At 41.0% G+C, this 144179-nt stretch overlaps 1 protein-coding gene and 1 pseudogene across 1 annotated transcript; both read right to left on the bottom strand.

Annotated features, from left to right (window-relative positions):
- Nucleotides 1–13135: 13135 nt before the first annotated feature.
- On the bottom strand, nt 13136–13949 carry LOC124075579 (thymocyte nuclear protein 1-like; annotated as a pseudogene).
- Nucleotides 13950–32303: 18354 nt separating this feature from the next.
- Nucleotides 32304–143449, bottom strand: Enpp6 (ectonucleotide pyrophosphatase/phosphodiesterase 6). Its single transcript, XM_046419096.2, has 8 exons — nt 143147–143449; nt 95998–96177; nt 77354–77465; nt 68372–68513; nt 67302–67481; nt 57255–57392; nt 41620–41743; nt 32304–36176 (listed from the first exon to the last, which is right to left on the bottom strand). Exons 1-8 carry the CDS (start codon nt 143385–143387, stop codon nt 35968–35970), a joined length of 1326 nt encoding a protein of 441 aa, XP_046275052.1. The 5' UTR covers nt 143388–143449; the 3' UTR covers nt 32304–35967.
- Between the last annotated feature and the right edge of the window lie 730 nt (nt 143450–144179).

Below are 144179 nucleotides of genomic sequence, written 5' to 3'. Positions count from 1 at the left end.
CTTTGTTGTCCATAAAGTGGATCTTCTGAGGAGGGCTTCTCATCTGTGGAACACTCATCATATAAGTGGTACACGCTGGGGCACTTATATACTTATGTCTTTCAATAGTTGCCATAGCTCCATGTGGTCCTGGGGGTCTGTTATAGTTTAGATGTGATGTTCCTCAAAAGCTCACCTGTGAGACAATGCAAGAAGGTTTGGAGGAGAAATGATCGGATTACAGCCTTAACCTAATTGGTGAATTAGTCCCTGATGGGATTAACTGAATGATAACTGAAGTGGTAGGGTGTGGCTGCAGGAGTGGAAATTGGGATATGGCTTTGGTGTATATATTTTGTATCTGGAGAGTGGAGATTCTGCTTCCTGATCACCATCATGGGAGCTGCTTCCCTCCACCACCCTCTGCCGCCCTCTGCCACCAGATGTTCAGCCTCACCTTGAGCCCAGAGGAATGGAGCCAGCCTTCTATGGACTAAGACCTCTGAATCTGTGAGCCCTCAAACTCTCCCTTCTCTATTATTGTGCTGGTCAGGTCCTTTAGCCAAGCAGTGAAAAAGCTGACTGAAACAGGGTCTCTATTGGCATTTCACAGGAGAGGAACCAGGCACCCAGAGCTCAGCAATGTGTCTGTAGTCACTCATGAGCGAGTGAGTGAACCATGTTCTGCAACCGGATCTGATGAAAACCAAAGGCAGTGATGTTAACCACTCTGCTGTGCTACGGTGGTCTTTTTGATCATATATGTTTACCAGAGTGTTGATATAGGAGATTACTGACTGTGACCCATGGATTGAGGCTGTCAAACATGAAGCCAAAACACTTTGTGTTTTTAATAGGGTGTCATCCTTCATACACTAAGACAAAACTCCTAATTCTGCTACTACAACATACACTTTGAGCTCTCTCTAAAAATCATTGTAGGAGAATTCTCCTTACTCATCTCTATTGTAAAGGAGTCATCCTTGTCCTATACCCAGCAATTCACATTTTGCAATATCTGGCTTTAAATAGTGGCTTCATGGAATAAGATCAGAGCTGGGTGGACTAAGAGGTTTAGAAAAACTTAGAAACAACCCAGAGAATATATTTTCTGTCCAGACAGTAAGTCTAGTTCATCAGCTTATGGATCAAAGAATGATTTGATGGGGACTAACAGAGAATCTCAGAGAGTTTCCTATAACAATGCTGTGTGTGTTATATTTGTGTTTGGTACACTACGGTGTGTTCACTCACACTACCATCATATCCAGTTCCACTGGCTGTTCTTAGGAAATGTGTGTGAGGACGGGGGACACAGGTCTCCATTATTTTTTCAGGGGGAAATTATTGTTTTTATAGTTGCTGGATAAAGGATGCTTGCTTTTTATTTATTTAATGTGTCTCTTTTCTAATGAAAAACATTATAATCTTAATAGAAAGGTCATGTTTGTTTATTTAGATAAATTTAAAAATACAGACAGTTCTAAACTTATACATCAGTCAAAAGCTAGACTTTTATTCTCTGTCCCTTTATATTTTTCATCCCAAGAATGATCAAGAAGTTTTCAGAAGGAAAGAATGCCCAGATCTAAATCTCACCTCCCAGTTGGTGTTTCTTCTGGGGACCTGACTTCTGGCTCTGTATCAGCCCCACTTGGCAAGAGGCAGCCAACCTTAAGTACACCTCTCCCCTGCCTCCCCTGGCAGGCCCTCATGGTTTCAGGTATCACCTCTTGACTCCAAGATCTGGATTTGCAATCTTGGCTTTCCATGTAAGTAATCTTCTACTAAAAATTTAATGTCTATCTCTACTTTTCACTCTCCATCACACTAATGCAGATCTTATTACCAAAGGCCAAGCTTGTGACAATATCCTCTTAACTACTCTCCCTGATTCTGATTCCTTCTCCTTCTGATCCAGCCTTCATATGGGGTCTAGTTTAATTTTCTGAAGTACTTTTAACATTGACCTTCTCCTCCGGTAGCTCTAATGCCTATAGGTAGTGTGCTAACCCTTTAACCTAAAAGTCAAAACGCTTTGCAGTCTTGCCCTTATTCACCTGTTCAGTTTACCTTGGCCACTACTGTCCAGGTATGGCAGAGACATTTGGTGTTCATTAAAATGCAAGTGCATTTTCCGGCTCACTTACTATTAGGCTGGGCTTTGGTGACTGAGTTCCAACTAAAGTGATACGGGTAGAAAGAAAGTTTGTCCCTTTCAGACACGGCCATGAAAGCTTCTTTGGTCTCTCTGGTCTTTATGTTTCATTGCGTCTTAAGAGGTCTCTTAAGAGGTCTCATGTGCAGCAGTTTCAGAAAGTACAGCTACAAAGTGGTGGAGCCTTCATTAGCCTGGGTCCCTGAGTGACCATGTGGAATAGACTCCCCCCCACCGTGGACTCATGCTGGATGTGTAATACAAATAAAAAGAAATTTTTTATTAAACATTTGAGATTTGCAGCTTAATTGTTATAGTAGTATATAGTATAGTTATATACTATAGTAGTATATAGTAGTATATACTATATATAGTATATATGTTATAGTATATATAGTAGTATATACTATATAGTATATATGTTATAGTATAACATATATAGTATATATGTTATAGTAGTATATAGTCTAATGTATTCTGGAATATACCCATGGCTTATCACCATTCTTGAGTGGAGCAGAATCTAGGAAGGCATTTCTCTCATTATTGACACTTTGCCCTAGGCTGGTTCTCTGTGAGGAGATGACCACCTGTGTGGCAGAGACACCTAAGTGGCCTTCCTCAGAGCTCCCCACCACCAGCACTTAGCATGAAGTCCTTTGGGCTTTTGCTTTCCTTTCTATGGGCATTAATCTACCATCAGTCAGCATCATCTGTCCAGAAAAGGGCGCTGAGGGGCAGAGAGGCACGAGAACATCCTAGTGCGTGCTCAGTCTCCCCTTAAGCCTTTTATGTATTGTAGCTCTTCTTCAGTGGTTGGTACAAGAGGCAGGGAAGATTGGGCCAAGGAAGAATTGGCCAGGCAGCATAGCACAGGCCTTAGTCCTCTGCCTGCAGCTCTGGAGATGATACTAGAAAGGGAAGGCACAAAGATTCAGTTTACTCAAACCAACACAAGAGTGAATCTACTCCCAGCTCATCCCATACCCTAGGGCCCTGTTGTCTTGGCCTAAGTGTCTCAAGAAACCAGTGAAAACAGAACCGTGTTGCACTTAAACACACATCACATGGCAAGTCTCTCCTGCTGGGTTTTCAAGACCAGAATGATTGGTCAGTTGAGTCCAGCAAATTGAAATCGCCATCCATTACAGGTGACAGTACAAGGCCCCCTCTCCCCTCTCATGTCCGCTCATAACACACAGTGGTCTAGCTAAACTTTTGCTCTAGAACCCTTGGATTTTCTTGCTGTCAGGGCCCATTAGTGCTCGGCCTGGCCCTCTCCTCTCAATTTATAAATGAACACAATAATAACTGAGAAACTCTGCTTGTTCTTCAAAGGCCTTACATCACTGAGTGACACAGTCCTGGAAACTCCAGTCCAATCACTTGCCCCACTGACAGATGTTCAGTTTCAGATATGTTGTCCTTGTCAGATTCCTTTAAAAAAAAAAAACATACTAATAGCTTCTTCTGACTCTTTTTTTCCCCCCAGATGAAAATGATTATTTTATTCGGTCGTTTATAGTTCAACAATAAATGCTAAATTAACATCCAGAATTTTGACAATAAAAAAATAGTAGATAAACCAAAGAATCACATGTATTTTATGATGTTTACTATCATTATTCAATTATTTTGTTTAAAAATTATGAAATTATTTTATTGTTGATTATATTTGACTGTGGCAAAATTTGCATTGCATAAAGTTAAACGTTTTAAAGTGCACAATTCGGTGGCATTTAATACTTTCACAATGTTGCACAACTATTGGTTCACAACTAATGGTCTATTTGGTTCAAATAATTTTCATCACCTTCAAAAGGAAACCCAAACCCATCAAGTGGTCTCTCACCATTAATTATTCACCCTCATCTCCCCCAGCCCCTGACAAACACTTTTCTTTCTTTTATTTTCTTTTTTGAGGTGCTGGGATTGAACACAGGGCCTCCCACATGCTGGACAAGTGCTGTACCACTGAGCTACAGCCCCAGCCCTCACTAATCTTTCTGTCTCCACGGGTATCCCTGTTTTGTGTATTTCATAGAAATGAAATCACACAATGTGTGGTTTTTGTGCCTGGCTTCTTTGTGAATTATGTTAAAGTACTGTTTTATATATTCAGAAATAAATGAAGTGAAAACCTGTAAGCTTGGGAAGAGTATTAGCTTCTGCTCCTTAGCTCCCACGGTCAAGGGTGTGGGGGCACTTCCTTTATTCTTAGCATTTTCCTTTGCCTGATGTGTGCTTTAGTGTTACTGTCTTTGTTGTTAGACTATTTTAGAACAGTTTTAGTAAAACTAAGGAGATCATCCAAGGGATTTCGTATATTGTGCCCTCATGTCCTTCGCACAATTTCTCTTATTATTAATACCTTATATTGGTATGGTACACTTGCCATAATTAATAAGCCGATCCTGATACATTATTATTAACAAAAGTTTGTTCAGATTTCCTTAGTTTTCACCTAATGCACTTCTGTTCTAGAATCCCATCTAAGACACCCTGTAGCCTTCACTGGAACTTAATGCTTTCTTCATAATTAGACTGAACTTTTTGAAAGAAAGTTTACAGATACAAAGTGGCTTTTCATCATAGCATCTCAAGAGCACACAATCAACATGATTTCTGACGGTTGGTGTTTGCCTTGATCATCTGGATAAAGAAGAGTTTGGGTTTCTCCATCGAAAGCTACTCTTGTGGTTTGGGTTTTCTCTATTGCAAATTTACCCTTTTACCCTGGTCTTTTCAAATTTTATAAAATCTTATTCCTATGATTATGTCAGGCTGTTTATGTAACCAGGTGGATGCTTTGCATGGGTACCCGCAGACTTGATGGCCTTGTCATCTGTTAATCAAAACAGCCATCCAACTATAGGCCAAAGTATCCAGAGGCTGTGTGTACTCACAACCTGCCACAGCCACAGGGGTGCGTATGAGGCCGACAGTTTATAGGAGAACTAAAGTTTCCACTGGAATGTTAAACACTTTCCCATGCATAGCCAGCAGGTCTTCTCTGCTTGAGTTCTTATTTAAAACTCTTTCTATTTTTATCAGTCATGAAGTCATGTGAACAAGGGCACGAATGCAAAAGCAGGTAGCAGAATCAATCTTCATCACTAGAGAGTAATTCAACAAACATTTCTTATAATAGGTCAGGTATTCTGCAAGGATGTCTGGATAATAGAGGATGGGTGATCAGTCTGGGTGTCATTTGCAGTGCATAACAGTCGGAGAGGATCTCTGCCATACCCAGCGGACAATGGAAGCTTTGAAGATACAGCTACAAAAACTATGAAGATGGTTTCCTTGTTGCTCTCATGACAATTCAGGTAAATGAAGGTCTAACCCTGGGCTCTTGGCACTTGGATTTAGAAATAAATTTTTGCCTGGATGTTTTCCAGGAAAACATGCAAACTTCTTATCAAATAAGACTGAGAGGGAACTGAATAAAGTTAGCTGAGTAATGGTGGACTTTACACAATTATATGGAAAATAACCTGGGCTGAGAGCTTTGAAAGCTTGGGCTACAGCCGCTAGAGAGGTAGGCAGGTAGCAAAAGGGAAGTATGATCCTTTCTTTGGATTTCAGAGTGCCAACCTTTCTCTCTCCCCAACCCTCCAGCAAGAGCCCCAGGCATGAAGACAGAAAGGGAGGGGAGGGCAGGTTTTTGAATGCATTTCTTCCCTGATCTAACAGGGCTGTCTGATGAGGAGGTGGGTTCCAGGCAACAGTTTCACTGGGAAAAGGCTTACCATACCAATGATCAGATATTTTCCAGAAACCCTAGGTAAAACCTTGAAGGCAACTGCTCAAATTTATTGATGCAGGAACACTATTTTCCAGAATGCTGGAAAAAAAAATAAGAATTAGGACCAGAAAAATATGGTAGAAAGATCGGAAAGCTCCTGAGCTGTACCTGTGTTGAAAAATTCCCAAAGTTTCTTGGAGAAACTGAATCACTCAAGGGTCCCATTAATGAGGTGTTGATGCTCAGAAGAGGAGGGAACCCCCTTGGAGGAGGAGTCTGGAAGAGGGGCATCTGTTTCATTTTCTAGGTGAGTTTCATTTGGGACTACCACTGTTCCAATGTTTCTAAATAGCTTTGATCTTCAGGACAGGCCAAATGGTCCCCTTCGATTTTCTCAAAATCGTCATATTTATTTATGTGGATATCATATCTGCAGACATGTATTAGATGGGTTTCCTCTACTGTGTTTCCTCAGCTGCAGTTTCATAATTTATACTGCCAGGCTCAGCATGTCCTTGACATACCAAGCCATTAACTTGAAATCAGGAAAGTTCTGTGAGGTCTCTAAATTCTTTCCCCTGATTATCAGACCCTATGCTGGCTGAAAATTAAATCGCTGGCTGGAAGAGAAAAAAAAATAATTGGCCTAAGTGATCATGGAAAAGTCTAAACAGAAGATTTTCTTTCTCTCCCCACTTGCAATGATTTATTTTCATGGTTTTATGAGACTTAAATGAGGAAACCTTATCTGTATGCCTGGTAATTATCAACCAAATTCCCATTTCCTGTCAGAAAATCCACAATAAGTAAAACAAAAATGGCGGAATGAGGAGACTCTTTGACCCCTGACCCACATGTCTGAGGAATAACTCAATGCCACACAAAGTATGTGATTAGGAAGCATATCCTCATATATTTCTGCTTAACCTAGATTGCCACATTCAATTTAGGATAACATTTCCATGGAGTAAGATGTTGTGGATCCTCCTGGATGCTATCCTGTGAGGTAGATGATTTGAGCAAGGTAAAGTACAATTTCCTTCTTTATAATTTAATATCATTTCTAGACTGATCCAGTTCCTTCTGTTGGATGAATGAGGCCATACTTGAATCATGGGCTGAATAAGTATGTTGTGAACTTTGTGTTTTAAAACACTGGGATAATTTTTTCCCCCACCATAAATCAAATCTCTTGCCCACATGAATAAAGATGCTACAACTGGGGTCAGTCAACAAAGTTTCCATGGCCACTGATTTAGGGGGTCAACATGGTTGTCTCTGGAACCTCTAGATCAAAAGGCATCAATAAAAGGAGCTAGAATGAGCATACCAGGAAGATGGAGGTTGGTAAGTGTTTTAGTCTTTTTAGAATTTTAGGACACCATAGCACCTAGAGCAGCCAAGAAGTCAGAACACATCTGAATCTTTATTTTCAGTTCTAGCTTAGTTAACAAGGTGAGAATCTTCCTTTCTTACACTTTTCTCTAGGTGTGAAATTTGTCATGCTCCCAAATAACCTACAAACTTCTCTATCCTAGTTCTGTTATTTAAAAAGAAGTTTGCTAATGTTTTAATTGTATCCTTCTTGTTATCTGGGCCAGTGATAAAAGAACCTGAATAATAAAGAAATGACTTGTTTTAAATTAAAAAAAATACTTTTCATAAATGTTTTTTGAAATCAGTGCAGAGAGGATGAGATAGGTTTGTATCAGGCACCAGTTCTTTTCCAAGAGAAAATGATATGACTCAAATTTGTCCTTGCCCTATCTAGAGTATGAGGTACCAATTTCTTTGCTCTCTGTATCCCTCCGGGTTCTTGCTTTCTCCATTGGGAATAGGAGGGGCAAGGACACCAGGAAATAGAGGTTATTGTACGTATAGTAACACAAGCTTTGGGCACTATTGAGTTTTTATGATCTTTTCAATTATTAACTTCTACCCTGTGATTTTGTCAATTGTGGGAGTGTTTATATTCAGCAATCTTTCTGGAGTAGTGAGTGAATTGGGCCATGCCTGTCTACTCTTCATTTTTTAGTTAAACTTGCAATGAAGAGGGAGTTCTTGGCACACCAGTATCATCCAGATGGAGCATCCTTTGAGATCAAGGGATTCTATAAATTAAGACCCAGAAAGTATATTGGTATAGAATAGTACTGTCCAACAGACATAGAATGAACATCACATAGTAATTTTGAATTTTCTGGTAGCTACATCTGAAAAAGAAAAAAAGAAACAGATGAAGTTTCCATTAATTTATCTTATTTTAACACAATACATTCAGGAATTATCATTTCAACATGTAATCAATATAAAAACACGAGTGAAATATTACATATACACATATTACCCCAAGTCCTTAAAATTCAATGTGCATTTACATTTACATTGTCTCAATTTCAGCTAGACATATTTTTTAAAAATATTTTTTTAGTTGTAGACGGACACAATATCTTTCTTTCTTTATTTTTATGTGGTGCTGAGGATTGAACCTAGTGCCTCATGAATGAGAGGCGTGTGCTCTACCACTGAGCTACAACCCCAGCCCTCAACGAGATGTATTTTAAGTGCTCAATAGCCACATGCAGCTAGTGGTAATGTATTAGACAGTGTGAATCATGAACATTACTCCATGACTATATCGCCTCACATAGTTTCCATTTGTTACTCTGGGTATAAAAGTGACTGTATGTAGTAAGAGTTCAGAGCCTGTTCGGGAATCTTTGCTTTCCCTGCCCTCTGTTATTATATTTTTCTCCACTATCCATCCTGAAAGAAAAGGTAGAATTAGGGTTGGCCCCAGGTTTTCTCTGCTTTCCGAGAGTAAAAACTTAAGACTCTAAAGTGTAATCTATGGATTCTCAGAGCTTGGTACAAATAAGAATTTACTTATTAAAATGCAGATTCCTGGGTAGAACTGCAGACCAAATGAAAATAGTTTCTGGAGGTTAGGCCTGGAGATATGTCTTTATCCACATCACCAGATGATCTCACACATTGACATTTAAGAACACTCCATGGACCCTCAAATGACTTATGGTGGTATCTGTAGGAACTCCTGTTTTTTCTCATTCAGGCCTTTGTTCAGTTTTCAAGACAGACAACCCACTTTTACACACATGCAAGGTACTGGATCCTTCTCAGAAGGTTGATCATCCCTGTCCTACATTTTATAATTGCCTCAGAGACCTGTATAACACCCACAACTGAGAAACCACTCCATGCTGTATTTTTAAGACTCACACTCTCCTTTTGAGCTCTTTCCCTCTATTTTTGTGTATGCCAAGATAGCTCTCCATGTGCAACACCTCACACTTATACAACCACTTTTCTCTCAGGGACTTTTAGGATATTTATAAACATCTTCTCATTAATCTTCATTGTGCCCCTGAAAAAAACAAATAACAAACGAGATTAGCTTCACTTTGTAGGAGGGAAACTGAGGCATCTGGTAGCTGACTTGTGAGGAAAATGTGAGTCTAAAGTGAAGGGTTGAATTGCTTCTCTTTCTAGTGGCTGACGTGTGCTCTCACATCTCTAACCCCTGGCATCTGTTGTCATTGAAACCGGCTTGGAAATAATACTTCCAGTAAAAACATTTACCAAAGACACTGAGCATGACCACCCCCTGCCTCAGGTGAAGGGAAGTTTATTCTGTGGTTCTGTTAGGCTATGTTCTGAAATGAATACTGCGTCTTCTAGAAAGGAATTATCTATAGCTCCCAATTCTCTGAAGCCAAATAATAAGCCCTTTAAGTTAAAGCTGGTGTCTCACCCCTTCCATGGGCCCTTTTTTCCAACAGAGCTGACAGAACATTATTCACTCAGGGCTGCAGCAGGCCCAGGGAGGGCTGGAGTCTCGTGGGGGAGGGAATGCTGGGCTGTAATATCTTAACTTAGTCCCAAGGCCGTTTCTGCCCACAGACTTGAAGAATCTTTCTGCCGAGAGACACACATGTACATAGTTACCCCAGGGAAGAATTCCTTTTTAAAAAGATTTCACATCTCTCTTTTGGCTGTCTGATAATCTCTTTCAAAGGATCCACTTTAATACTTTTATTTTTATGTGTGTGTTTTCATAACATAGTTTTATTGTGTTTTTTAATTTTAAAGTTCTCTCTTTCCCTCTCTCTTTTTTTTTATCTTGTAATTCATTGTAGAAAGTTTGTAAAGTAGAGAAAAATATAAAGAAGAACATTTAAATAACTTACAATCCTACCATCCCCAGAGACAATCACTACTGTTTTGTTATTTTCTTTAGTTTTTTTACTTGCTTTAAAAAAAATATCTGAAATGTCTGATGACTTGAAATCAGCTTTTTCTTCAAGAAGGCCTGGTTTCATTTAGAAGGAAGTGATATTTAAAAAGCCACAACCTGAACCCCAGGAATGCTAATGGACGTGTAATTGTTTCTGCATCTCTTTAGCAGACAAAGCTAGAAAATAGATATTTAAAGGTAAAATCTCAAAGAGATTTTATTGATACTTCCAATTCAAATTCAGCACATATGGGACTTATTTATCCTCTTCTATCTTACATCTGCATCTCCTTTCTTCCATACTGAGAATCCTGGTACTTAATAACACCGGGATGATAGAATGAGAATATTCCATATTAACTCATATGCTTTATTCTGTATTACAGAACAGTCTGAGGATAATAGTACAAATATGCACACAACCACTGTGATTATTGAAAACAGGTTCTTAAATTGCCTATTCTCTCTCCTTTTACCCTTTCCCCATTTTAAAACATTTGTACCATGTCTACATTGTCAGCACAACACATAGACACTGCATGCTACACTCTCTCCTTTGTTCTTTAGTAGTTGTATATTTTATAGTCATCATGAGACTTCATGTCAATGCCTCTCTGATCAATTTTGTTGTTTGAATCTTGTTCTATAATACAGATTCATCAGGAAGGACTCATGGGTTTTTGATAAATATATATTGGTACCAGGGATTAAACTCAGGGGTATTCAACCACTGAGCCACATCCCCAGCCCTATTTTGTATTTTATGTAGACACAGGGTCTCACTGAGCTGCTTAGTGCCTCACCTTTGCTGAGGCTGGCTTTGAACTCGAGATCCTCCTGTCTCAGCTTCCCTAGCCACTGGGATTACAGGCATGCGCCATTGTGCCTGACTCATGGGAACAATATTATCTAAATTCTTTCATACTGAGAGCAGTTTGTACCTTGCATATTTGAGAAAGTCATTTTTGCTGGATATAAAATCTTTGGCTTACATTTTCTTTCCATTTTTATTTCAAATATGTTACTCTGTTCTCTTCTGCTATTATTTTTTTAAAAACATTTATTGTTTAGTTGTAGTTGGACACAATACCTCTGTTTTGTTTATTTTTATGTGGTGCTGAGGATCGAACTCAGGGCCCTGCATGTGTGAGGCGAATGCTCTACTGCTGAGCCACAACCCCAGCACCTGCTATAAAGTATTATTTTTGAAAAATCTTTTCCTTATAAATCACTTCCTCTTTTTGCTTAGATGCCCTGAGGATTTTTTTTTTCTTGTCTTAAAATCCAGTATATTTTGGTCTTGGTATAGTTGTTTGAATTGATATTCTCAAATACATTGAGTGTTCTTCCAATATATCATTTTTGTTTTTGTTTTTTTCTAATTTTAGGAAAGTTTCCTTGCTTTATTGACTTTCTAGCTCATCTTCTTGCACTAACAATATTTGATCACAATATTTGATTACACTATGGGGTAAGTGGAGAAAATAAAGTATCCTATGATGCCAGTAATTTCGCTGGGTTATTGCTACTTACTCTAGTTAACAAGTTGTAAGATGCCATTGTGGAGGGGGGGATGGCGTGCTTCTTCATGAAGAGTGGGAGATGTGAATCTATCTATGCCCGGCAGAACCACAAATTAAAAATCACTTTCTGAAAGATGCTTATTCCTGTCCCAGTGGGTAGAACTCAGAGGTAAATAATGAGAGTGCCAAAGGATCAATGTGACCACAATAACGGCAGAGGTCAGTGTTCCTCCTAAAGGAATTTCTGCTGCAGGCCATCCTTCTCTTCTTGCTCTTAGCTACTTGATGTTGCAAAGTTGGCAACATGATAGTACAAAAAGCATGAAATCTGATAACCCTTACTTGAAGACCACTGAAGAGGACGTCTCAATAGACACAGGTAGACACAGTGCTTCTGATGGACACACGTACCCGACAATATTAATTGTAAGCACAGATGATGAGGATCTAGCCTGACTTCTGAGACAAGATTTGACCTTTGAGGTCTAAACCAATAACACCCCAATATTCAATCGTAACCATGCTAGAAACTGAAGTCTGTCTGGAAGAGAATCAAAATTGTGCAGATCAATTTTGTGGACTTAACCATTATTCTATTATTTTTGTAAATATTCTTGTCCACATTCTACTTCAATTTTGTGTGTGATTACCAAGTATCCGTAACCCTTGAATTTCTGGATATTATTGCCATCTTTGGTCAAATATGCACTTGGCCTAGAAAGCCCTATTCTAGAGATGAAATTTGTGCTATAGTGTATACTACCTGTAAATACATTGTTAGGCCACCTGTAAATATTCCAGAAAATAAATCACTATTCTTCAGCACTTAAAAAATATTTCTCTGTAAATTATTATAAACTGTCTCAGTGGTTGGAAAAATGGCAATGACATAAAACAGGCTGCTAAAATAAGATTGCCAAAAGAGTTAAAGGGGATAGTGCTGGGGATTGGAGCAAAGTTTGATATATGCATTCATGAATATGTCAAAGTGAATCCCACAATTATGGAAAACTACAGGGCACTAATAAAAACACAAATGAAAATTGCAAACTAATTTTGTACATATGGATGAAATCCTTTACCTTGATGGAGGTTCACAAAGATTGAATATTCAAACCACCGCATAAAGTGCTAAAAAAAAATCAAAGTAGCACTTGAAACAAAGCTAACCCATTTAAAAATAGCTTATTAGCTATTGATCAAAATAGTTTTAGATTTGCTCTGTTCCTTTGCTTTAGTTTTCTTCTTAGATTTCTAGTATCTCTGTGTTAGATGTTCTTTGCTTCTCTTCTGAATGTGTCATTTACTCTTGACTCTTATCTCTGAATTTGTTTTTATTTTCCAAATTGTCCCCTCCTCACACCTTTTATTTCTACTAAAGCATTGTCTGTTGTGATGATTGATTCTCATTTTCCATTTCTGAAAAATTCATGTCTGAAATTCAATTTCTTTTTTTCCTCTCTTTTTGACATTCAATGTTTTACTGAAAGAAGTAGGGGGAAAAATCTGTGTACATGATCAGGTGGACATAACACAGAAACTTTCACACACCTTCCTTTGTCGTATAAAACCTTGCCACCTTTAGAGTAATGGCTTAGCCATTCCAGAAATACTGTTTCAGTTAACTTCCTTTCCTTTCCCTCTGGGCTTAAAATAAAATCAAACTCTTCTTGGGTCAGAGGCTGGATTGAGAATCTCTGGCGAATAAAGAGAGCCATATATTTTAAGGGGCCACCAGTAGCTTTGTGAGATTGGTGATAGGTTTTAAGATCCACCAGGGAGATGAACCGCTTCATCATCTGAACAAACTGTACATCCACCATATACCATTTTGGGGTTGTCCTCTTTGCTAGATGGGTCCTAATGGTGACTGTTTTTCTCAAATTGTGTGTGGTCTGGGTAAGCCTTCTTTACAATCTTCATAAGCCCTACGATGCCTGGTTTTTTGCAGTTGATATGGTAGAAGAAGGCTTCTTCCTCCAGCTTCATGCCTCTAAGGAAGTTTCGTGCCTGGTAGTTACCAACACCACCCCAGCATGCTATCTGCTTGTGCTGTGCTTCGAGATCCTCAGTGCTGAACTTCACATCCCCACCTTTCTCTAGTCGGCTCTCTGGCTCTGACTTGGTCAGCCAGGGGTTGCTTAAGCTGAAGTCTTCTGAGGGCTGGAGTTCTCCACTGTAGCTTATCCCTCACCTGAGTTCTTAGATTTGGTACGTTTTTTTTTCTGATCACCCCTTTTTTTCTGGGCTATCAGCCCCGGTTGGTCTCCTCCAGGGTCTTGGCATGGTCTCTCACTGCAGGGAGCTGAAGTGCAGAGGGTTCTGGAATCAACAGGGAGATACAAAAAGGAACTCTGCTGCCCTTCAAAACCTGTGCAAAGCGAAGAGCTGATAATTGTGCTTAAGTGTCTTAAATCCTTCCCTCCGTTAAATGCACCATTTCCATCTTGAATAGCCTGCCCTTAAACTCTTCCCAGGTCTTCCCTTGAGCCCAGTCTTAGCCACTTGATCATTCTCTCATAACACCAGCCCTATGCTCCCCAAAATGGACTATCAGGTGCCCAAGGCCAGCAATGCATCCACAGGGTTTTGTGGAGGACCGAAATTATTTTTCTTTAGCTCTTACTTTTTCTTGAGTTCAATCCTTTCTGAGTTTCCATGACTTGACATTTGTTGTTCTTTCACATCTTGTAGAGTATTGCTTTCTTATGTATCTTATCTCTTCTTGAAAATATAGGCAAGAGTTTTGATCTGCTTAATGAGCAGGTCTTTCCGGCATATTTTCATTGTCTGTGGGATTGTTTCACTACTCTCCGTTTCATTTTAACTTAGGATGGGATTTGATTTCAGATGCTTTTTACATATTTATTTAAAGTTAGCTTTTCTAAATTTACAAGATGTGGCCTAAGACAGCATTTCTAACTTTATAAAGTATCTCCTCTTGTTTTCATGTACTGTTCAAAAACATGGTAGCTTGCTCCTAAAAATTCCCAGTTCTCTTTTCTGATATTCTTTTTTTGGGGGGTGGGGGAGGTTCCAGGGCTTGAACTCAGGGGTACTGGACCACTAAGCCACATCCCCAGCCCTATTTTGTGTTTTATTTAGAGACAGAGTCTCACTGAGTTGCTTGGTATATTGCTTTTGCTGAGCCTGGCTTTGAACTCGTGATCCTCCTGCCTCAGCCTTCTGAGAGCAGCTGGGATTACAGGCCTGTGCCACCCAGACCGGCTTCTTTTCTGATTCTCCTCTCTGGATTTTCTCCTTCCTTCATCTCTATTATTATTCGCTTACTGTATTTTGATCTACCTATTGGCAAACTCTTCTAAACTGGGAGCCTTGCCCCAGAATTGAGCCATGGCTGGTCAGTGTCAAGAGTTCTGAACAACTAGACTGCCCCACTCCTTGAGATGTAACCGTGGGCCTCAGGGACCCATTCTACTAGGTTGGCCAAAGCCCCCTCAGTTTCATATGTTATCTTCAAATAGATTTCTTTCTGCCTCCTGGTAAACACATGTTGACTGTTTTGAGACTCCTTTGTCCCTAGGTCCATCAAATGCCCCCTAGATTTTGTCTGCTTCTGTCTGTCCCTCCTGGACACTGGCATGATGCAGGCCTCAGGACCATTGGTACTTTTTCCCAGTACTCACAGAAGTTCCACTTGTATCCTGGAGTTCTTGAGGATACTAGTTTTGTTGTAAAGTTGTTCATGTTTTATTGATTTTGCTGACCATTATTTTAAAGGTAGGATTCAAGGATAATAATAATAATAATTTAAAAATGTATCTCCTGCCATCATCTTGCCTTCCAAAAATCTCTTTCAATTTTATTTTATTTTATTTTTTTTTGTAGCACTGGGAATCGAGTACAGTACATGCTAAGCAAGCATTTCAGCCCTCTCCAAATCTTTTAAAACTGTATTTTTAGGAAGAAATTAAATGAGCATCTGAGTTTGAGACTCCCTCCCAACCAGGTACATCTCTAATCTTGCATGTCTCTTGGTTTATGGCCAGTTGCTCTTCCTTCTGGTCTCTGAACTCCACTTTCACCTAAATCTCAGTGCCCATTCATAAGCCACCATTTCATTTTCATGTCCTTAAAGCAAACTCCACTCATTCTGAGCCTCCCATTGGTGTTATCCAGTTGATCTCTGAAGGTACCAATCATTATTTTTGTTATTGCTTTGATTACAAAATTGTACCAGTTTTTTGAGTTCTGCTTCAATATTATTTTTCTATAAACTCTGTTATATTTTAATGTATAGCTTTACAAAATATAAGGTATATATCATATATAATAAGGCATATCTCAGATTATTACAGAAATAACTGCCATATTCATGTATGATGCATGTGAAAGAGCACTTGGAAGTAACTAAAGATCAATATATAGAAAACTATGAGAATGAATAAAACAGGACAATTTTTAATTTAGGCAAACACAGGGCTGTTGAGAGGAAATAATCGTAGCAAAGTGAACAATATTGACCCACAGTATTTGAAGCACTGATTACCACCCTGCTAAAACTTCTGAAATAATCATAGTGAAAGTAAAAGACTGTGGGCATAGAAGTTGGTGGATTCTAAAAATGTAAGAAATAGTGTCATAAGCATATTGAAATATGGTCAGAATTTGGAGATAGATATCAGAAAGAAAGAAAAAAAAAACAAAACATTAGAAGATTAAGCCCAGAGAACTGAAAGGAATGGAACATAGAATTGCTATTTTTTATTATAAATTTTTCATTGTTGTTTCACTTTTAAATATGCATATGCACAATTTATTTGTTAATTGGGGGAAACCATTTTAAAAGCCATGCTGGGTAAAAAGTTATTTATACTTTTCTTGTGTAGACTGCCAAATCATTTTCAGAAAGGATATGCTATTTTAGTATTTTCAGGGTTAGTATTCTCTGATGAGTCTTTCCAGGTTGGATTTCCCCTAGAGCAACAACTCTGGCTTCTCCTGTTATGACTGCTGAAAAAAAAAAAAAAAAAAAAAAAAACCTTTGCCAATTTTATAGAGTAGTATCTTGTTTATTTATAAGTTTGATTACTGGTGAGTTCATATTATTTTAAAAAATCTGTTTATTAAATATTTATATATATATATATATAGTAAACCTATGTCCTTTACTCATTTATTTACTGGGGTCTTTTTTATGTTTTTCTATGTTGCTTCATATGAATTTTTTAAAAAGTCAAGGAATTTCACCATTTATCATATTTACTATAATTTATTTTTTTAATTTTTTTCTTTTGTTGTTTAGGGACCGATTTAGCAATGTTTTTAAATTTTTTCACACACTGATGTTCAAACTTTGTATGTTTCCATCATTGCTCTCAAGCTTTAAGAGTATATCTTCTCCCTCCTACCAAAGTCCAGAGACTTGATAAATAACATAGTATTCTTGATTTGGATGACTGCCTTTTGCTATGATGAGAACCTTCCGTATTTACAGGGAAAGAAATAGACAGTGCTTATGTGCTACCACAGCAGGCAGGTGATTCTGTGATTGAGCTCAAAATCCCCTAAAAATAATTGGTGGAAGGGTCTCCCTGACCCTGTTACATAAGTTCTCCAGGCACTACTGGGAAAAGCCTCTCAGCCCCTGGAGAAGCCCAGCAATGGTGGCTCCCTTGTGCACTATCAGTGTTGAGTGGGTCCTGAGAGCTGCTTCTTACAAAGTGTGGGTCTGAGTCTTTTATCCAGCATTTGCTCAGAAAATTTTATTGACTCCAAGTAGGTCTCCCAACATTAAGTTGTCTGGTCCCCAAAGAATTTACTCTAAGCAATGTTAATTTAATTGCTAGGTTGTTGTGGAGTGGGGCCTGGGAATTGGACCTAGGGTCTCATGCATGCTCAGCATTACCACTGAGCTACACCCCCTGCTCCTAGATTTTATTTAGTTCAAATCGATGAATAAATTAGGTGAGATAATTTCTCTCAAAGACAAATTTCAGTTCCCATGTAGCTTCACTCCTTGTGGTCTAGAACAAGGCCTGTTGACTTTCTAGATCTACTGTCAAATATTTTATTCTGGCTGCACCCCTGGGGCGGTTTCCTGCTTGTCCAATAGATATTTCTGATTAGGTTTAGCAATCCATAGAAGGATCTCCAAGTGACTATGCCTCACTCTTCACTGTTGCAAAATGTGAGCTGTGTCCTAGTGATTTCTGTTACTTCGATATTATAAAGCTCTAAAGAATTTACAGCTACCACATGAGATGAGTTCTTGCAACTCAGAATACACAAAGAATATCATAATATTCACAAATTCTAATATTAAAATTACATAAACCATAAAGGTTCCCCTAGGATTCTTAGAAGGGCCTAACTTCTACTACTATTTTTCTTCTTTTATTAGTTTTTCTTTCTCTCGAGTGTTTTTGCTGCTAGTTGGACATTAGAATCACCTGGGGAGATATGAGGAAAATATCAACATCTGGGCCCCTCCAGACTTTTGAGTCAGAATCTCCAGGGTGGGGCCAGGGCATCAATACTTTTAAATAATTTCCTCCTTTAATTTTGGACAGTCAGTTTTGAGAATCAATGACTCAAGTTCAAAATTTTTCATTTGGTAGAGCAATTGCCTGATACATGCAAGACCTCTGGTTTGATCCCCAGCGCCGCAAAATAAACACAAAAAGAAAGAGAAAATTGAATTGGTTATGATTATTACACAATACCATAGATACTCCTCTTTACACAGTGCCACGGTCCTCCTCTTTAGGACCTTATAAAGAAACCATGTGATGGGTGGGGCCTTTGAGGTACCCCCAAATAATGTGGAGATCCATGGAGTGACAGCTTGGGGCACAGTATGCTAAGAGTCTGAAGCTGTCTGCAAAGCAAGTCCTCTGCTTTGACTTCTTGTTTTGGCCCATTGGGCTGGATATCTTATAAACAATAGAAATTTATTACTCAGAGTTCTGTAGGCCGGGAAGTTCAGGCCCAGGGTGCAGCAGATTTGGTGCCTGGTGAGGTGCCTCTATTCCTTAGAGATGGCATCTTCTTTGTACACACACATGGCAGAATATGTCAAAGGAGTTCTTCTCCTCTACCTCCTTTAAAAGGGCACTAGTCCCACTCATGAGGTGAGTGCTCAACACTGGACCACTTCTGGAAGGCTCCACCTCTTAATTCTATCATGTAGATTATTAGGTTCCAACATGTAAATTGGGGTGGGGAGGAAGCACTACCATTCAGACAGCAGCACTTCTCTTGTGTATTTGGGCGGCAACTTCAGGGAGTGTTGGTGGAGGGTGAGGGGCTGCAGCAGGTTAGGGACCTGCTGCCATGATTCCCTCCACACCCAGAGCCAACACTGACCTGGGTCTCTCTTTCCTAGCTATGTACCTTAGGTAGGTCGCTCACTCTCTGGGCTCCTCAGCTGTTTGTGGTGAACAGGAGAAACTGTGTGTAAAGTACGTTTTATAACACCAGGCACCAGATCCTTCCTAGTTTTAGCATTTCAGAGCAGCCCAGATCCTGGAATGCCCCAATCTTTCACAAACCATCTACCACTTATGCAAATTCTGAGGTCTTCCTGGGAACTACTACTTAGGATTCACTGGAGTTTTGTCTCCAAATCCCTCGTATTTGGGGGCAATAGGCTGTGTTGTGATGAGCTTCCAGACTTGGGGTTAAAGGTAGTGGAATGGCTTTCTAGTCTTCTTTTTCCTGGACCCACAGCCCCTCTGCTTCCCACCAATTCTGTCCAACTGGGGGAGAGAAGGAGGAGCTCTGAGACTCTCTTCCCTCAACCACAGAGTGGAAGCTCAGCCCCCTGCTCTTCCTGCTGACATCACTCTGGGGTCAGACTTTCCTAGCCAGCAGAGCGGCAGGGGAGACAGGGGAGGTGCAGAGAAGCCATCCCTGCTCCCTCCTGCTGCTGAAAGGCATCCAAGGCAAATCCCCACCCCCCCACCCCCCAGGAAGGAGGCTGTGATCTCCACTCTTCCCCTCCATATGCTAAGGCTTGGATGTGCAGGACTCTGGGCTCCTTTCCATGGTCTCTTCCCGGGGAATCAGGGAAATGACAGTACAGGCTTGTACGGGAGTCTTGTTGAAAAGCTGAATTAAATATGGTGAAGGCAGAGATCATTTATCATTTTTTTTCCTTTTCTCTTCATTGCTCCATTTCCTTTTACATGACTAATGAGAGGGGTTGCTGAAACACCAGAAAAGAAACCCCTGCCCTGTGGATTCCATGTCACACAGCTAGTCATTTCTCAAATCCTGCTACTTTCTTCAAAACATTTTCTGCATCTGGTTCTTCCAACACATTGCTACTATGAGGAAACTCTGTCCAAACTCAGATGATCTTCTGACCAGAGCAATCCAACATTTTCACTTTATTCAATCATTCATTCATTTATTCAATGGACAATTACCAACTGTTTTTACATAAACATAAAATTGTGCATATTAGTGGGATACCCTGTAATGTTTTGATACATGTACAAACTGCATAATCTTTAAATCAGGTTAAACATATCTTCCTCCTCAAACATTTCTCATTTCTTTATGGTGAGAACTCTCAAAATGTTTTCTTCTAGCTTTTTGAAATGTACAGTACATTATGACCATCTACAGTCACCCTCTGATGCAATAGCACACCAGAATTTCTTGTGCTAACTGTAACTTAGCACCCATTGATTGGCCCCGCCCCATCTTCCTTGCCCCTCCTCTCACCAGCTTCTGGTAACTTCCATTCTACTCTCAACTCCTATGAGAATAAAGTAAAATGACACTATTCTGGCATTTTGTTTCAGCCTAATTGTAAAAATAAATTAATACACTATAGTGCAGCTTGCTTTGTAATAAACACCACAATGAAAATAATAAGAAAGCACAACATCTTCCCAGGGAATTGAGGGGATGATGGATGGATAAAAGTGCTGGACAGAAAGTGGGAAGGAATATCCAGACCTAAGGACAATGCCAGAGAGTCGAGAATGGCGCATGGGGCTGTGGGAGGTGGGGTGAGCTGTGGAATGGGATATGGAGCATGAAGACATACAGGGAGAAATCAAACCATAGGAATGGGTCAAAGGCAGAATTTGGAATCTAATTCTCTACAAATGAAAGAGTCAAGGGTGGTTTTTAAGTAAGTGAGCCATATGATCATATTTGCTTTTGCAGAGACAGAATTATCCAGGCAAAGCAAAGAGCAGACTGGAGAGGGCTGAACAGCCAGAAGCAAGATCCTAAAGGAGGCAGAGCATGGGGCATGACTGGACCCTGTGGCTGAGCTTCCCGCCTCAGCCCCTGGGCTTTCGAGTGGTGCTTCCTTACATTGTACTCCTTCTGCTTTCTCTCAAGTTCTCTGCATGCATTTCTCTTAGCAAATGGAACATTTAGTCTCACAGAAATGAGAATTCAAGTCTACCTGTTTTAATCAGTTTTTTTGCCACTGTGACTGAAAGACCTGATGAGCACAGTTGTAGAGGAGGAAAAGTTTTAGAGGCTCACAGTTTCAGAGGTCCCAGTCTATAGATAGCAGTCTCCATTCCTCAGGGCTCAAGGTGAGGTAGAACATCATGGTGGAAGAGTGTGGCAGAGGGAAGCAGCTCACATGAAGATCAGAAAGCAGAGAGGTCTCCATTTTCCAAATACAAATATATACCCCGAAGCTACACCCCCAATACCCCACCTCCTCTAGCCACACCCCACCTGCCTTCAGCTACCACTCAATTGATCCCATCAAGAGATTAATTCATGGTTGGTTTAAGGCTCTCACAACACAATCATTTCCACTCTGAACCTTCTCGCATTGTCTTACATGTGATCATTGGGGGAACACCTCATATCCAAATCATATCACTACCCCAAAATGGAAGAATGCGATGATCTCAGTGTTAAGTTCTATGAGCCCGGTAACCAAGTTTCCCCCTGTCTGTGTATCCCCAGAAGATAGCATGATACTTGGAAGGAGAAGTTTGGGAACCTCTATTGAGCTGGATCAACTCAAAAAGCAGTTGGAAGACTATTAATTTTCTCTGGCTACTGGGACCACTCACCACAATCTGGGTAGTTTAGCACAACAGAAATTTGTCTTCTCATGACTCTAAGCCAGAATTCTGAAATCAAAGTGTTGGAGGGGCCATGATTCCTCTGGCGTCTCCAGTGAAAATCCTTCCTCTTCTCTTCCCTTTGTAACTTCTGGTGGTGGTGCTATCAGTTCATGGCTTTCCTGGGCTTATGGCCGCATCACTTCTACCTGTCTGGCACTTTCCTGCCTTCTTCTCTGAGATTCCGAGACCAAATTCTCATTCTCCTCTTGTTATAATTATACCTGTTGCTGAATCAGGGTCCACCCTAATCCCTATGACCATCTTGACTTGATACATCTATAAAAGCCCTATTTCCAAATAAACTCACATTTATGGGTTGAAAGGACATTTTGGAGGTGGACATACTTTTCAATACATAATGAAGGCATTGCCTTGTGCTTTTTTGTTTGTTTATTTCTAACATTTTGAATTTCTTCTGGATGGACCATTTCTACATGAAGCAAAAAGTAAGTTGCCTGGTATAACCCCCAAATAACTGTGAGTTACTCCACATCCTTCTATGGATTTTCATTTAAACAATGTACCACAACTAAGGAGGGATTCTTGAGGATCCTGCTTCCACTTACAAATTATAAACACCATGGCTAATGTTATGGATACAATAAAAAAATTTTCATCCAGTTTCTCAACTGTCACCCCATGATATCTTTTAGGACTTTGAGACATAGTAACCTGCTGGTAAAATTTGGTATGCCAAAAGATATGCACCTATTATCTCTGGCTATTATCCAACATACTATAAGCTGTGTTTTCTACTTGTGCGACAAATAGACTCCCCATCTCCCTTTAATAACTCCTGGCCTGAGGTTGTACTCATCACATAACCTTAAAAAATGACTAGATTTCCCGAAAAAAAGCATCAAAAGTGGTTTCATATTATCTTGCGTCAATCTGTATGAGACTTACATTCATTTGCCTACCATTTTTTAAAAAAATCCTTAATTCTAAGATTTGAGAAAGAATTAAAGAAACCCATGGCCAGTGCATTTAAATTTAGGACTCAGGGCAAAGTTCTACACGTGGTCACCACACATATCTCACCAAAAGGCTAAATCGAAGAGTTAAGATGTGTGTGAAGGGACAAAAGTCCCCATGAGATGGTTTACTCTACTTACCTTTCATTACTGTGGTGTAAGAAGCAGATAAACACAGTGAATGCAGAAATAAAATACCTTGTTTCAATGATCAAATCCAGGTCCCCAGTGATCCTTCATGCCCAGTTGAAACTTTTGCTTGGTAAAGCCCCGGCTGTTACAGCCTGAGAGCGTTATGCTGCATTCTCGTTCTCCAGAGTGATCCTGTGGTAAAGTCTTGGCATTTTCCACATCCATCAGCTTTCTGTGGCTCTCCAGCCTTGTCTAGACTTTGCTAATCTTTCCACAGCATGTCTCACAGTGACAGAAGCTACTTCTTGATCATGTACCATCTAGGCCTTTCAGTTGTGTGCTCCGACAAAGTTCCAGGCTAAAGATGCTCCGTCCTTCATTTACAGGGACAATTACTACAGTTCCAACTCTTCCCTTTCTCTGTTACCCATCACTTTGTCTCCCCAGGGGAGAAATGATTTACCTGATGGGTTTGGTAAAAGCTCCTTCCTTTTCCCTTCTACCTGGGCACCCAAAGCTTTGCTCCTCTGTGCTCTGAGTCTTGCAGGGGCGGGGCCTTGGGGCAAGCCTGTGCAATTCAGCAGTGTGGAATTATAATCCATGTTTTCCAATATTTATCAGCCATATTGAAATAAAGGTGATATTTCACTTCTTATCCAGTAAACCCTGTGTCTACCTCAATGGGTTCCAAAACTAGGGTGTAAGGATATCAACTTTTAGGGTCCTTCAATCTCAGCATTCTAAAAAGGAATGGGAGAGAGAGAGAGAAAAAAAGAGAGAACACTTTGTGCTTCTCCAAGGAAACTATAATCTAATGAAACAGAGAAGAAAAATGTAAACGTTTGCATGCCAAACAAACCCATGCAAAATAAAATGTTTATGAATACAAAGAAATAGACATAAAGTTAATTGTGAGGTCTGACATTTCTCAGTACTAAAGGGAAAAAAAAGTGAAGTAATTAAGAAAAATGAGGTTAGATGAGAAAAACTGGAGATTAGATTAAAATGACGAGGCAGAGACTTTGAAAAGTGGAGATGGGGGGTGAGGTGGAAGAGGGGTGAATAAAAGTGGGAGGAAAATGCAATGAATGCAAGTTGCATAGACATGCCTTCCTTCTGAGCCATGTCAGGCCTGGCCAACCATGCTGAAAGTGTTTAGACGATGGATGGTCACTGAAAGGTCTGGAGCAGGGGGATGGCCTATCTGACTTGCGTTTTAGAAAGTCCCTCAAGTGGAAGAAAGGAAATTGAGCCTAAAGGATCTCTAGAAAATGCAATGGAATGTCGATGCCTAACGGTAAGACAGATCTTCTGGCTCAGTACTATAGAAAAGAGGCACATGGGCCTGGCATTGATTTCTTCGGTGAAACCATAAGGTTACTCTGGGAGAGACTGGGTAAATTTGAGAGGTGAAGTTGGGTAGAACTAGACTCTGGCAATCCCAGAGATCATGGCTGAAATGGGGTCTCTGATCCAAGCAGAGCTGGAAGACAGCTCAGGCTCCATCTGGTAGGGTATTTGTAGATGCTTCCAGTTGGTATGAGCTGTTTTCAGGAACAACATTGATGTCCACCTTCTATAGAAGATACTTCTCCTTGAATTGATCTGACATTTATTTATTTAAGAGTTGCATAACCAGTGTTGTATAATCAGAAGTAAAAACATTTAAACATCTGAAGTAATTTGGACCTTTTAAAAAAGTAAGTGTATCAGTTCAACAGAATTACTTAGACATTTTTCTAAGACATAAATACGCTTTGCAACAAAATAATGTTGGGAGACTGGATATCCACCTAGAAAAGAAAAAAGTTGGTTCCTCACACCTAACACAAAAATTAACTCAAAGTGGGCCACAGACTGAAATGTGAGAGTTAAAATTAAAGCACTCTTAGAAGAACTACAGGAGGAAATCTTCATGATCTTGGATTAGGCAAAGACTTCTTAGGTATGAAAACAAAACAAAACAAAAAACCAACACACACACACACACACGTAACCAAAGAAAAAAGAAGTTGGACTTTATCAAAAATTTAAAGCTTTTGTGTCTCAAAGGATGTCATCAAGAAAGTGAAAAGAAAACCCACAAAATGGGGGGAAAATCATAGACCTGATAAGGGACATGTTTCTAGAATATACAAAGTATGCTTACAGCTTGGACTCCAAAACAGCAGTGTTCAGAGGTGGGGATTTGGAAAATAATTGGATCATGAGAGCTCTGACCTCCTCAGTGGATTAATAATTTGATGGCATGATTGGAGGTGGTGGAAACTGTAGGAGGTGGAACCTACTTGAAGGAATGGATCTTTGCCTGGCCTCTTCCCCATCCCCACCCCCTCTCTGTTTCCTGACCTCCCTAAGGTAAACAGATTTGTACCACCATGCCTTCTCTGCCGTGATAGTCAGCCTGAGCACAGGCCCAAAGCAGTGAAGCCAGCCTCTGAAACCATGAGCCAAAATAAGTCTTTCCCCTTTTAAGTAGTTTTTCTCAAGTATTTGTCTTAGTGACAAAAAGCTGACTGAGCTCAATCATAAAAGGGCAAATAACCCAAGGATAAAACAGGCAAAGGATTTGAATGGATGTTTCTCCAATGAAGATGTACCAATGACCAATACGCACATAAAAAAAAAAAAAACAAAAAACGTTCAACACGATTCATCATCAGGGAAACACACATAAAGAAAACCACAGTGAGATACCACTCACTTCACACTCATTAGGATGGCTATAATCAAGAATGAAAGATAATGGGGTAGGCCTGAGTCCATCCCACCACAAGCAGACCCCCACTGGAGCTCAGGCCCTAGCCCAGATTCACCTTTACTGACCTGCGTGGGAGCCCAGGCGCAGAGTAGGCCTGGGTCCACCCCCTCACACACCTGAGAGCCCAGTCCTAACCCATTTTCATCTTGGGTCACTGCAGCCATTGCCATAGACTTCCCCATGCAATAGACTCTACCTTGCACCAACAGACAGGGCCTAGAAGCAGCTGAATCTTGGAGCAGGCATCCCAAAGCCAGTGTAAGGCCTACCCTTTCAGCCCCATCTCTGAAAGACATTGCATCCATCTTGGGTCACCTCCACTGCTATCTCGAGTTACTTCTGCTATTGCCACCACCACCTTTAGTTGCAGTAGCACTTATCATGGGACACCGGCAGGGTCTGGAAGCCCAACACCAAGGTGAGGGTACAGATAATCTGCACACATACTACAAGATTATAGGGTAGAAACTGTAATAATTCAGATCCACTCTGCAAGAAAGGAAGACACATAGACAACATGAAAAAACAAGGGAGGAAAGTGCCCCAAACAAACCAGAATACTGTAATAACAGAACCCACGGACAGCAAAGTTGATGAAATGTCAGACAAAGAGTTCAGAATGTTCATAATTAAAATGATCTGTGAATTAAAGAATGGCCTAAATGAGCAAATACAGGAAAAAAAATTTATCATTCCAACAAAGAGATAAGAAAACAAATTTAGGCAACCATTGATGACACCAACAAAGAGATAAGGGAGCAAATACAGATAGCAGAAGATTACTTCAAGAAAGAGATAGAGATTCTGAAAAAAAAAGGAAATCTCTGAAATGAAAGAAACAATAAACAAATAAAGAACTCAGTAGAAAGCATCACCAACAGACTATATCACTTAGAAGACAGAACGTCAGATAATGAAGACACGGTACGCAAACTGAAAAATAAAGTTGACCACACAGTGAAGATGGTAAGAAGCCATGATCAGAATATCCAAGAATTATGGGACAGTATCAAAAGACCAAATATAAGAGTTATTGGCATAGAGGAAGGCACAGAGTTTCAAGCCAAAGGAATGCATAATCTCTTCAATGAGTTAATATCAGGAAATTTCCCAAACATGAAGAATTAATTGGAAAATCAAATACACCAAATGTACAAAATTACAATAGATCTACACCAAGGCACATTATAGTGAAAATCCCTAGCATACAGAATAAGGATAGAATCTTAAAGGCTGCCAGAGAGAGGAATCAGATCACAAAAAGGAGGAGACAAATTCTTATCTCAACAGATTTCATAATCTAGACCCTCAAAGCTAGGAGATCCTGGAACAATGTATACCAAGCTCTGAAAGAAAATGGATGCAAACCAAGAATCTTATATCCAGCAAAATTAAGCTTCAGATTTGATGATGAAATAAAAATCTTCCATGATAAACAAAAGTTAAAAGAATTTAAACTAGAAAGCCTGCACTACAGAACATCCTTGGCAAAATATTCCATGAAGAGGAACTGAAAAACAATAAAAATCAGCAGAGGGAAATATTACACTAAAGGAAAAACTAATCAAAGGAGAAACCAACTCAAGGTAAATACCAAAAATAAACAAAAATGGCTGGGAATACAAATCATGTCTCAATAATAATCCTGAATGTTAATGGTCTCAACTCACCAATCAAAAGACATAGGCTGCCAGATTGGATTAAAATAAAAATACCCAACAATATGCTGCCTCCAGGAGATTCATTTCATAGGAAAAGACATCCACAGACTGAAGATAAAAAGTTGGAAAAAATCATACCACTGACATGGACTGTAGAAGCAAGCAGGGTTTCTATCCTCCTATCAAATAAAGTAGGCTTCAAGCTAAAGTTAATCAAAAGGGATAAAGAAGGATACTCCATACTGCTCAAGGGAACCATACACCAACAAGACATAACAATTATAAATATATATGCCCCAAACTATGGAACATCTACATTCATCAAACAAACTCTCCTCAAGTTCAAGAGTCTAACAAACCAAACATGATAATTCTGGGTGACTTTAACACACCTCTTTCACCATTGGATAGATCATCCAAACAAAAGCTGAACAAAGAAACTATAGAACTCAATAATACAATCAATAACTTAGACTTAACTGACATGTAGAATATTTCATTTTTCAACAAGAAAATACACTATCTTCTCAGCAGCACACAGATCCTTCTCTAAATTGGCCATATATTATGCCACAAAGCAACTCTAAGAAGATACAAAAAAGTAGAGATACTACCCTGCATTCTATCAGATCATAATGGAATGAAATTAGAAATCAATGATAAAATAAGAAATAAAAGCTACTCAAACACCTGTAGACTAAATAGTATGCTACTGAATGAACAATGGATTGCAAAACATCAAGGAGGGGATTAAAAAATTCTTAGAGGTAAATGAGAACACTGATACAACACTGATATAACTGAGATACTATGAAGGCAGTAACTAAGAGGAAAGTTCATTGCATGGAGTTCATTCCTTAAAAGAAGAAAAAGTCAACAAATAAATGACCTAACATTACATCTCAAAGCCCTAGAAAAAGAAGACCAAATCAATACCAAAAGTAGGAGACAGGAAATAATTAAAATCAGAGCTGAAATCAATGAAATTGAAACAAAAGAAAGAATTGAGAAAAAAAAAAGTTGGTTCTTTGAAAAATTAAATAAAATTGACAAACAGTCATGCTAATGAAGAGGAGAGAGAAAACTCAAATTACTAACATATGTGGTTAAAAAAGAAAATATCACAACAGACACTACAGAAATACATAGGATAATTAGAAATTATTTTGAAAACTTGTACTTCAATAAAATAGAAAATATTGAAGTCATCAACAAGTTTCTAGAGTCATATGATTTGCCCAAATTGAATCAGGTTGATATACACAATTTAAACAGATCAATTTCAAATGATGAAATAGAAGATGCCATCAGAAGCCTACCAACAAGAAAAGCCCAGGACCAGATGGATACATGGCCGAGTTCTACAAGACCTTTAAAGAAGAACTAATACCAATACTCCTCAAATTATTTCATGTAGAAAAAGAGGGGACACTTCCAAACTCATTCTATGAGACCAATATCACCCTAATTCCAAAACCAGAAAGGACACCTCAAAGAAAGAAAACTTCAGACCAATATCTCTAATGAACAGAGACGTAAAAATTCTCAGTGAAATTCTGGCAAATTGAATATAAAACTTTATCCAAAAGATCATGCACCACAACCAAGTGGGGTTCATCCCAGGAATGCAAGTTTGGATCAACATACATAAATCAATAAATGTAATTCATCACATCAATAGAGTTAAAGAATCATACGATCATCTCAATAGACACAGAAAAAGCATTTGACAAAATACAGCACCCCTTCATGTTCAAAACACCAGAAAAACTAGGCATAATAGGAACATATATCAACATTGTAAAAGCTATCTATGCTAAGCCCCAGGCCAACATCATTCTAAATGGAGAAAAATTGAAAACATTCCCTCTAAAACTGGAACAAGACAGGGATGTCCTCTTTCACCATTTCTATTTAACATAGTTCTTAAAACACTGGCCAGAGCAATTAGACGAAAGAAATTAAAGAGATACAGATAGGAAAAGAAGAACTCAAATATAGCACTAGCTGCTGATGATATGATTCTACTCCTAGAAGAAACAAAAATTCCACCAGAAAACTTCTAGAACAAGTAAATGAATTCAGCAAAGTAGCAGGAAATAAAGTCAACACCCATAAATCAAAGGCATTTCTGTACATCAGTGACAAATCCTCTGAAAAGGAAATGAGGAAAACTACCCCATTTACAATACCCTAAAAAAAAAAAACAACTTAGGGATCAACTTAATGAAAGAGGTGAAAGATGTCTTCAATGAAAACTACAGAATGCTAAAGAAAGAAAGAAGACCTTAGAAGATGGAAAGATCTACCTTGTTCTTGGCAGGATTAATATTGTCTAAATGAACATACTACCAAAAGCACTACACAGATTTAATGCAATTCCAATCAAAATACCAATGACATTCCTCATTGAAATAGAAAAAGCAGTCATGAAATTCATCTGGAAAAATAAGAGACCCAGAATAGTTAAAGCAATCCTTAGCAAGACGAGTGAAGCAGGTGGGATAACTATACAAGAACTTAAACTATACTACAGCAATAGTAACGAGAACAGCATTATATTAGCACCAAAATAGACTTGTAGACTAATGATACAGAATAGAGGACACAGAGACAAACCCACATAACAACAAGTTATCTTATATTAGACAAAGGCACCAAAAACATACATTGGAGAAAAGATAGCCTCTTCAACAAATGGTGCTGGGAAAACTGGAAATCCATATGCAACAAAATGAAATTAAACCCCAATCTCTCACCATGCACAAAACTTAACTCAAAGTGGATCAAGGACTTAGGAATTAAACTGAGACACTGCACTTACTAGAAGAAAAAGTAGGCCCAAATTTCCATCATGTAGGATTAGGCTCCTACTTCCTTAATAAGACTCCAATAATGCAAGAATTAAAATTAAGAATCAATAAATGGGATGGATTCAAACTGAAAAGCTTCTTCTCAGCAAATGAAACAATCAATGTGGTGAATAGAAAACCTACATTTTGGGAGAAAATTTTTACTACATGCACATCAGATACAGCACTAATCTCTAGGATATATAAAGAACTAAAAAATTAACACCAAAAAAAAAAAAAACCCCAAATAACCCAATCAAGAAGTGGGCCAAGGAACTGAATAGACACTTCTTAGATGATATACAATCAATCGACAAATATATGAAAAAATGTTTAACATCTCTAGCAATTAGAGAAATGCAAATCAAAATTACTCTAAGATTTCATCTCACTCCAGACAGGTTGGCAGTTATTAAGAATACAAACAACAGTAAATCTTGGCAAGAATGTGGGGGGAAAAGGCACACCCAGACATTTCTGGTAGGACTGCAAAATGGTGCAGCCAAGATGGAAAGCAGTATGGAGCATCCTTGGAAAACTGGGAATGGAAACACCATTTGAGCCAGCTATCCCTGTCTTTGGTCTATACCCAAAGGACTTAAAAACAGCATACTACAGGGACACAGCCACATCAATGTTTATAGCAACACAACATACAATAACTAAACTGTGGAACCAACCCAGATGCCCTTCAGTGATGAATGGATAAAGAAAATGTAGTATATATACACAACGGAATATTATTCATCATTAAAAGAGAACAAAATCATGGCATTTGCAGGTAAATGGATGGAGTTGGAGAATATATTGCTAAGTGAAGTTAGCCAGTCCCAAAAAACTAAATGCCTAATGTTTTCTCTGATTTAAGGATGCTAATTGATAATGGGATTGCGGGGGGGGGGGGACATGGGAGGATTAGATGAACTCTAGGTAGGGCAAAGGGGAAGGAAGGGGAAGGAGGGGGCATGGGGGTAGAAAAGATGGTGGAATGAGATGGACATCATTACCCTAAGTACATGTATGAAGACACAAATGGTATGACTCTACTTTGTGTACAACCAGAGATATGAAAAGTTGTGCTCTATATGTGTAATATAAATTATAATGCATTCTGTCACATATAACAAATTACAATTTAAAAAAAGAACAAAAGATAATCACAAGTATTGAAAGGATGCAGAGAAATTGGAATATTCATATATTATTGGTGGAATGCATAATGGGGAAGCCAATTTGGAAAATTGTAGTTCCTCAGAAGTTGAACATGAAGTTGTCATGACTCAGAAATTCCACACCTAGGTGCATTACCAAGAGAAATGAAAATGTGACATAAACACATGCGCATGAGTATTCAGAGAAGTGTTATTTGTAATATCTAAAAAGTGAGAAAAAAACAAAATGTTCATCCATGGATGCACAGTTAAATAAATTGCAGCATATCCATACAATGAAATATTATTTATAAATAAAAGAACTGAAGTATGGATTCAAGCTATAATCTTGAAAAGGTTATGCTGAGTGAAAGAAGTCCTCCACAAAGGACAATATACTATGTTATTTCATTTTTATGAAATATACAGAATAGGCAAATCTATTGAGACAGAAAGTAGCTTAGTGGTTGCTTACGGAGGGTGTGGGGAGTGGCTGCTAACATATTAATGATTTTAGAGTTGGGGTGATAAAAAGTTTCTAAAAGTGATTATGTGATAGTTGCACAACAGTAAATATGTGAAAATTCATTGAATTGCCCACTTTAAATGGATGCATTATATGATATATGATTTCAGTCTCAATGCTATCACTTTTTTTTTTGTTGTTTTGTTTTTTGGTACTGGGGGTTGAACTCAGGGGCACTCAACCACTGAGTCACAACCCCAGCCCTATTTTGTAATTTATTTAGAGACAGGGTCTCACTGAGTTGTTCAGCACCTCATTATTGCTGAGGCTGGCTTTGAACTCGTGATACTCCTGTCTCTGCCTTCCAAGCTACTGGGATCATAGGCCTGCTCCACCATGCCCGGCTCAAAGCTATTACATTTTTGTAAAGTTGAGATACTTGATATCAAATCCCCTCTCTCCTTTTCTTCCTTCCATCTAATTTATAAGCCTGGGATAAAATATGTTTGGTCTATGAATTAAGGTATGATTATATGTCAGTTGAGTTAATAAGAAAAGAAAGCAAGCTAAAAGTGGAAAATTCATTTAATGAAAGGAGCTACAGGAAAAGAGAGAGGAACGGGTCTCCCTAATGACATTTATTCTTTTTTTCATTCAACACGTATTTATGGGACATTTGTTAAACATTTATGGCACTATAATAGGTGCTGCTTCATGATTTCAAAGCAACATAGTTTATTTTCCACAGCATATACCTGAGACAAAGTTTCAAATGTTTTAAAACCAGTCTGTCAAGGCTATCGCCTCCCTCTTTTTTCTAGCAAGCCATTTACAGAAGCTGACTTTGGTCTTTCACAAATTGCTTAAAAAGATAAAACACACAATCACATTTGGAAATCTCTTGATATTTACATAAATACGAAACACTTTGTTGGAAAATGTGTAAGATACCTGTGTGTCTTGAACAATGTCCAAACTTGTTTGATAGCACCGTCAGGAATCTTAGAGCCACAAGGAGTGGGGTGTGGAGAAGCCACGTTGGTCTTTTGGTCCTTCCCTCCACTACAGGGGCTGACACATATATCTACTTTGGTTTAGGGGAGGCTGGACACCTGATCAACTGAGGTAAGTGGCCAATGTCAGCCCAATGGTTCTGGAGAAACTCACAAATTATCAAAGAGCTTTGGGGGCGGGGGGACTCAGGTCTGTCAGGATCAAATCAGAGCTCATCTATCTTCAGAGAAAACCCAACCTTGGATCAGTGTGATTGAAAAGTGTTGTCTGAGCCCTATTCCAGGTTTTCCGAGCCTGTAGCTGTTATGGTAGGTCAGATGAGCCCTGAAAGGCGAGAAAGTTTGCAAAGTATTGTCTATCACTGATCTCAGATCTGATATGGATTTCTAAGGTCCCTCTAAAAGTGAAGAGAACTCAGTTTTTATAATTCAGGACTCCCATGTTAGAAAGAATTGCCTGGGCTCTTCTGGTTTATGATTAGGTCTTTAGAACTTGGAATCTTATAGAACTTTAGCACTTATGGAATCAAGTTCTGGAGATCAGATACGTGGGTGGAGAAAGTTTCCCTTCACATCATCTATAGTTTAAGGAAAATTCCTTTCATTTATCCTTGGTGGGTTAACCCAATTATCTTCCTTCTGGAATTAGCAGAAAAGTTGGGAAATAATCCAGGGAGGGAAGCGTCTATACCTATTCCTAGCAGATTTTACGCCAATGGAACAAAAAATATTTAGAAAGGTGAAATTTTCCTGGGGAAAAATAATGCAAATTTAAAACAAAAATAAAAGGAACAAATTTGAGCCAATAATTCAGCCATTCAAATGTATGCATTATTAGGCAAAAAAGTTTTTTTTTAAAAAAATTCAGATTCTGAATTTTTAAAATTATTTACCAGTATTCATGATTCCTTTGGTATCTTATTTTCTTTAATTTGTGCAACATTATTTATTGAGAAATTATACTTTTTCAGAAAAATAGCTGAAATTTTGTTATGTGCCTTGAAGTTTTTAAGGGTGAGTACAGGAAAGAAAGGGAAGAACGGAACAGGAAAGGCAAGACTGTGTCCGTATTTATCCCCTCTTGATTTTGAGGATGCACTTTTATTTAATTGCTTGGATACCTCTGAGAGATCCTTCCTTCCCAGGGCAGGAAGTGGGCTCCATAGAATTCAACAGACCACCTTCCTTTACAGAGGTAGCCAATTTTGAACAATAGATGTCTGTCTCCACCACCAGCCCCATGTTCTGAGAGTACTATTTGCTTTCAGCCACACAACAAAGGCTGATTTGCCTCCTTTCCGACTGAGTCAATGTTTGCTGGAGCTTTAAAAACACCTTTCACAAATCCTTAGAAATCTTTTGTGAGGAACAATTCAGTATTTCAAAGTAGTGATCCATTGCTCTCATGATTCATGGCATGGAGAAGCCTCCCCATCTTCCTGAATCAGATGAGGCTTGATATTCCTTCCTCAAGATAAATACCTTATAAGGGCTTCCTTGTCCTGAGGAGCCCTGAGGTGTGGGCCTCCTGACAGAGTCTCACGTGCAGATGTGTTTCATCTCAGGGGAAACATTTTAAAAGCAATACTGGGATTCATATACAGATTCTCCTCTACTTAAGATTTATCACATTCTGATAAACCCATCATAAGTTAAAAACATCAGTGAGTTAAAAAATGCATTTAATACATCAAACCTGCTGAACCTCATGGTATCAGTTATTGACCCCATGACTTCATGGCTGCCTGGAGCTGCCACTCAGCATTATAGACAGTCTCATACGGCATCTCACTAGCCTGGAAAAGATTCAAGTTCAATATTCTAAGGGAAATTTATACTGAATAGGTAGTGCTTCCATGTCATCATCAGGTCAAAAATCATTAAGCCAAACCATCATATATGGGGGCTACACGAGAGTCTAATCATTTAAAAATACAGGTATCGTTTGAAGATCTCCTACAGCAAACTTAGGACACTAAACTAAAAATATATCAACTCAGGCTCAGGGGCTAGTCTCAAGCACTTCTAAAGAACTTAGGTCTCTGAAGTGGCACTTTGACCTTCAGTTTGATGTTTGTTTTTTACTCAAATGGCTAGTTGGTCAGGGACTGGGATCCAGCTCCGTCAGGCTCTCCCCATTCCTGAACCCGGCCATTTCCTTTGGGACTCTATGTTATACAAGGATTTCCTTTTGCAGCTGTTAAGCAAGTATTGCTTCAGGGCTACTGGTGCATGGAGCTTATGTCCAATGTGTCACCAGTCCAAGCAATGAAGTAAGATTTCTGCTAGCATGTTCATATTCTCTTTGCCTGCTCTGAATTGGCATGACAAATATTACTGTTGTTTGCCCCAAATCAGGAGCCAAAGAGTGGTGGTGTTTGAAGAAGTTGTCATATGGGCAGATGGGTGGGCAGGCAATCTAACACTCCTTTAACTTGAGGGTCTGCTATTTCCAAGGCTTCATACCATGATATTCTGTGTGATAAATCTCATAGAAGTGCATATCTGTTCCTAGCTTTTCTTCCCTTCAAGGGAAGGGAGAAGGTATTGAGCACTAAGACTTTGGGAGGGGACCCAGGTTTTTCACCTTGTTCTATGAGTTCTCCAGTCCTCATGGGTTTTTTGTTGATACATGATCCCTGCTAGGATATGTCCTTCCTGGGACTTTGTATAAGATGGCAAAACTATGAGCTGGGTCAGAAACAGCAGACATTGCTTTCATGTAGAACTTCTCCTTTCTGGAGTGGAAGGGTCAGTACAGGATTGTGGTCACAGACCTCAAGGATGGCTCCTGAGTGTATACAGGGAACAAATAAGGGCCTGGTCTGAGAAGCAATTTTGTGCAAGGCAGGACAGAGAGGGACCCAGGATGAGCACAGACTATCCACTCCAAGTTTGGTTGCTTCAGGACACACCAGTGCTGAGCTACTCAAGTAGCTCATCTTGAGGAATTATTCGAAAAGAAAGGAGAAAACTGCATAAATCTAGACAAATGAAAATATAGGATTTGCCTACTTTGGGGAAAAACAAAGTTTAGAACTTTTTTTTAAAAAAAAAAAAAGTATGGACATTTATGGGTAGAAGTATCCTAGAACAATATATTTACAGTGTACATGGCCTTGATTGTGTTAATGAAGCTATTATTCACACAGAAACTGGGAAACATTCCACTTTGGAGGCACACTTTGCTGACAGCATTTTTGGGATGGACAATATGATCAATATGCAAACAGGAAGAAGAGAATCAAGGCCAGTGCACAGCTGTTTGGCTGGACAGAGGAGGCTGAGCTGGCCGGGTCCTTCAGCATGCATACCACCCTGGACCAGGACCCATTGTTGGGCAGCGGGGAGATGCCAGCCATGCTGCACATGACGTTGTAGACGTCCACGGATCTGATGGGAGCAGCTCTGAAGTTGGATTTGAAATCTGGAAGGAAAAGGAAAACAAGCGGGTCGTCACGGTTGGTAACCTAACTGAGAGGAGCTGAATCAAATATGGAAGAAATCTACTCAGACTCCAGGCAATTTGGAGACTGCAAAATCCTCTCCATCAATGGGTGTGGCCAAGTGAATGTGAATGTGAAAAGCTCTAGGTCATGGAAAAAAAAAAAAAAAGCCATAGCTTTCGATGGCTCATAGATGAACTCTTTAAAAGACAAGTCAAGAGACTTTCTTTGTGCCTAACTGTGCTTCCTTTGTGACAACAGATCTTTCCTGCAGGGGCAGAAGGCCCAGCTGAAGCTGCACTATTTCTACAGAGCCCTGGAGAGCCACGGTGGCCAGAGAAGATAGATTGTCTTCCTGGGCTCCCCTTAAATTGTACACATATGTTCTGGAACATCTTTCTGGCTGGACTGAGAGCCAGGGTGCCGGTATCTGCTGCATAGCAACTCAAGAATGTTTCTCCATTTTCCTGCCACATAAAGGTCCCTCTTGATGGAATGAGAAGCTGTATCATGTCCTTGGTGTTGCCAGCTCACCAGGAATGACAAGATTTTTCTAAGTAGGTTTAGAAGATCTAATTCTGTGCCTCTACTCAGAACCTACCCCAAACTTGGGCTGTAATACTAGAGTGTAAAGAGCAAGACCGGTCACTAAGATGCACTTAAGGTGACTTGATAAACCATAAGCCATTGGAGGGATTTTAATCGAGATCACCTTCTCCTTCTCCTCTGGAGGTGAATGAGGTGCTGAATACAAAGCACTTGTCCATCAAAGGGGAATGAAAGGAAGGGAGCAGGATGGGAATAGGAAAGACAGTAGAATGAATCAGACATAATTTACTGTGTTCATATATGAATACATGGCCAGTGAAACTCCACATCATGTACCAGCCAAGAACGGGATCCTAGTTAGAATAAGTTATACTCCATGTATGTGTAATATGTCAAAATACATTCTACTGTCATGTATCTCTAAAAAGAACAAATTAAAAATTTTTTTTACCACTTTTCAATTTGAAGAGTGAAAATAAGAGTGTAGTAATAACAAGCAACTTTGTTTTTAGGTCCCCAACAAAATACCCGAAGCTCCGTTAGGGCTAAATTCACAGAAGAGATTTGATTCATGAATACAAGCCAGTGCTTTCAGTTCAAGATTTTTAAAAGAAATAGGTTGTTTTGGTGGGACTACAAAATCAAGTCTCTATCTCAGAAAATAACCTTTATAATTACTTTGCTAAAATGATCACATAGGCTACTTAAAAAGGAAACAAACAACAATAGCAACATATTCTTGAAGCACCAACACCAACCTCTGCTCCTGGGATTACAAACATGAAAGAAAGTTATATACAGAAAACTCTGTCACACGGTGTGTCAGATCCAGGGCAACTTCTGATGTGTTGGGTTTTCCTTACTTTGGAGAATTAAGATTGAATTAAGTGTAAAGAGGTGCAAGGGCTCAACAGGAAGTGGTACCCAGATCCTAGGTCTAGACACACTGCAGGTGCTTAATAAATGGCAGCCATTGTTATCAATCAACATGTATAATAAATTTCCAGCAAGGGAAAACCTTGGATTGAAAATGTTTGCCTTATAAATTATTTAGAAGGCTGGGCATGGTGGTGCATGCCTGTAATCCCAGTGGCTTGGGAGGCTGAAGCAGGAGGATCATGAGGTCAAAACCAGCCTCAGTAATTTAGTGAGGACCTCAGCAACTTTGCAAGACACTGTCTCAAACAAATAATAACAAAATAAAAAGAGCTGTGGCTCAGTGGTTAAGTGCCCCTAGGTTCAATTGCTGGTACAAAAAAAAAAAAAAAGAGAAAAAGTTATTTAGAGGGTTCAGTTTTTTTTTTTTTTCTTGTTTGTTTGTTGAGTATTTTTGGAGCAGGAAGGATAAGGGTCAGCACTACTTCAAAGTCAAAACTAGTTTCAAAAAAATTAATAACCCGCCTGAAGGAGAAATGAAGGGGCTACTTCAGCACCCTCTTTAAATAGATAAGGTTGGTGACTGCACTTCCCCATCAGAAGAATCCACTGCAGCTTGAGAAATCAATGGAACATTTGTCCCAGTGGTATGGAAGCCACTCTTCTCTCTCCTTCTGATTCACCATGTGACCTGGATGTGACAGTCACACTCCCCATCACTCGTGGTATGTCACATGTGGGAGGTAGGGTATGAGAGCTGTCCTTCCCTAGCCTTTCAAAAATCCACTTTTTTTTTTTAACACTTCACAGAAAAAAAAAATCAAGCTCAGCTTCTTCTGACAAAAGTGTTAGGATAGATTATCTTTTCTATTTTCCCTTCAAAGTACAAAACTAAATCCTGTGCACATAAGCAGGAAAGAGAATTGGGTTTTCTTTCCCATCTAGTTTATGGTTTCCTTGTTCTTTGGGAATGGAACTTTGGGGCCCAAATGTAGAGATGATCCAGGCTAGATTGAAAGCTTCTAGAAAATTCTTGAATAGCTGAACAATGTCCAGTCCAGTTTGGGAGAACCCCGATAAACTCCACTAGCTCAAAATGGCATTCTGAACCTAGAATGGGACTCCATGTTATTCCCATGGGTTTACATACTTCTGGATATAAAAGGTATCTCCCGAAGAGAGAAGGATCTGCAAGCTTATGCTGTGCCTGGCCACCTTGAATGAGGCTCGCTGCTCATGGTGGCTGTGTGAATTGCATTCCTGCTGTCTTATCTTGAATGCAGAGTTCTCTAGGGCAAGATTAGGCTGTTCAAAAATTAGAAACCGGGATTAACCAGAGAAGCTATCTTCAGAATTATTTCCCTTTCTCTTTGCTGGGCCAGATTTACTCACTTCTAAGGCTGGTTATTGGGGCAGCCGCAGTAATGCCCAGCTCCCTCCCTAAGCAAGAAGCACAGACAATTAATCAGGAGGGATGCACCTTTATCTCCAAGTGCAGCTAGATAGCTATTAAAGGCCTCACTCTTAAATTTCCTTCTGAGTAAACAGTCCATGTGCAAAGCTGTTTAATCTTTCATGAGACTTGGTGCCAGAAACGTGACAGTTTGTGAGAGGCTCTCAAGGCTGTATCTGCCTTTTGCAATTAGCTCAGTCCATTTTCATCAGGGGTTGTCTTTCTGTTGGTAAGATCAAGGACTTTTAGTTTTAAAAGAGCCTATAGTGGAGGTCTTGGTTAATGGACAAAATCTCCCCATTGAATTTAACTCTAATTTAATGCAGCTTTGGGTACTTCACGTAGAAATTTGGGTTTGGGGCTAGATTTGGTTCTGCTTTAAAATATGTGTAAGACTCTTGCTCACATACACTCCTTCAATGGACAAGTGTTTTGCATTCACGATATTACTTGCCTCTTCTAGTGAAGGAGGAGGCAACGCTTATTGATTGAAAGCCCTGATTACTGGTGTTTTCCCCTATGAAGTCAAAAGCCTTGGACCATCTCCTATGGATCTACAGTTGACCCCAGTCTTGGAGTCTCCATTCTTAATTGCTTTAACCTCAGAGCTCTGCATGACGACCCAGGGCGTGGTTAACAGGGGGCACCTGATAACTTTCACTGGTCAATGGCAATGTGCTCAGACAACCTGTGAATTCACAGGTCAACACCATGGACGCAGCTAGTGCTCTATGTATGTTTGCTGCTGCTGGCTCTTATGCCCACTTTGGGACTTGGGAACTTGGGTCACATGAGGTAAAGATTTTGGACCAATGTATCCCCCAGACTCAGACTCTCAGAGGCTTTCCTGGAGGTTGCAGAAACTGACACCTCATTGTTCTTGAGAGAGATTTTGTGGCAAGTAGAGTGATCCAAGGCAGACCAAGGGACATGGGGAAGTTGACTTGTCCTTGGTTTTGTTACAGTGAAGAGAAGAGTGTACAGATGGGATGTTCAACCTATAATTGGAAAGGGACATGCGGACTTTCTTGGATTGAAACATTTTTAAAATATTTTTTAGTTGTAGATGGATACAATATCTTTATTTTATTTATCTACTTTTATGTGGTGCTGAGAATCCAACCCAGTACCTCTTGAGTGTGAGGCAAGCGCTCTACCACTGAGCCACAACCCTAGTCCCTGCACTGAAACATTTTGATCAACATCTAGAAAAGGCATCTGGGACCAGGCACCAGGGGTTAATTATATATATAAGTATATATATTTATAAATATATATATATGCATATATATATATATATATATATATATATAATTTTTTTCTTTTTTGTAAATTTGGAGGCAAGGTCTAAGTTTGTTTAGGGCCTCACTAAGTTGCAGAAGCTGGCTTTGAACTTGTGATCCATCTGCCTCAGCCTCCGAAACTGCTAGGATTTCAGGCACACACCACTGTGCCTGGTCCCAGATGCCTTTTTCTAGATGTTGATAAAAATGTTTCAGTCCAGGAACTGGGGTTGTGGCTCAGAAGTAGAGCATAAAGATATTGTATCCATCTACAACTAAAAAATATTTTTAAATGTAAATATATATACACATATTATATACAGCATAATATATATAGCAAAATATATATGTATGTATATATATATGCTGGTATTTGGCTCAGTGCATCCCTGGGTTCAATCCCTAGGACCGAAAAAAAAAAGGCACTTGGGATATAAACATTAGGGTAATTATATTTAGAGAGGAGAGATGGACATTAGTAAGGAAGAAGAGTAGACTATGAACTAATCAACTGATGGTTGGTGGCTATTGAGTGCTTTTTTTCCTTTTTTATTTTGAAAGAATGAGGTGTTCAATAGTAATGTGTAGTTAGAGTATTTGGTAAACTTTTCCAAAGTGTGAATTTACAGTGTCCTATCAATTAAATCAAATGACCAAATAGGCCCTCTCCATCTCCCCTTTCCTCCAGCACTTTGGAATACCATCTGATTAAAGAAGGTTCAGCAAATTTACTTCCATCCAAGACTTCCTTAGTCATTCTGGCTCAGAGTCAATCCCAAGGTCATTTCTGAGCCTGCCCTTGCACACATCCCAGCTTCTGGTTGGGCCCTAAACTGAATTAACCCACAGGGGTGGGTGCTCTAGACAGGGAGGGACCATGTAAAGGTCAGAGCAAACGAAGCAATTGCATCAACTTGGAAACACAGCTGTCAGCAACATGGTATCCCGTAAGCTTTCCTGGACTTCAGATAGCTGTGAAGCAACGTTTTGATGAATTAAGTAAAAAATGAATCACAAACATGTGGAATACATTTTCTTCATTGCACTCAGGATTTAAAATTTACAAGGAAAAGTATTTGGCCACAACTGCCAAACCCAAGAAGCATTTGAAAGGAAGCCAGCAAAAGATGTTTCATGGAGACCGGCTGGGTTTGCTCAGCTTGGCTCATAAAGAGGGTCCATAAAGAGATCACTCGGTGAAGAGTCCCTTTTAGAGCACCTCTCTGGGAATAGCTAAGAGGATTGGGTCATGTCCTTGCCTACCAGGTCCAAAGGCCAGGAAGATGCCTCTCATGTCCATGAGCTCGTTGTCATATCCGTGCCATCCATGCTGCCAGCCTTCCCGCCTGCCTGTGCTGTTCATCCAAAACGGAAGCGCCTCTCGACTCTGAAATCGAGCAAGACAATGACGTTATGCTGTGTCACCACAATTGTGATGACTGGGCATCAGGCCAGACTGCCCCACAGTGGGGACATTCCCTCCTCGGCACCCCAGGTGGGTCATCAGCCACAACGGCATCACCCCCTGATCTAGGTAGCTCACACCTTTGGCTGCAGCCTCTTAAACTGCTGCAGAACTTCAGCTGGAAGGTATTTTCTTACATGGAACTGAAGTGCACCTTCTAATCAGTTTTAGAACTACTAAATCCAGCATGTTAGGGACAGAAGGGAGGTTAAAGTGTGTCTGTGGTATAATAAAATATATATTTGGTTTTTGTCCTAGGTTCCTGACATAGAGCTCCTAAAATCCTTGGAATTTCCTGAATCATAAGAGTGCTTTATGTTATTCATAATGAAACCCTTCCTCCTATATCAGAGTCTATGCTAGTAAGATGAGTTGTGGGGTTGGGGGACGCTAAATAGCTTTGGGATGAGGACTGATCACCAGAGGAATGAAACTTGTGATGAGAAGGTCAGGACTCTCAGCCTTGTGCCATCTCACTGGGGAGGGTAACGGTGCTGGAGACTGGGTTGAATCATGTGATCAATGATTTAGCCACTCACTCATGCCTACACATGGCATCCCATACAAAACCCTGGGGTAATGTGTTCCAGGCAGCCTGCAGGGAATGAAAGCTCCGTGACCCCCACTTTTTATGCTTTATTATTGACATCTCCTCCATCTGATTCTTCCTTTATAATAATACCGTAATTACAAGTGTAACACGTTCCTGAGTCCTGTAATTTATTCTAGTGAATTATCAAACCTGATAAGTAGGGTTGTGAGAACCCTTGAATTTGTTTCTTTTAAACTTTTTTATTGCAATATTATTATTACACATAAGAGTGGAATTCCTTGTTACACATTCACACATGTGCACATGTAATGGTAGAATTGGGTCACTGGATCCCCAATATCTCCCCTTCCTTCCCCCACTTCCTCCCTTGGTCCCTTTCCTTTACTCTATGGGTCTTTCTTCTGTTTTTATGAGATCTTCCATGAAGATCTCTATCTTGCACATATGAGAGAAAACATATGACCTTTGACTTTTCTGTGTGGTTTATTTCATTTAACATCATGCTTTCAGGTTCTATCCATTTTCCTGCAAATGACATGATTTCATTCTTCCTTATGGCTAAATAGAATCCTTGAATTTGTAGCCAAATCAGACTCAAGTGCTGGCAGCCAGGGAGCCAGGACTTGCACAGAATGGCTGAATCCTGTGGGACTGAGCCACCTCACCTGTGAGGCCTACCGTAACTCTGGGTATTAGTGTCAGCACTGAATTGCATGGTAAGATACCCAGGTGAGGCTGAAGTGTTGTTGAAAAACAGTGTATATACATTGCTAGCAAAGCCACTGAAACCTGCAGGGGCTCACTCACTACTGTCCCTTTGCCCCTCCACCCCGTCCTTCTTTCCTTCTGGCTCCACCTCAGGAAAAGCACAGAGCTTCTTCTCCTGCATTTAGTCAAATATCCAGAAATGACGTCCAAGGTCCTCTGAGGCAGGCCTGTGTCCCTTCACTTCCCTCAGTCATACTTCATTCGGGATGGGTTCTGGAACCATCACTTCTCTGTCACCTTAAGAACCCGATGTTCTTAGACTGCAGGTGCTTACTGTGAATCCTGAGGAGGTGCAGGTTGTTGAAGGCAACCCTGGCCATTTTGTTGCAGAGTAACTAACTATTCATTCCTGATATTCCAATCGTCTTCCTGCTGAGCAGGGTTTAATATTACAAATATTTCAAATGCAGGAGATTGATCAGTTGGTTTTGATGACAAGTTGAGTCAAAACAACAAAACTATTAACAATTTCTAGGCTGACTTATAAGATTAGTACTAGTAGTATCATGTACTGAGTGAGCCATACAGTTCACCAGGAGCCAACCCTGATGTTCACTTAGTTGTCACAATATCTCAGTGTGGATGATAGTATTATCCCCATTGGCAGGAACTATTTGCAGGAACTATGGCACAGAGAGTTTAAGTGATACTCTTGGAGTCACACAGCTAGTGAAGGGGAGTGCTGGGTTTGAACCAGGCTTGTCTCCCAGTCCTGTGTACCTTCCAGAGTTTACAGATAGAAGCCATTGCCCTGCTCCTGCTGGAACTGGTCAGTGAGGTGAAGTGTCCCCTTGTTCCCTATGGATTCATCCACTGTGTGTGACCAGGTACAAAGTACAGAGATGAGATTTTGGAATTGGATTGGCTGTGGGGTTCAATTCCAGTTTCTACTCTCTAGCTCTGTAACCCTGACAAGCTACTTATCTTCTCTGAGTTTCACTTTGCTTGCTGTATACAGGGTTGATAATACCCACATTACCAGGGTTTTGAAGTACGGCATGACCATGTGCTAAGTGCCCAACACACAGTAGGTGCTCAACAAATTGCTGCAATATGGTCACCAGATGCCACTGGCTGTGGCGAGGCACTCTGGTTACAAAAGCTGAACTCTCCCTTGCTTATTTAGCTGTCATATCACATTGCACACCCATCCGGTCTCACCCCATAAATCGCTCCTTAGCATTTCTGCTTTCCAAATTGCACTATTTCATTGACTCTCCATTTCCTGAATTTCCATCATCCCTTGTCCCTCCTTCTCCAGCTGTAGCTTGTATTTTTCCATGGACATGCTTTATGAACTTACTGCATTTCTAACTTTATACTGTTCTTTATCTATGGTAAGGATCACAACATATCCCAATTTCGCTTTGTCAGCTAACTTAATGTGTTGCTTCCCTCCTCACAGCCCACAAGGCCATGGCAGTGACTCCAGAAGCACTAAGTAGAACATTTTTGTTATTGATGACCTTACTAATAATGAACCCCATAATAGATATGTACCCCATAACACAGGGGTTGGCCAAGGGTATGAGGATCATTCGCCTGATTAAAAAATTACAGTCTAGCTGGATGAGGTGGTGCACACCTATAATCCCAGTGGTTTGGGAAGCTGAGGCAGGAGGATCATGAGTTCAGGGCCAGCCTCAGCAACTTAGTGAGGTACTAAGCAACTCAGTGGGACCCTGTCTGTAAATAAAATACAAAAAAGGGCTGGAGATGTGGCTGAGTGGTTAAGCACTCCTTAGTTCCATCCCTGGTACCAAAAAAAAAATTACAGCCTAAAAATTGCAGTTATTCATGACACAAATAAATGCAAAACAACAATGAAAACCTCAGCCCTGAAGGTGATTGGAGATCTGTCTGTCAGAGGCAAATCCACTCGATTTTACTAAAGTGACAAGTTACCCCAGCAAAAGGCTCTTTTTCCTGATATAGAAAAATAATAATAAACTGGTTCTATGAGAAGGTAATATTTCATCTAAGTGATTGGATGGAGTATATCTCATGCATATGTACACTACATGTTACATTAGGTTCAAAAGAGTGCTCTGATGATTTCCTTCCTTCTCCAAATGGCTCTCATAATCCTTATATTGTTTCCCATGTTATCTTTTCAAGGCACACATATGGTGCTATGCCAGTGAAGTGTGTCACACACCTCTCAGCCTCCAGAGTGGGAACCCCTACCCTGTGGGTCCTCAGGCTGTCCAGACTGTGCCAGACCTTTGGACTGCCACCTAGTGCCACCTAGTGCCACCTAGTGACTTCCAGTGAAAGTGCCCACACCCTCCATCTGGCCAAAGGGATGTGTGTAGAGAGGAAACCAGGAGGTGAGTGTAATCAAGTTGGATCACTCAGGCAGCCAGGCTCATGGTCGTGGGGACAGCTAATTCCCAGGGTTATAGGAAACACCCCTCCTCTAACAGCTTGTCCTAGAAGAGGGTGGTGCCCCACTAATAAACTGATGGGGGAGGAAGGATTGGGGTGCTCTAGCCAGCATTGGGACGTGCACTGAGCTCTGGATCTGTGCCAGGTTCTCTGCTAGGCTTTAGGGGGTGGAGGCATGTGGGGTGGGGTGCAGGCAGGAGGGCAGCAATTCCTTCTTTACCATCGAGGGCGGGGGGGCTTGCACTAGGCACTGGTTTTGCTTCCTGAGTCAGCCAGGACAAGACCAGAAATGGGTGCCTTGAGCTGGAGACAATGAGGGGGTTCAGGGATTCAGGAGGCCTTCAGTAGGGTGGAAGCAGGAGGAGCCCTGGGGGGACAATCACCCAGTGGGATAGGGCTCTGCTCATGTATGTGAGCATGTGAGACTGTGTATGTGAGAGCACATACATGTGTTTATGTATGTGGGGGTATGAGTACACGTGTGTGAGTATGTTTATGTGTATGAGAGTGTACAGATATGTGTGAACATGAGTGAGTGGAACATATATTTGTGTACATGAGTTTGTTATGAGTGTATGTGAGTGTGTCTATGTGAGTGTGCATGCGTGCATGTGTGTTGAGTGGGGTGAGGGAGGGGAAGGGCCATAGGACAGGACACACATGAGGCACTCATGGAGAGGATGAGGATGTCCTAAGACTCCACAGTGACAAGCCCCTTGGGAGCTCTGTTCTGGGAAGGCCTGTCCCTGAGGAGGTCCTGAGAAGGGAGGGGACCTTGCATAGCTGCATATGAGAAAAGAAGATCAGAAGAAGGCAGACATTGAGGTGAAGGAAGAGGAACTAGGGGTTTTCTGCTGCTCTACCCGAGGATGTGCTCATCCAGAAGGGTGACCAGCTGTCCCAGTTTGACACTGAGGGGCTGCAGGGATACCAGACCTTCAGTTTTAAAACTCAGACAGCCCCAGGCCAGCCAGAACAAGTTAGTCACTCTGCATGAACCCTCTCTTAGGAATTTAAAAAGAGTCCTCACCCAGGTGATCTGTTCTGCACTCCTGAGCACCTTTCAGGATCCCTCGCCATGCATGGTGGATGCAATGCCAGGACCCTCCTTGGTGGGCCACTCAACTCATTTTGAATGCGAAGGAACCACAAATAGAAAGCTCCCCATGAGAACACCTTGTGAAAGATGGCGGAGTTGTTATGTTTTGGACCTGGTTTCTTTTGTTTTGGTGCCTTCACTCCATTACCAGGGCACCATGATAATGACTATCATAAGCTTGTTTTAATTTGGAATGGGAGAGGGATCATTATGAGTTAGGAGTTATAGTTTCTAGTACTAACTCTTTGTTTCAGTCATCTTTAGTGTTAAAGAAAAATCAGTAGGTGAAGGGAAGTGGGAGGAAAATGGTGGATCAGAGGAACCCATGGCACCCTAGCAGCTCCCGGAGACTGAATTATAACAGCAGTTGAGCAGCAGCACATTGAGGCAGAAGACTGTGGGAGAATGCTGAGTGGCAACTTGGAGAGCTAGCAGCCAGGTGAAAACCAAAAATATTAGTCTCTAGAATAGAAAGAGATTAGTAAAAGGCCTAGATGGCGTCAGTGACGGGCACGCAGTGGCTCAGCGGGAGAGGGGAAGCTCCCTTCCAACAAGCCAAAAGAAATTCTCCCACCAAGTTTAAGATAAGCAGATGCTGCTGTCCAACAAATTTGCAATCTGAGCAGAAAATAAACTCAGACATGGCAATCTGAGCCAGAGCACGAGAAAAATCCCAGCACTCTCTGGGGTGGGGGCGGGGTGGAGTAGTGAAAGTGGGGGAAGCGTTGACAGCTTAAAAAGACTCTTTGTTTGGACTTCCTGAGTGGGAGCCTAGAAAACCCTGCAGTGTTCCTTGGCTTTTCATATTTTGCTATTTTTCTAATTTTTACATTTTTCTCTTGTTCTTGGTATGCTTGCTTCTCGAATATCCAAGACCAAACAGCCACTTAGACTTTAATTTTCACTGGCTGAGTGGATACCCATGCAGCACATCAGGTGAGACTGTAACTGGGAGAAGCTCAGGGTGGTCATCGGAGTCATGGCTGCAGGTCTCGAAGTCTGCAGAGCAGAGAAGAGCAAAGAGTGCTTTCATTTCAAATTGGCAGTTTGGTCTCTGGGATCAAGAACATGACTGACAGGAGGTGGAACAGGGATGGATCAGGGTCCGGTGAAAAGTAGGACCCCACTACACCCTACCAAGGGCCCCCCCCCACCTCTCTTATGCCTGGAAAGATCTGGAAGATATGATACATCCTGCATACCTCCCCCCAGCATTTTGGAATGAGGAATGTGACACAATCCAGATGGATCTGGTGGCCCAACTGGGAGGGCTGCCCAGCAGACTTACACTGCCACCCCTAGTCACAATAACAAAGCCATTCTGCAGGTAAAGTTTGCACTGGGCTACACAACACCCCAGCAACAGAGGCCGCCGGGCAAGGAGGAGGTGGAGCTCACCATGCGGACAATCCTAACAAGTCTGGCTGTTTAGGGTCAGAGCTGAACACCAACAAACAGCACAGTATTTGTGTCACACAAATCTCCTAATAGTGGGGAGATTCTAAAATGGAAACCCCAGAAAGAAAGGTCACCATTTCAAGAACCTCAGCAAGAAGAAAGCTGGATCTCTGTGTGACAAATGTTTGTATTAGCTGCTTGACAGAAACTGATTCCCAGTGTCCCTCCAAATTTGGGGTTTTGCTAGTTCTCTAATTTTACGTATTTTGTCAATTAATTGGAACTCTTCTTGAGATCTCATTTCCTCTCTCCTGTCTACAACCTGTTCCCATCTCTTTCAACTTTTTTCTTTATCTTGTCTTTTTTTTGCTTTCTCTTTTATTCTGTTTTGTTGTTGTTGTTGTTTTAAAATCTTTTCTTCCAATTTAATTTAGTAGCTTATCATCAATGTTTAAACTTTTCAGCCTCTTCTATACTATTTCTCACCCACTTTTCTCTTTAGTTAATAAAGTCATAAAAATTATTAGTAGTCATGCCTTTTGAAGCACTTGTTGATATACGGTTTGCTCTTAAACCACCACTGTTTCTGGCAGTTACTCTTTTCAAATTGGTCCTGGGGGTTGAACTTGACACTTGTTATGCTATCGTATTGTTGAAGCTAAAAATATACCTCCAGCCCTGCACTTATGATAAGGCAAGAGCTACTCATTAGAGGACCCCACAATGTAAAAGAGGAAGAGGTAACCATCTCAACAGATGCATAAAAATAGGGTCTCAGCAACCCTGAGGAAATAAGCAAACAAGACACTTCCGTATGCTGTAACCCCTAGTAACCAAACACACAGATATTGAAATCCCAAACAAAGAATTTTCAAAGTTGATTGTAAAAATGATCAATGACCTAAAAGATTTTGCAGCATCGCTATTTTAAATTAACCTCCAGAGGGGCTTCCTGTTGTGGGAACCTTTTGAGTCCCTTGGCCGTGGTGGTTAAGAACCTTAGTGCCCCATGCCACTACCAAGAGATGTCCCTCTAACAGTTTTCCTGTCTCTGTCTTTCTAAAACTGAATTTAATTGCTCAGCCTCAGGCCCCTGGCCTGACCCTGGAGAGCCCCTTACCACAAACAGCTTGATCCTTGACATGGAAAATATTAGACAGCAAAATCAGCAGGGACCAAAATCAGCAGAAGTTGTTAGAGTAGAGCAAAGTACTGGAGAGAAGCAGTAAGTGGATGCGGGGGTCCTTTTTTCTTTTCTTCTTTTACAGGATGCATTCATTGACGTGTGCCAAGGGGGAGGAGGGCATGCATGAGCTCCCAGACAGCTTTCACAGGCGACCCTAATCACCACCAGAGAGCAAGCTGCCTCCAGCACTCCCCATCTGACTTCCTGACGCTCAATTAGTTGGGCCTGGACAATACCACTCCAGCTGCCACTAAAGCTCAGAAGCCATGCTTTCCAGACTGTCTTGATTTCCCCAAATATTTTGGGCCCAGGCCTAACTGCAGTTCAACCACAGGCTTTAGAATTGAGCCTGGCATTTCATATCCTTTGCCAGTTTTCAAAATAAATCTTTCCTCCAGAGAAAAACATTGGCCTCCTGTAGAAGCTGGGGCCTCAACTTGCTGCATTTCTTTCAACCCAGAGAGGAATCCAGAAGATCAACAGTGAAGCCCCATGTGTCACAGTCTCTCACCAGGCTCTGGTCCCATCCTGTGTATATGAGCTCAGTGGCATGAGATGGACACTGCCCAGGAGAGGCCACACAAGAATTAGCCCTGGAGGAAGGTACTGGGGAATGAGGTTGATCAAATTATGTGCATGTACAAATATGGCATAATGAATTCTACTATTATGTATAATTCTAATGTGCCAATTTAGAAAAAGAAAAGAAAATAAAGAAATCAGCTCTTGAAAACTGCTAGGAAACCCAGGAAAGCTGATGTGTCCTGCTCTTAGGCTGCAGCATCAGGCCATCTGAAGCTAGAACTACCATTGGTGGTTTCAACACCTTTTCCCTGTTAAAATCTCTTCCAGGGCTACTAATAGCCCAAGTTAAAGACTTGACTTGGCTTTCTTCTCTGTGTACTAAGTGACTGATTTATAAACCTACAAAGTGAACAACCTGTCAACAGTAACCAAAAATTTACTGTCTTGATATTCATTAATCTCTTCAATCTACCAACATGTACAGAGACTCTACTGTTATATGAGGTTCCACGAGGAGAAGCCAAGCTCAAGATCCAAGGCTGTGTCCTCGAGGAACTTCCACCCCGTAAGGGGGGAGTCCAGAAGTAGACAAATAGCACCAGATGGAGTGACGACTAAGAGTCGTAGGAAAATTGTAAGATGGACTGAATCAGGGACTCAATGGACATTTGGAGGAAGAGATGGTATCTGAGTTGGGCTTTGAAGGACAGGTCAGAGGTAGGGAGAGGGCATCCCGGGGTTGCTACTGACTACTCGTTGGGCTGACTGAAGTTATGTCAGCAGAGCAGGATTACCCTTCTTGACCGTTCAACTCTCAACGCTTAAGTCTTGCATGGGAAAAATCATTTTCACAAACATGAGAACGTTGATTTAAGTATGTGCAAATTACCCATGATGGTGATAAGAAAGGGGAGACCTGGGACCAGGAAGACAAAGAGGAAGCAAAGTGGGCTGTCAAGCAACTCTAAAGGTTTCTGCAGTGTGACATGAACAGAAAGAAAGAAAGAAAGAAAGAAAGAAAGAAAGAAAGAAAGAAAGAAAGAAAGAAGGAAGGAAGGAAGGAAGGAAGGAAGGAAGGAAGGAAGGAAGGAAGGAAGGAAGGAAGGAAGGAAGGAAAGAAAGGGTGGTGTTAGAACTTCCGCTTCTGTTAGTGTGAACAAGCTGAGATGCACTTCTAGACTCCACAGGGAAACAGTAGGGAGAGTCTGATGCAAAAAGAGATCAGAAATACATGGACCATTTTGGGGAAATGTTTGCAGGATCTCTGGAGAACTGGACTGACTGAGTACTTAGTCGTCACGTATTCAAATTCTGGTTTGTCGCTTGTGGACAGTGACAAAGATAGCAATTATTGTTATTGCTGTTGTTGATGGATATGTTGAAAATAAAAATTTCTCCATATATTTACTATCTGCAAAATGCAAGATAGCTTGGTGCAGACATCATCGAAAACCTGTTGAGGGAAGTTGAAGGTGCATTCAAATTTCTAATGATCCAGGCATAATACAGAAAGATTATTTTACAACATCTGGTAGTACTAATTAAAGGTATATGAGATAAAATTGATAGACTTCGTTAAATGGGTCAATGTATGAAAACTAAGAATTTTTGTGGAACTACTCACAACTAAAGACTCAGTTCATTATCTCTGCTTTTCCCATGAGCTATGGTTGTATCCTTTCCCTCAGCCTGGAGAGCAACCCCTTCCTGGCCGTCAACTTCAACTCCTCCTTCAAGTTTCAACTGCAAAGTCTCTTTCTTACAGAAGCCTTCCTGCCCTATCACATAAATTAGGTTCCCTCTTCTCCCAGATACTCTCTTTCATGTGCTCTTTTATACACTGAGCACTCAACACATTTTGTAATTGCACACTTCTGTTCTGCAATGGCATGCACACTTATTTAATATTTGGCTCCTTTGCTAAGCTGTATCAGGCAGGCAGGGACTCCCAGGAGTCCCCCCACCCCCAGTATGGAATTATACCTTTGCGCTGTGTGTTCCAAGCAGTGGACACTCAACACATATTTGTCAAGTTTGATAGACAAATGATTGTTTAGGCACATGGCCTTCAAGGAGGAGGATGGAAGAGGATGCTTGAATTTGTGGAAATTACTGTGGTATTCCTGCACTTTGCATTTTGCTATGCTGTCCCTAACTATCCCCTATGTCAAGGGAATTTGGTCCTCACTGGAACTGCAGAGCCACAGACATCGTGACAACCCACTCCTCTGCCCAGCCCATTTCCAAGGATTTCCTAAGGGAAGAAGTGGCAAGATGGCTCACTGGAAACCTTGGTGAAGCATGAGTGACAGTGGTGCCAGTCCTCCTGGGAAAAGGTGACTTCCATTCCCTGGAAGGAAGAAGCAAGGAAAAGGCTTTCCAGGGGACAGTGCCAGGTCTTAGGGAGGTCAGGGAGGTGGAGCAGGTGTTAGGAGCCTTATTTCCTATCCTTGAAGGAAAGAGCTGGGCTGGTGGGACAGGCTTGGGCTTGACTTCCTCGATGGCCTGTTGTTTGCTTCTCCACATTTTAGTTCTCCGGGAACACGAACACCTTCAGGTTTCTGTCCTTTCAGGAAGGGAGGCCTGAGAAAGGGCTGAGAGCAGCAGGCAATCCAGTCTGCGTATTAGAACATGCAGGCGTAGAAGCCAACTGGGAGTCGCTGGGCAGGGGGTGTGTTTTCTACAGCAGCATTGGTAGTCACACTGGATACTGGTACAATTTCAGGTGACAAATTAAATCTGCTTCCCCTCTTTTTATTTTTATTTTTTTTAAGCAACCACAGAAAGAAATGAACTTGGTCAGTTCTCCCTGGTTGGCTGCCTTAGGGTCTGCCAAACTTAAATCGGTGGCAGAAAGTTGGTGTATATATGGGATGGGCATTTTTACCAAAGAAGCCAAATCTTACATGTTTATGGGATGGCAGGTGTAGGAGGAAAGAGAAAGGGGGATGGAATTGGCTCCCGCCTAGCATCGATTTGTCCTGACTCAGCTGTTTTCTGAATCATGTTGAAAACAGACCCTGCTCTCCAAGCTCAGACCTAGTGAGATTGCTTGCAGGGCTGAGAATGTCTCCCTCCTGCAAACGTAAAGTAGAATCCAGCACAAGAGCATCATCCAGTGCATTGTGGACTGGGATGCAGGCTGCAGAGCAAAACACAACATTCTGTACAATTTAGGGACAAATTTTGTAAATAGGAATGTGAGAGATTAACAGCCCTGGCACAGAACAGGACACAGAATAGAGTTTTCAATTCACCATAGTCAAGAAAGTATAATAAATACTAGAACTTTACAGAAGCAAAGTCTAAGCCAATAAGGAGAGAATGGGCACTTGTGCGTGTGTGCCTGTGTGTGTGTGTTTTGTTTTTTTGGTATTGGGGATTGAACCCTGGGGTTCTCAACCACTGAGCCACATCCTCAGCCCTTTTTAATATTTCATGTAAAGACGGTGTCTCTCTAAGTTGCTTAGGGCCTCACTAAGTTGCTGAACTTGCAATCCTCCTGCCTCAGCCTCCACAGCTGCTGGGATTACAGGTCTATGCCACTGTGAGCTGGGCATTTAAGAATTTTCAGAAAACAAATAAATATGTCCCCAATATCATTTTAAATTAGAATCAGAAATTGTAATTTTTGCATATGATGTCTTAAAAATATAAAGGCATAAATTCAAGAAGAGAAGTTAATAAATGATTAAGGCTTCAATCTAGGAAACTAACATAGAAAAAGGAGGGACCAAAAGAGGTCTACATTGCCCTTGGGACTCAGGGGCAATCATGATTTTGCAGAGAAATATCTGTGTTCCTATGTTACAGACCCTGTAAGTGACATTACTGACATTGGTTGTACTTTCTTCTTTGCTGCTAGGAAGCACTGAGCCATGTTTGCGTTCCATTTCATGTTATGTTGTGATAAGTTATTTGCATAACTAGCAATATCCACAATGCAGAGTCACTGAGAGAATTACAGCAAGTAGCCAGGAGTGGGTAGGGATGCGGCTCAGTGGTAGAGTGCTGTCTTGGCACGCACAAGGCCCTGAGTTCAATTCCCAGCATTGCAAAGAAAAGTTAAAAAGCAACAAGAAGGTACTAAATTCAAGATGGTGATTATGACAAACTGGCACATGCCTGTAATCCAAGCTGCTTGGGAGGTTGAGGCACGAGGATCACAAGTTCAAAGCCAGCCTCAGCAACTTAGTGAGGTTGTAAGCAACTTAGTGAGACACAGTCTCAAAATAAAAAGGACTGGTGATGTGGCTCAGTAGTTAAGCACTCTGAGTTCAATCCCTGTTACTAAAAAAAGAAGAAAGAGAGATAGATAGAGAGAGAGAGAGAGAGAGAGAGAGAGAGAGAGAGAGAGAGAAATAAGTGAGAGATTATCATTCTTGTTATTATTGGCCAAAGTTAAAAAAATCAGTGATCTCTATTTTTATCTGCAAAATGTAAAATAGCTTTATGTGCATGTCACTGAAACTTTGCACAGAGGGTCAGCTAAAGATTCTACTGACCCAAGCACAGGGGGTACTCATCTTTGCTAATTAAAAGTGTGTGAGTACCATCGAGAGTTTCTGTATTAGCGATTTGACAATAATCTTTGAGAGCAAATCTGATTTTCTTTTTTTTAATTAATTATACATGATGAATCTTATTTTCTCATATCCTACTACTTATCTTACTTCTGATTTCTTTTTTTTTAACTTTCTATTTCACATATCTTTGCAATCACCTCCAATCTCCCTTTTGAAAATAATGATTTAAACACTGCTCTGGTCATTGCCAGAGGTTCCCCTCTGTGCTGTGGGGAGTCCCTGCTGACTGACTCTTAGTTTTTATTTACTCAAATGAATATATATGTGTGTGTGTGCAATACATAGAAAAGTAACATATAACATGTGCAATGACCACATGGCCTCACTCTCAGAGGATTCTAATTTGCTAGTTTCCTGCAGGGGTGAGTCCTGAAAGCAGGGTGTCCTGAGAGGCCTTGGCTGGTCAGGATGTGAGAGATGGTCAGTTGCTCCTACTGTTCTCTCTTTGCTCTTCTTTGTTTTGGGGGCCATGTCTGCCTAATCCCCAGCTTCTTCCTCTCTTTTGTTTAGTAACTGTGGCCACCTGGTCTGCAACACAGCACAGTTCCAGATCCCAGAACCAAAACTGGCCCAAGGCAGAAATTTTCTACCCACACTATCCATTGATGACTGATAAGACAGAGGGGGGAAGTTGCTAGTGGTTTCTGAACTTCTGTTTTGAGTGCAGTTCAAGAAATTTAAGCATTAGAGTCTCTCAGGCGAGTGAGCTTCCTCTAAGTCCCTATACCTAATTTTGTTTTCATAACTATGTATACTTTTTCATGTTTTTATTATTAGTGCATTTTAACTATACATAATGTATTCTTTTCTTAAAGAGAATGTTTTCCTCACACAAATTCCAACATTTTCAAAGACCCACAAAACCTGCTTCTACCCCTGGTTCTGGGGTCTATTATTTTGCTCCTTGATAAAAGTAGGAGATGTGCAAAGAGAAGCTACACCCTTTCTTTCCTGCTTTGTGATGTTCTGAGGGAGTGTGATGCTTGGAGCTGTAGCAGCCATTTTGTGGCCTTAAAAGGAAAATCAGAAGAATTGTAATGGAGTTAACTTGGGGTCTGAATTAAACAACCTTGGAACGGCCTACCTCTAGACTTTCAGTTAAGCAAAAGAGTAAATCTTTGTTACTTCAGCCATTATTCAAACAGCCTATGACTTACAACCAAGGGCATCTTAATCGATACACTTAGGTCTCCCTCATTGTGGTGCTTTAGTCACTCATTGGAAAGATCTACATCTTCTTGCTGGATGAGCTGCTACTGAGATACCATAGTTACTTCCCAGACAGAACCCTTGCCAACCTAGAAGGAACCTCCCTTTTTTCCATGACCAGGTCACTGGACTTCCACTCCTAGCTAGAGCACTCCACCAGCCCCTCCCCACTGCTACTAGAGGGATCCAAAGCTGTTCCCATGGACGTAAGTGGTACCTCGCTGTCGTCCAGCATCTCCATGGGAAGCTCTGGCTTTGCACTCCCCTACCTCATCCAGTTTTCCACCAAACTACCCAAATCACCCTGCTTTCTTCAGTCTCCCTCTCTACCATAAACTTTCAGGGTATTTGGTTTCAGCTAAATAAGAGAAAGTAAACAATAGAGTCACATATTCAGGCTAAGACACGAGTAGAAGCAAACTGTGAATTGATCCTCATGGTTTATTTACTTTTAAAATTCAAAGCAACTCCACTGGAATTTTTATAAAATAAAAGAAGTTGCAAAAGTGAGCTCTGTTGCTTGTTTACCAATCAAGTCACACTCCAGGCATCAACCCAGGTGGCCCAGTGCATGCGTATTAAATGCACAACCCTAGAAACCACCATAAAGGACCATGTGGGGGTCTCCACAGCTTCCCTTCAGGTGAACTCCTAACAGTGAGACAAAGTGAGGAGAACTGCTTTGGGTCTTCGGGAGACAGTGTTAGTGGACACAGGAACCCTCTCAGAGACCTTCTAAACCACCTGGCATAGGAAGGGACACTCTGGGGCACTGTTGCCTCTGCACTGTGGGGCCAAAGTTTCTATCGAGATCTGCTGTGTTCTCAGTTCCTCTAGGACTAGGGGCTCCTCTTTACCTGCCAGCACAGGAGAGAGACTTGGTCCTGAATAACTGAAGTTCATGTCCCAGATCCCCCATTTTTCCACCCGCAGGCCTCTGGACTTCTACTCACTCACCCAGTCCATATTTTTCCCCTGGTCACCCCCTGCTCTGTCTCCCCCTCTTCTGGGTTATTTCGAGTCTCAGGTCTCATCATCATGGGTCTCAACAACCACTCACATGGGGCTCTTTTCTACCCTGTCATCTGATCTAAATGCAACCCGCCATCAAATTCATATCTAAAATAACCCACGTCCTCTTCAGGAATTGATCCTGAACATGATGTGACCTCAGGTTCCCCTGAAGGTCAGGTCCCCACAGCATAAGCTGATGCGAGACCCTGGTGAGCCTGGAATCGGGCAGACTGGGAAGAGGCTGTTGGAGTCATTCAGGCACCAGGTGACTAGGGTTGGAGCCCAAAATACAAGATCATCCTTGTGAAATCAAGCTGGCATCTGGGGGACCTGGATCTGCACAGTCCCGTCTGCCAAACATTTCTCTTAAAGGTGAAAGCAATGAGCTTCTCTCCGCTTTCTACTTCCCCAGAGCAATTGCTTGGGTTCACAGTAATTGTTCCGCTTTAAACAGAACAGGTTACATGGAAAGCGGCAATAATTGAGTTAAGGCCTGTTTGTTAAACTCCAGCGAGGCTGGTGCCACAGAGTCTAAACCGTGACCCTGGGTTTGCGTCTGCAGTTTGTGTCCACAAAGTCACCTGATGGAGGCTTTTGATTCCCCTAGAAAGGAAAGAATGCCAGGAACGATACCTCGGTGGAGACATCTCTTATGTGTCAGAGCAGAATTTGTAGCATGAACAAAGTGTGGTGTGTTTTATAATTACCTCTGCTATGAACCACCCTTCATCGGCCACTAAAGTCAAAGGAGAGACAAATTTCCCTCTCTTGTAATAGAACCTGTTTGGTATGGCTTCCTTCTCATACACGGTCATGTGTTCCACTTGGCTCAGTTTGTCATATATCTGCAAAGAAAACAGAGAACAACCAGTTTTGCATTCTCTTTCTTCAATATATTGAATCTATGGAATGGGAGAATCTATTTTAAAGACCAAGCAGAGATATTACCAAACATCTGGTAGATTTGACTATGTAAAAATGAGAGGGTTTTATACAGCTTTGAAAATAGGCTGACCTTATCTAGTAAGGCTGAAGATCCATGTCCCTGTGATCTAAGAAGTTCATCCCTAGGGATAGATAATCTTTTTTTTTTTTAATGTTTATTTTTTAGTTTTTGGCAGACACAACATCTTTGTTTGTATGTGGTGCTGAGGATCGAACCCGGGCCGCACGCATGCCAGGCAAGCGCGCTACCGCTTGAGCCACATCCCCAGCCCGGGATAGATAATCTCTCATGTGCCTGGACCTATAAACCTACAGAAGAGCCCAGACACCCAGCCACAGTGGAAGGGATAAAGAAAGACTACTGAGGTTTGTGGTAGAATACTACACAGATGAATGGAATACTGCTACAAAGAAAAAGGGATCTCAGTTTGAGGAAAATTATGCAAGTTGCAGAAAAATACAGGCAATACCATTTTTATTATATAAAGTTCAAGTAACCTATAAAAACAAACAATACATACGGCAAAACTATAAAGAGAATTGCAAAAATGGTAACTTAAAATTTAGGAAAGTGATTTCTTCTGAGACTAGAAAAGGTGATAGGTTTCAGAAGGACATGAAAGTGATGTCACCAATAATAGTAATGTTGTACTTCTTAAATATTCAGTGAATATAAGGAAACTGTTACAATATCATTCTTTGTATGTTGTACACATTATGATAATCCTTTTTATACACTCAACAACTAGTGAGCACTTTGCAAAAATTTATTGATGTCAAAATTTTGTACAATAAAATTGAAAGACAAATGAGGAATTATCTTAATGTTAAATACCCTAAAGATCAAAGAAAAAGCATGCACTCTTTAACCTGACCTAAGGAGCATATCCTACCTACACATGAATCTTAAAAGTACTAGTAGTTGAGCTAAACTGTGGAACCAACCTAGATGCCCTTCGATAGATGAATGGATAAAAAAAAAATGTGGCATATATACACAATGGAATTTTACTCAGCAATAAAAGAGAATAAAATCGTGGCATTTGCAGGTAAATGGATGGAGTTAGAGAAGATAATGCTAAGTGAAGTTAGCCATTCCCAAAAAACCAAACGCCGAATGTTTTCTCTGATTTAAGGAGGCTGACTCATAGTGGGGTAGGGAGGGAGAGCATGGGAGGAATAGATGAACTCTAGATAGGGCGGAGGGGTGGGAGGGGAAGGGAGAGGGCATGGGGTTATTCATGATGGTGGAATGTGATGATCATTACTACCCAAAGTACAGGTATGAAGACACAAATTGGTGTGAATATACTGTGTATACAACCAGGGATATGAAAAATTGTGCTCTATATGTATAATAAGAATTGTGATGCATTCCACTGTCATATATAAATAAAAAAATACTAGTAATTGTTTGTTAACTACATCGATGATTTCATAACAAAAACATAAACTTGGTACATCTGTTCAATATTTAGCAGCAGCTTAAATATTTATAGTTAACATTAAAATCAACTGGCTGATGTTGACTTGCTGGTCTTTAGCCAAACCGGGCATACATTCCTCTGTATTGCTGAATATAAAATTGAGTTTATCAACTCAAGTGTGAAAAAGAATTAGTCTTTAGGATGTTTAGCAGAGGGTTTCTGATGAGCCCACAAGTTAAGCTATGATACTTAAGAAAACCCAGAGTTCTTCAGGAAAGTAGGATTCACATGCAGGAGGATTTGGAGTAAATGAAAATCTGGAGACACACAAGAGGCCTCGCAAACCTGACAAACTGTCACCCAACTTTTGAGCAATCTAGTGACTGCTATAGACTGCTTGCAGGCTAAAGGTCACTTGACTTAAACATCACATTCGACAAAGCTCTTCCCAGCTTGTAGGCTGCTGGTACCGAGTGTTGTGGAGACGGCACTCTTCTAAGTGCCAATTGGAGACAAAGATGATCTTCCTCACCAAGAAAACAGAACTCCTCTCAAGAACCTGCCCATGTGAAAAATACCCTTTTCGATGGCATATTTAGGGAATTCATGGGGACGTTGTGTGAACATAGCCAGCACCTTCGTTCTCTGACCACAGAGCCTGAGAAGAGAGGAGCACCTCCCACTCCCAGGTAAATGGCATGAGTCTGGGGAGTCCTGACATTGTTGCCAACTGTCTCCCACCAATGAGACTAAGTATTGAGCACTAATAGCCTCGTGCCACAAGATGGACGGAGCCAGTGGCCCCAGGGCCTCTTCCTGGCTCCCTATGGTTGACAACCTTAACCAGCAGCGGCCTCACCTTCCCTGAGAAAGACAGCTTCTTCCTGGTCCTGATCAGTTTTATCTGGGCCTGGGCAGAAGCTCCCTAGCCTGTACAGGGAGATACCAGCAACTGGAGAGTCAAGTGGTAAGTCAAAGGTGACACTTCTCCATTTTCTCTAAATGGCTTCCCACCTACTTCCAGGCACAATTATTGTTTTGAGAAAATGGTACTCAAGGTCTAATCACCTCAAGGTTTTCCAGAAAGGTAGCGGCAGAGCTTTGTCCCCCATCAGCACACTGTGGAGACTCAACCACCCTCTTGAGGACATTCCACTTAGACAGTGATCATCATAATAAGAGACCCATGCAGCATCATTGCAGAGGGCCTAGCACACTTCTGTGAGCTCCCATGAACTCTCAGTAGTAGCAAGGGACAACTGTAACGATGTTGTCACATCAACATATAGAAAAGCAACAGAGATCCTGGGTAAGTGTTTTGCCTGATGCTCAGATGATGGTAGAGCTGGCATTTGGACCCCAGGGCTGTGGCTCTGAGATAGAGACCCGAGCCTCTGCACACGGGGCCTCCCTCTGTGGTTCAGCACGTTCATATCTCCAGTTCCCTGCTGAAAACAGCTTATTTCCAGAGAAAGAGCATTCTGTCTGCCTCAGCGAGTCCCCTTATTTACCTAAAAAATAATGTTTTATAGCCAATAATAAAATAGCCGTAATCAGGGCTTGCCACGTGTGCTGGTCGCCTGCTGAGTACTGCACATCCTTGAATTTATTTGACTTTTATAAAGTAGATATCATTACAGAGAAACCACTGGGGTAGATACCATTCTAGAGAAGGATGGAGCCAGGGAAAATGAACCACTTGATCACTTGGTGAGTGAATGGCAAACTAGGTCACCTGCCTTCACAGTCTAAGCACCTAATGCTAAAATATATTTCAATATTAAAACTATAGGAGAGGACTCAGTCAGTAGAGGGCTTGCCTCACATACACAAGACCCTGGGTTCAATCCCCAGCACCACAAAAAAAAAAAAAAAAAAAAAAGCCAATGTAATGCCAGTCTCAGCAATTTAGCAAGGACCGAAGCAACCTAGCAAGACCCCATCTCAAAAAAGGGCTTGGGATGAGGCTCAGTGGTTAAGCACTCTGGGTTAATCCCCTGTACCCCCCCAAAAAAAAATTAAATTAAAAAAATTATAAGAGCCGCCCCCTCCCCCGGCGCCTGCAAGGTAGGCGGAACTGTGACCACCGACAGAACAGGCCCAGCGGCCTGCTGAGGGGCAGAGCCGCCCCCTCCCCCCGCGCCTGCAAGGTAGGCGGAACTGTGACCACCAACAGATCAGGCCCAGTGGCCCGTGGAGGGGCAGAGCTGCCAATCATGCCTGCAAGGTAGGCGGACCTCCGACTCCCTGGCAGAACAGGCCCAGCAGCCTGCTGAGGGGCAGAGCCGCCCCCTCTCCCCGCGCCTGCAAGGTAGGCGGAACCGTGACCACTGACAGAACAGGCCCAGTGGCCCGCGGAGGGGCAGAGCTGCCCCCCACGCCTGCAAGGTAGGCGGACCTGTGACCCACCGGCAGAACAGGCCCAGCATCCCACGGAGGGGCAGAACTGCCCCACGCGCCTGCAAGGTAGGCGGACCTGCGACCACCAACAGAACAGGCCAGACCTGCAACCGAAAGGCAGAACAGGCCCAGCGGCCAGCGGAAGGGTAGAGCCACCCCCCCCCCCGCGCCTTCAAGGTGGGTGGACCTGCGACCCACTGGCAGAACAGGCCCAGTGTCCTGCAGAGGGGCAGTGCGCTGCCCGTGCCTGCAAAGTAGGCAGAACTGCGACCACCAACAGAACAAGCTCAGCGGCCCCCAGAGGGGCAGAGCCGCCGCCCACGCCTGCAAGGTAGGTGGACCTGCTACCGACCGGCAGAACAGGCCCAGCGGCCTGCCGGCGAAGTAGGCACATTGCCCCAATTGGAGGAGGGGCATAGCCGCCGCGTGCGCCTGTGAGGGAGACTTTGCAACTATACAAGAGCAATATAAATATATAGGGGGAAAACTCAATAGCACAACAGTTACACCAAGCAGAAAGAAACGCGAACAGTATGAAGAGACAAGGAAAGAAAGGACCACAAGCAATGCAGGTCAACTCAACGTTAGAAGAGGTAATAGCTGCAGCAGATGGAATGTCAGATAAAGAATTCAGGATATACATGCTTCAGATGATCTGGAGTCTCAAGGAAGACATCAGACAGCAAAATCAGACAATGAAGGATCACTTCAACAATGAATTACATAAACAAATCCAAGAAGCAAAAGATCAACTATACAGGGAGATAGAGGTTATAAAAAACAAACAAACAGAAATCCTAGAAATGCAGGAAGCAATAAACCAACTTAAAAACTCAATTGAGAATACTACCAGTAGAGTAGAACACTTAGAAGATAGAACATCAGACAATGAAGACAAAGTATTTCAATTTGAAAAGAACATAGACAGCTCAGCAAGACTGTTAAGAAACCATGAGCAGAACATCCAAGAAATATAGGATAACATAAAGAGACCAAACTTAAGAGTCATTGGGATACAGGAAGGGATAGAGGTTCAAACCAAAGGAATGAGCAATCTATTCAATGAAATAATACGAGAAAACTTCTCAGACTTGAAGAATGAGACAGAATCCCAAATCCTAGAAGCCTGCAGGACGCCGAATGTGCAAAATCATAAGAGATCCACACCTAGACACATTATAATGAAGATGCCCAACATACAGAATAAGGAGAGAATTTTAAAAGCTACAAGAGAAAGGAAGCAGATTACATTTAGGGGTAATCCAATCAGGATAACAGCTGATCTTTCAACACAGACTCTGAAAGCTAGAAGATCCTGGAATAACATATTTCAAACACTGAAAGAAAATGGGTTCCAACCAAGAATTGTGTATCCAGCAAAATTAAGCTTCAGGATAGAAGATGAAATTAAAACCTTCCACAATAAACAAAAGTTAAAAGAATTTGCAGCTAGAAAACCATCTCTTCAAAACATCCTCGGCAAAACATTACAGGAAGAGGAAATGGAAAATAACAATGAAAACCAACAGTGGGAGGTAGGACACTAAAGGGGGGAAAATAATCAAAGAGGAAAACAAACCATGTTTAGTAACATAAATAAACAAATATGGCTGGAAGAACAACCCATATCTCAATAATAACCCTAAATGTTAATGGCTTAAACTCACCAATTAAGAGACACAGGCTAGTAGAATGGATCACAAAACAAGACCCAACAATATGCTGCCTACAGGAGACGCATTTGATAGGAAAAGACATACATAGGCTGAAGGTGAAAGGTTGGGAAAAATCATATCACTCATATGGACTTCGGAAACAAGCAGGAGTGTCCATACTCATATCAAATAAAATAGATTTCAAGCCAAAGTTAATCAAAAGGGATAAAGAGGGACACTACATACTGCTCAAGGGAACCATACACCAACAAGACATAACAATCATAAATATATATGCCCCAAACAATGGTGCAGCTATGTTCATCAAACAAACTCTTCTCAAGTTCAAGAGTCTAATAGACCACCATACAATAATCATGGGAGACTTCAACACACCTCTCTCACCACTGGACAGATCTTCCAAACAAAAGTTGAATAAGGAAACTATAGAACTCAATAACACAATTAATAACCTAGACTTAATTGACATATATAGAATATACTACCCAACATCAAGCAGTTACACTTTTTTCTCAGCAGCACATGGATCCTTCTCAAAAATAGATCATATATTATGTCACAGGGCAACACTTAGACAATATAAAGGAGTAGAGATAATACCATGCATCTTATCTGATCATAATGGAATGAAACTAAAAATCAACGATAAAAGAAGGAAGGAAAAATCATGCATCACTTGGAGAATGAACAATAGGTTACTGAATGTTATACAAGACATCAAGAAGGAAATTAAAAAATTCTTAGAGATAAATGAAAACACAGACACAACATATCGGAATCTATGGGACACATTGAAAGCAGTTCTAAGAGGAAAATTCATTGCGTGGAGTTCATTCCTTAAAAAAAGAAAAAACCAACAAATAAATGATCTCATACTTCATCTCAAAATCCTAGAAAAAGAAGAGCAAAACAACAGCAAAAGAAGTAGAAGGCAAGAAATAATTAAAATCAGAGCTGAAATTAATGAAATCGAAACAAAAGAAACAATTGAAAAAATTGACAAAACTGAAAGTTGGTTCTTTGAAAAAATAAATAAAATCGACAGACCCTTAGCCATGCTAAGGAAGAGAAGAAGAGAGAGAACTCAAATTACTAGCATACGGGATGAAAAAGGCAATATCACAACAGACACTTCAGAAATACAGAAGATAATTAGAAATTATTTTGAATCCTTATACTCCAATAAATTAGAAGATAGTGAAGGCATAGATAAATTTCTTAAGTTATATGATCTGCCCAGATTGAGTCAGGAGGATATAGACAACCTAAACAGACCAATATCAATCGAGGAAATAGAAGAAACCATCAAAAGACTACCAACTAAGAAAAGCCCAGGACCGAATGGGTATACAGCAGAGTTTTACAAAACCTTTAAAGAGGAACTAATACCAATACTTTTCAAGCTACTTCAGGAAATAGAAAAAGAGGGAGAACTTCCAAATTCATTCTATGAGGCCAACATCACCCTGATTCCTAAACCAGACAAAGACACTTCAAAGAAAGAAAACTACAGACCAATATCTCTAATGAACCTAGATGCAAAAATCCTCAATAAAATTCTGGCGAATCGGATACAAAGACATATCAAAAAAATTGTGCACCATGATCAAGTGGGATTCATCCCTGGGATGCAAGGCTGGTTCAATATACGGAAATCAATAAATGTTATTCACCACATCAATAGACTTAAAAATAAGAACCATATGATCATCTCGATAGATGCGGAAAAAGCATTTGACAAAGTACAGCATCCCTTTATGTTCAAAACTCTAGAAAAACTAGGGATAACAGGAACATACCTCAATATTGTAGAAGCAATCTATGCTAAGCCTCAGGCTAGCATCATTCTGAATGGAGAAAAACTGAAGGCATTCCCTCTAAAATCTGGAACAAGACAGGGATGCCCTCTCTCACCACTTCTGTTCAACATAGTTCTCGAAACACTGGCCAGAGCAATTAGACAGACGAAAGAAATTAAAGGCATAAAAATAGGAAAAGAAGAACTTAAATTATCACTCTTTGCAGCTGACATGATTCTATACCTAGCAGACCCAAAAGGGTCTACAAAGAAACTATTTGAGCTAATAAATGAATTCAGCAAAGTGGCAGGCTATAAAATCAACACACATAAATCAAAGGCATTCCTGTATATCAGCGACAAATCCTCTGAAATGGAAATGAGGACAACCACTCCATTCACAATATCCTCAAAAAAAATAAAATACTTGGGAATCAACCTAACAAAAGAGGTGAAAGACTTATACAATGAAAACTACAGAACCCTAAAGAGAGAAATAGAAGAAGATCTTAGAAGATGGAAAAATATACCCTGTTCATGGATAGGCAGAACTAACATCATCAAAATGGCGATATTATCAAAAATTCTCTATAGGTTTAATGCAATGCCAATCAAAATCCCAATGGCATTTCTTGTAGAAATAGATAAAGCAATTATGAAATTCATATGGAAAAATAAAAGACCCAGAATAGCAAAAACAACTCTAAGCAGGAAGTGTGAATCAGGCGGTATAGCGATACCAGACCTCAAACTATACTACAGAGCAATAGTAACAAAAACAGCATGGTACTGGTACCAAAACAGGCGGGTGGACCAATGGTACAGAATAGAGGACACAGAAACCAATCCACAAAACTACAACTACTTATATTTGATAAAGGGGCTAAAAGCGTGCAATGGAGGAAGGATAGCATCTTCAACAAATGGTGCTGGGAAAACTGGAAATCCATATGCAACAAAATGAAACTGAATCCCTTTCTCTCGCCATGCACAAAAGTGAATTCAAAATGGATCAAGGAGCTTGATATCAAATCAGAGACACGGTGTCTGGTAGAAGAAAAAGTTGGCTACGATCTACATACTGTGGGGTCGGGCTCCAAATTCCTCAATAGGACACCCATAGCACAAAAGTTAATAACTAGAATCAACAAATGGGACTTACTCAAACTAAAAAGTTTTTTCTCAGCAAAAGAAACAATAAGAGAGGTAAATAGGGAGCCTACATCCTGGGAACAAATCTTTACTCCTCACACTTCAGATAGAGCCCTAATATCCAGAGTATACAAAGAACTCAAAAAATTAGACAATAAGATAACAAATAACCCAATCAACAAATGGGCCAAGGACCTGAACAGACACTTCTCAGAGGAGGACATACAATCAATCAACAAGTACATGAAAAAATGCTCACCATCTCTAGCAGTCAGAGAAATGCAAATCAAAACCACCCTAAGATACCATCTCACTCCAGTTAGATTGGCAGCCATTATGAAGTCAAACAACAACAAGTGCTGGCGAGGATGTGGGGAAAAGGGTACACTTGTACATTGCTGGTGGGACTGCAAATTGGTGCAGCCAATTTGGAAAGCAGTATGGAGATTTCTTGGAAAGCTGGGAATGGAACCACCATTTGACCCAGCTATTCCCCTTCTAGGTCTATTCCCTAAAGACCTAAAAAGAGCATGCTACAGGGACACTGCTACATCGATGTTCATAGCAGCACAATTCACAATAGCAAGACTGTGGAACCAACTTAGATGCTCTTCAATAGACGAATGGATTAAAAAAATGTGGCATTTATACACAATGGAGTATTACTCTGCATTAAAAAATGACAAAATCATAGAATTTGCAGAGAAATGGATGGCATTAGAGCGGATTATGCTAAGTGAAGCTAGCCAATCCCTAAAAAACAAATGCCAAATGTCTTCTTTGATATAAGGAGAGTAACTAAGAACAGAGTAGGGATGAAGAGCATGAGAAGAAGATTAACATTAAACTGGGATGAGAGGTGGGAGGGAAAGGGAGAGAGAAGGGAAATTGCATGGAAATGGAAGGAGACCCTCAGGGTTATACAAAATTTCATACAAGAGGAAGTGAGGGGAAAGGGGAAAATAATACAAGGGGGAGAAATGAATGACAGTAGAGGGGGTAGAGAGAGAAGAGGGGAGGGGAGGGAAGGGGGGATAGTAAAGGATAGGAAAGGCAGCAGAATACAACAGACACTAGTATGGCAATATGTAAATCAATGGATGTGTAACTGATGTGATTCTGCAATTTGTATACGGGGTAAAAATGGGAGTTCATAACCCACTTGAATCAAAGTGTGAAATATGATATATCAAGAACTATGTAATGTTTTGAACAACCAACAGTAAAAAAATTAAAATAAAATAAAGTAAAATAAAATACAAGTAAACTTGAAAAAAAATTATAGGAGAAGATAAAGCACCTTGGGGCAAATTAGGATGCATTTTCCACCCCTCCCCCCATGACGGTGTTTCTTGCCTCAGAATGCTTCCCAGCGGCGGGCCACAGGCTCACAACAGGCCCCCGGTCCTTCACTTGCTGCAGGTCATTCAGGCTGATGTACTCGCTCAGCTCAATCACTTTGTCCATCCAGAAGATGTCCGTCATTCCATGATCTGAGAAAATGATGACATTCAGGTCGTCCTGCAGGCCCCGCTCCTGTGGGGTGGGCAAAGGCAGTCACCACAGCACCTAGAGAGGTTCTTACACTCAAAAGTCTCATGTAGAGGCTTTTAAACTACAAATTAGCTGGGTGCAGTGGCACATGCCTGTAACCCCAGCAACTCAGGAGGCTGAAGCAGGAGGATCACAAGTCTGAGGCCAGCCTTGGGAACTTAGTGAGACCCTGTCTCAAAAAAAATGAAAAGGGCTGGGGATGTAGTTCAGTGGTAGAGTGTTCCATCTCCAGTACAATAAATAAACAAACAAACAAACTACAATTTGTAGGAAAAGGGATATTTCCTCAATTCCAAATTCAGTCATCCACCGGTTTATCCTGATGAGACGCAGTTCAAAATCATGGCAGAACACTTTAGTGGAGAGGATAGGAGAGCACAGCCCCCATCCAAATACATGCTGAAAAATAAGAACAGACTTCTAGCTTTTTAAGGTATACACTGTTTTTATTTTCACTCACTCTTTCAACGAACTCGTGTGGTAATCTAAGAATAATCATCTGCTCACATTACAGATATTTTTTTTAAAAAATGGAAAGGAAAGAAAACCAAAAACAAACAAGAATGAAAACAAAACAGGTGTTTTGAACTCAGGTGTGGCTCCCGTGTCCCCGCCAGGCTGGTTACCACCCGCATGCAGGTTCTGAAGAACAGGGCCAGCTCTCTGGCCAAGCCAGGTGATAATGCTCACCCTGGTCACTTCAACCCCACTGGCCCACTGCGGAAGGGTCTCTGGGTACCTCAGGGGGAGTGGCGTGAAGAAGGGAGAGCCTGGGCTGGCCAGGTAAGAAGGAAGATGCTGAGGGGGTGACAGCCACGGAGACTAGAGAGTGACAGGAGAGTGCCAGGCCAGCTGTCCCTGCTTTAAGTCACCTGGATCCACAGGATCATGTACTTCAGGACGGTGTCCACGGCCTTGAGGGCGTCTTTCCTCTGAGGAGATGAAGGACCATAGTGGTGCCCTTCCACGTCGATGCGCTCGTGGTATATGGCTGCCAGGTCGGCTCGGCCACTCCTGGAGAGAACGGGGAAAGAGAGGCACAGGTGAGGGAGGGCGGCCACTGCCAGCTGCCCCCCTCATCACACCCCTCTGTGAAGGTGTTGGCACCTCCAAAACCCTGCCCTGTGGGTCAGGCAAAGCCCAGACCTCAAAATGAGCAAAGCAGAAGAAGACCAAACCAAGACTTGACAGTCTTTTTTTTTTTTAACTTTGCATTTTTAATGTAATTTTTTATTTATACATGACAGCAGAATGCATTACAATTCTTGCTACTCATATAGAGCACAATTTTTCATACCTCTGGTTGTATATATAGTATAGTCACACCAATTCGTGTCTTCATACATGTCCTTTGGGTAATAATGATCATCACATTCCACCATCATTAATAACCCCATGTCCCCTCCCTTCCCCTCCCACCCCTCTGCCCTATCTAGAGTTCCTCTATTCCTCCCATGCTCCCTCTCCCTACCCCACTATGAATCAGCCTCCTTATATTAAAAAAAAAAAAATTCAGCATTTGGTTTTTTGGGAATGGCTAACTTCACTTAGCATTATCTTCTCTAACTCCATCCATTTACCTGCAAATTCCATGATTTTATTCTCTTTTAGTGCTGAGTAATATTCCATTATGTATAAAAGCCACATTTTTTTTTATCCATTCATCTACTGAAGGGCATCTAGGTTGGTTCCACAGTTTAGCTATTGTGAATGCTCAGAAAGAACTCAACATCCCCCACCAACGAGGAAGCATTTGTTGAGCCCATGTGGTCTTTTGGAAATGACTCTTGCCACCAACCCTAGAAAGCTGGGCGTGGGATGGGACAAAAGCCTCACAGTGAAATTGTGTCACTTGGCCTCTCAATGCACAGCACTCTTTGTCTATGGGTTGACGATGCCTCCAAAGTCCAGGAATGAGGGGAAAACAATCTTACAGAAAGGCATTTACAGATTGTATAGATGAAGAAATGTGCCAAGAAAGTTCTAGAAGTTAGGGAAGGCCTCACAGATCTCTAAGATGCCTCTAGAACAGGAAATGCAAATCTTCTACCTCCAAAGTCAGATGCTTTTAATTCTAACAAACTGGGCCTTTGAACACCCACCTCTACTCCACCCTCTAAACCCGGGAGCAAATTCCCAAGTATGTCCTGCCTGGTATCTTCCTTCAATAGATCATGCACTCTTTATTGTTGCTGTAATATTCTCCTGGGTACTCTGGGATATATTTTATTAAAGGTTTTGAGGATGCATTGGTTTCAAGTTAAGTAAAATGCCTGGCGAAATGTTCTTTTCTCTTTTTAGAACAAAACAAATGGGGCTCTCATTAATAAACCCCATTACCACCCTCCTCCACAATGGGCGTGGGGTTAGGCTTATTATTTGGGTGTTTCTTGCAAATGGTATTCTCATTATTCATACTCGCCAATCTGTGAATGACTAATCCAAACTCTCTCTGCCTCTATACAGAGTTGAGTACAAAAAGTCAGTTTAGGGTCCCACCATGCAGCATGTAGGTGGTGGGTAAAAGTTTGTACTGGGGAATGGCATTTTCATCCATATGCTGAAATTTGTTTGAGGCCCATGTTCATTGGACTGATAGGGCTGAGGTCCCTTCCTCCACCACTATTTTAACGGAGTGGGGGTTTCCATAAAATCTGTCCTGCAGATAAGCCTCAGCATTTGTTTGCTTTCTGCATTTGCATCTTGAGCATTCCACACGTGCTGATTCACACAGGGAATCATCAGTTAGGTGTCTACATTTCATCCAGCATGGGGCTTATACACAGGAAAATCATATTTAATTCAGTAGTGACTTATTACCATTAGGAACTTTTGCAAACAAGGTTTACTGTGCCATTAAGGTTCAGTGAAAAACTTCTAGTTCTCTTCATTTTAACAATTTGCCTTAGTGTAGCAGTCCCTGGGCTGGCTTCTCAAAGGCTATTTACCATATTCATAAATCTCCATGCCATCAGAAAGCTAGTAAGTATCACAATTTACCTGATGGCTCTGTGTCAGAAAGCTGTCAACCCCAGATGCCAGGAACACTTGATTTGGGATGCTTGCAATTCAGGGATTACACATGTGAAAGGTTTCTATGTTCAAGTTTCATTGATTCATTAGGGACCTGAGTCTCCAAGGGCGCAGAGCTCTTGCCTGTTTGGAGCTGAGCAGATAAATTCTTAGTAGCCAGCTGTTTTCCACATGGGTCTGGTCTCCATCACAGGTCAGCTCATTTATAACAGATTGGTTGGGTGAAGAGAGATGGGTGGAAACGCCTGCAGGTCTGCTCTTGGCCATTTACAGCTCTAAGGTCCAGGAACTATGCCAGAAGGACATGTGGCCATCAGCCCAGTTCCCTGAAAGCCATGAGGGGCTCTTAGCCCTGGGGTTTCAGGGACACCTATGTTTCCCATCACCTTGGGATTCTGTCCAAATGTCTTTGCAACGTAAAAAGTTCAAAATATCACGTCCATCTTCCTTACTGAAGTGGTTTAGAAAGAGGTAAAAAAAATAGGGAGAGAGAAGTGGAAGCAATTTACAGAAATGTTTAGTTATTGACTGTTAAGGAAAATGATTCAAATTGCAAATCAGATTTCCAAAATGGCTACCTATCTCTTTAGTATCTTGAGCTTGCTTAAGAATCAGATTTAACTACTGATTAGCATTCAGATTGTGTCAATTTAGCCTTGGACTAGTAGGAAACTGATCAGATGAAAGTGATTTTGTTCTGATATAGAAAGCAGTCCCCCCAAATTATAGTTTTATCATCTTCTGTGTTATTAAGCATTTCTGCTTCCAACAATAATCATATCCCACCATCCTTTGTCTTCAACTGTGTATCTGTTTCTCATGTTCTCTTTCTCACCAGCCTTGTCAGCCACCTGACTCCCTCAGGCAAATTAACTTGAACCCTGGCATAATTCCCAAAGATGCAGTGAGCCCATTTGACAATGTTTAGTTTTGAAAAATTACTTTTTTTTTTTTGTACTGGGGATTGAACCCAGGGGCACTGAACCACTGAACCACATCCCCAGCCCTTTTTATATTTTATTTAGAGACAGGGTCTTGCTAAGTTGCTTAGGACCTCACTAAATTGCTGAGGCTGGTTTTGAACTTGCCATCCCCCTGCCTCAGACTCCCAAGCCACGGGGATTACAGTATGCACCACTGCACTTGGCAAAAATTACCTTTTGATGGGGGTACTGAAACGGCACACATCTGGGTTCACCAACTAGAAGTTCTCAGGTAAATGGTAAAACATCACTAAGCCTCAGTTTCCCCATCTGAAAAGCCTACCCAATACCTCAATTGGGTATTAAATGAGCTGATATTCATCAAGTGGTTGAAGCACTGCAAAAGGGAAGGAAGGGGAAAGAAATGCCCCCCATTTCTCTTCCTTCCAGATGTATCGGACTCCTTTTTCTAGGTATGTGGGCTGAACAGGGTGGAGAACAGAGTCTCTGTCCAGCCTGGGCCTCCCTCTGCGTTCTTGCCCCTTCATTCTCAGTCCAGAGAGGAGGGACCCAGGCCAGGACATTTGAGCCAGCTTCCTGGTGGCCTCAGGGATGAACTCTCTTATCATTCATCTATTTGATTCACACCAGCAGCCACTGAGGTGCTGGGATCCTGGAGGAACTCCTTTGGAGATGTTGGCAATAGGCTGGAGCCTGCAGGGACATCAGCTGTGGCCGCCATTCCCGTAGCCAGTTGTTTCCTGACCGACCCTTTGGTGAGGCTGTGCGATCAGTGTGCCAGGTCCAGCCTGGAAGTGGCTGCCTGGCCCCTACATGCAGCCAAGGCTCACTGTGGCCATCTCCCCCTCACTCCTCCGCCCACCCCATGAGTTATTGAGGGCTTATTTCGACTTTAGCATCGTGCACCTTTTTCTGCCAATTGAACCATGAGTATCTTGCCAACAGAACTTCCAGGAGGATGGATTAAAGGATGTGGATCACAGGCTGCTTTCTTTTTTTGGCAGGCGAGGTGACTGTGTGGGCAGGGGTGCTGTGTGCTGAGTCCCAATGTGTAGTGGCAGGGCACCAGTCGCCAGGGCTATATGCTGCTGAGTGCATAGAGTGCTAAACAGACTGCAAAAGGCCCTGCTCCACTTGGGCCTTGCCAGGGCCCCAAGGCCCAAGATGGCCCCAAAGAAGCAAAGAGGTAATTCTTTACTTGTATGACTCTGTTTCAGGGCATCTTACAGGTGCAGGTTGAGAACAGGATTGGAGGGTGGAAGGAGAGGCCCCAGGAGACAGTCCTAAGCCCCTGTGGAAAGAGCTGTGTGCTCAGTCACACACCTCATAGCATGTGAGATCCAAGGCAAAGGGTTCAACCTTCCAAGTGGGTGGCCTCTTTTGTAAGAGGGGAGAACAACATCTATATAATATGGTGGATGAGAACAAAATGGGGTAATGGAAGTAAAGCCCTTAGATTCTATGCTAGCAAATGGATATTAAAAATGTCAACTTATTCCCCTTCCCCTTTCCTCTGAGCTAAAAAGTTTTCTAAGTTCAAAGGGAACATCTCACGAGGATACTACTGGGATAAACACAGCTTCTGAGCATGAAGGGCAACGCCCAGGTGAAACAGGGTGAAGATTTGCTGCTTCCTGCAGAGACATGCAGCTTCTTGACCCACCTGGACCCTCTGCTGAAATGGCCCTGGGTAGGACTCCATGTTCAAGATCTTAACAGCTTTTCTTTCTTCTCTCAAAGCCTACCTACCTATCCCATATCCCATTCTCTCTGCAAAATGGACAGCGACACTTTATGAGCAGGACTGACCTGGAGTTACGTGGGAGTATGTTTGGACACTTAGGTGCAAAAAGTATTCTCCAAATTATAGTTAGAAATTTGAGTTAGCATTGAACAGACACCAAGAGTTGAGCTGTAGTAGTTTAGACCACTGAGGGCTTTCTGATGGAAGGATAAATATTATGGTTTGGATGTGAGGTGTCCCCCAAAAGCTCACATGTAAGATAATGCAAGAAGGTTCAGAGGAGAAATGATTGGGTTATTGGAGCCTTAACCCAATCAGTGCATTAATCTCCCAATGGGATTAATTGAGTGGTAGTTGGAGGCAGGGGGACGTGGTTGGAGGAGGTGTGGCATTGGGGGTGTGGCTTTGGGGTATATATTTGCATCTGACAAGTGGAGATCTCTTTCTCTGCTTTCTGATCATCATGAGCTGCTTCCCTCTGCCACACTCTCCCACCATTGTGTTCTGTCTCATCTCAAGCCTTGAGGAATGGAGCCAGCTTTCTATGGACTGAGACCTCTGAAACTTTTCTTCCTCCACAATTGTTTTTGTTAGGTCCTTTTGTAACAGCAGTGAAAAAACTGACTAACACAGAAAATAATTATACAACTCTACCTACCATGAAAATTAATGATTTCTTTGAGCCACCTTATTGCATGCACAAGCTGCTACATGCAGAGTGGTTTTGATTGTTCTCAACTGTCCTAGACTGGATGGGGCTATCACCTACTTCACTCCTGAGAAAACAGAGATTAGCTGTTTTTTTAATCAATTTTTTATCAATCAATAAATGGGCCAAGGACCTGAACAGACACTTCTCAGAAGATGATATACAATCAAACAACAAATATATGAAAATAATGTTCATCATCGCAGGTAATTAGAGAAATGCAAATCAAAACTACTCTAAGATTTCCTCTCACTCCAGTCAGAGGGGCAATTATTATGAAGCAAACAACAATAAGTGTTGGCGAGGATGTGGGGGAAAAGGTACATTTATACATTGCTGGTGGGACTGCAAATTGGTGCAGCCAATATGGAAAACAGTATGGAGATTTCTTGGAATATTGGGAATGGAACCACAATTTGACCCAGCTATTCCTCTCCTCGGTCTATACCCAAAGGACTTAAAAACAGTATACTACAGGGACACAGCCACATCAATGTTTATAGCAGCACAATTTACATCAGCTAAACTGTGGAACCAATCTAGATGCCCTTCAATGGATGAATGGATAAAAAAATGTGGCATATATACACAATGGAATATTACTCAGCAATAAAAGAAAATAAAATCATGGTATTTGCAGGTAAATGAATGGAGTTGGAGGAGATAATGCTAAGTGAAGTTAGCCAATCCCCAAAAAACAAATGCTGAATGTTTTCTCTGATATAAGGAGGCTAATTCATAGTGGGGTAGGGAGCGGGAGCATGGGAGGAATGGATGAACTCTAGATAGGGCAGAGGGGTGGGAGGGGATGGGAGCGTGCATTGGGTTAGAAATGATGGTGGAATGTGAAGGTCATCATTATCCTAAGGACATGTATGAAGACATAAATTGGTGTGAATATACTTTGTATACAACCAGAGATAAGAAAAATTGTGCTCTACATGTGTAATATGAATTGTATTGCATTCCCCTATCATGTATAAAAAAATTAATCAGAAAAAAGAAAAATATTAATCCACAACTGTCGGTCCTTCAGTCTATTTTGCAAGAAGGTGAGAGAAAAGTTCTGTTGCATAGGGTGGCTGAGGAAAGTGCTTCCTCTCTCTGGAGGCGGGCCTCCTCACCTTACTGCTTTCCATAAGCAGTATCATCTGACCTACTATTTTTCTTGCCTTTTCTTGGTCATTTCAAGTATGGTCTAATTTTACTGATGATGTGTCTTCATCTTTCCACCTACTATTCAAAGGAGCTGTTCCTGGTGACCCTGTTAACTTTGGCAGGAGGAAGATGCTATTAAACAATTCCATTGGTCTGGTCAATCCTTCCAAGTCCTTCATTGTCCAGGGGCATCCTTCCAATTGTAGGCTATGTGAATGACATTCCGTGGAGCTCAAGGCTAGGTTTGGAGACTACAACCTGAATGCTACAGAGCTCTGAGTGATTATAGTAGCACCAGGCCTCCATCCCAGGTGGAGGCTTAGCCTGGGACAACCTCTCTGCACCTCCAGTTCTTTGTAGCTTTTTCTCTCTAGGGGATCCCAGTAACTCTGCCAAATACACACATACACACTCACACACAAGCACCGGCATCACCACCAATGATATCAAAAGCAAAATCCTCCCTACTTCCAAGGTAAAGATGCAATTCCCCAGCATTCTAGAGCTTTGCCACATTGCTTGAAAAAGAAAAGCAAAACAAGATTAAAGACAACACTCCTTTAGAGGAACTAGAGCCAAGAACTTCTTCCTCCACTCTTTCCTTCCTTATTCCTGAGGACAGGGGAGTCTGCTTAGGTGGACCAGCTTGTCAGCTGACCCAGGATTCTCCTGGTTGTGCGCTCCCTGCTCTCCTTCCTGTGAACCACTGGGTTCTACACACAGTCCATTCAGCAGCAAAACTAAGATGAATGTGGAAGAGATCACACTGCCAAACAGACTGTTATTTGAAGGTATTTGTATGACAACTATGATCCAAATTTTCATATTTGGCATGGCAATAGGCTGTAGAGATGGCTAGCATTTTGGATATGTTGGAAACAGCACTGGTTAGATAGAGAACTACTCCACAGTCCCAGCTCAGCTCATCTGCTATGTATACTTGCACAAACTAGGCTGCAGCACAATATTCCAGCTCATTGTGTGTGTGATTTTTCAGCCCTAGTGGGCAAGAAAAAGAAAACATAGCAGGTAAGAGGCAGGATCATATAAAACACATGATTTATAAACCATATGAAGAACATTTATTGAAAGGTTACTTCCCCCCTACTCTTCCTCTTCCTTCTCCCTGCCAGAAAAAACAAAAATTTAAAGCCTTTTAAATGTGTTACTTTTCCATTTTTGAGTATTTTAAAACTGTTTCCTCTCCAACCTATCAATCAGAGCATGAAACTTTAAGGCCCCTCTTGATAAATTTCATGGAAGTGGGATATTCCAAGAATCAGCAAAATCAGAGGTGTTGTTTCCTCTTTTGATAGCTCTGTAAGGGTAACTGCAGCTCACCATGATTGTTCAGGCAGAAGGGACAATGAGAGAATGGGATCCACATTGGGTTACCTCTGTGTCTGAGGCCATCTGAAGATATGGTCAATGCATGTGGTTAGTGCTAGTGATCTATATATGCACTTAGTGTATGTTAGCTCTCCTGGTGACCCCCATTGCAAGTCATGCTCTTTCTTTTGGGAGGATGTAGGTCCTGCCCTGTTCCCAACATACTGATTGCTGTGAGTCTGCTGCTTTGACCCTACTCAGGAAACCCACTCAGCAGCCTAGGTGACCTCAACTCCAGCTGAAGACATCCTAAGCCTCTTGGTGGGTTGCTGATTTCTAATGCAGACTCCCAGCTAGCCTAACATCTTGATCACCACTTCCAGTGACATCTGTACTCACTTGAGATCTTTGTCTTGACCTATGTTGTTGATCAGTTCATAGACTCGTGTGTAAAACCCTGTGTCATTGTTCCACGTGGGAGCAGGGGAAAAAGGTTCTGGACTTTAATATGGTTATGTGCTTTGTACATTTCAAGAAGAAGGTAGAAAAGGCAATTTTTCCCAAACTTATTGGACCACATATGCTCCCCTTTTGCCAAATACTTATTGATATCTTTCAAATACAATTATTCACTAAATCATGATTAGAAAAGTGCTGACATTTATATTGCTTCTCTGTTATCTAACAACATAAAAAAGAAGGTCTCAAACCCCTGGAAATTTTTTTGCTCTGAATTCAATGTGTCCAAAGAGTGTCCTGCCTGAAATTCCTAGTTCACAGTATACCCTGCTAGCAGTTAAGAGTCACCTTGTCAAAGGTTCACAAACTCTGCAAGACATTATTTCACCTATGCCAGGCTCTCTTCCTTCACTTTGAGATCCATTATTGGTCTTAGAAATGAAGAACAATGGTATGGCTAAGAATTGGGGATACTTACTTGAGTGAGTCAAGAGCGTCACTGACTGCATTGGCAAAATTGATATCCGTTGGGACATTTTTATATTCTAGGCAGTAAGTAGGTCTGACACCAAGAATCTCAACCTCACAGCCTAAGAAGGAAAAAGATAGCAAATGGTTACTCTCTTCAATAACTGAAGTGGGGTGTGAGCCTTTTTGGGGAAGTAAACATAATTAGTCAAAATAAAATGGTTGTACATTTTTATGAACTAAAATAACTTATTTTCTGACAGGTGATGCATTTAAATATAATTTTACTTAATTGGATCAGAGGTTCTTAAATGCCATTCCTATGTAACACTGATGTACCAAAACAGGGACCAGTAAAAACTGGATAACGGAAAGAAAGCACAAATTAATTAATGGACAGAAACTCCTCAATTAAAACTTTATTCCTATAGATCATTATTATGACTATGAGGTCTTCCAGTGTACATTTTTCTATTCCAGAACCAAGTGTTGGGTTGTATCTGATTAGTTGGAGAATTGTAAAATATCAATACGACTATCTTGGGGTATTACACAAAGTCTAAGTGGACTTAGAGGCACTCCACTGGATTAGCAAGCAAAAAATAAAGAGTTCAAGCAGGGGTTCTGAGTCATGACCTTGCTTCTCCCAAGACCCAAAGGCAATTCAACTATGAGAGGGGTCAGCTTTTCTGCCCCAGACTCTTGGATGAGATTCCCAATCCTATCATCAGAACACAGAGCAGGAACGGGGTGAGCCAGTCGTAGTTTATATTAGTTGGCTAAATATTTATTTGGCCCCACTACAAACTAGTAACTATGTTCAGACATAGTGGAAACAAAAGGGATCAGCCAGCGTCTCCTTCCTGGAGCATGGGCAGTCTAATCTGGTGGGAGAAGGCAGACAGGAAAACAGGACCACACGTGTAGTCTAAAGTGAGGTGCACACTTTCAGGGTGTTGTGGGAACTCAGGTGAAGGGCATTTACTTCAGGGATTGCTCCTTCTGAAAACCTTCTTTGCATCCCTGTGTGAGCCTCCATCTTGTAGAGGTCACCAAGATGATGGCGACTGGGGAGTAGGACTGGGAGGGGAAAGGCAGATAAGGAGAGCACCATGAGCCGAGGTCCAGAGAACCGTTAAACAATAACATGAAACACCCTGAAGAATCCCTTCACCGCCATAACCCTGCAAAACCAAACTCCATCCTCTCTGCCTGATATCTTGGGTTCCAGAAGGACAAGGGCCATCTAGGACACCTAATAGAGAACAAGAAGGCAGGATGCGCTCTTTTCCAAGACATGTTTAAATGGGACAAATAGGCTTCATGACCCAGGAATGAATCCTGCTCACAGCTTCCAAGAAAATATTTATTATTTTAAGAAATGCCAGTAGAATCTGGACTGCTTATATCATCTTAGATACCTGTGTTTCATCTGTCAAAGGTTATTTGTAAACTTTTGACTGCTCTCTCTCAAAGCTATTTATTCTGTGTCCACCCTGTGCTTGGTGCCAGGGATCCAATAAGACATTGCATATTCTTTAATAGTTTAAGAGCCTCATACAATGTGACCCCAGGTGACCAGGTGTCTGCTTCTGGCATCTCTCATATACAGGCATGGGAATTTTTAAGTAATGGAATTTTGACCATGATTTATAGAAAAAGAAACAGGCTGTTCTTTTGGTATTTGCACATTAATACCAAGCCATAAATGCTTTTGTATAATTAATATTAAATATTTTTGTTACTACATGTTCTCCTAATCCTTTTATCTGATTAAAATAAATCTGAGCCTGGCACGGTGGTGTACGCCTGTAACCCCAGTGGCTCGGGAGGCTGAGACAGGAGGATTGTGAGTTCAAAGCCAGCTTCAGCAATGGTGAGGCACTAAGCAACTCAGTGAGACCCTGTCTCTAAATAAAATACAAAATAGGGCTGGGGATGTGGCTCAGAGGTCAAGTGCCCCTGAGTTCAATCCCCAGTACCAAAAAAAAAAGTATCTGTACTTAACAATGGCATATTAATACAGTTTACCTGAGAAATGTATTCTTTCCATGGCTAAAGTAAGATAAAAACTGTTTTTTTTTTTAAATTGATTAATTGTAAGTGAAATTCTGTAATCATAACAATTTAGTAAAAAGAAATCCAACGACTCATAAATTAAAAAGAAAACTTTTAGGACACAGTACAGAAACACACATACAACAGAAGCAAAAGCTTCAACAGACTATGAGCAATCTGCTCAAATACATTCTTATTCCATTTTAGTCTGTTGTATGCACATTTTTCTAAAAAAAATTTTTTTTTGCTGATTAGCAATCCATAAATTTATTTTACTCTCCACTATAGATCAAGATGTATGTTTGAAAAAACACCAAAACATTACCTGCTGATGAGTCATTATCCCCCCTGGGGATATATTCAAGGACCCCCAGTGGATGCCAGAAACCAGGGATAACATGGAACCCCTTATATAATCATACGCCATATTGGTCAACAACAGATGGCATATGTGATGATGGTCCCATAATATTACATTGTCTGGTGATGTAGTGGTCATCTTAGTTTGTATCAGTAACTATGAGGTTCACACGATGAAGAAATGAACTAACAACATATTTCTCAAGACTTTATCTCTGTTATTAATCTGTGAATGATTGTGCTGTGTTTTCTTCCACACATGTGTGCCTGTGATAAAGTTTAATTCATAAATTAGGCACAATAAAATAATAGCTAATAATGGAACAATTTTAACAGTATACTACAGTAAAAGTTATGTAAATGTGGTCTTTCTCTCTCTCTCAAAATATGGTATTGCACCTTTTCATTTAAAGAATGCCCCTTATGGTTTCTCTTTGGCATGTCTGAAATTAACAATATCATTATTCTCATACTTTGGGGCCATTATTAAGTAAAATAAGAGTTACTTGAACACAAGCATTGTGATGCCATGTTAGTGGGTCTGATTACCAAGGCAGCTTCTAAATGACTCACCAGCAGGTAATATACACAGTGTGGATACACTAGACAAAGGGATGATTCACATCCTGGGCAGGACAGAACAGGACAATGTGAGATTTTTATCATGCTGTTCAGAATGGTGCACATTGTTTATTTCTGGAATTTTCCATTTAATATTTTCAGACCAAAGCTGATCACATGTCACTCAACTGTGGATAAATGGGTTTCCTATATGAAATATACACCTTGAGTCACTCTGCATTGAGACTGAAGTTGTTAGGCAATATTCAGATGAGTTTTATCATATACCCACTTTGCCTAGCAAAATACTAAGACCACTTTTCAGGAACATACTCTAACAAAACAAAGTTGCATATGCAAGCATTTTTACTACAGTGTCACTTATAAGATTGAGGACCATATAAACTTTGGTAAGAGAAGTATGTTTAAATTATGATACATCTGTTTATGTGAAGGAACACCCAACATGCAAGCATTTTTTTTAAATGTCATTTGTATTTATTGACATATTATTTTAAGTGGAAAAAAAAGACTAAAAATAATATATAAAGAATGAATTTCTTTTTGTAAATAGTTAAAGCATGTTTACATATTTAAAAAACGAGGGGAAATAAATGACAAAATGTAAGAAAGAACAAAATTTGGGTAACTGGTTGTTAGACTCTCTTTAGGGGCGGGTGGTAACTGAAATAGTGCTGAACTTCCCTTGATCTCTGGACCTGAGGCAGCCATCTTGGAACTATGAGACTACAGACATTTAGCTTCATGCTAAAACAAAGCAGCAGGATAGAAAAACTCAGGGTTTTAAAAATAATGTTGTTAAGCACCTGAACCACCATAAAGTACATCTTACATAATACAAATAAATTCTACTCTTAGCACATTCTCTATTATTTGCAACAAGTGTTTCTAACTGACACAAAATAATCATAGCTGACTTTTTCTATTTTTGTCATTCTTATCCAAATTAACCATACTGTTCCAAAACAATTTAATTCCTTCTGTAACAAGAAACCAAAAACTTTAAAAAAAATTTTTGTTATATATGACAGCAGAAGACACTACAATTCATATTACACAATTATTCATATTCAAATTAGAGCACAATTTTCGTATCTCTGGTTGTACACCAAGAACTTATTTTTAGTGATCACTTTCCAACTCCCTTCTAATATATCAATTAGAACATAAAACTCTGCTGTATGAATCTATTACTACTTGTCTGTTATATAGTTGCTGGACATATAGGTTGTTGCCAGTTCTTAAATGGTACAGATAATGCTGACATAAACACTTTTGTGTGTGTTCTTTGGTGTACCTAGGTATACATTTCTGATGGGATATATGTATAAGTAGATTTGCTAGATTTGGGGTACCTGCGTGTTGAGCTTTATTAGATAATGCCAAGGAGATTTTAACTTATATATCAATTTGCTCCCATAAGCCCCTTATGATCCACACTGTTACCAACATTTGAATTTGTTTATTTTTTAAAATTAACCATTTTCCATGTTAGGCGGTGTAGTTAGGGGTCTCTGGAGAAGCAGAACCAATAGGAGACCTGTGTGTTAGAAGAGATTTATTATGAGGAGTTGGCTTTTATGATTATGGAGACTTAAGAATCTCTCCATCTGCCATTTGTAAGTTGGACCATCAGGAAAGTTGATGGCTCCCATTTAGTCCCAGTTCAAAAGCCTGAGAACCATGAGTATGGAGAGCAGAAGATTATATCCTGCTGCAGCAATCAGGCAGGAAGAGGGAGTTCCTCTTTCCTCTGCGTTTTGTTCTGTTTGGGCCCTCAATGGATTAGATGATACTCCTTCACAGAAATGTGTCTATTTTATTTACATTTTTCAAATACATTGACACAACATATTGATCTTCCCCCTTTTCCATCTTACTATTGATTATTTGTGACTTCTCTCTTTATTTCTTGATGATAAGTTTTCTCAGTTTCATTCGTTTTACTTTATTTTTCAAAGAATAAACGTGACCCTGGGTGCAGTGGCACCAACCTATAATCCCAGCAACTGGGGAGGCTGAGGCAGGAGAATTGCAAGTTCAAGGCCAGCCTCAGCAACTTAGTGGAGACCTTATCTCAAAATAAAAAAGGGCTGAGGATGTAGCTCAGTGGTAGAGTGTCCCTGAGTTCGATCCCTAGTACCAAAACAAAAGAAAACAAAATAAAAAGTATAAATATGGCTTTGGTTCTCTTTATTGTATGTTTGTTTCTATTTTATTCATTTCTGCTTATATATTCATTATTTCCTTCTTTCTATTTTGGGGGAATTTAATTTGCTTTGAGCTGGAGGCTCAGGTCACTGTTTTTCAGCCCTTTTATCTAATACATGCATCTATGACTATTAATTCCTGGTAAGCATGACTTTGGTTTTATCCCACTTATCCTACTATATCATATGTAGTATTTTCTGTATCCCTCAGCGAGGGTGTTTTCTCAATTTCCAAGTTTTTCTTTGAACCGTGGGATATTTAAAAGTTTCTGGTTATTTTCAAAATACACAAAGACTTAAAATTATTTTTATTATTGATTATAGTTAATTGTACTATAATCAGAGACACATTATATATGATATCAGACTTTTCCAATTTGTTGACAAGTGCATGATGGCTAGCATGTCATTTTTGATAAATGATCATGGGCATTTGAAAATAATGTGTCTTCAGCAATTGCTGGATGTAGCATTCTAGTAATATCAATTAGCTAAGCTTGTTAATTATGTTGTAAAAATTCTCTATCTTCCAATTTTTGTTCTCTTATTCTACCAGCTAAAAAAAAAATGGGGTAAGATCATCCCCTACTAGCATTGTTTGTTTATCTATATCTCCTTTTAGTTTGGCCAGATTTTGCTCTATTTGTTTTTAGAGTGTATAATTAAGAATTTTACAATTTAGAATTGTTACATCTTCTTGGTGGATTGAACTTTATATCAACATGAAATGTCTTTAACTTAAAAATCTTCTAGATTTAGTGTCTGTATTGTTTGATACTAATATGGCTGTAGCAGCTCTTCTTTGGTGTTTGTATGGGGTATCTTTCAAAGATGCTATTACTTTGTGTGTAGTTAGATTTAATGTTTATCTTTCATGAGCAGCTTGTATTAATTTTTATTTTAATCCCATGTGTTGATAGTTGTTTTTAATGTAAATTCTATTAAAGTTTAAAACAGCATAAAATAATGAATAAATCATAAGTTTAATGAATTCAGCACTCAGATCAGGAAACAGAATGTTACCATCAGACACAGGGGTCCCATGACCCCTTATAGTCCTGTTCTCCTAAGGGTAAAGACTAGTCTAGCACTCGGCATTAGTATTGACTCCTTTGAACTTTATGTAAATGTAATCACTCAGATTAATTGGGATACTTAATAAAAATATTAGTAAAAATTTACATTTAATATATTAACTGATACCTTTACATTTAAATCAAACATTTAGTTATGTCTTATATCTGTCACATATTTAATAACTTTTCTCTCGATTCCTATTGAATTAAACACTATTATTACTCTTGTATCATATTTTTCCTCCAAGAACTTGCTATTTATACATTTTGATTGACTTCTTTTTTGCAAAGTGCCCTAGAGACTGATAAAAAATCGAAACATTGGTCTATTAAAATCTAACATATATTTCTACTTCCATGACTTTCAGACAATGTAAGAATGATAGAACAACTTAACTTTTGAATAAATTTTATATTTCTCTCATCTTCTGTGCTTCTGTTGCCTTGTATTTTAATTCATGAAATCTTTATCATCATTATTCTTAGTGCATGTTTACCCACATATTTACCTTTTCTGTTCTTCCTCATTCCTTCCTCCATTTCTTTGCTTCCACCTGTGACCATTTTCCCTTTGCCTGAAGAATTTTGTTTTTCCCTTATTTCAGACATGCAGGCAATAAATTCTCAGTTTTCTATCCCTAGAAAAAGACTTTATTATACCTTCACTTTTGAAGGATATTTTCATTGGATATAAATTTTAACTTGATAATTGTTTTCTTTTATTGCTTTGAGGATATTATTCCATTGTCCTCCTGGGTTCCAGTATTTCTGCTGGAAATTTGGTTGTCTTTTCTCATCATTTTCCCCTTTGAACAATTTCCTCTGGTTGCTTTTAAGATTTTCTCATTGTCTTTGGTTTTCAGCAGTCCTGAAATTCATGATATTCTTTCCTGAGTTTCCTAGCACTGCTTCAATCTATGGTTTGATATTACTGGTTAGTGGGAAAATTCTTATTCTTTATCTCTCAAATGTTACTTCTGTCCCATTCTCCTCTCCTCCTGTGATCTTTTCAGTCTCATACATCTCTTACATTCTTTTTCGCCTTTTGATCTTTTTTCCTTTTCACATTTAAGCTGGATAGCTGTCTTCAGTCTTAAAATTCCTTTTTTAAAGAAAGAGATTCTAATTTACTAGTGCAAGTCTCCATTTCACCCTTGAGTTCTTTTTTCATACTTTTTCTAAAGTACATGTCTGATATCTGGTCTTTTGAGTCTATTGTCTGCTTAATTTCTCTTGGTGCTTTTGGTAAGGATTCATTTTCTATATTCTGGCTATTTTTTATTGAGTGCTGCATATTGTATATGAAAAAGTGTGGATATTATTTCATACCCCACATACCGTTTATCTTCTCCTAGAAAACATATGCTTTTGCTTACGGTGGGCACTTAGGATATGGGTAGGCAACCTCTAGCCAGAATGGATTTAATCAGAGATTAAGGTGATTCAAAACTCAGCCTTGTCTTTATGAAGACTTCCCCACTTATCTACTTCTTGCTCATTCTTGCTCTTAGATGTTGTCCTTTATTGTCCCAGCTGAAAGTGCGGGACATTCAGTGGGTCTCTTCTCCTTGGTGGGTCTGAACTCAAATTTTTGTCCGTTCCTCATCCTAAGACTGCTGAAAGTATGGTTCAGTTTCTTAGCTCTCAACTACTGCTTTTGATGTCAGGATTTTACTGTAGTAGAGACATGGTATTAATTCCAAATATAGCTCTTTCTCTATATCTTCATATATCTGTCATCTATCATATATACACATGCATACACATAGTCCAGAAGCTTTTCTGGTTCATGGGAAGACAAATTGTTCTAAAGCAATTTAACCTGTCACTGTACCAAGTAGAATCCCAAATTTTAACAAGTAATTTTAAAATATAAAAAAATATGTATTTTGTAAGAAGTTGCCTGTTAATGAAAGAAACAGAGACACTTTTAAAAATTAATTCATTGGGCTGGGCTATAGCTCAGTTGGGAGAGTGCTTGCCTCACATGCACAAGGCCTGGAGTTCAGTCCCCAGCACCACACACTCAAAAAATTAATTCATATATCCATGGATAAATGACTGACTCCAGAATGAAACAAGTTCAGAATCAATTCTATTTCTGTTTGTTAAATGTAAGTGTTAAGAAAGGTGTTCACATAAATAAGTAAATGTAAGAGAAGTATTTGTACCAATGTCATTCAGTTCTTTGAAAGTCAAAATTCACACAATGATCTATCATAAATTTTAAAATAATATTCAGATGACAACTAAATTAAATTGTTATTAAATAATTTAAGAGAAAACATTTAGAAAGTACCTGTTATTTGAAAATTTTTGTTACTTTTTCACTAGATTAGTTTATGTTTGAAACATTTACACCAATATTTTGGTGCTGGAGGCTTTTATGTTCTTGTATATCAATGAGAGCAGAAATGTACCTTTATGAGATTCTTGAGGGGTAAAAGATATTCTTTCTTATGTAAGATAGGAAAAGGACATGTTTTCCGTTAGGATAATTTTAGCAATAAATATGAAAGTTGAAGGTCTTAAAACTATACCCTTTCAATTATTTTTGCTCCTAGAAATCCTTGAGAATTCACTTTGAAGAACTCTGAAGCAGAACAGGAGGCAGTAGTATCTCTGTTCTACAGAAACTGTAAGGTCCAAAAAGCAACAGAGTACAAGGTGTTGTTGGGAATTGGATGTGAGAAATGATATATGACTGACTTTTCGGGGTCATCTCACAACTCAAGTTCTATAAGCAGAGCAGAGAGAAAAAGAACCTTTACAGCAGAACCAATTGGACACTGTAGCTTACTATCTATTTGGAGTGCCAGACAGTGGGGTGAGAAACCATATCCGAACATGTCAGATATTGTCTGAATGCAAATCCTGCGGTCACCATTAATTTGGAGGGAAGTTATGGATTTCCCTGCACCCCTGGGAAGGAGCTGGATCAGAACCTAATTAGACAAAGACTGGGGTTAAGTGCATCCGTCTGCTCTGTGTGTCCAGAATGATCTCTCCTGGGTGAAATCTCAAATGGAAAAACATTTCACCTTATTGCTAACATTAAAACCCAGAATGAATAAATGGTAAAGGAAAGTCAGCAAGAAATGACAGGGACAGTGTAATGGGATATGGAGCAAATTGAATTGGTGGTTTTAGAACCAAGTTAATTCTTCCTAATAAGTCTGAGTGGGTGCTCTGTTTTGTTTTCCTTAGTTTTTCTGGTAGAAATCAGCCAACTGCAAGGATTGTGTGGGTCCATGAGGCAGCTCTTTTCTTAGGAGCCTGTGGGCCCCTTTCCTGGACCTACCACAGTCTCAATCTGTGAATGTGAGAGAGGACCGCTCAACCTCTAGACTGCTGCCCCCAGCCATTTTTGTGGCTTCACAGACAGTGTGGATTTTGGTCCACTGAGGTCATTACAGGTCACCCCAGCATGACTGAGGAAAGCACAGGTTTCTGAATCTCTGTCTCAGGGTTGTGAGGACATGATCAGCAAAGGCAATGGCCAGGGAGTCAGATTTTGGCTTCAGGATACCTTTGAGGACATGTTCTTTCTACACTTCATTTTGTTTCCTCATCATTCCCAGGAAAATTCCAAGAGAATTGCCTTAAGTAGGGTTCCTTTCTTGGGATCTACTCTTGTCTTTGTCTAGAGTCTACTTTTCTGCTGGATATTCCCACCTAATGCTGTCTCTTATATATAAATATATCCTGAGCAGGAAATAGAGAGTTGGAGGGAATCAAAGGATAACCAACAAGTGCCGCCACTATGCCCATGTACCTTTGTGCAAAAAATAAATTCTAAAGACATTTTTTTTCAAAACAATTAACTTCCATCCATCAGAAAAATTTTCAATAAACTTATTTTTTCACTGCACTGCCGTGGATCCCAAAATTGACAAAACAAATAGACAAATCTATAATGTCTATGATGTGCACGATGCCCCCATACTTGTGGCATCCTTGTGCAATTAACAGTTTCACAGCCATACCCAGCAGCCTATATCAAACCACACTCTTTTGTATTCGAGATTAAAAAAAAAAAGCCTCAGATAGGTGAAGTGAATGTCCCAAGGTCTCCCTGTCTGCTAGCCATCAGATCTTCCAGCTCTGGTACTTTCCCATGGTTTACACTCTTTTCCTGAATGTCCCTTGCTTCCTGGCGACATTCTCCAAGGACCACCAAGTTGAGCCCGTAAAAATCACATTTCTCTGAACTTTCCTCGAGCACAGGTCTCGCCTTCCAAGTGTAACTCTTGCTTGCCAACTTTGACACATCTTGGAACAATAACTCCTGTGAGCTGCATTTTATGTGATGTGAGACAGGTGTGCAACTGTTGAATACATGTCTCAAGAGAGCTTATTAAAACAGCTAAGCCAATTAACTCTCATAGAAACACGTAACCTTTTCCAGGAAAATACATCTGAGGAGCAGGAGCTTGTGGGAACAAGTCCTTGGGGGAAAGCACGGCCTTTGATCTCAGAGACCCTTTCCCCAGGGTTGGCCTGGCCCCCTGCAGGGAAGGAGACCTATGGCAGTAGCTCTCTTCTGGAGGAGGGAGGTGGGTTAGTTGGAGCACAGGATACCCCTGGAGACTGGCCTTGTGTACAGAGGTGAGAGCAAGCTGCAGAAGATAAATTAGATGACAGGCAGCTCATCCATTAGAGCGGTTTCTGAAAACTCAACAGAACATGACCCATTGGGCATAAAGTGACTAATAGGAAACCAAGGTGAGAGGGGAAGTGTGTGTCCCCCAGGCTGAGTCTCTGCTTAATGAGGCCAAAGGTAGGTTTTAATCTTGGTATTTTCTAGTTAATTTGAAGTCAGGAAAAATGTCTGGCCCAGGGTCAGGGACTAGACTCCTCCCATGGGACCAGATGAGGAATGAATGACTACTACTGGAATGGTGGCTCCTGGGGTAGGGAGGGAGTGCTGTGCTACCTCTCTGCAATCCTTGGGTAAATAACCTGGAAGTCAGCTCTGCTGGACTAGCCATCAGTGGTCATGCTGTTGGGGACAAGAAGTTTCACCTATGCATTGGTCATATACACAGTTCACTTTGACCACTGGTTTCTGCCCCCAAACCCCAAGACATCATCCCGCTGTGTTCTCCTCCCCTCTCCATGGACTTGGTACCTGACTCCCTCTGTCCATCTCTTCCCTGGGAATCCCATTTCCTGTCCTTACTGGCTCTCATGGCCTATCCCAGAATTCTCTTGTCTGGGGTATGGCAAATTGCATCTGTGTCCCATGTATCTGGAATAAAGCCACCCCCCCAAAATGGTCATGGAATAAACAAATCAATGAACAGTGTAGCCAGTTGATTTCCAAATTGCTTTTTTAGAGGAAACCCTTTTGGCAAATGGATTCTGGTCATCCCCTGTCTCTGCAACACAAAAGCCCCTGAGACATGACTGAGAAGCTAGGGGAATTGAATGCAAGTTGAAAACCTCCTGTAGAAATTCTCCAGTGAAGAGAACTATTCTTCTTTGTAGACTCCCAGAAAACAAGCTATTCGTCCAAGAATATATGGAGTAATATGCAGTTGAGTTGAAATAAATTAGGAACAAAGAAATTTGCTGAAAATAGTTTGATTAACACACCAATTTGATCAAAACTGCTTAGTTTCTTTCCATACAGTCAATCCTGGGTATCCTCAAGGGATTGGCTCCAGGGACCCCCTGAGGATACCAAGGCACATGCTTGAGTCCCTCATGTTAAATGGCATAGTATACATGCCATACACCTATACACACCCTCCTGCATACTTTACATTACATTTAGATTACTTGTAATATCTAATACAATGTAACTGTACATGTTCCCAGAGGTTGACTAGTGATGTCTAGAAACCTTTAGAATGTTTGGAAATTTGAACTTGTCTTTGACTCTTAAAGCATGACTTTTTCTTGTACTATAAATATTCCTAGAAATATGTTCATGTGTTCACTCAACACCCTATTAAAATCTATAATAATATAATTGATATGAATTATATTATATTATAATATAGATAGACATACATATATGTAGTATAATATGTAGATTTATTATATATAAAATTTTTTTATTATATATAAATATATATATAACCTATATAGAATCTAATATGACCTATTCTAATGTCTATTATAACCACATCATGTACCTTGTTGGGTAAATGTCTATTTCTCCTTCCTGAGGAAATGTGCCTTGTTTATAACTGAATATTAAAAACTCCTAAGAGGATTCACTGATTAGAATAAAAAGAGATACTTTTTCACAATTTTTCCTGTTTGATTGAAAATTGTCTTTGTAGAAAAAAAATCATGCACATTTTATTATTTTTACATTGCTTTCTTCAAAACCAGTAGTAGATGATACACAATCATCATTGTCACAATTGAAGTCAAGACTCCATTGCAACAGACTGAAATTAAAGGACATCCTGGGGTTATGATTATGGGTGTTTCTTTCATCTAATTTGGAAAGTGGTGGAGAAATTTAACACCTACAATGTTCAGAGTTTGCCAGTAAAGTCTCAGTTGATAAATCCAATCCTCTCTTCGCAGTCCTCATCATGGTCAGTGACGTTAAACACTGATGATGACCACACTCCTCTTGAAATCATATTATTTTGGTCTCTGTAACAATGAGTGTCAACAGATTTCACCTGGTGTCACTATCTCCATGACACTCTCCTCCCCTCTCAGATGAGAGTGATACTGCCTTATGGAGTGACATCAGACGTCACTTTCTTTCACGATACTTTTCAAAACTCTCCTGTTTTTCTCTCCTGCTTCTTGGGAGAAGCAGCCAGAGTACATTTTGAGATGGAGTGTGATTCTGTCATTTCCTATCCTCTCTGAGCCCCATATCCACTGACTCAACACCTCAGGGTCATCTCAGAGGCAATGTTCTTTTGCTTCCAAACTGAACCTCTTTCAGTTTTTCCAATTTCAGCACAGAACTATCATCCACATAGTTCTGTAAACCAGAAATCAAGTGTCCTACCTTTCACTGTCCAATCCCTTAATCCCCAAACCAATCCATCACCAGGTCCTGGCAAATTAATTCCTAAATATGTCTCCAATCCAGTCTCATATCTGCTAGGACCTTAACACATACCAGGCCTAGAAGACCAGCAATCGGAGGCCCATTCCCCCCCCCCTTACCTCTGTCTCACCACCCTCTCAGATGTTAACTCACATCATTTTCCAGGGAAACTTATAACAACCTCTCAGATCAAACCAGACCCCTTATTATATGATGTCATAATATAATATACTTTTGACTATTATCCTTTCCATAATTGTACTTTTACATTTATTTGGGTAAGTGTTAGATTATTATCTGTCTCCATCTCTGTATGGTAAGTTCTCAGGAGGAGGGGTGCAGCATGAGGGGAGCCTGTATCTGGTTTAGCTCAAGGTTATCTTCTGAGAGCTCATGCCACAGTTTTGAGTCACACCCTTGAAAGATTTCTTTTTTTTTTACACAAATGGAGCACCACTTTTCATTTTTCTGGTTGTGCTTAATGTGGAGTCATACCATTCATGCAATCATATCCATACCTAGGGTAATAATGTCCATCTCATTCCACTGTCTTCCTCCCCCCACTGCCTCCTTTCCCCTCCCTCCTCTCTGCCCAATCTAAAGTTCCTCCAAGATGTTTTGAGAATAGATTGGTCATGATTTATGAAGAACATAAATTCATCCCTGGATTTCTCTCCAAGACTTTCTAGTCAACATAATGGACACTGCTGAGAGACTATGAGCTCTTTTGACCAAGATACTCTTTTGCAAGAGGAGACTGGATGTGTTGGAGAAATCGCTTCTGCAGTCAGCAGTCTAGGGAGGCAGCACCACCTCAATTTCTCTGCAGCAGAATTAGTTGACGCCTAGAAATCCTGCAGAAGGCTTTTGAAGATCTTTTTTTTTTAAGATAATCTCACACTTGAAATGTGAATTCATAATCTTTTTCTTGCTGACACAGACAGATAGCATCAGTGATGCAGAACTTGGCAAAGTTACTACCAAAGCAAATGATGCAGTGGGATTTCAATCCCAGGAATATTACAGAATTTTGACCCAAGCCTGTCCTTGCCAGACAACACTAATTATAGCAGCTTAGGTTTGAGAGTTTAAATGGGTTTTTTAAAACACATTTTACATCATATAAAAACAAAATTAATCAAATATCATAGGTATATGTGTGCTACTGTGTAAAAAATTACTTGTCAATCCTAATCATGATAGTGTCTGGCATTATATGAGCACAAAATTTCAAATGTAGTATACGTTGGTGTATTTTATGGAATGGAGAACTGTAGATTTTCTTTTTGAGGTGCTGGATATCTAACGTGTGTTAAGCAAGTGCTCTACCATTGAGCTACATCCCCAGCCCTGAGAGTTCCCTACAGAAGTTTTTAATTCACAAGTGTTGGAACCAACCAAATATGTAGTGAGTTTCCTTCTAGTTCTTACATAAGTCTCAAGGTCTAATGTCAAACTGGTGATACTATTGAGAAATTTACTGGCTATTAAGATCTTTTTTATTTGCATTGTCAAATATCTGCCTTACAAAAAATCCAGTACAAAGGTTTGGTGTCATTTGCAGAGGCAAAGACTTATGTATAATGTTGGCTCATAGCTTTGTATGATGGTTTTTGGGCTGTTTCCCTGTGCTTGAGAATATGGACCTACGATCAGCCTGATAGAAGCATAGCAAGGATCCACTATTGCTGGAAAGAGGAAAAAGCTGTAGATGATCCATAATTCTTGACCAATAGCTAAGATGTGCCTCTTATTTGTCTAGATAAAGTCTCCTTGATTATAACAACCTGAACTTGATAGGAAATGAGTTGGATACTCACCTAATAACTTCCCACCTAGCCCACCTCTGAAAAATGATGGATGGAAGACAGATGGCAATATGTGTTTCTCTCCATAGAGGGTGTCTTACTGGTCTCAACGCCTGCACAAGACAGGAAGAGGCCAATGGAAGAGCCCAGACCCACACCCAACATCTTCCCACATGACATATGAGTGGTTGCATCCAAGTCTTCCTAACTACTTGTCTGTAGGGAGTTAACACTCCAAAATGCATGATGAAAGATATAAAATTGGAAGATCAAAGAATTTAACCACAGACTCTTAAAAGGTGGCTGTTTTTAATCCCCACCCTCTTTTTGTGCTTTGTGAGAGGTGAGACAATAAACTTTAAAACTGCCAGCACTGATGATCCAAGATGCTCAAACTCTTTCCACAGCAATTAATTAATTCACCAATTCCCTGATATCTCTTCCTTCCTCAAGGGCATCTTCTCTTGCTTTAAGTTGCTCTCCAGTTAAGAACTGGATATTTGAAGCTCTTCCTTTTGTCTCTCAAAAAAAAATTCCTTCAACATCAAACTGGAAGCGGTGCACTGAAGAATAAAATTAGTGAACAACACGTACTTAGGTCTTATCCTTTGCAGAATACTACGGGGTCCAAGTTACGCAGTTTAAGGCCTGGGATCATTTCCCGAGGTACATTTTCCCCTGTGTAGCTCAATGGTACCATTGGGTGGGGCTCTGAAGGGTCTGTTGACAATATTAAATGTCTCAGGATTTGAGGTGGGGCAGGCTGAACTCTTCACAACTGATTAATTTTTCAGTCTGCTGCTTTATCTACCTGACAGTACGACTTGAACTACTGCCATTTCTAAATTGCACTTCTAAATATTGACTTAATGGCGAGACTCAGTGTCATAACACAGCTCGCTGGAGCAGCGAAGATTTCCCAGGCCTCATCTAGAAGTCTGTACAATGTCCTGTGGGGAATAGAGAAGGAAGAGGAGGATTGAAGAAAAAAAATAAAACCAAGTCCTGTTGAGAAAAGATGCAACTGCTCTTGACTTAATCTTACAGAGACAAATGGGAACACTCACCAGGCAGGCTATTGGATGAGGCTGGAGGGGACCAGGGCTGAGAGAGAAATGAAAGCAGTGACCGTGGATCCCTCAGCCAATAGCCAATAAGTATGTAAGATTACAGGGCAATGCTGGCTGGACTGTACAACACTCTCAGAGAGCCTTTACTTTGGTATCCAGTTTGAAGGCCTAGACCATATCCAAGGAACAAAAGGCTCTTTATCGAGACTTCAACATGGCTAAATCTTTAGCTCATCTTCATTTAGGTCACTGAGGAAATTCTGGGAAGTTATCTTTTTAGCTTCTTTCCTCTTGATTATTTAACACTATAACTGATCTGAAGGCATTTTTTGTCACATCCCATTAGCTGTTGAACTGTGAATCAGAAGAAGTGGTTGACTCCTTGCCCTTAAGGAGCCATTTTGGAGAAGCAATGAGAATTTTTTACATGCAAATTAGCTTTGAGATTTATTAGATACTCATTGATATATACATTCAGATTCTCCAAGATGATAGAAAGCATAATGCTCTGCAAGGCAGCAGAGAGAAGTCTGGGCTATGGAAACTGCCCCTCTTCAGGATTTCCCATCATCTTGCCATAGTATTGTCACTATATGCAAAAGTCTACCAACAGCAGATCGTGTGTGCATGACACATGCCCACTGGTCTCAACGCCTTTGGTGGAGGGGGGTTATTGGAAAGGGGATCTTTAGAACATGAAGAACTTAAGTTTCAAGGTAAAGTGAAACTAACCAGATATGGAAGGAGGTCCTTATGGTTTTGTAGAGATATTCATCTTGATGTTCTTAGATTGGTTTTAAGGTGATCCCTAAGGCACTATGTCCAACTTATTCTCTCTCCTATGCCTATGCAGGTGGCCTCTTATATTTGTGAATAATCATGCTTCTGAGAATGATCTCACAGGTGCAGCAAAATCTTTTGATTTTAGACCTCATCACAATGGGCTTGACCATGAACTTAACCTCTGGTTAAGTCTCATATAAGAATGGCCCATGCATTTATTGGCTTCCTTCATCTAATATCCAATTCCTTGAAAAATTGAGTCTCCATTTGAGATAAGAGAGTCCTCCTAAATCTTTCCCTTTCTCAAAAGCTTCTCATGTCAGCCTAGGTGACTGCTATGGGTAGAATCCCAGGTGACCCCCAGAAACTATCTTCACTGGCAAGGCAAGGCAAGGCAAGCCTGTGTTTGTTCTTCTGCCCAGTTTTAGCTTTCCACAGCCGGTTCCTGCTTCATGAGCCCACCTATGGATGCCTGTCACTGCTCTCTGGCATCTTCAAGATTCCTACCACACCCTGGTTGTGGGGCTGCTTTCTGTGGTCTCCATCTGTCTATGTTCTATGCTTCTCCGGGAGCTGGCACACCCTTGAGTGTCCTGAGCAGTTCTCCGGCGTCCACCTCCAGACAGCATCCTCCAAACACCTGCTGAAGGCCCACACCCTTAGTGTGGGCCATCTGTGATTCAGCCTGTGCTTACTCATTCTTTGTACCACTCTCTCCTATCCCTGCCAGCTAGCCTTCCCCATAATCAGTCACACTCCACCCTCTCCCATAAACCACCACACTCCTACAATTCTTTCAGCTGATGCTGCCCTCTGACCCAATCGAGTGAGATGCCATCAGCTACTTCTTCCCCTCTCCTATCAGGCTGCTTTTTATTTATGCCTTAATTTCTTCTAGGCCTCCCTTGATAACTTTGCCCATAATGGAAGTAATACAGCATTAAGAATTAGGTAAAAGTGTCCACAGCCATGTGCATGTAAAAGTCCAATGACCTACCAAAAGAGTGAATCCCACCACTGGGAAGATGACCGTGAGTTGATTATTTTGTTAGCTATAAATCCTCTCATCCTTAATAAAAGGTGAAGGATGAGAGAATCCCAAGGACTTCTCACTGTAGCCAAGGTAGTTTTCATGACCACTTACCTCATTGCAGTAAAATAATTTAGGATACCTTAGTCTCTTAATGATTTAAGATGTGCAGGAGGAGTCTTAACACAAAGGGACTTCATTTAATGCACTAACAAAAAGTTGTGAGTGGTTTGAATTCTCTTTTCTGTGTTGTAGGGGACTTCAAACATCTTTAGAAATGGTACACACCAAGTTATTTTGTTAAGGTCAATGAGACAATAATCAATCTCTCCTATATATCCAAAATTTTGCAAGTGAAAAATAGCTATAATATATTGAAGCAGTACTACTGAACCAAAGGAATCAATCGCCTACCAAAAGAGTGAATCCCACCACTGGGAAGACAATGACATTGTGTCTGGTCTAATGTTTCAAAGTACAAAAACAAAATTTAACAAAATGTGCTTATAAGATGTATTTCATAAGTAAACATCTCATTTTTCAAACCATGGCTTTGTTCTTCAACAAGAAGACTGTAATGCTTTCCTTCAGAGACTCAATGGTGTTTTGATTTGGAAGATAAGTAAGACCTGAAGATCAACACTCACCTGGCCAGTAGTACATGTAGACCTTCCTTTGGGCCTTAATCAGAGTGACCCACAGAGGTTCTGATCCATTCCACCAAAGAGGCATCAGGCTGTCTCTGTTGACACCGATGTCAAATGACTTGTTGGTTTTGGGATCCCACATGTAATTCCCAGTCATCTGATGGACCTCACAATGGCGCCCTACATAATGAGAAGGCAACGCTGTCAGTTTATCATTCTGAGTCTTTTCATTTTTATCGTTGTTTCTTGTTATAAAAGCTACCCCTGCTCATTGAGAAAATACAGAAGAGCATAATAATTGGCTTTGATTTTTTTTAAAATTATAGATATTTCTTCTTAGACTATGCCATAAAGGCAAATAATCCTGTGACATTCCCACTAATCGACTGAGGGTGAGATCACTTTGAATGAAGCTAACCTGTCAAGTCCGAGCTGTTTGAAGTCACACCGAAGACAGTGTGTGTTGAGTTTGGCCTTCTGTTCATGACTAGACATCTAAATCGGAATCAATATAGAAACAGATTCCTGTGAGACTTGGGTTAGGTTCTCATTCCAGAGCTTTTCCTGTCTCCCTTCAGACCACACCCTCCCACACCCCAAGATCAGCGATCTTTCTCCTTTCTTGGATAAGAGGAGTTATTTCTTCAGTGCTGAACAATCACACAACCTATGACATTTGGAACAGAAGAGTAAAAAATAGATTCAACTTTGGAAAACAAAGCAAGAAAACAGCCCTCCAAATGGAGCGTTCTATAGAAATGAGGGTTGGTCCTGCTGGGCACCCTCAGTCCCAGAAGAGAAGCCAGAAGTGAAAGACGCAAGCACTTGGATTCTTTTGAAACATTAGGCTTAAATTATTTATTTTGGAGCAATCTGTTACATCTTTAAAGTAAAAATAACACAAACATTGGCAAGTGCATCAAAAATTGCTGCAATTTTAGTGAGCGTCATTTGGCACCAGGATGAAACACTCTCCCCAAGCTCCCTAACTATGCTTAATCAAAGTGGCTTTTTTATTTGTTTGCTGTTGTTGTTTCTTCTTGCCCCCCCCTTTTATTTTTAAACAAAAATAACAACCACAAAACTACAATTTTGAAAATCTGCACACCAAAAATAACATAAAGGAAAAACATTTTATTTCATCACAGAAAGCAAGTCACTCCATAAACCATGCTTTGAATGCAAAGCCCAAAGATCCAAACAAAATGGTTTTTACCCAAAACTATAGCTGTGGTAGGTAAAGAGATTCAAATCTGAATAAACGGTCCCTATTTTCAAGTGGCTTGTGATTTAACGCTCAAGAGACAGTCTTCTGCATAAGAGATAGGCCTCCTGAGACCTAGGAAGCAGACCAAGTTGAAGCCTTAACCTGAGAATCAGGGTCATCCTCACCCATGTTGCTGAGGATAACTTTTTTTATTTTATTATATTTTATTTTTATTAACTAACTCATTAAGTGCAGACATATTTCTTACTGGTTCAACTCTGTTATCATTTTTAGTATTTGAAAGTCTAATAATGTTAAGGAAGCCCCTCTCACGGGTAAGGGTCCTTATTGATGTCTTTTATTCACCATAATACACTCCATATCAAAAACTTTTATCATCCTAATAATGCTTCCTCACCTCTCACAGGGCAAGGTAATCATGATAATATCCATTGGAAAATGTCTCCTTCCGTCTTTCCCTGTAGGTGATCTCTATTGTCCTCCCAAGTGCAGGGAGGGTATCTCACCGGGAGCTGCTGTGCACAGAAACTTAAAGGGTACAAAGTTGAAAGTGGTGAGAAAAGCTTTACAGAGATCAGTGACCAAAGAAGAGTCCTAAATAAATCAGCAGCAGAAGACTTGAAGGACAAGGTATATTAGACATGGGAACCATGGGGAGGGAAAAACCAGTGGGAGGGGTAGAGCCATCTCTGCTTTCAAATTTGAACTGTTTGGACCATTTTAGGTGACATAGATGAAACCCAAATAAAAGTGGGGGCCTTGTGTGATGTAGTTTTTCACAAAGTGCTACATTCAAAGAAGGCAAAACCAACCAAAAATAATTGCTAAAGTACTTATAGATCTCCAAAACCCCACAAGATATCATTTGGAAAAATGTTCCTCTTCTTTTCAATCTTCTGCTCGGCACTCTGAACCCCCAAGTATCCGAATTCTCTTTGCTCTTTAGGTAAAAATGAGGAGCCTCCTGTGAATCATAGAACTGTTTATGAATAGATTGCATTTGCATGTGGATTGGGGGAGAAAGGGAGAGAACATTCTGCTAGAGAATTTTTGTAGGGTGGAGTCTTTCTTTCAATAAGAAAGTCACCTCAGACTCCTCTGAGAGAGTTGGTTTCTTCTTGTGGATTGGCCTTGAGTTGAAACAGGAGGGTGCATTCTTCAAAGGCTGGATCGCAGATGCTGTCCCTGTCCCAGGGGCAGCCCTTTGTTCTGGAAGCCAGTAGGAAGCTTCATGCCTCTTATCCCATCTGCCCCAGGTGTCTCTTCCAACTGAACTGACCTTCCTTCCATGAATATAGTGAAGTTGGCAGTTTGTGTCTGTAACAGTCTAAGCCTGCTCTTATGCAGACTGGTTTACACACACACACACACACACACACACCCCGGGTAGAAGTGATGACTGAAAGAACAGAACAGAACAAAACAAAACACAATGTACTCGCTTCTGCAGCCCACAAGCGCTCATCTCCATATTCCTGCCTGACCCATATCTATTTTTGTACAATTACAACTCTTGATTTTTCTGTGGTTTTTGCTTTCCAAACAGAGCTTTGCTATAGTTTGTTTTTTGGACCCTCGGCTCAAGGCTTTAGTAGACACTTTTCCTGACTTCCTCACAAAGCACAAATTTCAGGTGGGTTTTCAGGTATGATGTAAGGAATGTCTATTTCTGTTTCTCCTCCAGGACAACTCTGTAGGCCTCTAACATCTGTGCTTGCCTTTCACTAAGGGGTTCACAGAATAACTCCCACACCTAGAACAGGTGTATGAAAAAAGCAGGAAATGATGCTTTCATTTTTTACTCCCCAAAGTCTTATTCGAGTGTGTTCTGATGTAATGCCCCTCACCAGAAGTTTTTAGCAAGTGTTCATAATCCTCTGCACCATGTTGTATGCCAAAGCACCGTAAATATCTGTCTTTCCATCCCATGAGAAAGCAGAGGATCATTTTATCTATAACTGATGGTCATAAAGACTTCCCTAAGATGAATCGGACTCCTTTGAACCCCCTCCTTGACTAGACCTGACCTTGGGCTTCCCTCTCTGACCTTGTGGAGTTCAGTTTGAGCAAGAATCCTGATAAGTCAGCTTAGGGAAAATCCTCCACCATCAGGTTCTGACCACCCTCAATCTTATTGCCCACCTGCCTCCAGCAAGAAGTCCCTCACCCCCGTCATGCTCCTTGGCTATACATCCCCCCTCTTCCTTATTTGTTTTTTGGAATCTAGTCCAATTTCTCTTCCCACTACAAGATCCCATTTTGCAGTGGATTCCTAGAACTATCACAATGAATTCCCCTTGAGTAGAGTCTGGCTTACCATCTTTAACAAGAATCATAAATAATTTTCCTTTATTTATTTACTTTTCATGTCTTTCAGCTTTTCTCATTATTTTTACTTAATGTATTAATTCCTTTTGTAGTTTATTTCTTCATTTATCTTTTTTATTTTTAAATTTCATTCAACATGCATCCTATGGCTTGGGTAGGGTGTGTCCTCCAAATGTTGATATACTGGAATCTTGGTCTCCAGTGTGGAGGTGTTGGGAGGTAGTGGAACCTTTAAAAAGTGGGTCAAGTGGGAGGTCATAAGGCCATAGGGCACCACCCTTGGAAGGGAATAATGTGGTTCTCCCAGGACCAGTTAGTTCTTGAGAGGACAGATTATTATAAAGCGAGATCACCCCACATGATTGGCCCCTTCCGCATAAGGTTCTTTCACTTTCTGCTTCTCCACCACGTTGTGATGCCATCAGGAGTCTCTTATCAGGATGCTGGTGCCAAGTTAGACCTTGTATCACCAGAATCATAAGCCAAATACATCTCTTTATAAGTTCTGCAGCCTTGGGTATTTTGTTACTGTGACCAAAAATGTATGAATACAGTGAAGTTATTAAGTCATTCACATGCTAGGCAGATAAAGATCAAAAGATTTGGTCTTTGTGTTTGACTAGCTTGCAGCCTGGTATGGACAACGATATGGCATAGTGGTTTGGGAAACAGACTTTGGAGTCAGACTACACAGGTTCCAATATAAGCCCTTCTATTTACTATCTGCCTGATCTTGGTCAAGTAGCTTGGACGCTCTAAAACTTCAATTTCCTTATCTGAGTAATGGTCATGATAACAGTTATTGTGAAACATACAGATAAGCAGCCCTTCCTTGCATGGTACTATGGGATCATAAAAATGACCCTGCAAACCATGCAAAATTATCTTAATAATCTGTGGGGGAAATTACAATTGTTCCATGACCATTAAAATTTTTTATAAAACTATTTAAAGTTCTCTGTCAGCTACAACTGTATAGGGAGATGAAGAAAACAATAATATGATCATTTACTAGTGTATTGTAATTTAAAATATTAGAAACATTGAGAATTAATGAGTTAGGGTTAGGGTTAGGGTTAGAAAAAAAACTTAGAAAAGATGATTTGAATAGCACTTGCTTGTCCTCCGAGATGGTTAACAGAAGTGGACTTTTTCCCTACACCTTGGTGAATTGTCCTACCCTTATCTAAACACTTTTTATCCTCTGTGTTCTCCATGTCATGAAATACCCTCAAGAGTTCCTTAATGTGAAGCTTTGGCTTGTGTCACCTCCTCAGGGACATGTTCATCCTTCATGTCACACCCCCTTTCCTCATTTCTGTGGATTGAATTTGGTTTGTCCTCCTAAGGTCCCTGGGCTGGAAGCTTGATCCTCAGAGCAGCTCTGTGCAGGTGGCGGGAGCTTTAAGTGACAGGGCCTGGGAGGGTGACCAGGTCACATGGCTCCACCCTCATGAATGGATTGATGCTCTCATGGAAGTGGGTCAGGTCTTCTGTGACTAGATTAGTTCTCATAAGGACACATTGTTGGGCTGAGGTTGTAGCTCAGCGGTAGAGCACTTGTCTAGCATGTGTGAGGCACTGGGTTCAATCCTCAGCACTACATAAAAATAAATAAAATAAAGGTATTGTGTCCATTTACCACTAACAATATTTAAAAAAAAATAAGGAGCAAGTTGTTATAAAATGAGGTTATTCCATCCCTTGGCCTATTTTATATGCAGCTATATCCCTTTACATCTCTCTATTATATTGTGATGCAGCCAGGGAGCCCACCAGAACTAAAAAAAAATAAAGGATGATTTTCATGGCAACAATTGGGGTTGCCACATCCAGCCACCAGATTCAGAAACTAAATAGACCTCTTTACTTTATGAGTTGTCCAGCCTTAGCTATTTTGTTATAGCAGCACAAAAGGGACTAAGACACTCATTTACATCAGTAAGTTCACCTTCATAAGGTTCTTCTGGGTACATGTTTAAAGCTTCTCAAAGGATGCCAATGTCAACATTCAGATGGCCAATTATTTCTTCTATGATTCCATTTACATTTTATTCAAACCCTGCAAAGTAATTTTCCAGTGAAGTTAAAGTTTCTGCCCCCTTCACACCTAGCCCTTACTATTACTTTCTGTCATGATGCTTGCTTGAATGTTTTCAGTTGCTTGTTTCATGTCATATTTCTTCCAAAGCTCAATTTAAAAAAAAAAAAACATTTATAACCTCCCATTCTGGATCATTACCATGTCCAAAAGTACATCTAAAACAATCAGCTTTTTTAAAATATTAAGATAATTTCTTGGCCTACTTGCTGGATTATTGAAATTGTTTTTATAGTAAAAAGCTAATTTTCACATATTCTTTCAAATGCCCAAAGGAATCATGGTGACCAGGTGTATTATCCAACAATAGTAATGCATTACGAGTGAAATTATATGGTTTTTATCATTGGAAATAAGGAGGCAACACAACTACATGCTTTACTGTCTGTGCAAGAGGAACAATCAATCACCAGCCAACTTTGAAAGAAGGGATGGAACTGGTCTCTAATCACGATGCACATTTTTTTTAATTTTTATTGTTGATTGTTCAAAACATTACGTAGTTCTTGACAAATCATATTTCACACTTTGATTCAAGTGGGTTATGAACTCCCATTTTTACCCCGTATACAGATTGCAGAATCACATCAGTTACACACCCATTGATTTACATATTGCCATACTAGTGTCTGTTGTATTCTGCTGCCTTTCTTATCCTCTACTATCCCCCATCCCCTCCCCTCCCATCTTCTCTCTCTACCCCATCTACTGTAATTCATTTCTCCCCCTTGTTTTTCCCCCCTTTCCCCTCACTTCCTCTTGTATGAAATTTTGTATAACCCTGAGGGTCTCCTTCCATTTCCATGCAATTTCCCTTCTCTTTCCTTTTCCCTCCCACCTCTCACCCCTGTTTAATGTTAATCTTCTTCTCATGCTCTTCCTCCCAACTCTGTTCTTAGTTACTCTCCTTATATCAAAGAAAACATTTGGCATTTGTTTTTTAGGGATTGGCTAGCTTCACTTAGGATAATCTGTTCTAATGCCAAACATTTCCCTGCAAATTCTATGATTTTGTCATTTTTTAATGCAGAGTAATATTCCATTGTGTATAACTGCCACATTTTTTTTATCCATTCGTCTATAGAAGGGCATCTAGGTTGGTTCCACAGTCTTGCTATTGTGAATTGTGCTGCTATGAACATCGATGTAGCAGTGTCCCTGTAGCATGCTCTTTTTAGGTCTTTAGGGAATAGACCGAGAAGGGGAATAGCTGGGTCAAATGGTGGTTCCATTCCCAGCTTTCCAAGAAATCTCCATACTGCTTTCCAAATTGGCTGCACCAATTTGCAGTCCCACCAGCAATGTACAAGTGTAGCCTTTTCCCCACATCCTCGCCAGCACTTGTTGTTGTTTGACTTCATAATGGCTGCCAATCTTACTGGAGTGAGATGGTATCTTAGGGTGGTTTTGATTTGCATTTCTCTGACTGCTAGAGATGGTGAGCATTTTTTCATGTACTTGTTGATTGATTGTATGTCCTCCTCTGAGAAGTGTCTGTTCAGGTCCTTGGCCCATTTGTTGATTGGGTTATTCATTTTCTTATTGTTTAATTTTTTTGAGTTCTTTGTATACTCTGGATATTAGGGCTCTATCTGAAGTGTGAGGAGTAAAGATTTGTTCCCAGGATGTAGGCTCCCTATTTACCTCTCTTATTGTTTCTTTTGCTGAGAAAAAACTTTTTAGTTTGAGTAAGTCCCATTTGTTGATTCTAGTTATTAACTTTTGTGCTATGGGTGTCCTATTGAGGAATTTGGAGCCCGACCCCACAGTATGTAGATCGTAGCCAACTTTTTCTTCTATCAGACGCAGAGTCTCTGATTTGATATCAAGCTCCTTGATCCATTTTGAGTTAACTTTTGTGCATGGCGAGAGAAAGGGATTCAGTTTCATTTTGTTGCATATGGATTTCCAGTTTTCCCAGCACCATTTGTTGAAGATGCTATCCTTCCTCCATTTCATGCTTTTAGACCCTTTATCAAATATAAGTAGTTGTAGTTTTGTGGATTGGTTTCTGTGTCCTCTATTCTGTACCATTGGTCCACACGCCTGTTTTGGTACCAGTACCATGCTGTTTTTGTTACTATTGCTCTGTAGTATAGTTTGAAGTCTGGTATCGCTATACCGCCTGATTCACACTTCCTGCTTAGAGTTGTTTTTGCTATTCTGGGTCTTTTATTTTTCCATATGAATTTCATAATTGCTTTATCTATTTCTACAAGAAATGCCGTTGGGATTTTGATTGGCATTGCATTAAACCTATAGAGAACTTTTGGTAATATCGCCATTTTGATGATGTTAGTTCTGCCTATCCATGAACAGGGTATATTTTTCCATCTTCTAAGATCTTCTTCTATTTCTCTCTTTAGGGTTCTGTAGTTTTCATTGTATAAGTCTTTCACCTCTTTTGTTAGGTTGATTCCCAAGTATTTTATTTTTTTTGAGGATATTGTGAATGGAGTGGTTGTCCTCATTTCCATTTCAGAGGATTTGTCGCTGATATACAGGAATGCCTTTGATTTATGCGTGTTGATTTTATAGCCTGCCACTTTGCTGAATTCATTTATTAGCTCAAATAGTTTCTTTGTAGACCCTTTTGGGTCTGCTAGGTATAGAATCATGTCAGCTGCAAAGAGTGATAATTTAAGTTCTTCTTTTCCTATTTTGATGCCTTTAATTTCTTTCGTCTGTCTAATTGCTCTGGCCAGTGTTTCGAGAACTATGTTGAACAGAAGTGGTGAGAGAGGGCATCCCTGTCTTGTTCCAGATTTTAGAGGGAATGCCTTCAATTTTTCTCCATTCAGAATGATGCTAGCCTGAGGCTTAGCATAAATTGCTTTTACAATATTGAGGTATGTTCCTGATATCCCTAGTTTTTCTAGAGTTTTGAACATAAAGGTATGCTGTACTTTGTCGAATGCTTTTTCTGCATCTATCGAGATGATCATTTGGTTCTTATTTTTAAGTCTATTGATGTGGTGAATAACATTTATTGATTTCCGTATATTGAACTAGCCTTGCATCCCAGACGATGCACATTTTTTTATTATATAGTTATGGATAGATCAAGGAGCTAGCAGTGAGGTTTACTAATCCGTAGAAGAGGAAGACTGAGAGCAATGCAAAGAACTTTGAATTGAATCATAGACATCCCAGCTCTTTCAGTTACCCCAGCAGAACTTTCTTCTAGGCCCCTCTTTCTACAGCCAACCTTGTGAGTCTAATTCATCTCTTCTCCATCCTCTCCTTCTCAAAGCCATTCAACTTTCCAGAATTCCTACTTAACTCCTAAGTTTACATAGCTTTTAGAAAGCTGAACACCAAATGAAAAGGAAGGAAAGAAGAAAAAAAAAAGAAAGAGAATGTGTTTCCTTAAACAGGAGATATTGATTTAGAGGGACACTATAGTTACAGTGGCACATTTATTTTAAGGAAAAAAGGAATGGAAAGGATTAAGAAAATACACAGAATTCCCAGTTAAATTGGGATTTCAAATAAACAATGAATTTTTAGACTCTAAGTATATCCCAAATATTCCATGGGATATACTTATGCTACAATTTATTTGTTGCTTACCTGAACTTTAACCAGATTTTAACCAGATGTTAAATTTAACCAGATGTTCAGTATTTACCTGGAAACCCAATTGTTGCCATGAAAATCATCCTTTATGTTTTTCCTAATTCACAATAACACTAAATGTGAGAAGTGGCACAGGAGCCACATACAAGATACAGTGTGGTGTGGAATAAATAGCAGTTGAAACCTCTGGGAGATAAGGGAGGATCTCCCAGAGGAGCTGGAACTTGACAGGTAAGTGGGGTTTTCCGGGGTACTACTGACAGAGGTGATGGCATGTGCAAAGAGACAGGGGATTTGAGGGTGGGCAAAATATGAATTATGTGTGCAAAATATAGAGTTTCACTTTGTATCAGGGATGCTCTTAGCACTATGCTGCCCTGGCACAACTCAGGTGAGTCCTAGCTTGACTCTGTCAAGGTCCTGGCAAAGAACAGATGAGCCAGCTTAATTAAGGAGCTATGTACTAAGGTGTAGGCAAGGCTGACTGGAGCCATTACCACTCCCTTCCCCCAGGGGTAAGAGCAAGGAGAGGAGTGTGGCCAGCAGGGACCCTCCTCCACCCATCAGGATCCACCTCCTGAGCTCTAGACAGGCTGCAGAAGGTGGGGGAAGGCTCGCGGGCAGACAGAGGACACCCAGCATGCAGCCAAAGAAAATCCCAGACATGGATTCTTTACAAAAATCATTAATCACCTGGGTCCTTAACTAAATATCAGAATACACTTGAACTGAGTGTCCCCTGAATGGGGACTTTTAAATTGTTATGGCATTACACACATCTGAGAAATGGAGGATGCCCCGGGGGGCCTCTTGGTTTCATCCTCTACTTCTATATTATCATACTGTAATACGATATTATGATATAATATATGCAAAGAACTTCAAATTGAAATTATATATATTATATATAATTTATATATATACACACACACTCTCTATATATATATCAATGGAAGGTCAATGGAGATGATCTATAGTGGCCTAATTCTACATCACAATTCCAATCACTTCACTTGATCTCATCACATAAGCGGCGTATCACCTCACATCATCATCATAAGAAGAAGGGTGAGAACAGTGCAATAAGGTATTTTGAGGGACCCATTCACATAAATTTTATTTTAGTTGTCCTTTTTGTCATAATTGTTCTTATTAATTATTATTGTTAATCTCTCATTGCATCTAGATTATAAATTAACTTTTATCATAAGTATATGTTCAGGAAAAATCATATCATGTATATTTCAATCATTGTTAATGATTATGGGCATCCACTGGGGGTCTTGGAACATGTCCTCCAAGGATAACTCTCAGCATTTAAGAAGCTCACGGAAAAAGGGAGCCGTCATAGTTGTTATGTATACTAATGCAGTCTTCAGAGCAGACACTCCCAAAGACAGGAGGAATCAGGGGACAAGGTGGTAATATCCCAAGGGAGGAGCCTACTCAGGAAGCACTTTGGGTAATCCATGCATGGATCAGAGGCTGAATTAGTCCCCAGAAGGGTGAAAGAATAGTCATCAGTCCTCAGCCACCTGAACTAGGTACTTCAGGTTTGCACTGTAGTCTTCAGCATAACACTGGGATTTGTCCTCTTTGCAGGCAGAAGAAGAAAGGGTCTAAGTGGCTGAGTGATGAGGCCAGGACCATGGATCTAGTAGAGAGCAGAGCTGCCAAGCAGAGCTGGGTCTCTCTCTGACTCAGCCTCCATACCCTTGCCAGCACTTGCACCTGCTCCCATCATAGGATCTTGCCAGGCCTTGGTCATTTTAGTAGCAATCACATCATAAGTCAAGCCTAATTCTGAGACTCTCAGCAAAGTCACCCCATGGAAGTGCACAGATCTCCAGAATGCCAGCCATACTCTTTGCTCTTGCTAACAGTGACCATGCATGAACATGACCACAGATATCTCTGCAGGAGAGATGGCAGTCACACAAAGGTAACATAAACCTCTCCTTTTTTCTGGAAAGAGTCCAGCTGTGTAAAGAGAGGCTCTAAGAGTTTTGAAATCTAGGATCTCAAGTTAATGGGTGCATTTTAGAGACTGAACATATGCACATCAACTCAAACTGACATGGCTCCAAGAAATATCTTGGTACACCCAAATCGGAGTCAGGCAGCCTGAGAATGTTAAACAAGTCAGACTTCGACACTACCAGACTCCTCTTAGTACTTTCCCTTGAGCGTTTGAAACATCTGAGGATTAGTTTAACCCCTGTTTTGATAAGTGAACTTCCAAACAATTACTTTCTACTCAAGAGACGTGAAAGAATTAGTAAAACATTGCTCAACGTATCTAACTTACAAATTGGAGTTTGCTTTGCAGATGAACTCTGTTGGGAAATACATTTTATTTTCTTATATTTCTTTTTTCATTTTCTTAACTTGTTCAAATGTGGATTTTGGTGTGTGGAAGAAGTGGTTTCAAATGAAAGATGCAAGATTAAGTTGAAAGAAAAAGCTCACAATTTGCACATCTTTAAAAGCAACTACTGATGTATGTGCCAGACACAGTCATGTTTAGACTCTGAGTCACAAATATTGCAAGACCGAGGTAACAGGCTTTGATTATAGTGTGAAGTGGAGGGAGTGCAGCAAAAATAACCCCAAAATGTTAAAAGGGGACATATTTTTGATCAGAGTCATTAATGCTCATAATTTTGAGGTCATTGGACTTAAAAAAATTTTTTTTAAGTTTTATTTTTCTGCACCACCTACTAGCTGGGTGCAATTCCTTAACACCTAGAATACAGGAAAAGAAGCAAAAATCACTCCCCAAATAAGGACAAAAAGGCAAGTTTTGATTTGAGCTACTTTACTTTTGGAAAGCTCACTTCTGTCAAAGCTCAAAGAAGTTTCCAGATAATCTGATCCATCCTCACCTCAATGCAAAGTTGGAGAAGAATTAATGAGTACATATAAGATGGAATTTCTTTGGAGACACATTCCATTTTATTGAGGGGCTTTTGGGGGGGCTTTTTGAAAGATGGTAGATGTCTGGAAGGAGAAATTTCTTATTTTGAGCGTTTCTATGTGCACACATGGAATTTAGCTAACACTGGAAGCACCTCGGTCCTCCTGCTGTCATGAAGCTTCCATCTTCCCCACCTCTCACACTCTCACACAGGGACATCAGGTTGGCTGTGGGCCTCACGCTAATTAGTTGGTGACTGGCAAAAAAACACATAAACAAGCAACCAGGCTCCAGCCCCTCCACTACTGGCTGGCTGCAGCTGGGGGAAGCCCCTTTGCTATTCTCTTCCCATAAACTCACCCAGGACTGGAATTCTCTTTACACTAAGGGCAGAAGGACTGTTGGAGTCCTCCTCCTCCTTGTGACCAAGGCAAGAGTGGGTAAGGATAGGGAGTTTAATTCTGTAGAAAAGAAGTGCAATTAGGTCTTGGATCCAAGCCACATTCTCCAACCAAGATTTCCAGCTGCTGTAGAATCTGGAATGGCAACGGGTGACCTAACAGAAGGGACCAGATATCAAATGGTAGATCCCACGAATGGCAGAAATTGGTAGAGAATGATCAACCCCAGCAGTGTAGGAGTGCGGAGAAACAGTAACTTCAGTGGCTGCATCCAGTGTGAACCAACCAATGGACCCAAACCCTCCTCTCCTTTGTTTTGATAAGAAGTGGAAGAAAGCACACAGTGCATCCCCATTCTCCTCCTCCTTCTCCTTTTCTCTTTTAGCTTGTAAACAGCAGGACTTCACTTCTCACAGTTAGGAAGGATGGGAAGTCCAAAATCAAGGAACAGCAGATTCTCTATCTGATGAGGGTTTGTGTCCTCACAGGCAACTTTGTCACTTCAAGTTCACATGGGGGAAGGGGCAAGAGGTCTCTCTCCAGTCTTTTTTGTAAGGACACTCACTGATCCTATTTATGAGGGTTTTGTCCTCCAGACTTCATCTCCAACCAAAGGCTTCACCTCCTGTCACCATGAACTGGGATATGAGCATTTGAAAGAGATATAAATATTCAGACGGTAGCACTTGTTCACATTTAATGCCTTTTTAAAAAATTATTTTAAGCATCCTAAAATCTCACTGTGAGATTGAGTGTCCCCTCGGTTTGTTGTGGTTGTTACTGTTTGTTTGTTTGTTTTGTTTTTTGTGCTTATTTGCCATTGGTATCCAGATTGGCATGACCAGAATGGTGCTTAGTCTTGGTTAGCTAGTTGTTAATTGTTAGTTAATTGTCACTACAGAAGCAAGACACTGCCCAGTTCACTGTGAATCATGAAGCTTTTCAATTTGGCAGAGGTGGGGAGGCAACATTCATACATTTGGGGCCTTTTTTGTTGTTTTTCCTTCAGCTGCAAGGGTAATTCTGGGAATCTTAAGGCAAATTTCTTCATCATTGAAAAATCTATGGATTATTTAGTTTTTAAATATTTTTTCTAACATAAACATGTAGAGCTTTAATTGTTGTTCCAGTTACTGCTGCACCCTATATATTTTTAAAGAAAACTCATTTTTGTCAGTGTGGTTGGTTCTGTTTGTCGTTACTAGAATGTGTGACGTAGGTATGATGCTGGCCTGTCTGAGTTCATAGGCTTGGGCCAGAAGTACCCATAAGGTGAGACCAGCCTCCCAAGGCATGAGAATTAATGATATTACCATAGATAACATTGTCACTGTGGCCACAGCCACATGCCCCAATCGGTGATCAGCAGCAATCAGCACATAAATGGATGTACTTGGAGTAGATGCTGCACTTCCTAATGATTTGTGTATATCATCCTCCTTGGGTGCTCTCAGCATATGTAAAATGTGTTAGAAGATAATTTGCCTCAGGGATAAAAAAGTAACCCAAATGAGCACTTCATCATTTTGCTAGGTGTGAGAAGTATCTTTTTGATGTATTGATAGTTTCCCAGTCGAAGCAGTAGACGCCACTGGAAAAGATAAAGCTTTTTGAGTTAAAAAATAGAAGCATCAGGTAAAATGAGAACTGGCAGGAATTCAGGACCTGTGAGAAGCATGTGGCCCAGTAGAACAAATATTTTTTAAAAATATTTTTTAGTTGTTGATGGACTTTATTGTATTTATTTGTATGTGGTACTGAGAATTGAACCCAGCGCCTCACACATCCTAGGCAAGTGCTCTACCACTGAGCCACAACCCCAGCCCCATAGTAAAGCAAATATTGAAGCCCAATATTTGGGCATTGGAACTCTATTCCTGCCATTCACCAGTGCTCAGTTTCCTCATTTGAGAAAGGTTTTTCCTTTTTTATTTTTAGGGTGCTGGGGATCAACCTCAGGCCTCACAGATGCTAGGTAAGCATTCTACCACTTAACTACACCTCCAACCCAGTTTTCCCACTTGAAAAATGACTGTCATCATACCTTCCAGCCGAGTTAAATGATTTCAGGTAGGTGAAACCTTCGCATGTGTCTGGGGCATCACAATCCCTTGGAAATACACACCAACGTCTACATCCCCTTTAAAGGACAACCTTATCAAATAGTATGCACTTTTTGATGGGTTCTAGGGAGGATGAGGCTGGGCGGTGTATTTCTTACATGCTATTTACACACCATCTCCTAAGGCAAATTCTCAAATTCCCTTGTAGGAAAAGCAAAGAAAAGCACTACTCGGAATCTGCCTTGGTCAGGGGCAAGGAAGCTAGAAAGGTGCAAAGGAGCACATCCTAGACCTAGAAGAAATGGACCCTGAGGTTCAGGACCGTCGGGAAAGAGCCTTTCCTGAGCCTGGGACATGCCTGGCCTGCACTGCCCTCTACTGGCGATTAAAATAATCTCACCACTCGCAGCCTCTCCCTGGCGCGGGGCTGGGTCAACCTTGAGTCCAGGATGCATGTTTCCCCCATTTGAAGACTCCACAGGGACCCCAGAATTCTTAAAGGTGTTTGTAAATACGCTCAACATGTCAAGAATAAATACAGTGGCCTGGCCAGGGGCAGACGGCCACGACATCAGAATGGCCCCCTTTAGTCACAGCAGCAAACTGAACCCTTCCACCTGTGAAATGAGGATCCCTGGTCATATCTGGACTGTACTCGTTTTGAGTGTCCTCATTCTCATACTCCACCCACCTCCATCCTAATCCTTGCTTTGTTTCCCATTTTTAGGGCTTTTGCTTCTTATTTAGTATTTTATTATCCCTTTCCCCCCACATCCTCATTTCTCTTTGGGTTAATATCAATGAATTTTTTTTTTATACTCCGATTTGTAATTATCCACTGCAGCAGACATTTAACTTCTGGTACCCTTTTGTCCTTCTAAGAGCAGCTACTGCTGTTCCTTGGAAATTCTACTTCCACCCCACACCAGGCCCACTCAGCAACTTATATGACCCGACTTCTCTGGCTATAGTAAGGAGGCAGAGGATGGACCTGTATCCCACACTGGGCCAAGGAAGTCCCCACCCTGGCTTCAGTGAGGATTGCTTCAGGGTCCAGCCCGTGTGAGTCCAAGCCCCGCCTTTATGTTCCTTATGCTGAAAGACTCCATCCTCCTTGTGGCCAAGCTGGAAAGAAGCATCCACAGTATAAAGACATGCTCCCTGGAGAGGGGAGCCCAGGCAGTAATGAAGACAACAGGAAGGAAGCAGCAGAGACCGAGGTGCAGAGGGAGTCCTGGGAGTGACGTCCTCAGTTCTGTTCATCATTAACCAGCTGTGACTTCTGTTCCATTAGCAAGAGCCACCAGAGTCTTCTCTCATCCCAAAGCAGCACATGCTAGAATCCAGTCCCTTGCCTCATTACCTTTTCCTGGCCTCATCTGCCTGCAGCTATCATAAAAGCTCAGTGACCATCTCTGGCAGTTTTGCCTCTTCTTTCTGAGCTCACAGCACCTGCCCTGGGTTCTGAAGCAATTTAAATCCACTGGAGACCAAGGCCCTGGCCTTCAGCTGTGAACAGCTCTGAGCTCCAGGACTCTGCAGTCCGGCTTGTTCCTTCCTCCAAAGCCCACTCACCCCAGGCAAATCTCACACCTTAATTTGTGTTAAAAGTGCCATTAACCTAAGTTGACTTCTGCAAAAGAGCTTAGATGATGCTTTAAAATTCTCTATTACGGAGATTTTCAAGTATACACAACAGAAGGATAAATATCAACAAAGAACCTGGTACCCTTTGTCCTTCTAGATAGTTTTCATATGTCCTTCTCCCCACCCCATCATATTTTTTAAAGCAAATCCCAGACCTCATTTAAATCACAAATACTTCTGTGTCTATCTCCAACACTGAGGGACTTTTCACAAAAATATAGTCTGTTGTTATCACACTTCACAAGGTGCACCATCATCATTCCTTAGTATTATCTGATTCTGCTCTGAGTTCACTGTCCCCTTATCCTTTTAAAAATACCCAATAATGGCTCAGGAAGCTAAAGCAGGATTGCACATTCAAAGCCAGCCTGAGCAATTTAGCAAGGCTCTAAGCAACTTAGTGACACCCTGTCTCGCAATTAAAAATAACAAATGGGTTGGGGAATGTGGCTCAGTGATTAAGTGCTCCTGGGTTTAATCCCTGGCACCCCTCCCCCCCAAAAAAATTGCCCAGTAAGATAGGTCAGTGGGTTCAGACCGTGTCACCCTAATCCTTCATAGAAAGTTTCCCAGCAATCTTTACCTGATGGTTTTACAATCCACTGGAGATCATTGCCTACATTTGATCCTTCTAGAAGGGTCGAAGAATCTCTCCCTTGTAAGTGAAGCTTTTCTCTGGAAATAGACAAATTCCTTTTGGGATTTCTATAGCCTGTGTATCCCCCACACCAAAGTAAGTGGGTGCCTCCGTGGCCTATTGCTGTGTGATAAACAACCTCAAACCTTAATGGCTTAAAATAACAACAGTCATTTACTGAGCTCACACATCTGTGATATGGGCAAGGGCTAGAAGGTGAAGCTCTTCTCTACTAATAGGGCAGCTCAAAGGCTGGGGATGACAGAGGACTGGAAGTATCTGCAGGCCATTGCTTTGGCAGCTGGAGGGGACCTTAGCTGGGCCATCAGCTGCTATACCTACATGTGGCCTCTCTACCTGGCTGCTCAGTATGGAAGACAGCTTCCAAGGTGAAGCAGCCCAAGAGAACAAGGAGAAAATACCTGGCATCTCTATGATCTAGATCCAAAAATCACAGAGCATCACTTTTACTATATCTATCATCATAAAGGTAATCTATGTATAAAGGGGGCACACCACTTGATGGGTGAGCATCAGTGGTATGCTATAAAAGGAGCAGGTAGGGGATTTTTATGGCATCTCTCTTTGGAATGTATCATCTATAGCGATGAAAAAGTGAATTCATTAAGGAGTAAGTGTTATAAAACAGACACATCCCAACTGATGTTCATTTACCATAGTTTCATCTAAGTCATTTTAAAAAGAAGAAATTCAGAGTATTTGAACTCTACTGCTTGTCTAGGTAAAATAAATAGATATATTGGTATAGAGGGTTATTTGAAGACTTGTTCATATAACTTGTTAAGAAATATCTAATTTTTTTAAGACCTCGCGTATATCAGGCACAGTTTTAGGTGCTAGGATGAAGCAGTGAGCAAGACAGACAGAATTCCTGCCCTCAAGTGGTTTGGTTGCTGATAGGAGAAGACAATTAATAAACATGGAAGTTAGTAGAAATATAGAGAATGGTATGAGGAAGGTGAAACAGAGGGCTGGGGTACATGCCTGAGGTGCTGCCTTGGCTCTGGGGACCTGGGAAGGCTGCACAGAGGAGTGAGGTGACACTTGAGTTGCAGCAAAGATGATGACAGAGAGGCAGACATGCTAAATCCTGGTAGGACAATAGTATTCTTGGCAGACAGAGGAGACATGAACTCGGCACCTTTGCAGGACAGGAGGAGGGTGGTCTGGCAGAGACGGGAAATGGCAGCTGATATTGGAGAGGTAGGTGGGGGCTGGGGATGTCACCACTATCCAGTGCATTTAGACTATTTAGGGATGCAGGTTTCCATCTCCAAGCTTTCTCGGGCAGTTGGGGCAGAAGTACTTGGGGTGGAAATATAAATTATATGACAAAAAGGCACAAGGTGTTGTCTTCATTATGCATTTTCTGTCTATGCCTAGCTGGGGCTTAGCACTATACTCTGGGATTCCATCATTCTCCCAAAGCGGTGGCTAAAAATCTGAAGAGTATGAAAATGTCTAAGGAAGGAGAAAGCAGTTTTCTTGCTTGGGTGTTGGCAAATGGCAGTGGGAATCTTCTACTCAAATCACAGAGTCAAATTGAAAAGGGCTTTGGAGGCACTCTGGTTTAAATATTCACCCGTTTCTGGGTGTCTGTTGTGGTCAAGACACAGTGCTAAGGTTAGCAGGGGGTGATCCCAACCTTCCAGGCTCTTACAGTGTGAGAAATGTCACCCCAGGCTATCTGTGGAAAATTACAGAAGGCCAGGACAAAGAAGGAGTGAGGGCCTGGTTGGTGATCCACTCATGGAGGACACTAAGTGGATCCAGTCTGGGGATCCTGCAGATTATAATCATCATAACTCCAAGGAAAAAAGATGAGAAGGTTCAGACTCTGGTGAAAATTTAACTGAGTTCGAAATTAGGATGAGTTAGGCAAGAAAGGGAAAAATCTAAAGAACCAGCTCTACTGAAGAGTAGATGCTCTCAGAAGAGGGCCTAATCAGGCACATGCCTGTAATCTGAGTGACTAAGAAGGCTGAGACAGGAGGATCGCGGTTCAAAGCCAGCCTCAGCAAAAGTGAGGCGCTAAGCAACTCAGTGAGACCCTGTCTCTAAATAAAATACAAAAATAGGCCTGGGGATGTGGCTCAGTCAAGTGCCCCTCAATTCAATCCCCAGTGCAAAGAAAAGGGCCTAATCATTTTCTTTCTTTAAATAAATAAGAGTATCAATCAATCAATCAACTGATCAACTCCAAAACAGATTAGATCTTCATGCTTTAATTCTATGCCAAGCTAATGAAATACACAAGTATTTGCAAACATAATAATAACCATATTAGAACAGCAACTTTTACTATGTGCCAAGTGCTGTGCTGAGAGATTTCCAGAATGACTTCATTATATGCTCACATTATTAGCTGTTTGTAGCAGATATTTTACATATTAAAGAACCAAGGCTCAGGTGAAGTAAGTTTCTAAGTTTCTAAGTTTCTCCTAACAGTAATTGATAGAGCCAGGATTAGAGCCAATTTACATTTAACTTGCACCCCAAAAGTATCTTAAAATATTATTCTATTGAATAATAGACCCTGGATTGAGCGCAGGGTCTTTCACATGCTAGGCAAGTGCTCTACCACTGAGTTAAATCCCCATCCCTAAAATATTATTTTAAAAATAGAGCCTATATGCTTGCGTTTACTGCTGTATGTGTTCTGAGATCTAACCAGGGGACACCCAAGGGGAAATGTTTGGATCACAGTGCACTTTGGACCATTTAGCAAAGTATATAAATGCACAGGCCTTGAATCAATGGAGGTCCATATCAAACCCCAGTGCCACCAATCACCTTGAGGGGCTCCCTGTTTCTTCATCGTAAGCCATGCACTTGCTAACTGCTTGCTATCTCGTTCCCGCATGATGACTTTGAAGCAGAAAGCATCACTTCAGTGCACTGACTGGAAGTGACTGACTTACACAAAAGCACCAGTGAGCGATGTCCACTTTACTGAAGATTTCCTAAGAATCCACTGGAAACAGCAGTGACTCTAGATCCCCCATTACACAGAGTTTCCCAATCTCTTCTCTTGGCCTTGCAGCTCCAGGACCCTTTACCCCACAATTCTCACCTGTGGTTGCTGGCTCCTTCCCCTCTAGATCAATCCCAAGTCCCCGAGGTCCCCCAAACCTCGCAACTTCTCTTTTCTTTGGCAGAGGCCTTCAGTGCTGTTCCAATTCCACTTTACAAATCTGCAAACCCACACCCATCTCCCTGCCTCAGCAAACTAGAATCCACTCCCCCTTAAAAATCAGTGAGGAAAACATGTCACATGCTATTTTTTCCTCTCATAGGGATGATTAGAGAGCTAATCTATGTAAATTAATTGCATAATAATTAGTGAATTGAAGGAAGCTATTATTTCCATTAATGGAGAAATCACACCTTCCTGCTGTCTTCTCTTCTAAAGCTCTATTGAGTTGATGTCAGGAGTTCTGTCAAATGGCAGAAAAGCCTTCTTTGGGGGCCACCATTGCAGAGGAGGGCAATCTACCACATCATTGAGAGAAAAGCAAAGCCCTCACTAGGATGGGAATCTGTAAGTTGTCAATATGTGGTGAAGAAACTAGACACTCTCTCTCAACGGAAGCCCTACTAACGACTGGAAAACTCGAGATGAGCTCTTGTGCTGGAGTGTTGACAAGAAGGAGTCCTTCTTATAGCAAAGACGGTCTAAATTCCCACCCCAAAAGGTGGAAAGAAGCAGGGTAGCAAATGAAAAAAGAGCATAGGATTGGAAGACCTGGACCAAATCTGCTGTCACCCATCACCCCACACTAATGTCATCTTGTCCCTCAGTGGCACAGAATCAGATGTCTACAAAAGAAGCAGGTGTATATGCAGAAGTTGGAGGTAAAAGATGAAGGAGGAGAAAGATAGTGGGAAAAACCAGTCCATACAAAACAGTCTTATGAAGCCACATGCCACTATTGTCTCCATTGAACAGAGACTTGAGACCTTGAGTCAATCCCAAGGTCACACAGTTGGTAAGTGGTGGAGCTAGGAATCTGCCTGTAGCAGCAGCCTTGGCCATCAGACCAAGGCCTTTCCAAGCATCATCTTCACCATCACAGCTAACAGCTTTCAAATACTAAGTCTAGACCAAGTAGGATACAAAGTATATTCTCAGCATTATTTGTTGAATTCTCTCATCGTGTATAATAAGTACATCATTTATCCTTATTTTTTATGGGTGAGCAGATGGAAGCCCAGAGAAGTTAAAAGCCCTGCTCAAGGCCATTAGGGGAGCAGGAGATGTGGGGTAGGGCTTTTAAGCAGTTTCCATGCAGCCTCTTTATGGGGCCATGGAGATCACATCTCCCTGTGCACTGAGCTGTGGGAAGCAGAAGACTTTGCCAAGTATCAGAGCTCTAAGTACCTACAGGATAGGGCCTCGAGCTAGGCGTGATGAGTGCTGTTACCCTGGGCACTCATTCTCAGGTTGGTGGGGTCTGTAGAAAAAACTGCTAGAGTTCAATGAACCTTTTTCAAAGTGACTTAATGAGAATTTTTAGTCATGAGAATTAGCACAGGGCTATGAAAACATCAAAGCCTAGGATAGAATTATCAACACATCCTCTTTTCTGCCCAAACCCTGAAAGCAGTTGCCTCAGGAGAAACAAGAGGGCAATAGGAAGAATCTGGGCCTCGGCCTTGTGAGACATGTGCAGGACATTGATTGCACCTGCTGCAGATAAAGAGGAGGAAGCAGGACCAGGCAGGAAAATCTCATTTGTGAAAGGAGTTGGGGAAGGAAGAGAATGTCTAGAAAGGGCATCTGCAATTCTGAGGAAATTCCAGTCTGACTGATGGAGATCCTCGAGCCAAAGTCACTCTTTAGAGGAGTGGGTCTACACTAGACCCCCACATTCTTCAGTCGCTGCTCAGTTAACCTGGGAGAAGTGAGGCTTTGGCACCAACACGGTGGACTCAGTGGGGCAACAGAGGGGACTGTCCATTAACTCTCTTCCCTGTAGCAGAAGATCTGGGAAGCACATTGTCATGGCCACCATAGTGCTTGTTATCTCTAGGACCTCATCGGCCACTCTCCTTTCTTCTGTAGCTATGCTGGCTCCTGGCTGTTCTTCCAACAATCCCAAGCATGTGACTTTACCATTTCTGCTCCCCTCCAAGTGGCATGCTTTGTTCTCAGATATGTACGTGGCCAGCTCCCTTACTCTCTTCAGGTCTCTGCTCAAAGTACATCTTATCAGAAAGGCATTTCCAGACCACCCTTTATAAAGTGGCACTTTCTGATCACTCTTTGTGTCCTTTACTTTCTCTAACTTTTTCTATAGAATGTAATATCACCTGGGCTGGGCATGGTGGCTCACGCCTACTATCTAGCTACTTGGGAGGCTGAGGCAGGAGGATTGTAAATTCAAGGCCAACCTGGGAAACTTAGTAAGACCTATCTTTCAAAAAAAAGAATGAGAAGGTAGCTCAATGGTAGAATGTTACCTGAGTCCCTGGGTTCAACCCCCAAGTACAGCAAAAAAAGAGAAAATAGAGCCTGGGACTGTATAACCACCTGACATTAATTATCTGTGCCTATTTATCTGTCTGTAGCATTGGGTAAGAATTAAGTTTCACGAGAGTAAAAACTTTGCTTTGTTCATTTGAACCTCCAGGATTTAGAAGACAGTAGGTATTTTTTTGAATCAATGAATGAATGATGAACACCGATATGCCTATTATGTCCACACAGAAAACAGTCTGAAAACATTGTTTCATGAATGCACAAGCCAGGACTCATCCAGGAGCTGGGATACAGCTTGGGACAAGACAAAGTCCCTCCTCTCATGGAACATCCATTCTTTAATGAAAATAAGATTAATTATTGGATGCTAGAATCATAATAGATAATTTATGGAAGCAAAAGTATCTTGTTAAGTCCCTTTGTGTTAATTTTAAAGGGGCATACTCTTCTAGAAGACCAACCCAGGAGAGAATGTAACATGACCATCAGTTGAACAAACCCAGGGGTCTTTTGCTCATATTCTTGTGTTTATGTTTCAATTCTAGAAGTCAAGTCTTGGTTTACATTGTGTCTGAAGTCTTTCCTAGTCATGTCTCCTTAAGAAAATATTACCTGAGATTGGCTTCTGTGGGGTAAATTCCAAGACTTAGAAAGCAAACATTTTTTTAAAAAACACCAAATCCACTCTATTTATCAAAATCAAACATTGTCCTAGGTTTGTGTTCCAAGCAAAGAAGGTAATTTCTTCACCAGCTGCTGTTTCGTGACCCCCTTCCCCAGTATTATCTAAAGTTCTGAGAACCATGAGCTACTTGCGTTGCGGGTGGGCACTTGATTAGAAGTTTCCATGTTGCCGTTCTGTGTTAGCTGGAGGTTACTAGGAATAGCCTCCATGGATCCACAGAAGGTTGTCTCAATGGAAGAGGTAAAGCGAGTTCAGAAGAAGCCACATGTGAGAGCTGATGTCAAATTGTCCCCAAGCTCTGAAAATTTAGGATCTGTTTAGTTTGAAGGAGAAGTTCCCAGGAGAAGAAAATCAGGAAAACGTTTTGCCAATAAAACAGGTGAAGATTATTTCAAATTGAGACCTCATAAACCCACAAATGTGAGGTTCATTGTTAAATTGTTTTAAGCCTTCAGAGTGCTGAACTGCTACTCACAGCTATTTTTGCATTTCATCTGTTGTTATGAACCAGAAGAGGGACCAGTTTCCAGGTAGAAGTCAAACTCTGGCCTTATTAACACTTAGACTTGAAATTAAATAGATCTAAAAAGATGGTTAGGAGATAAAATGACAGAAAAGGTCATTAAGCAAGCAAATATATTTGCTGTTCTCTTAAAATTAAATTTCCTGAACTTTCCATTTGTGACCCACCAGGGTGGCCCCTTGGCCCTGGTCTGTCAGTGTGTGTCAGGACTGAGTCACAGAACTGAGAGGCTGTCAGCTGCCGAGAGAGCAGGGCTAAGCTAGGGAAATGGTTGGGAGTTCATGTAATAAATTGTTCCTCGTGTTTATACCAGGGGATTTCTTCTTTCAGCAGCTCTCCTTGGCTGCTGTGACTCTAGATAGGAGTTACTCTTTTGTGGACCAGACAGGGATGGAGTCCATTAGCTATTTCCCAAAAAGAATTAAACTCTGTCCCTCAGGGAAATTGGTAGTGAAGGATGTGATTCTAAATAGAAATTTCTGGACTAGGTTGCTAACCCTCCCCTCCAAAATCCTACCTCAAACCAGGTAATTTTCCCTCTTTTTAAATCATAACTTTGAGTCTTAAGGAGAAGAACTGAATTCGTTCTTTAAAAATAATTGTAGAAACACAGACGTCCTTTGCTACCCTACGCTGAGTTCTGGTTCAGTTCAGTGGCAATGGCTGGACAAAGGGCACAGGGGCAAGCAGCAGCCCTGCCTTTCTGTGGACAGAAGCAAAAGTCAGAAGGATGCAAGAGAAAACAGACAGGAGTGATCCAAAGAGTCGAACCAAAAGAGGGTTCTGCAATAACATTTGAATTCACTCCTTGGAGTCCTCAGTCCCCTCATTAGTTTAGAAAAAAAGCTTGAGTCCAAAATGCTTTTTTCTGAGAAAACAAAATTCAGCTATCTCTTTAGCCCAGACTCGAACCGGAGCCCCCTACGTCCAGATGCCACAGCTTTCCTCATAGGAAGATCTTCAAGAGACAGAAGAGGTGAGCAGCCCAGGATCTGCATGGGAATGTAGATAGGAAGGCAGCTCCAGAGACGGGTTGAAGGGTTGGATTTGGCAATGAACTAAGAGTGTATAAAACATGGCTAAGTTAAATACAAAGTAATCTTGTTTTGGCAGAAGCATTGCCTTTTTATTTCACGTTATTAAAAAATTCATATTCTCCTGCTGACCACGAAACCACCTGGAAGTAGCTCAGCTAACATAGGATACCTTCTACCTCACACCAAGTCGCCTGGGGGAACTGCTCTTTCTGAGGACTTTTCCAGACTCTGGGTTATAATTGGCTTAAACTCCCAAACCTAAAATCTCTTGGGCAATACAGAAGAAGTTGTTTTAAGCCTTCAGAGTGCTGAACTACTCACCAATCTGGAATTTCCTGAAAAGGTAAACTGTAAGAATTCATTCAGTGTCTACTTGCCTCTTGTAATATTTGATAGTATTTGTAAAAGACTTAATGACACCCATTCCTGCTTTGGGATCTTATTACCTATCCTTGGTTGGGTGTGGTCTGGCACTGGGGAGAAGAGGGTGAAGAGAACTGTAAAGCCAGCTCTGAGGTGACCTTTGTCACTTTCATTTGGATTTTTCATCTGCTGTTAAGTCTAAAATCATCACCCTTGATAGATTGGCAGCAGGAATTCTCTTTCTCTTAGGGGATGGGATGGGGAAGGACACGGTTAACCATTTGGTATAAAGCAGGTACAAGTAACTTTAAAGCAAAAGCAAAAAAGACATTTACTGAGTTCCTACAAAAGTGTCAGGGAGCAAGAGGCAGGTTGGGAGGGATGTAGGGACCACCCTTGCATCGAGTCCCCATAACCAAGTACAATCAGGAGCAACCACACCAGAGCTGCCTCTTGGTGGTCTGGGTCAGCATCCCAGATGTGGCTTATCAAAAGAGCCCTGTTCAAACCGTCTCTCACAACTGTGTAGCCTTGGCGATGTGATATAAGTAGCTAAGTGTCTGAGGTTGAATCCTCTCTTTTATATTCAACCCCAGAAGCGCTTATTGTTCACATTGTCCATTGAAACACACAAAGGAGGGTTTAAAAAATAGTTAGCCATGAGGTTGCTCAGTCTGGAGGAAGCCTGGAAAGGCCGAGACTCACGCACCAGGGATGTGTGTGTGGCAGGATCACCGCCCAAGGCACAGATGGCTGCACAGGACAGAGCTGCCCTGAGCAGCCCTTCCTTGGAAGCAGGAGGGAGGAGGCAGCACAACGTCATGAAAGGAGCCCAGGCTTTTCAGTTCTTCCATTGATGAGTTCTGTGATCTTGAACAAGTAATTTAAGTTCTCATCTGTAAACTGAGAACAACTGTGACTGCCTTGCAGGGTTTTTGAGGATCACATTCGAAGGTGGGTAGCACTGAGCACAGCACAAAAATACAGGAGATGTTTGGGAAATGTACATTCTGCTCCCTGGGTTCTTGTAACCAAGGAAGACAATAGGAGCACTGCAGGAATATAGGCCTTCCATTGTCTCCCGGATTCAGCCTCTACCACACGGAGGTAGCCTGGTAAACATGCAGAGGGGTGGGGCTGGAGGCAGGACCTCTGCTTGGTCCTCAAGTACTCCCTTCTTGGCTAAGTGATCTCAGACAACGAAGATAACCTCTCTCTCGAGTGAAAGTCCCTCATCTGTATAATGTTCTTATCTAACTCTGGAGATCGGCATAAAGATGTATTAGCTACATTAAGATTAGAAAGGAAAAGTAATTGCATTCTTTTGCAGAAAACAGGATCTTGTATGTTCTTGGATGCAGAAAATCCTAAGAAATCCATAAAAATTAATAGAATTACTTAGACTAGTTTTTAAAGTTTAAATTAAATTTCAACATTCGGCAAAGTATCAGGATTGAAAATGAACATTTTTTAAAAAGTTGTATTTTATATACTGTAAAAATGAAATTAGGACCAGTCACAGTGGTGCATTCCTATAATCCTGGAGGCTGAGGCAGAAGGATCTCAAGTTTAAAATTAGCCTCAGCAACTTAGCAGGATACTATCTCAAAACTTAAAAAAGAAAAAAAAAATTTTAAAGGACTGGGGATTTAGGTCAGTGGTGTAGCACCCTGCATTCAATACCCACTATGAAAATAAATAAATAAATATTATGATAATAATTCCATTCACAACTTCAAAAGGAAAAAAGTACTTAGGTATATTTAACAAAAATGTGCAACACTGATACACTGGAAACTACAAAGCATTGTTGATATAAACTGAAATAAAAATAATTGGAAAGATATATATCCTATGTTCATGAATCAAAAGACAATATTATTAAAATGTTAATACTCTCCCAATTGATCTATAGATTCAATACAATCCCTATCAAAATCTCAGCTGACTTTTCCGCATAAATTGGCAAGCTGGTCCTAAATTTCATATGAAGAGACAAATGACTTAAAATAGCCAGAACAATCTTTGAAAAGAACAAAGTTGGAAAATTTATACATCCCGATCTCAAAACTTACTGCAAAGCTATGGTATTCATGGCAATATGATCCTGCATAAGGATGGAGATAGATATAGATATAGATATAGATATAGATATAGATATAGATATAGATATATCAATGTCAGTGAAATAAAATTGAAAACCCCCAAAATTTCAAAAAATTCACTGGGGAAATAATAGACTTTTCCATAAATGGTACTGGGGCAAATACCTCACACTATATACAAAAAATAACTCAAAATGAGTCACAAACCTAAACATAGCTAAAAGTATAAAACTCTTAGAAGAAAACATAGGTTTAAATCTTTGTGATATTGGCTTAGGCGATTATTTCTTACATATAACAGAAGAACTGCAACTGGTAATAGAAAAATTGATAAATAGGATTTCATTAACATTAAATGCTTTTGTACTTCAAGCACTTCATTAAGAAAGTGAAAAGACAACCCACAGCCTGGGTTGCAAATCATATATCTCATAAAGAATTTATATCCAGAATATATAAAGAATGCCTAGTACCAAAAATAAAAAGCCAACACACTTTTACAAATGGTTAAAAGGATTTGAAGAGACATAACTTCTTTGGGGAAAGTTTTCAAATATCACATGAAAAGATGCCCCCAACATTGTTAGTCATTAGGGAAATTCAAATCAAAACTACAATTAAATGACACTGGATACCCCACCAGAGTAGTTATAATAAAAAATAAAGTAAGTGTTGAGGCAAATGTGGAAAAATCAGAACCCTTACACATTGCTAGTGAGAATGTAAAATGGTGCAGCCATTTTGAAACAGTTTGGCAATTTCTCAAAATGCTTAACAGAGAATTACTGTATGACCCAGGAATTCCATCTCATCTCCCCAGAAGAAATGAGAATATATGTCCACACACAGACCCTGTACACAAATGTGCACCACAGCATTATTGGCAAGAGCCCAAAAGTGGAAGCAACTCAAATGTTGAACAACTGGTGTATGGTTAAAGTGTGGTCTATTCACACAATGAGAGACTTCTTGGAATAAAACAGAATGACATACTGATTCAACTTGGACAAATCTCAAAAGTATTGTGCTTAGTGAAAGAAACCAGACACAAAAGGATAGATAGATAGATAGATAGATAGATAGATAGATAGATAGATAGATAGATAGATTCTGTTTTTAGGAAATATCCAGCTAATGGGGCCAATGGCTGGCATCTCATTGGGTGGTTCTTCTTCTTGCCAAGGAGGGTGTAAGCCGCCTGAAAATGTAAAGTCTAAAATAATTAGTGAAGAACAAAAGACTAAGAGTCAGAAATATATTTACAAAAGTGAAGCATCCAGTCCACGCAAGAGCTGGAACTAGACAAAGGAAAGATGGCTCTCGTGGCTTATTCAAGGGGGTAGGTACATCAAAGGCAGGGATAAGGTTTCAAGGGTGGAGTCTTGGTTCCATGTCTTGCAGTCAGCAGGTTGATTGGCATCTTGGCAGGTCACACCCATCTCAGGTGCTGTCTGAGACATGGCAGAGCGGGATAGAAATTCACAATGTCCCTGGGCAATTGACCAGGGAAAATGTCCACTGGTCATTCCCAGAAACCATATGTTTTATCCACTAGGCTTTGATGCACGGTGACCCACACACAAGCCATGGAGGCTCGTGACATTCAGCAAAGGCAAATCTATAGCAATAGAATTAGTTGTTGCTTAAGCCTGGGAATAGGAATGGGAAGTAACTATTGGATATGAGGTTTCCCTTGTGGAAGATGAAGATATTTTAAGCTTTTATCCTGAGGATGGTTGCACAGCTCTGAAAATATACTAAAATAATTGAATTATACACTTAAAATTGATAAATCTTGTGTTATGTGCATTACACCTCAATAAAGCTATTAATCAATTTTTTAAAGATCAACTGAGATCACAACTATGCAGATCCATATATAAGACCTAATTAGCATATTGATGCCTAAGATCCACCAGATTCCCAGCTACACAGGCAAATAGCAACCCCCAACTCCTCGTAATGCAGAATTTACCTCCAAATCACTGTCTCTCCTTTCTAGCGCCCTAGTGATCTCACAAACCTTGCTGCTAACAAAAAGTCTATAACCTAATGACTTTCTTTTTCATTTCTTATTTTCTTTAATTTTTATTTAATAATACTGACCTTCTACTGGAAACTTTAATTTTTTCCTTGATCACTTTGACACTGCTAGAATCCTAGGTTTCATTTTAGGCCTTTGGTAGAATGATCTTTGATATGTCTTCACATCTTCCTTGTCTCCTTTGACGTCTCTTCTTCCATATATTACTCCCTAAATGTCAGCACCATCCCCATGTTTCCATATTGACCTCTTTCTCTCACTGTTGTCTTCACAATGGGGCTCATCTACTCACATAATTCCCCACTTCTATGAGCATGACTCCTAAATCTATCTTTAAGACTTCATGGCTGATAAAGAAATCACCATCTGAATTGCAAGTGCCAAAGATGCAAGAATATGAAGTACTGAATTAGATGCTATATTGAGATATTATACTGAAATATCAGATAGCATATTTTCTCCCTGTATATTCCCCTTGGTCATGGGTCAGGCAGGTATCCAGTTCCTTTGGTCTTTGAAGATGTTATCATTTCTCAAACAATAGCTAATGTTTGAGCTCATTTGAGCACATCGGGTGGTGGTTTTTCTGAAGGAGAGGGGAGAAAGGTATATACCTTTGACAGAAACCAGGAAAGGATAAAGGAAAGACCGGCTACATAATTTTTAGGACCTGGTACAAAATGAAAATGCGGGGTTTATTGTCCATTGAAAACTTCAAAATGGTGGCAGCAGAGCATTAAACCAAGCACAGTATCCTCGTAAGCACAGTATCCTTATAAGCACAGTAGCCTGTGTTCCTGCATAGGTCACACACCCATGAAGCTGACCCAGGTAGAATGTTTCCTTCCCAGACCAGTGGGAAAAAAGAAAGAATTGGCTGGTATAGCAAGAGTGGGAAATGATGAATTGGTTGGTGGAAGAACTCCATGAGGAGGATTGAGTCTGTGAACTAAAATGGGGACACACAGGGTTTTCTAGCCCAAAGCAATAGAGCCTATTTGGAGAACCACATGACCACCATTGTGGATCAATGACCAGGGCCTAAGTATTTGGAACAGCATACAACCCAAGGACCTTTGCTTACCCTTCGGGGAAGAAGAGAAGCCCCCCTGTACAACCCAAAAGAAACTAAAACTGAATTTCCACTCAGCCCATTGGGATGGGGGTCAGTCCACTTTAGGTCTATTTATTTTTTTTATTGTACAAATATATATATAAACATAACATATTCCATCTGCACCATTTTTTAAAATATTTTTTAGTTGTCGATCAATGGACATTTATTTATTTATTTATTTATGTGGTGCTAAGGATCGAACACAGTGCCTCAAACATGCTAGGCAAGCGCTCCACCACTAAGCCCCAGCCCCAGCCCCACTCACACCATTTTAACTGTACACTTCAGGGGTATTTTTATATTCACATTTTTGTATGACCATCACACCACTATCGACCTCCAGAACTTTTTTTTCATCCCAAACTGAAAAACTCTGGATCCAGTAAACAGTAACTCTCCATCCCTTCCCTGACCAGGCCCCAGTAACCACACTTTTTCTTTAGTTCTCTGTGAATTTGACTGTTCTAGGTAATTTCCTATAAGTAGAGTCACACAGTATTTGTTGTTGAAGTTTTACAAGTGTCTGGCCGTCTCACTTAGAAGAATGCTTTTACAAAGTATATGTATGAAGACTTGAATTGGGTGTCAACATACAGAGATACAAAAATTGTGGTATATATGTGTATTAAGATTTGTAATGAAAAAAAAAAAAAAAAGAATAGCGTTACCTTAGATTAGGTAGAGGGAAGTGAAAGGAGGTGAAGGCAGGGGATGTGGGGATAAGAAAGACAGAATGAAACAGACACTATTACTTTATGTATATATGTGACTATATGACCAATGTGATTCTACAATATGTATACTCAGAAAAATGAGAAATTATATCTCATCTATGTATGATATATCAAAGTATATAAATGCATTCTACTGTCATGTATAACTAATTAAAACAAATAAAAAATTAAAAAATAAATTAATTAATTAATTAAAAAAGAACCATTCATAGATTTAGGTTTATTTAAAGATAGAGAAATGCAATATTTCTTATACACCCGAGTTTGTGAACTTGTATCACTTTACATACAGGTTAATAATCTTACCCTAGGGCTATCTGAAATTCTTGTCTGATCCTGAGATGATTTTCTCTCTGATCCTCCCAATCCAATCAGCCCTACTAGTTCTCTCTCTATAGGGCCTGTTAAATTCTTGACCTCACATTCAAATTCTGACCCTGGGGACTTGACTCCCAGACTATCAGTCTCATCCTAGACTTGAGTGGCCTCCCTTGAGCCTCAAACCCACACTGCTCAGAAACATCTGAGTAATCATCTCAGCCCACCTGTGGTCCCCAACTCTCCCAATCATTCCCATATCCACACTTTGACTTGAGTTTTCTTGTTAATTTGTGAGAACTTTCCTCCTGGTTTCAACCTGCCTTAATCCTCAGCTTTACTCAAATAACTATCGCCTCAGAAAACTTCCCTCTTTACCACACACGATAAACAATCTCCATTTTCCCCATGTCTGTTCTAGTCTGTCCTATGATTATGATTATTAAAACACATATTAAGCCACGCATGGTGGCGCACACCTGTAATCCCAGTGGCTTGGGAGGCTGAGGCAGGAGGATCACAAGTTCAAAGACAGCAAAAGCAAAGTGCTAAGCAACTCAGTGAGACCCTATCTCTAAATAAAATAGTGCTGGGGATGTGGCTCAGTGGTCAAATACCCCTGAGTTCAATCCCTGGTACTCCCCTCACACACAACAAAAAAACTACATATTTATTGCTCCAACTTAATTGCAAGTTTGTCCAAGAACACAGGCCATTTGGAGAACAGCACTTCTTACATAGCAGATGGTCAATACATTCTTAAATGGATAATATTCCTACATGAATGCACTATATGAACATATGTGAACACTATATGGGGATACAGTTACCAAAACCCAGGGTTCAGCCAGAAAGCAGAAAAGGAGTTAGTCAATGTATGAAAATAATATCCAACTCTGAAATGTTACTAGCTCTTGGTCAAAGCTTTTGGAGGAAGGACATCTTACTTAGGCTTAAAAGAAAAAGTTAGGTGGACGAAAGCTGGGTCTTGGGTTTGGGAGATGATGAGAGGTGATAGGCAGTGTCAGCAAAGGAAAGGACTGAGAGTTGCAGGGAGGCCTGGAACAGAATCAGGGGAGTCAAATGGAGAGGGGAGAGATCATACTTATTTAAAGGCCCAATTCCACTGGGGGATTCACAACTGGCTGTCAGGACCCTGGTGATCCCCTGTTGGAAGGTTAGGCATCAATCTAATGTCCACTAAGGGAATGTCCTGGAGTGAATTTCCCAAATACCTACACAATTGGTTAATGAGTTCAAAAGAACAAACAGGTGGTTGAGAATTGGGTAACTGAGGTCACTCTTGTTTTTGTTTGACTCTTAGTTTTTAGCTAGCTGCTATAACACATCTCAACACAGACTGAGAGCAAATTCTCTGGAATGCTGTTGTCTTATCTGTTCTATCAGAACTTGGTGAGATTATGTAAGGAGCTTAAGGAACTGCAGCCAGCCTTCAATTACCATCCATGGCATGAGGAAGTCGGGAGGATGCTGAGTCCAAACTCCATATACAGCCTTCTGGGTGACTCCACCTCCTTGACCAGGTTTTTTATGAAATCTACACACACACACACACACACACACACACACACAGTGCTTGGAATCACACTTCCATTTTGGCTTGTGCATTTTGGTATATGTTAATGGGGATTAGGAAAGAGGCAAGAGCAACCTGGAGAAGCCCAGTCACAAAGGATCAGAGTGAAGGAAGGAAGGAAGGGAGGGAGGGAGGGAGGAAGGAAGGAAGGAAGGAAGGAAGGAAGATGAGCATGCTCAGAACAAAGTTGAAAGCTTAGGCAAAGAAGTCAATCCAGGAAAGTAGGTTGTAGGTACTGGGAAAGAGTGCCTGGGCCTCCAGCCCCAGTCATGGAGGGTAGCCAGCCAACTGCTGGCCCCAACTCAGAGAACTGCACTGGTGTGGTCCTACTCTTAGCTGGCTCTTGGACTGGAATCTCAGGCCTCGGTGTCCTGTTCTGCACAATAAAACACAAGCACTGGTTGTCTTTCTCAGGCATCTTCTGCTTTTTACATTTTGTTAATTCTCGAAGCCTCTTGGGAAACTTGGGACTGCGATACAGTGGATTTTGTTACACATTCCCAAGCTCATTCACATAGTTTTAGCGTTATATTTTACATACACAAAGGCATGCTAAAATGGACTATGAAAGTTGTACTCAGAAATGTACAGCGAAGGGTATCGTGGTTTGGGGAAAGGCCAGCTGGCTCTGCTGCAGGGGAATGGGCCAGTCTGGGAATAACTGGAAGCTCAAATTAGATCTACCCACAGAGCCCATCAAAAGCCAGGGATAGTACAGTGTGCTGAGAAGTCCAGGATAACAGGCTGAACATGGCAATGGTGTCACTTTTGGCCCATGAGAAGCTTGCCCAGTGTGGAGATGAGGGGAAGAAGCTTAGAGGCCTGAGGACTCCAACAATGCAGGATCCAGAGACCAAATTGGGTAGTTTTCTGGAAGAGTGGAACTTCAGTCAACTAATGGGGCTCAGCAGCAAACCCCCCCCCCCAGCCCAGCCCAGCCTAAGCTTCCACCTGGGGCCTGGACAGATGTCCAGTTAGTGGAACTGAGCCAAGAAAGTTCAACAAACATGAATCAAGTCTCTTCTGAGCAAGAGACAGATGTGGAGATTGCCTGCCCTCTACTGATGTCCTTGAGGGACAGTAGACCAACAGCAAGCAGATTGCTGTGTGGACCAGCTTGCTCCAGGGACCCATCTAGAGAAGCCCTTCAGAGGCTGCAGACCAAGTGGAGCCTCAGGCTTTCTTTGGTCCTGCTCTTCAGAGGGACAGTGCTATGATGGTGCTGTTCAAAGGAGGATGAGGATGGCAGCCTTCGCCATGGTCTCTTGAGCCTGCACCACAGACTGAGAATAACACACACCAAACCACAAACCTTTGCCTTGTGTCCACGAGGCTGGGAAACATCTCTCAGAGGACCTCCAACGGGAAACCATTTCCCCGAAGTCCACAAGTGGGGTTGCTCAATCAATGTTGAATAAAAATATCTGCTTAACTAGAGATGAGCAAGTTCCATGGGAGACAGATACATTTTCAATGTACTATTTCAAATAAATGATTCATAGTGTTCAAAAAGATAATGTGACATCTCTGTCTCATCTTTGTCTCTCATCCGTACAGTTGCCACCTCAATAGATAACCATAACTGCTGGTTTCTTTAAAGGTGTTTCCCTCCAACTGGCAAAATCTTCTTAGGGCCCTGACACGTGTCAGGAACAGATCACTGCCTCCGGCCTCCTAGTGGAGGCTGGTTGGATAAAAGGAGGGAGAGAGGCTGCCTTCACACCTTGGAGCATTTGTGACCAAAGACCAAAGGACAGGTGTGAAAAGTTTTCACAATGACTGATCACGTGCTCATCACTGCTGGGCCATCTCAGGCCGAGTGCTGTGGCAGCCTTTTCTTGGGGCTGCTGGAGTCAAGGGTGAGACCTTGGTGTGTTCTCTGAGGCTCTCACACCTTCACAAGCTCCAACCCCAGTGTCAAGGGTTGCCAGCCTCCACCACAGGCTCAGGGATGGGGTGTCTTCTAGGCCATGTACTTTACAAAAGAGAAAAACAGTGCCCAGAGAGGGAAGGACGGTGCTCAAGTTCACAAAGTCAGGGCGGGGTGAACCCGATGTTTTCATTAGTCTGGGTTACAAGGTGGAGGTTGGAGGGGGCTGGGGAGCCTATTCCGGGGTAGACCTGAGGTCTGCTAGTGAGTGACTAAAGAGTACAGTATTTGAGGTTTTCTCCCCAAAAAACTATGTTTGTTTAAGTTCTTTTTTTTTCTTTTTTTGCCCTCAACCATAAAGCAGAATGTTTCCTCAAGTTCACCTGTGAAAGCCAAATCTTTATACATACAGATAATTTTTCAGGGAAAGCCAGACATGCTGCAGAGCCCGCAAGCTAATTTGTTTGATTTGTGTGCCGAATCTGGAAGAAGAGACTAAGGCACAGGGGCCGCTTTGGCAAACTCTGTGGGTGTCAAATCCACCGTACCTATAGACATGAGGACTTCCTGCTGCTGTCCCCCAACCTTCCTCAGGTCAGTCCTTGTCATAGACCATCATCATCCAGTGGAACTAACTGCAGACAACTGACTTCATATGTATCAAACAGGTCAAATTGGAGTTGCTATAATCACATGAGGGGCAAAGTTTTCAGAGTCTCACAAAGAGTCCCTTCCAGACTTCCTTTCCCTCTGCTCCTACTGTGGCCCCCCAAAATCTCCTTGTGGAGGATGGGGTTGTGGCTCAGCAGTAGAGCACTTGCCTTGTATATGCGAGACCCTGGGTTTGATCCTCAACACCACATACAAATACATGAATAAAATAAAGGTATTTTTTAAAAAAGCTTTAAAAAATGTCCTTGGAACCTCACTACTATATTCTCAACACCTAGAATATCCCCAGCACACCTCTGGTACTCACTAATGCATAACTCTAGGGCTTCACCTGCCCAATTGTCTAATTTTAAAGCAACAAGATCTTCAGTCTAGGAAGATGATGTGATTTATCCAAAGACCCAGCTGACAGCAGCAGAGTTGAGAGAAGGAACCCGGTCCTTGGACTCTCATTCCTAGACCCTCTGTGCTCTACCAGTGCTTCCCAACTGGCTTCACCAGACCCTTCGGTTGAACACATGGGATTAATGCACAAGGCCACTCACAGAAGAAGGTGATTGGCCCAACCCATTCATGACCATCGCACAGGCTGGGGCACTCTGCTGCAGACATTCTCACACATTCTCACAACGACCTCTCTGATCCGGCCTCAAAAGAAAGCGCTTACTCTTGACAATACCTGGGAGGAGTTACTTTCCTCTAGGAGTTAAAGTATCTGCAGTATTCCAAAACAAAGGTCCGTTAACGACTTCGGCTCTTTGTCTCCATGAGTCTGCACACACATGGCTTCTAGACCTGCTGTTAGATCTTTTCTCCTTGTTAGCAAAAGGGCTGGAAATAGGAGTTGGTTAAGATCAAGCCAAGTATCCACCCAGAGCCAAATGCTACACACAGGACCTGCAGGAGCCCCAGACCTGCACCAGGTCCTCCCTGGTTAGTCTGTGAACACAAAGGCCCTATTCACAAAAGGGGACTCTGAAATGTGAGTAGGTGTTGTTTAAAAAGTCTCTGAAAGAACCATTAACATGCTGAGTCAGGCTCCCTCTGAATTAATTTTAAATGGCTTTAACTCATTTGGGGCGCTAGTATTCATGATGAAGCAGTCCAGAGTACAGCCTGGTTCAACCGAACTCCTGGAAGCTTTGGAAGGAGGCCTGTGGTCCTATCAATCAGTGGTTGGGTAGGACAAGGAGGATCGGGGAGTGATCGGCCAGGGTCTGTAAACCACAGAGGCCCCATGTGGAGGAACCTTCTTCAAAAGAGTTTGCTGCTATTAGAATCAAAGATTTTCACCACATTTTAAAGCTTTACCCACTACCCTAACCACTCCTGGCTTCAGGGAGGGAGTTTCTAGCAGCTGAACACCATATAATAAGAACGCCCTCTTGTCGCCGTGGAGGCCAAGAGAAACACACTTTTTGAAAAGTGGCACTTCAGTGTAGAGAGGTCTGTTGATAGGAGCTGAAATAATGATGTGCCAAGAGACATTATTTTTGTAAATACTTACAACACATCTTTTTCTCAGGGCCTGATCTGGTTAGACCTCTTTATGGCTTCTGTTCCTGGATACCTCCCCTCCCCAGCCCTCTCCCTTAGGCAGCTAATTCAGGGCCCATTATAGAGACTGTGGTTTTCGGTAGGGAAATGGAAGGCTGTTTAGGTGTCTCTGGGAAGTAAGTGTAAAAATTTAGACAAAAGTTCATGCAGACGAGAAGGCACATTTTAATTGTGTATCTGTAAGAAATATTCTGTACCAGCTGTGTGACAAACAGAGAGGTAGGAAGTGCATAGACTGTGGTCCTTTGGGACCTGAGGATCAATTTCACTCCTTTTCATGGTTATTCTACATGTTTCTGGAATTCTCCTTTAAGAGACTCTCTATTCCCCTAAAGGGCTAACTCCTGATGAATATCTTACTCAACTTGAAATATATTCTGATGAAAAATTATTTTCTCAAATAAATCTTACTTAGGACTGGGCCTGGTGGTGCACACTTGTAATCCCAGCAGCTATGGAAGCTGACACAAGAGGATCACGAATTCAAAACCAGCCTCAGCAACTTAGTGAGGCCCTGAGCAACTCAGCAAGATCCTGTCTCTAAAGAAAATATTAAAAAGGGCTGGGGATGTGGTCCAGTGGTTAAGCGCCCCTGGGTTCAATCCCAGTACCAAAATAAATAAAAATAAAAAATAAATCTCACTGAAACAAATAACCCTTCAAACTTTCCCATTTCTTCAAGCTTCTGCATATCTTGCGGTCTGGGGAAGGTTTCAAGCCCCCTTTTATTTCTTTCATATTCACTCCTCAGTCAATCAGCAAGTCCTAACTCAAAGGTGCTCTTCAAATTCAACTCTTCCTCTTCCCTCCAAAAACATGCTGGAGTGTTTGAAGTGGAAGAGGAGGGCAGGAGGAACTTGAACTGTCCTTGGTTCAGCTTTCAAAGTCTTCCATCATGTTTATTTTTTTCATTCTTTTTGTTGCTGTCGTTATTGTTGTTGCTGTTTTATAAACTCATCTCTCTGTAGCCCGCCAGCCCACACCCAAATGGTGAATGGGTTTAACACCTCTTTTGTCTTGTTAAGATACACTTCTCTTACTTTGCCTGTGCTACGTCCCCAATATCATCACAGTCTATATTGATTTGTTTTCTTTTAATATTTGACTCAAAATGCATCTACTAAAAATCTTTCCAATCATTTTCAAGAGTTAATTCGAGATCTACTTCCTCTATCAAAATGGTCAATACCCTTAAAACTCACCTCATTTCTCAGTTGTAGATTCTCTCTCTGCACCATTCATTTAAATTATATAATACCCAGCTTTGAAATATCTCTTCTACTGATCTATTATCACTTCACCCTTAAATTGTTATTTGATATTTCAAGTGTTTTGAAAATCTTTTTTGCCTCCCATCTAAATTTTTTAAGGACAACAAGACCTACAAGTTTCTTACAAAATGCAACTAATATCAGTTTAGTGTCTGTGACACTATTACACTCTAGTTAAAAATAAATAAACCTTGGCCCTCTCTCTGGGAGGAATTGTACATGCCTGAATTTTTGGCATCAAGCTTGGCAAAGTGATTTGCTTTGGCCAATGAAATGTGAGCAGGTGTGATTTGAACCAACTGGGAGCAGAAGTTTTTAAACTCTAGTATAGTGTTCTGCCATTACCCTTTTGCTTCTTCATGTGGGCTGTGTTTCTCATTTGAAGTTGCTTATTTTCAGCCTGGGTCCCAGAATGAAGAGGAAGTGGTACAGAGTTAATTACCAAGGGCCATTTATGTGAGGGAGAACTAAATTATGCTAAGTCTCAGATATAGTCTCAAATTGCTTATCTCATCTTACTGATTACATGTGTAACATGCAGAGTATTAGGAATCATAATTTTATTTTATTTTTTTACTACTTAAATAAATTTAAAAAATATATTTTTTTAGTTGTAGATGGATACAATACCTTTATTTTGCTTATTTATTTTTATGTGGTGCTGAAGATCTAATCCAGTGCCTCACACATGCCAGGCAAGCACTGAGCCCTTTGAACCACAACCCCAGCCCCTGAGTAATAATTTTATACAAGTCTATTGGGTGAGTTCGGCTTTCTCCATCGTACTAATAAAAAAATATTAACACTTGAAAGAAGCTGTTCAAGTCCTGAAAGTTAAAAAGTGACAAAATAGATTAAAACTGGGCCTTCTGTGGCAAATCCATAACTCTTTCCACTACACCACGTGTTCTGGGTTGAACTGCTTTGTCCCAAAAAAGGTATGTTCAAGTTCTAGTCCTCGGTAACTACCAATGTGACCCCATTCAGAAATAAGGTCTTTGCAGACATAATTAAGATGAGTCATTAGAGTGGAACCAAATCAATATGGCTGGAGTCCTCAATGAAGAGGGGAAGATGTACAGATAGAGGCACACAGGAAGAAAGCCACGTGACAATGAAAGCAGAGACTGCGGTGACACATCTATAAGCCAAGGAACACCAAGGAATTGGCAGCAACCTAGAAGCTAAGAGAAAAGCATGAACCACATTCATCCTGGAGCCTTCCAAGAGAGCATGGTGCTGCTGACACCCTGATTTCAGACTTGTAGCCCGCAGAACAATCAGAATACATTTCTCTTGTCATAAGCCACCCAATTGGTAGTCCTTTGTCACGGCAGCCTTGGGAAACTGAGGCAATCATGATTGCCTGGATTTCAGGGCAGAAATCACCAGGAACTCTAGGTAAGTCTCTATATGGGGATGGAAATGGCCCATCTGAAGCCCTTCGTTCCTCCATGGGCCACCTAGTGTCACATGGTCTGTGTCCAATCTCTTTTTCTTATAAAGATACCAATGATATGGGGTTACAGCCCACCCAAATGACCTCATTTTACTTCATTAGAGACCCTCTCTCCTAATCCAGTCACATTCTGAGATATTAGGGTTAGCATGTTAATGGGAATTTCAGGGTGCACGGAAGTCAGACCATAATACCACCTCATGTTTTCAAATGTCTGAGGAGCTTCTCATGATGCCTGCTTGCACAGACAGGCAAACTGGGATGGAGGCTGAGAACCCAAAAGTGCCTCTGCAGGACCTTTAATGAGTCAGTCCCATTCCTACGTCTGACAGCCAGGACCACATAAAACTAGGCCTTTGCTCCCCTCTCAAAGTTCTTTGCGTTGGTTCTGAATTATCTGCCTCCTTCCTTGCTTTGCTGTTGTCTGCTCTCTTGGCCGAGGCAACCTTGCTATAGTTAGGTTCTCCTAACCCTCTTGCTGCCTCCTTATAATCAAAACTTAAAACAAAATTGAAAGACATTTTGAGATATATACGATTATTTGAACCCAGGGCCTCACTACAACTAAAAAATAAATATTAAAAAAAAGTGGCGGGGGGGTGGGGCCTGGTTGTGGCTCAGTGGTGGAACGCTCGCCTAGCATGTGAGGCCCTGGGTTCGGTGGCATAAAAATAAATAAAACAAAGTGAAGATATTGTGCCCAACTACAACTAAAAAATAAATAAATATTTTTTTAAGAAGATTATCTGACATAAAAGGCAATCACTAGTCTGGGATTATAGCTCAGTTGGTAGAGTCCTTGCCTCGCATGCACACAAGCCCTGGGTTCAACCCCAAGCACCACACACACACACACAAAAAATAGGCAACCGCTTTACCTAAGTGGTTCTTAATTGCTTTCACATGAGCAAAGCATAATTTTAGCTTTTTGTCTTCTCCTTATTGGTTTAGGAGTAGCTAAAATCAAAGTGATAACCACTTCTCCGAAATTCTGAATGCATGAATTATTATTATAATGCTTCTTTACAATAATAAGTGTTTTGGTTTTCTGTTTGGTTTTTTGAGGTACCGAGGATCCGACTCAGGGTTGCTCTACCACTGACCACATCCCCAGTTCTTTTTATTTCTTCATTTGAGACAGGGTTAGGTTGAACAGGCTGGCCTTGAGTTTGTGATCCTCCTGCCTCAGCCTCCCAAGTAGCTGAGAAGAGAGACATGCCCCATCGTGCCGGGCTTACTACAATAAATTTGATTTGGAAAAGATAGGAATAAACAAACAAATTGGTGTTATACAAAAAATAGGGAAAGTAAGACAATAGAGAATGATGTCGTGATGAGAGGCTATTTTAGTTAGTGTGGTCAGAAAAGCACATCTTGGATCTTTCTGGGGAAAAAGCATTTCAGCTAGAGGAAGCAGAGAGCTCAGTGTCCTGAAGTGGGGGACACTCCTTGGCTCAGCAGGACATCAAATTGTGTAATGTGAGGCAGCCTGGGGAAGACTGGTCAAGAATAAGGTCAGAAAGGAGCTGGGTGAGTGTGTGGGGAGAGTTCTGTAAAGACTTTCAAATTTTCTTGTAGTGAAAACAGAATCCCTTGGAGGATTTGAACAGAGGAAGGACATGAATAGACACGGGTTTTATAAGGATTGTTCTGGGACTTCCATGGGGAACAGACTGTAGAGCACAGAAGGTAGAAGAGCCAGAGCAGGGAGAAGCTCCAGGCTTCTGGGGAGGTTTTGGACAGGTGCTAGCCATGGAGGTGGGAGAAGTAGAGGCTTTGGAATTGACCTTGACTAGGGCTGTAAGAGAAAGAAAGGTTAGAAAGACGAGGTGGAACCCATAGACGGGACCTTGCTTTGCTGTTGTCTGCTCTCTTGGCCGAGGCAACCTTGCCCATAGTTAGGTTCTCCTAACCCTCTTGCTGAAATAAGAAGAAACGGAGAAAGAGGAGGGTGTCCTGGAACTTAGGTGGGCTCTCAGGAAAGAGGAGCATGCCCTGTGCCCAATGCTGGTCCTGGGCAAGGAAATCAAATCAGAGGATGGACCCTGTCTTACTAGGAGGTCACCATAAAAACAGAAGCCTGGCTGGCTTTGGAACAAGAGGAAGGGGAGGCGAGGAAGAGAGCACACCTCTATGGGCACATCAAATATAGATCATTTATTTGAGGAGGTATCTAAATCTAAAGAAGCTAATGCACAGTGGTGAAGGTCCCCGTGTCAATGCTGATCTTGGGTTTGGAGAAGAGATGGAGCCAGAGAGGCCATGTCTCTAGCCCCTGGTCCTGTGGGTGGGTTTACGGGCACCTCTCCCTGAAACTGAATTCTGCAGAAGGCTGGGGATATAGACTTCTTTCACAGAATGATTGGTCCAGTACTTTCTATATGGATTTCCTTTGGTCCAAGTGATGACTGGTTTTAATTTAAATCAGATATTTTCTTAAAAGTAGGGGGAAAGTATACCATACTTATACCTGGAAGTCTCTTACTCTAGAAAATTAGGTCCTTGATATCTGCTAAGATTTTACATCCCAAGTAATTTCTAGGAGCATAATAGGAAATGCACTTGCACAAATATTAAGTCTGAGCCATTAACATCCTGGTTTTTGCTTTGATGCCCATGCAGAATTAATAAAGTACCATAATTCAGGCTGGGGTCGTGGTTCAATGGTAGAATGTTTGCCTAGCATGTGTTAGGCCCTGGGTGTGATTCCCAGCATAGCAAAAGAGGAAGGAAGAAAGAAAAACAGAAAGCATCATTATTCAGGCTCTCCCTGCCTCCTGGACTGGTCCTGGGGAGACCTCTGTCCTGGGGAGACCTCTGTCCTGGGTCTCAGGTCACAGGCACAACACTCTGGCCACCCCAGGCAGGCACAGATCACGGCTCAAAGCCTGCAAGAGAACCAGGCTCCAGATACCTACCTTCCCATCTCAGCTCTGAATTGACATTCTGGGGTGTCTCAAAACACTCCACCTCCATGTCTTTTATTTATTAGTTTTAAAATGTTGAGATGAGAATTATCTTATACAAAATTTATTTCAGCATATGTTCATGTCCTGGTGGATTGTTTGCCGTAAAGATAAAATTCTCCCTGCTATTCAGGACACTTATGGGCCACTTTCTCCAACTTCTTAACCAGAAGTGTTTCAGAATGTCAAACAAACGCTGCCGTCAGCCTTAGCAAAACAATACTAAGCTGTGCTGCCTCCAAATATATGCAGCCTTTTCTCTTCCCCATGACTGGATCCTCCACCAATTTTATGTTAAACTTCACTAAATCAAATATGAATTTACCCCCCAAAGAGAGAATAACTTTACAAAAAGATCCACAGTTAAAAACAGAAAGCATTCCAATGGCATATAAACTGTGGTTTCTCTTTTTTCATACCAAGGATGAAACCCAGGGGTACTTAACCACTGAGCCACACCTCCAGCCCTTTTTGTATGTTTTTAGAGAAAAAGTCTCACTTAGTTGCTTAAGGCCTTGCTCAATTGCCCAAGGTTGGCTTTGAACTCACCATCCTCCTGCCACGGCCTCCCAAGCCACTGGGATACAGGCGTGCACCATCATGCCTGGCTAAACTGTGGTTTTATTTTTGCTAAAACTAAGTTGATCCACCCACAGCTCATCAGAAAGAGACCATAAGCATAAAATTAAGACCTAATGATTTACACCATATTTGTGCTTGTTTATCCCAGCACAAATCCCACACCCAAAATGCTTCCTGATGCTGCGTTGATGTCCAAAGACATTCTCCTCTTCTCCGTTCTCTACAGCATTTGGGGGAACTACTCCTTGATCCTTCATGCTCGAGTTTGCACAGGCTGCCACACCATAGACTGAGTGGCTTCAACAACAGAAATTTATTTTTCACCTTGTCAATCTATATTTAGAGTCTTAGTAGGTATCTATTTCTTCTCCCTCCTCAATTTGAAGGGTGGAAGGCCTTGTTTGATGATTCGATGTCCCCAGCAATCAATTGTTTGATGGATCTTCTTGATCACTATTGGAGATTTTGTTCACATTAGTCTTAATATAAACATATTTTGAGGAAAACAACTAATGGTTTCATGTCAGTGACTAAGATGTATGTTTTCCAAGGTTCCTTACAAGTACGATTGCTGGTTTCCCATCACCATCCACATAACTTCCCTATGAAATTTTCCCTCTCAAGGAAGTTTCAGCCATTTGATAAATTTATACACAAAGGTCTATGGCCTCCCAAGAATAATGGATTAGTCTGATGATTTTGTTTTTGTTTTTGTTTTTTTGTTATAGAAAAATACCTGAGATTAGATAACTTTATAAAGAAAAGATGTTTATTTACCTCATAGTTCTGGAGAGTAGTAGTCCCAGATTGGGTGGCTCTATTGGTTTGGTCTCTAGTGAGAGCCTAATGGCAAATGGCATCATGGCACCATGTGGGAGAAGAAATCACATCTCCAAACAGGAAGCCAGAGAACAGTCAGGGGTCAGGTTCAGGCTTTTGTAAACAACTTGCTCTCACCAGAACTCACAGATCCCAACAGAGCTACCTTTATTCCTTCTGAGGGCAGGTCTCCCAATAACTTAGAGACCTCCCATGAGGCTCCACCTCTTCAAGGTTCCACACAATTTCCCAGCATCACCACACAAAGGACTAAGCCTCCAACACATGAACCCTTGGAAAATAAATCACATCCAAAGCACAGAAAGGGACTAGCCCTAACTTTTTAAAGTTCCCTATGCATTTCTTACTTTTAATGTCTGCATCCAATAGCATCTGGAATTCTGGCCTGATTAGGACCTGAGCAGTTCATTCCATTTTATTTTATAGCTGAGGAAACAGAGGCCCAGAGCAGTGTAATGTCCTACCAAAGTCTTCCTTGCAAAGACTCCAAGCAAGTTCTCCTAGTTCCAAGGCCAGCATTTCCCCACCCCAGTAACCCATCACTCCTCATCCTGTAGCAAAGAGAACGCCAAAGGTTTCCTGTCTTTTACACAGTGTTCATGTAATGAAGTGTGACCATAACCTCTCTTGTGAATTCTGGAGAACCCTAAAACAGCATATCTTTTGGTACCAAAAAGATCTAGTATAACAATTTTGTTGGTTCATAAAATTCTCAAATGCTCAATCCATATGTTTAAGTACAATTTCCAAAGGATATATTCTTCCTTATATTTTATTTTATTTTTTTAAAAAAGGAGTTTTTCAAAATCAGGTAGAAAAATAAGTGTGGTTATTGGGGGGAAAGAATTTAAAATTGATTCCCGAGTCTGTTCCAGGATGGTGGAGATGATTCTAGTTTCAGGCCCTGCCATCTTCTCGCCTGTAAATTCTGCCTCAAAACTGTGAGTTTGCTCAGCAGGTACAAGACAAATCACACCCAACGACGTTTGTACATAGTAAACACGAGCCTGCTAGACAAATCTGTGTACAGTATTACTTCTACAAAAAGTGGACAAGTCAATTTATATACCAAGCCGACTTTCAAATCAGATTATGCATATTTTCCATTTAAAAATATGTAGACATAACATGTACAGAGAGCTTGTGGCCTCCTCAAGTCAGCCTCGGTTTGAAAGTGAAGGGGAGATCTTTGTCAGACACTCATGGAAACTGTCCCATCAAGGGCTCTTCTCTCCTCAATAGACAATGGAAAATATCCAAAGCCTGAAAAGAAGGTGTCTCAGTGTGACAGAGACTTTGTGCAAATTATTCCTTGTGCCAATATCAGGAACGTAGATCTAAATCACAAAAGGCCGTGTCACGGGCTTGGTTTCTCTGAGGCGTTGTGATGGTCCTTTCTTTCTTACTGGAGTCTGCCTTTCTCAACTGCATTCTGTTCATTTTCCACTGCAATTGAGAAAAGCTGCACGTGGCAGTTTATGAATCCCGCCTCCCAGCGAGGCTCTGATGGACAACTGGCGTGGGGGCGGTCTGGGTGTGTGAAACTCCCTGCACGGAACTGAAGTTGGGTTGGGACATACAATTACATCTATGTGTGACCCAGCAGCCTGCAAACTGCTTCCCCACAAGGGGAGAAGCTTGCCAAGTGAGGACCAGAGAGGCTTTTGTTAATTATGTTTATCTTAGAGACTCGTTGTTTGTCTATTGGGAGAAATTAAAAAAAAAAAAAACAACAAATAAATTCTTTCCTGGTGCACAGTCTGATCTCTTTCTCTTTTCCCATGTCTTCATCTCTAATTCTCCACAGGATCGCTCCCCTTTAATTTGGGGCATCAGTGTATATCATTTTTATGCAAACGTGTATATAATACCTACACGCAAAGTCAGAAATTCCAGAATTGCCATCCCCTTTCTGTTAACATCATTTCTTAGGGTCTCCTTGAGTTCTGAGTACCTAGTTCAGGGTATCAATCCATATTTCCAGACTCCTTTGGCTTTGGTGTTCTGTTGAAAGCTATAAAGACATTTCAGCCTTCTCCTCCACTTTCTGTTAACATAATTTACAAAGTTCTCCCTGGGTTCCAAGCACATAGTTAAGTTCTGCATAACCAGTAATAACAGTGCATTCTTAAAAACCTCCCTGGATAGTTTGCTAAATTCTTTCTGAGAACCTCTTGCTGGCCCTTAAAAAGATTAGCTGAAAAACAAACCAGAAGCTGGGGGTCCCACTACATGAGCAGAAAGAGGGCTACACATACTTTTGCACGGACAGAGGATCGGTTCATTGACACATTTGGAGCTCAGGCAATTCCAGACAGAGGCCACCTAAACATGACCCAAGGCAAATCCACCTTCCCCAGCCCAGGCAGTCTGGGTTAGCTGGACTTTTGTTTGTTTTCTCAAGGTTGTATTTGTTGGCTTGCTTGCTTTTTATAGATGCTGGAAGTTGAAAGGGAGGAATCTCAACTCTACAATTCTTTTGGTCTCTATGTCATTTCACCTGACCCAAAAAAGGCAAAAGAGGAAGAAATGGCATTGCTAAGCAATACCAAAGGGTGTGACCTAAAAACGCCTCCAAGTCGCCCAGGAACTCTAGGACTTTCCTCTGAGGAGTCTCAAAGGGTCATTTTCACAGTCTAACCTGTTGGTAAACCAGCTAACATAACTCAAGGATGACAGGCACATAGCAAAGGACAGAAGGAATTTGGCACTGGCACATAGAGACCTGCCCATTTCTTGCACTTGAACTTAGAAACCCAGGGTTAGCTAGAACTTTGATTTGTGTTAACAAATAATCACTTTTTAAATCGCCCCATATCGTTGATTGCTATAGTTCTCTTTTCCACCCTGAGAATCCCAAACAGGTCCTTGGGAGAATTTGGGGGAAAAAATACAACTGTGGAGGGAGAAAAAAAATCTTAACCAAGAACAGATTCTTGTCTATCTTTGGTGTCCTGCTTGACTCTAGACCTCCCCTCCCTCCAAGAGGGTGACACAGTACTCACCAGTCATTAGGGTGTAGTAATTGGGATACGAGAGGGTAGGGAAGTCAGGAGTCAGGTAATCCACTTTTACTCCTCTGCTCACAATCTCTTGGAAACCAGGCAAGGATTCCAGAGCCTCATCGCTGATGTAGTCCCAGCGAAAACCATCCAGTAGAAACACCAGGAGCTTCCGTCGGGCAGAGGCTGGCTGAGCCAGGCTGAGCCCAAGGACCAGCAGAAGGGACCCCAGCTTCACTGCCATGCTGCCAGGAGCCTGCCCGAGCCCGGCACAGCCGTCCCCTTGCAAAGACTGAGGATGGAGAATCTGTAGCTATTCTCTCTTCTAGGGGCTGGACCTTGAGCTAGCTGCTGGCCTTCCTGAGCCAAGTTCACTTTCAAAATTTAAAGGGACAGCAACCCCTTTTAAAAACATCTCTGCTCACCCAACAAAGTCTGGAGACCCAACTCCCATCAGATAAGCTGGGTTCCCAAACAACCCAGAATTAGCACCTGAGGAGGGAATGCAGTCATTGTTTTTGGTGAATGTTCCAGAAATACATACGGAGGAATTTTAGAAGATGACAAAGTGAACACTACACAGTTGCGCTAACCAAAGGGAGGAGCCAAGGAAAGGACAATCTTTTAATTTGTTGTCCTCCCACCATCTCTGCCTGATTTAAACGTTCTGTCTGCTTCACTTACAATTTAGGAATCCAAGCCTCTTAACTTAGCACGTAAACGAGAGACAATAGATTTAGGTGGACCTATTTGTGAACTTTCCAGCATTGTTGCCGTAGCTGTGGCATTTAAACACAAATTATTTGTTAAGGTCTCGACCACTTATTTTTTCTTCATATACATCTATATGCAGTGTTATTGTTATTTTTTTTTCAATTACAAATAAATTTCTGGCGCCTGAACCCATTTGTAGAAGGAAGTGTTTCACACAAGAGCAGTAGAGCAAGAGAAGGTTACAGAGTTGAACAATAAGAGTTCATTCCTGGCAGGTTGGTCTAGGCAGCGTTGTCCTAAAAGGGTAAAAATAAGATAATGA

This window comes from Marmota monax, unplaced genomic scaffold, assembly GCF_021218885.2.
Source record: "Marmota monax isolate L192 unplaced genomic scaffold, Marmota_monax_Labrador192_F-V1.1 WCK01_AAM20220418_F8-fsc00113, whole genome shotgun sequence".
Lineage (NCBI taxonomy): Eukaryota > Metazoa > Chordata > Mammalia > Rodentia > Sciuridae > Marmota > Marmota monax.
Note: the sequence above shows the minus strand (reverse complement) of the source record. Positions and strands in the feature narration are given on the sequence as shown.

Bases quoted from the DNA above. Each gene is read 5' to 3' on its own strand.
- Enpp6 (XM_046419096.2), bottom strand. From the start codon at position 143,387: ATGGCAGTGAAGCTGGGGTCCCTTCTGCTGGTCCTTGGGCTCAGCCTG. The intron at 67,482-68,371 runs GTGACTTAAAGC...CCCACCCCACAG, and splicing joins ACATGATCCTGTGGATCCAG to GAGCGGGGCCTGCAGGACGA. The intron at 41,744-57,254 runs GTAATTATAAAA...GCTCGATTTCAG, and splicing joins AAGGGTGGTTCATAGCAGAG to AGTCGAGAGGCGCTTCCGTT.